This window comes from Carassius carassius, chromosome 1 (genome assembly GCF_963082965.1).
Source record: "Carassius carassius chromosome 1, fCarCar2.1, whole genome shotgun sequence".
Classification (NCBI taxonomy): Eukaryota; Metazoa; Chordata; class Actinopteri; order Cypriniformes; family Cyprinidae; genus Carassius; species Carassius carassius.
In genome coordinates, this window is record NC_081755.1 from 30,673,024 (window position 1) to 30,777,795 (window position 104,772).

The 104,772-nt window shown below is 39.4% G+C and overlaps 1 protein-coding gene across 1 annotated transcript; it reads left to right on the forward strand.

Moving 5' to 3' along the window:
- Positions 1 to 18,548: 18,548 nt before the first annotated feature.
- LOC132144919 (voltage-dependent calcium channel gamma-2 subunit) lies at positions 18,549 to 97,559 on the forward strand. Its single transcript, XM_059555507.1, has 4 exons — positions 18,549 to 19,316; positions 54,073 to 54,156; positions 88,307 to 88,447; positions 95,499 to 97,559. The coding sequence occupies exons 1-4, from the start codon at positions 19,091 to 19,093 to the stop codon at positions 96,041 to 96,043; spliced, it is 996 nt and encodes a 331-aa protein (XP_059411490.1). The 5' UTR covers positions 18,549 to 19,090; the 3' UTR covers positions 96,044 to 97,559.
- The last annotated feature ends 7,213 nt before the right edge of the window (positions 97,560 to 104,772 follow it).

Sequence of the window (104,772 nt, forward strand, 5' to 3'; positions counted from 1 at the left end):
CCTGGTGGCCAAAAATCCAATACTGTACATTTAACAACTGGTTAAACGCACAGAACACAGAAATGCTACTCTCATGGAGAGCACCATCACATCCCTTACGAAAAAGTAGTATACTTCAAGTTTATTTTACTAAGTATACTTAAGTAAGTTAAAGTATATTTTTAAGGATACTTTATGTAGCAAGTATACAAATAAGTGTACTGTTTCAATACTCCTTGGGACTAAATTGTCCCACTTTCTAGTATATAAAAGTATACTTTAAGTACTTTTTATTCTAGCTTCATGCATTATTTTTATAAATACTTTAATGTGTTTCATACAAAATAAATAACATTTTGAACAAAAAGCTGAAATAAGACTATGATTTGGATTCAGAATGATAATAAAAAAATTTAGATGGTGACGATCAACACCCCAAAGCTCTTCATCGGTCGACCTTTTTTTTTACATAACATTACAGTTTTTATGCTGTTAAAATTTGGTTTTAAAAATTCTATAAACATTTTTCAAAGGAAATATTGCTATCAAATAGCTGCCTGGATTACTAACTGATGACAAAGAATTACAGAGCAGCCATCAAATCTTAAAGAGTGTTCTAGGCCATCACATGCAGAGGTTTTTGGTCTGATAATTAAAGGGGTCATATGATGTTGCCTAAAATAACATTATTTTGTGCATTTGACGTAATGAAATTTGTTTATTTAGTTTAAGGTAAAAAAAAAACATTATTTTCCACACATTGTTGGTCCTCTATGCCTTACCTTTCTAAAAAGCATACATTTTTACAAAGCTCTTCGTTCTGATCGTTCTTCGTTCTATCCAGTGTGTGATTGGCCAAATACCGCAAGTGTGTGATGGAAATTTTATGTCCCTTAATATACCGTGATGCTGTGTCCCGCTCAAAACTCAGTTTGATCAGTGGCAAATCCTTTACATATGAAACGTACTTACAGACTGAGTCAGAACAGCCAGCATGGTAGTCTTCTCTCTCAGGATCAGGAAACAGTTCTCCATAAAATGTTCTGCACACCAAATATTTGGGTTGAACTGTTTTGGAACAGTGTTGTTGATACAATTTAACCACAGAGTTGTGTCCTCTTTTGGAAGACCAAACAAAGTATTTTGCAATGAAACACACAGCATCTCCATGACATGGTGGTGGCAGCAACAATAAGAATAAAGTTATGCCTTCTTTCTTTATGTGAACATTTGGACGGTGTTATGCAAATCTTCCCACATTTTGATGTAAACATGTGGGGGCGTTTACATGAGTCGTTTTAGGAGGGCGTGGACGGGTCTTAACTTTGATAAAGAATATCTCTTTGGGTTTGAGACTTTAGTCTTTGCAACTTTAGGGATCTTTTCCATTCACAAACAGCTTGTAAAACTCCAAAGAGAAAGTAAAACTTGAAATCACATCATATGATCCCTTTAGCCATTTTTCATATCAACTATGCATTCCATTAGTTTTGCAAATTGGTATGTTTCATCGGGTTGCAAAGAAATATAGAGCTCAGTATCATCAGCATAATGCTGGTTAATACGTCAACTATTTTGTTTCTCATCTGTTCTTGAATTTCTTTAGATTGAGGCATGATGTGTTACTCTTAAAGCATGCTTCACTTACTCAGACAGATTCTTCTGGCAGTAATTGTCAGGATATACTCAGGAGACAGAGGTATGTGAATTCAGAACAGTGATTTATTGAGTGATATATGTACAAGTGTGTGGTGACCGTGTCCTCAAGTGCTCGTTGAATCTCCAATGAAGATATAGGCGCTCTGAGTGTCACATGGATTAGTCATCCAGGCAGGTAAGTTCGCTAGGTTCTCTTTCTCCCTCGGTAGAAATCACAGGAGATTCCAGCAACCATGAATCACAGGTAAAGAGCTGGTGATCAGCAGTCCTGAGGGCAGCAGAACAAAGACACAGGTTAGAGTAACACCAAAAGATGAGTATACATTATGCCTGGCAAGTAGAGCTTCAGGAGACGAGAGAGAAGAGACTGTTCCTGTTGGAGGCTTGATGGGGATCTGTGGTGCGGGTGAGTGCTCTTATACTGTCAGTGATTGGATTACATAATGCGTGGCAGGTGTGGCTGGTTAATACTCAGGTGACTGGGATCGTGGTTGATTGGCAGGAACCGGAAATGCCTGATCCCTGACAGTAATCAGGCCTGGGTGTGGCTAGTGAAATGTAACTCAGCTTTCTAAAACATTGTGGTTAATCACAGTTCTTTCACCATTTAACAGGACGGGGCAATTAATTTTTCACTTAGGGCCAGATATGTTTGGACAACTTTTCCCCCTTAATAAATGAAATCATAATTTAAAAACAGCATTTTGTATTTACTTGTTACTTGTATTATCTCTGTGTAATATTTAAATTTGTTTGATTATCTGAATCTTTTAGGTGTGACAAATAAGCAAAAAAAAAAAAAAAAAACCAGGAAGGGGGCAGAAAACTCTTCATGGCATATATATATATATATATATATATATATATATATATATTTATATATATACAGTACAGACCAAAAGTTTGGACACAGCTTCTCATTCAAAGAATTTTCTTTATTTTCATGACTATGAAAATTGTAGAGTCACACTGAAGGCATCAAGGGCTATTTGACCAAGAAGGAGAGTGATGGGGTGCTGCACCAGATGACCTGGCCTCCACAGTCACCGGACCTGAACCCAATCGAGATGGTTTAGGGGTGAGCTGGACCGCAGACAGAATCTCGGGGAACTCCTTCAAGACTCCTGTTGGAAGACCATTTCAGGTGACTATCTCTTGAAGCTCATCAAGAGAATGCCAAGAGTGTGCAAAGCAGTAATCAAAGCAAAAGGTGGCTACTTTGAAGAACCTACAATATGACATATTTTCACATGTGTTAATTCATAGTTTTGATACCTTCAGTGTGACTCTACAATTTTCATAGTCATGAAAATAAAGAAAACTCTTTGAATGAGAAGGTGTGTCCAAACTTTTTGGTAATGTGATTATAAAGTTATCCTGTTACACTGTTAAAAATTGCTGTTAAAAAAGTGCTAAATTCTAACAGTTCACTTAGAGTGAATTCAGACACTAATGAACACATGCTGTTAAAAAGTAAATTCAATGAAGGAAAGAGAAACTTCCACTGCCTAAAGTGAAATCATCTGAAATAAAAGAAAGGGAATAGATCTCTCAAGATCTTAACAACTCCATAAACCATATTACCTGCTTCACTTGTTTCTAACCGGAATCATTTTTTTCTTATTTAGAATAAACGGAACTTTAGAGGTTCAAAATAATATTTTGTTCATAGATAGCATTTTGGTCGTTAGTGTTTGCATGTTTTTTTTTTCTCTGGATGATGTAAATGAGTGTTTATGAAGCATATTTGCTATGGCAAAATAAATAAATAAATAAATAACTAAAGCAAAGATACACGATTGTATTTCGATAGTTATTTACTGATGTTGACATATCATTTCAAAATGGCCGTATTCCATGATCTGTGCTACAACTGGCACCAAATATTTGACTAAGTATCTTAATAATTCATCATAATCTGTAGGCCAGTTTAGCAGAATCATTCCGTATGAATTCATAGGTTATTGCTACTATGACATCCTTCAATTAAAAATTCAGAGCAATATGTATTTCATATATTACAGTTATAATTCTGATTTGAGTTATTTGATTTCTATAATTTGTTTTCTGTAAACTGAACTGTACAATACAGTCCACACGATGGCGCTGTCAAATAACGATACAGCAGCACGCTCCACAACTGAGTTCAGTATTTCCTCATAGGATACATATTCAAATATGACACATTTGTCATTGTATTCGTTAAATAATCACTGTTATCATTTTTTTCTTAAACCATCCAGAACTTGCAAAAACAAAATATCAATCACTCTCTGAGAATTTATAAATCAGAAGCAGCAGAAAAGAGTCATGAAGGAGAATAATGGAAAAATGTGTCTTTTAAAACGTGATTTACACATAAACAGAATGAATTCTTCATGTGAATGATTGGCCAAATGTCCTGAGAGTGTGTGTGGAGGCCTCCCACTGTGTGTTTCTAGTCCTCGGAGCTGGTGTAGTGGTGACACACTGTTAGACTAATTGGATTGGATTGAGAAGTCTTCCTGGGAAAGAAGTAGTTGGGAAGGTCAAGCAGTATCCCAATATCACTGAAGCAAGCAGAATCTGATTGGTGACAGCCTGTGTGCATGTTAGCACCACCTCAAAACCCCCACCCTCCTAAAAAAAACACAATCTTATTAATGAAATAGAAACAAACTAAGAATGTCAGCAGCAGTGCTTGTTTTGTTATATTAGATGTGTGAATATAAGATGCACTACTTTGGATCGCTGCAACAATACGTTAAACTGTTTTTTATCTACAAATATAAATAGGTATTGAACATGAATCTGAATGATTCTTTCTTTCACATTGTGGCAGATGATAAATGATGGCAAGAGCGTGAAGGCTTTATTAAACATCCATCCTCATGTTTCTGCATATTGTAGAGCATTGGGGGTCAGCTTAATCAGTTTAGTCAACTTAATAAAAACCAAGGAGCAATAAAATTGTAAACTGCAAAGTCTTATTTAACTTGAGAAGCCACTGTCTCATAAACAAGCTGCACCATTTATGCCATGAAACACTTTTACAATCATGTTGCACACCCAAAAAGATATTCTCTCTTGGGGCATCAATGAAATTAAAGTAAACGACTGAAGAGATCCTTACCTGAGGTGAGCTTTACGATATACACATGAAGAGGCATGTTATACCTGGTATTTATCAGTGTCTGTGTGAGGGAGTGTGTGTGTGTGTGTGTGTGTGTGGAGGGGTAAGGTTATGTCTGCCATTGCCATGGAAACAGAGTCCCTGTGTAAATTTTGCCTATACCGATGCTTCATTTCTTTGTTCCTCTGATCTCTCTCTTATTTATACAGACTGCATCACACGGCAGCACCACAACTAACTTTATTCTTTGTTGGCCTGGTTTGGTACTTTGTTTCTATAATGGTTTACAGAATCAACAGAAGACAGTAGCCTGTGGATTTCTGGGATAAATATTAGCGCAAAAAATGAACTTGAGCTAGTTTTAAAGAAGAAAGTCTTAGACATTTTTTTTTCAGAAGTAAAAGTTGTTATTAGGTGTATGCAAATGTGTTTTTGGTGGTTGCCAGGGCATTGTTAGGTGTTTGCTGAGATATTTTAAGGGTGCTATGGTGTTGCTATGCTATTCTGAGCCTATTCTATCCTGATGGACAGACAGATAGACAGATAGATAGATAGATAGATAGATAGATAGATAGATAGATAGATAGATAGATAGATAGATAGATAGATAGATAGATAGATAGATAGATAGATAGATAGATAGATAGATAGATAGATAGATTACATAATTACATAATGCAGTTAGAACCTCATATTCAGCATGACGTTATGACAGTTGAAACCGACTCCAGCAGCTGGTTGTTTCAGTGATGCCGTGAACGGTGGTGGCAGTGTGGCGTCTTTCTCCCTCCTTCTCTTGCCGAGAGACTTAGAAAGAGCAGAAGCTGTAATTAGAATGCGAGGGAGCAGGTCGCTGCTGCAAATTGAAAACATATTGATTCTCCCTCAGCTCTGTTCTCCCTAGCCTGAGAACAGGATGGAGATTCACATACAAGGTAACAGGGAGCAGGAACGAGGGGCCTGTGGGAGAATTGAGAGAATATGGAAGAGAGAGCGAGGGAAGGAGATTACGTCATGCACTGGATTTTTTTTTTTATTATTATTATTCTGAAAAAGAAACGACAAGGATTTTTCTGTTAAAAGTTTGGATTGACAGGCAAATAGCTCCGCCTGTTCATTCAGCTAATTTCTGCCCCAAATAAGATGAAAAGAGGGCATTCTAGTCCACTGAACTGACATCAGGGGAAGTAGTTACAGCAAAATAGTTCGCTAGAGGGAAGATCGCTAAGATCCAATGTGTATGTGTGTGTCTGGGTACAAGCACCAAAATAGGAGCAGAATTGGTGAAGGCAGATGGTAAGTCAAACGTGTGAGGCTGTCAAATGCAGTCATCTACTGTGTTGTATGTCAGTGTCTCCCCTCAGGCAATACAATAGCTTCCTCATCTACAGCAATGTATCACCACTCTACAATCCTCAGAAATCCATGACAAGAAAAGTGATTTGTATTTGTTTATTTAGAAAAGGGATGGAATAAAGCATTATATCTCAGTGCAAATATAGAAAGAACTACATAAAGAACTGCTTCAGGGCATTGCTGTCAGACATACTGCTGGTGTCAATGTGTAAGGCAACAAGCTATAGGCACCAAACACAGCCTATTGATGGAGCCATGCACTTAATGTACCACAACAGCATAGTTGAATATTTGGTTGTTTCTAACTATTGTCAAGTTTCAGATGAATGGTGCTTAATAGAGCAGTAGAACACACAATAGCAGCAAAAGTCATTCCATGCTCATGTTTGCTATGAATGGGAATTTATTACAATGGCAAAAGCTGAATCACTTGCAAATGTGAATATATGCAAATGAATATTTCCTTATGGGGAACCTTGAGTAAGGTTGAGTACGTTATCTTCAAGAAATACACTGTATTTTAATGTTGTTGTTTTTTTTTAATTCGTTCTCCAACTAAACTAAGGGTACAAGAGAGTTAGAGAAACTTTAAAGAACTATAAAGAGGGTTAATGGATTCTTTGTATGGCAAGTGGGGCTATATTGCACCTCAACCACCCCAAAGAACCCCCGAATAACCTAATAAAAGTATTTATGTGGAATAAAACTAAATAAATATGTTCCTCAAAATGGAAAAAAAATAAAAAAAATAAAAAATAAAAACAAAGCAAAGCACAGATATAAACAAAAATATTGTCTTTTGTGATAGAATAAATAATGTGATACAGGTTTTTTGTTGACAGAATTTTGTATTTTTAGTTAGTGCTGTCAAACGATTAATCGCGATTATTTGCATCCAAAATAAAAAGTTTTTTTGTTTACATAACATATATGAGTGTACTGTTTATATTTACTATGTATATATAAATACACAGAAATGCATGTATATATTTAAGAAAAAAAGTTTTATGTTAATATATGAATAATATTTAGATATAATATAAAGTATATATATATATATAATCAAATTTATGCATTTAGCAGACGCTTTTATCCAAAGCAACTTACAGTGCATTCAGGCTATCAATTTTTACTTATCATGTGTTCCCGGGGAATCGAACCCCCAACCTTGCACTATATATATTTATAATTTTTAGAAAATACATAAAATCTAAATATATACTGTATATGTATATTTATACATACATAATAAATATACACAGTAAACGCACACATATATGCAATGAATTGCGATAAATTTGACAGCACTATTTTTACTGGCTCCTTTACAATTAGGACTTAATAAGGACTGCAAATTCTAAGTTCAGAATTCATTATTCAAAAATTATTCACATTTTCAAAATATTGTCACAAAAATCTGAGTGCTAACGCGTAATGTTTGCAAACCAAAACCTGCATTTTTAACCGAATCGTCCATGTTTCATACATTCAATTGAATTCAATTCAATTTAAGTTTATTTGTATAGCGCTTTTACGATACAAATCATTACAAAGCAACTTTACAGAAAATTACGTTTCTACAATATTTAGTAGTAGCTTATAAGTGGTGACTGTCAGTTTATGTGCATATGACTGGATTTTTCAGAAAAATTAATACAAGACATAGTCAGCCAGACGATGAACATCATTAACAGCAATTATTATATGATGCAATCACACTTGTAGCAATATTTGTTAGTTCTGTTGTTGTTTCAGGGTTAGTATCATCTGAGGTCCTCTGAGGGTCAGCATCATCTCTTCTCAGGTGTTCTGGATCCAGACTGGAGCTTGTGTAAATCCTAGTTACACAAGATTTACATCCCGTGGCAAAACAGAGAAACAAATAGAGACATCATTAGCGTAGCTGCTGTTCCAACATGTTCCCAAACATTATCAGGAAGGCTATTCCAGAGTTTGGGAGCCAAATGTGGAAAAGCTGTACCTCCTTTAGTGGACTTTGCTATCCTAGGAACTACCAAAAGTCCAGCGTTTTGTGACCTTAGGGAGCGTGATGGATTGTAATGTGGTAGAAGACTAGTTAGGTACGCAGGAGCTAAACCATTTAGGGCCTTACAGGTAAGTAATGATAATTTGCAACTGATACGGAACTTAATAGGTAGCCAGTGCAGAGAAGGTAAAATGGGGTAATATGATTATATTTTCTTGACCTGGTAAGGACTCTAGCTGCTGCACTTTGGACTACCTGTAGCTTGTTTATTGAAGAAGCAGGACAACCACATAGAAGTGCATTACAATAGTCCAGTCTAGCGGTCATGTATGCATGAACGAGCTTTTCTGCATCAGAAACAGGTAACATGTTTCGTAGCTAGGCAATGTTTCTAAGATGGAAGAATGCAGTTTTTGTAACTTGGATTGGAATCTTCTCCAGACTGAGTTGAAGTTAAAAAATTTAGTATCTTGTGGTCACTTTAAATATTTATTAAACAATCATCAGAGTAAATTAATGGTGTGTAAATCTTTCTAATCAGATGCATGTTTTTATATCTATGTAATGATGTTTGTTTATGTTTGTGTGTTGTAACTTCTATGTAAAATTGTTTATGTAAACTCAGCTGCCTATCTTGGCCAGGACACTCCCATAAAAGAGATTTTAATCTCAGTGAGTCTTCTTTCCTGGTTAAATAAATAAATAACATGGGCTATATTGCTGTCTAATATAACACCCAGATTTTTGATTGTAGAGGAAGTAACAGTACATCAGTCTAGTTACAAACTGTAGTCTACTACAACCCGAATTCCGGAAAAGTTGGGACGTTTTTTAAATTTTAATAAAATGAAAACTAAAGGAATTTCAAATCACATGAGCCAATATTTTATTCACAATAGAACATAGATAACGTAGCAAATGTTTAAACTGAGAAATTTTACACTTTTATCCACTTAATTAGCTCATTTAAAATTTAATGCCTGCTACAGGTCTCAAAAAAGTTGGGGCAACAAATGGCTAAAAAAGCAAGCAGTTTTGAAAAGATTCAGCTGGGAGAACATCTAGTGATTAATTAAGTTAATTGATATCAGGTCTGTAACATGATTAGCTATAAAAGCTTTGTCTTAGAGAAGCAGAGTCTCTCAGAAGTAAAGATGGGCAGAGGCTCTCCAATCTGTGAAAGACTGCGTAAAAAAATTGTGGAAAACTTTAAAAACAATGTTCCTCAACGTCAAATTGCAAAGGCTTTGCAAATCTCATCATCTACAGTGCATAACATCATCAAAAGATTCAGAGAAACTGGAGAAATCTCTGTGCGTAAGGGACAAGGCCGGAGACCTTTATTGGATGCCCGTGGTCTTCAGGCTCTCAGACGACACTGCATCACTCATCGGCATGATTGTGTCAATGACATTACTAAATGGGCCCAGGAATACTTTCAGAAACCACTGTCGGTAAACACAATCCGCCGTGCCATCAGCAGATGCCAACTAAAGCTCTATCATGCAAAAAGGAAGCCATATGTGAACATGGTCCAGAAGCGCCGTCGTGTCCTGTGGGCCAAGGCTCATTTAAAATGGACTATTTCAAAGTGGAATAGTGTTTTATGGTCAGACGAGTCCAAATTTGACATTCTTGTTGGAAATCACGGACGCCGTGTCCTCCGGGCTAAAGAGGAGGGAGACCTTCCAGCATGTTATCAGCGTTCAGTTCAAAAGCCAGCATCTCTGATGGTATGGGGGTGCATAAGTGCATACGGTATGGGCAGCTTGCATGTTTTGGAAGGCTCTGTGAATGCTGAAAGGTATATAAAGGTTTTAGAGCAACATATGCTTCCCTCCAAACAACGTCTATTTCAGGGAAGGCCTTGTTTATTTCAGCAGGACAATGCAAAACCACATACTGCAGCTATAACAACAGCATGGCTTCGTCGTAGAAGAGTCCGGGTGCTAACCTGGCCTGCCTGCAGTCCAGATCTTTCACCTATAGAGAACATTTGGCGCATCATTAAACGAAAAATACGTCAAAGACGACCACGAACTCTTCAGCAGCTGGAAATCTATATAAGGCAAGAATGGGACCAAATTCCAACAGCAAAACTCCAGCAACTCATAGCCTCAATGCCCAGATGTCTTCAAACTGTTTTGAAAAGAAAAGGAGATGCTACACCATGGTAAACATGCCCCGTCCCAACTATTTTGAGACCTGTAGCAGAAATCAAAATTGAAATGAGCTCATTTTGTGCATAAAATTGTAAACTTTCTCAGTTTAAACATTTGCTATGTTATCTATGTTCTATTGTGAATAAAATATTGGCTCATGTGATTTGAAAGTCTTTTAGTTTTCATTTTATTAAAATTTAAAAAACGTCCCAACTTTTCCGGAATTCGGGTTGTAGATTCTGTGTACTGTTTTTTGGTCCAATAATTAATATCTCTGTCTTATCCAAATTTTAAAGGAAAGAAAATTATTGGTCATCCAATCTTTTACATTTTTAACACACTTTGTTAGCTTAGATAATTTAAAAGTTTCATCTGGTCTCGTTGAGATATATAGCTGACATCAGCATAACAGTGGAAACTAATCCAGTATTTTCTAATAATATTACCAAGTGGCAACATGTATATTGAAAATAGAAGGGGACCTAGGACGGATCCTTGTGGCACTCAATATTTTACTGGTGATAAATGAGATGACTCCCCATTTAAATAAACAAAATGGTAGCGATCGGACAGGTAGGATCTAAACCATCTTAGAGCCTGCCCTTGAATACCTGTATAGTTTTGTAATCGATCTATGAGTATGTCATGATCTATGGTGTCGAACGCAGCACTAAGATCAAGTAAAACTAGCAATGAGATGCAGCCTTGATCTGACGCAAGAAGCTGGTCATTTGTAATTTTAACAAGTGCAGTTTCTGCCAGTGCTTTAAGTTGCCCAAAAGAGGTGCCGGTACTCTATTATAGCCTATATATATATATATATATATATATATATTCGTTTTTTTTTTTTTGGATGGCTCCCCTCATCCCCTGAGGTAACAACTATATTGAAGGGGTTTTATATACAGCAGTCAACAGACGACCTTATAAAAAATAATAAATCCTTTAGGTAGGTTAGGGGGGTGTCTGCGGTCTTGGATGACGGGATGGGGGGCTTATGATATTAGACTTCGTAGCCTATAATAAAAGATAATGAATTTCAAACCTTAACTAAACACATCTTTATTCAAAGATCAACCGTCTGTCATTACTCTTTAGTCTGCCACAAGAAACAACAACATTAAAATCATGAACTCAAATGTCATTGTACAACCCGAATTCTGGAAAAGTTGGGACGTTTTTTAAATTTTAATAAAATGAAAACTAAAAGACTTTCAAATCACATGAGCCAATATTTTATTCACAATAGAACATAGATAACATAGCAAATGTTTAAACTGAGAAAGTTTACAATTTTATGCACAAAATGAGCTCATTTCAATTTTGATTTGTGCTACAGGTCTCAAAATAGTTGGGATGGGGCATGTTTACCATGGTGTAGCATCTCCTTTTCTTTTCAAAACAGTTTGAAGACGTCTGGGCATTGAGGCTATGAGTTGCTGGAGTTTTGCTGTTGGAATTTGGTCCCATTCTTGCCTTATATAGATTTCCAGCTGCTGAAGAGTTCGTGGTCGTCTTTGACGTATTTTTCGTTTAATGATGCGCCAAATGTTCTCTATAGGTGAAAGATCTGGACTGCAGGCAGGCCAGGTTAGCACCCGGACTCTTCTACGACGAAGCCATGCTGTTGTTATAGCTGCAGTATGTGGTTTTGCATTGTCCTGCTGAAATAAACAAGGCCTTCCCTGAAATAGACGTTGTTTGGAGGGAAGCATATGTTGCTCTAAAACCTTTATATACCTTTCAGCATTCACAGAGCCTTCCAAAACATGCAAGCTGCCCATACCGTATGCACTTATGCACCCCCATACCATCAGAGATGCTGGCTTTTGAACTGAACGCTGATAACATGCTGGAAGGTCTCCCTCCTCTTTAGCCCGGAGGACACGGCGTTTGTGATTTCCAACAAGAATGTCAAATTTGGACTCGTCTGACCATAAAACACTATTCCACTTTGAAATAGTCCATTTTAAATGAGCCTTGGCCCACAGGACACGATGGCGCTTCTGGACCATGTTCACATATGGCTTCCTTTTTGCATGATAGAGCTTTAGTTGGCATCTGCTGATGGCACGGCGGATTGTGTTTACCGACAGTGGTTTCTGAAAGTATTCCTGGGCCCATTTAGTAATGTCATTGACACAATCATGCCGATGAGTGATGCAGTGTCGTCTGAGAGCCTGAAGACCACGGGCATCCAATAAAGGTCTCCGGCCTTGTCCCTTACGCACAGAGATTTCTCCAGTTTCTCTGAATCTTTTGATGATGTTATGCACTGTAGATGATGAGATTTGCAAAGCCTTTGCAATTTGACGTTGAGGAACATTGTTTTTAAAGTTTTCCACAATTTTTTTACGCAGTCTTTCACAGATTGGAGAGCCTCTGCCCATCTTTACTTCTGAGAGACTCTGCTTCTCTAAGACAAAGCTTTTATAGCTAATCATGTTACAGACCTGATATCAATTAACTTAATTAATCACTAGATGTTCTCCCAGCTGAATCTTTTCAAAACTGCTTGCTTTTTTAGCCATTTGTTGCCCCCGTGCCAACTTTTTTGAGACCTGTAGCAGGCATTACATTTTAAATGAGCTAATTAAGTAAAATTTAAAAAACGTCCCAACTTTTCCGGAATTCGGGTTGTAAAAAAAACAACAAAAAAAAACAATGACTGTTGTAACACTGCGTAAATCAGACCTTTCTGTAACGCTGTAACGCTTAAACTTATTTTTTGAACACAGTGCCGCGAACTGTCAATCACTCCTGTACGCGTGCATCACTGTCCTCCTCGCAGCAGCAGAAACTTGCACTCTCTTCATCAAGCTTTAAAACAAAAAGGGGACAAAAAGGTCGTATTGTCTTTGTGCATATAGATTAATTAGATAAATGAATATCTAAATTCGTGCCTAGCCGCCTACGGTATTTTTTTAGAATTTCGAAAAAAGATGATGCAGCCAATGAGCAGCCGGCGTGGGCTGGTTGCAGGACGACTCAACCTCAGCAGACAGTTTTTAATGTTTATCAGAAAATAACTACTCAAGATTTTGCTTTAGTATAATTTTCGGGACAATTAGGGCCAGATTCGGGATTCGGGACAACAGTTTAGATTTCGGGACTGTTCCGAATTTTTCGGGACGTCTGGTCACCCTAACTGAAAGAGCTACTGCATTACTTCATTAGCTTGCGTCTGATCCGCTGACATGTCACTCAGGTTTAGAGGAGTCACAGCCTGAGAGTCGTTGATTCTGACCGTGTTGTGATATTAATCAGAATCTGAAGCCAGGAGAGCATATTATGTGTTGTTAACTGCATAGGAATTATTACTGAGCCGAGCAAGTGCGTTTCACACACTTTCTCCAGTAACGTTGATTTGTTACTGACGGCGGCAAAATCGATGCATGTGCTTTTCACTTGTAAAATTCAAGGGAGGATGGGTAATGTAGTCTAGTGATGGGATTTATGGCTCTTTGAGGGGATCCGGATCTTCGCGATCCGTTCCTTTCAAAGAGCCGTTCAAAAGAACGGCTCTTTTGGCTCTTTTTAAATATTTAGTCAGTTTTAAGAAGCCAGCTTGGGGGCATCTCAGTTTATCCTGGAAATAATCACTGGGAGGAATGATGAGGTGAGATTTGTAGTTAAATAATTAAAACTCAGATATCACACACCAATATCTGAGTTTGAATTATTCTGAAATATTGATTATTACCTCATTTGTCATGTGTGGACTATATTCCATAGGGTTGCACAAATCCCTCTGCTTAGACAGTGACATCACTATTTTGGATTTACCTTTAGTACAAAGTGTGTGTGTGTGTGTGTGTGTGTGTGTGTGTGTGTGTGTGTATGTGTGTATGTGTGTGTGTAAAGCTACGTTGACTTATGTTATTCATACAATACCTACTCAAATAAACATCAAAAACAAAGCCGGCTGCAATGAATTTCTGTGCAAAACAGCTTTTACTACAAACACTTTCACACAAGAACATTGTTATCACACAAGAACATTTTGATAGAAAACAAAAAATATTTAAAGTAGATAAAATTAGAATAAATAAAATGGAAATGTCTACATACTACATACTATTACTACTGTAAACTTTGCAAATAGGACTTCAGCCCCTTCAAGTCAATGAACAATAACAAAGTGGGCTGCAATGAACATGCACAACTAATAACTAATATCATCACGCTATAAAGGGTTGGCCTGCGCTGGGTGCGCCCCTCCCCCTATAACTGTTCTGTCTCGCGGAGGAGCTCATTTGTGTGCATCTGTGTGAAATACGCATAGGAAAAAAGAACGACAGAAAGAACGGCTCCCATCGTTCATGTTTATGAGCCGTTCAAAAGAATCGGTTCGTTCGCGAACGTCACAACTCTAGCTGGGTGCGCCCCTCCCCCTACAACTGTTCTGTCTCGCGGAGGAGCTCATTTGTGTGCATCTGTGTGAAACACGCATAGGATAAAAGAACGACAGAAAGAACGGCTCCCCTCCAGCCGCGACTCGGCTCCCATCGTTCATGTTTATGAGCCGTTCAAAAGAATCGGTTCGTTCGCGAACGTCACAACTCTAATGTAGTCTCTGCTCGCGGTGGGAAGAATTAGGAAGCGTGCATTGTGAAGGGCACTCTGAAAAGCGGCCGGCAGCGCAGGCAAAAGATTAAAACCACTATTAAAACAGATGTCCAAATGAGCGTACCGGTACGCTAAAAGCACGTTCTTGGCGCACGCTCAAGAGCTATATTTGGAAGTGGAGGTACTGAGTACCGGTGCGTACCGGCCCACTTAAAGCACTGGTTTTTACATAAAATGAAAGGTGTGTCACTAAGACTATACAGGCACTAGTTCCTGATTGATTTATTCAGACCTCAAAAAGTCTAGATCTAGACTCCTGTGTTAGACCAAATGCACATGGCAACACAAAAGCAAGGTGTATCGAAACCAGTGTATCAATTATCTATGGGACCTACAGTAGAGGGAAATAGTGTCAGCCCCTAAGACAGAGTGTGCCCTGAGGCGAGTTTTACCGAGTGAATTCGCATAATCACATCCAATTAATGAAATCACGAAAAAGGAGGCAGTTCAAAGAGCTACCTTATCCTTTGCGTTTCCACGACTCATTCTCGCTCCCTCTCTCTCTTCTTCAGAGCACAATTCACTTTAAGCATTGCTTAAGCCAACGCTCAAGGGGTGTTTTAACAAGCAGTTGATTAGCGCTAGTCTTTTGCAGGCTAATGTTTAGCTGACATTAAAGGTCCACATGGGAAGTATGTACTCTGAACATGGACCTCAATCGTAGGGAATGATTTTCCAGAGTTTTCCATCTGCCAGTGAAGCCCAGAACCAGCAGGAGCCACACCATCAGAGAGCTGTTATAGCAGCATCTCCAAAACCACATGACGGCCCCCCCACTGCTCAGGGATAATGGAGCCGCACTGAATTTCAGTATCACTATAAAGCCTCTGATATTAAACTCCACGCACCTCAAAACATTAGCCATAAACTGATAATAGGCACAGTGGTAGCTAAGGTAATATTTCACAGTAAATATACTCTGTTGCCCACGATATGTTCACTTCAGGCAGATTTCTGCAACACTAACATGGCTGGGATTTTATATCATATGTTGATGCTACACAGCAATATAATCCAGCATTAATTGCATAATTCTGTCTCTAAAATACCTAATAACTTATTTCCATTTAAGCAGTCCCTACTGGTTCACAGTTGATCACAAACTCCAGAACCCAAAGCCAGAACTCCTGTTTGCTCATTGTTCATTCCAGTGATCATGACACAGCTAATAGAGGCCGGATTAGTGTGCAGGAACAGAGCGGGCAAACACACAGAGACTAATGATGGAGACCAGCCAGTCTGCACCACTTGATCATGCTCTAACACCACCTCTATCATATTTGCCCCTTACATTAGTTTGCGCATATTATGTTTACCAAGGTATTTGGGTGCATTAAAATTACATCCATCCTTCTTCCCCCAATGATAACCATAGCTTTGGATGTATTTATGCTTGAGACCACAAACAAATGTCCTATATGCTATATTTTTCTCTTCTAAAAATCTGAAAACACACTCCCCAATTACCTGCTTCAGTAAATCCACTACCCTTTATATTCCCATCCCTTCCGCTCTGTATCTGTCAGTGTGCTCCCCTCATCTGTTGTCTGCGCTTTGAATCCGGAGTGGTCTAGCACTGTACCAGACTAGAATTTTAAGCATGTCCTTTGGTCAGGAGAAGGGGGCGGTAGAGTCGGTTGCTATATGCATGAAACTTAAAAGGGCTCTGAAGGAGGCTCTAGCACGGTAACAAGCTATATTATGCGGCTTGGCATTCCTTTGCACAGCAGTTGGTACAAATTAGGGAATAAGCCTTTTTCTCACTTTTGTTTTTACTAGACAAAGCTATTCCAATACTGTGTGTTACTTTCATCACATAGTTGATTTATTGTGAACCATTGAACTAACTGATGACAGGAGATACATGTATGCTTTATGAATTAGGCAATGGGACAATGAATAAGCATGATTTATTAATATTATACAATGAATATGAATAGCAAATAAGCCAATAAAAATGTATTGCTGGATAGCTTCGAAAATAAATGGCTTATAATAATGCATTGTGTGAACAGCATTAAAATGCTGCAAAAGCAAGGACGACCCTCTTTAAACCATAAGTTTGTGTCATTTTATATGTCCATTGATCATAGGCTATCAAAGGTTTCAGCAAGTGCAAATAAGTGAAATTGTTAAAAGAATGCGCTGACGCTCGCGAACAGTATTTGCGATCATCTAAACTGGTAACCATGGCAACAGTTCGGTTATCGAACGCTTTTCGTTAAAATTAGAATCATACAAAATAGAAGTCCCATCTTATATATATTTATACATACATATATATATATATATATATATATATATATATATATATATTTTTTTTTTTTTTTATTGCTTCCACTGTCCTCATCTGTAAGTCGCTTTGGATAAAAGCGTCTGCTAAGTGAATAAATGTATATATATATATATATATATATATATATATATATATATATACATTTTTTTTTATACATGACAAACAAATAACAAAAAATGTGTGTTAAAACGTCTTTATAGGCAGGTTAATGATCAGGTATGGTCGAGTGTAGATTTCCTGTATATTAAAATGTAGCGTAGGCTATTACAGCTACTAATAAAATGATCTTCTTTTTTCAAAAAAACTGATTACATAATCCACATAACATGTAGTCTGCTACAACCCAGCATGTAAGCATGGTTTCAAATCCACTACATTAATTCGAGAACGAGTTCATATCCGTGTTTCGCTCCGTCCAAATAAGAGTTTTTAACTGCATCCTTTTCTGTCGCCGTACATCCCTTCTCTGTTGTATAATTTTCTCTCTCGCTCCCTCTCTCTCGTTCTCTCTCTCCCTCCCTCTTTCTGAGCCACAGCACGCCTGCCTACATCCCTTTCCCAAATATTCACTAGCACACAAGCAAAGAGGACAGAAGCAGACCCGTATCCTCCTTTCCCAGCACACCACGTTCCTCATTCTCAGGTCTTCTTGTCTTTTACATGGCGCAAGGGCTCTGCACGCGGGACGGTTCTGGGTGCGAGAAAGCCAGCGCGGATCTGGATAAGCGAGCATCAGTGGCGGGTGTGGACCACAGCAGTTCCGGCGCCTCCGCCTTCTCGGTCTCTTCTAGCCGGCTCTATGACGAGTAATGGTCGGCTTGTTCTGCTGGAAGCTCCCTGCTCTAACCGGATCTTCGACGGCACCATATTCAACAGCAGATTGCCATTTTCGGAAGAAACCTTCAAAGAGCTAGGAGATACATATGGAAACTGGGGATCAGAATTTTAGGAAAAAGGATATATAGTAGTGCTTTATTTTATTGTTCAATTTTGCTCATTTATGTTTAGTTCTTGATGAATTCTCTCATTCCATCGTTGACTTGATTTGTCAGATTGAAGCGAGAGATGCAGCAGATTTAGATTCACCTGGACATTCTTTTTGTTGGTTTTTGAACTGGACTATCCTGGCCATCCATCCATCTATCCTATATAGGCTATATATATTTTTCTGCTCCTGCACTTCAATAGAGCTTTCCCTGTCCTTTCGGGTTTTTTATCATTCTCTGCCTCTTACCATCTTGATAAGAATAGACTAGGATTTACTTAGCCATATTAAGAGAGAACAGCGTTTGTTAAGCAGCTACATAGGTCAACAGTTGTTGATACACATCGAACTGTTTAGATATATATTCCGATCCGAAGCAACGCCAGTCTGAATCTCACATTCTTCCTAAACCAGTATTTATCCTCAATTCCTAACACATCAAATCTACGCGCCTAAATTGTCATAATTAAAACCGAGTATTGTTCAACATTGGCTTAACTGCTGTGGCGTTTGAATGACATGCTCAGGCTATTATTAAAGGCCTCGCCAATTAATTATTATCTTTGATTAGTGGCTTTGCAGCGTGAATGTTCATGTAAGTTTAAGCTGTAGCACTAGCTGCTGCATATCTTAACTCGTTTAGGAAAAAAGAGAGACAAGGACAAACGATTTAGGACGGTAATATAGCTCTAACAGTGCGGAAAGCGTACCGTTCCACTCCGAAAACAAACGAAAAAGCCACAAAGGCTCACCTATTTCTTCCTTAATCGGTTCTCACCCAAACGCAACCATAAGGTTCCTACCGCATCCTCCCCCTTCCCCCTCCTTTCGCTCAAATATATCCCATTTTTTAAATTTGGTTTGGTCCCGTAAATTTTCAAATATTTATTTCCTATACATCAAGAGGAAAGGGGGTCCCCCTTTCATGGAATGCGGCAACATGGGTGTGTTTGACCGCGGAGTTCAGATGTTATTGACCACGGTGGGCGCGTTCGCCGCCTTCAGTCTCATGACCATCGCGGTGGGCACGGACTACTGGCTGTACTCGCGCGGCGTGTGTAAGATCAAGAGCAACAACGAGAACGAGACCAGCAAGAAGAACGAGGAGGTGATGACCCACTCGGGACTCTGGAGGACATGTTGCTTGGAAGGTAAGACGACTCTCATCATGCTCTCGTTTATTCACCGATGACGTTTAGCGGCCCCCCATTTGCATTTGAGGGTCCACCTCAGCATGTGCACACGTGTTCCTGTCTGTTGTTACGGAAACGTATCTCAGGCCTGCTGCTCTCGTGATTGTTTAACAGCTCCGCCTTCAGCACCACGGACAGCGACAGCGGCGCACAATACTGAAACTGATGCCTAAAGGTGTTAAACAGGGTCTACTTCGCCAGATAGTTCAAACACACTGCTGTCTCTTATGAATTTGTTAATGGTTTATTGTTGGTCTGAGATGGCCATGATCTAAAAACCGTTTTAAATACATATTATTATATTCTTGCTGAAGCTCATGACCAATTTGGACCAGCTCATGACCAGCTTAGGCCAGCTGGAAACCATCTACCAGATCTTCAAGCATCTTGGGTTGAACCAAAAATAAACATTTTGTCATCATATGCTCACCCAAATGACTTTCATCTGTGGAACACAAAAGATCTTTTGAAAAAAAATTTTTTTTTGTCCATACAATGATAGCCCAAAGCTACACTGAACCCCCTTGATGTTCACAGTATGGACAAAAAATAACTTTTTTCAAAATATTTGTTTGTGTGTGTGTTCTACAGAAGAAAGTCAGTAATACGGATTTAAGATTAAGATAAACATAAAAAAGGTTGTTTATTGGCACCTATGTTCCATGAAAAATAATTTTAATTCCAAAAAAGGTTATTTGTTCATGTGGCTCAGTAGTAGAGCATTGCGTTAGCAGTGCAAAGGTCGCGGGTTCAATTCCCAGGGAGCATACATACTGAAAAAAATAAAATAAATGTATAGCCTGAATGCACTGTAAGTTGCTTTGGATAAAAGCGACTGCTAAATGCATAAATGTAAATGTATTTGCAGTGGGAAAAGGAACCAAAAGAGAGAGAGAGAGAGACAGAGGCTATAGGGCATAGCTGTAGAATATCCTCTTTTGAGAACCATTATTTCTAAGAATGGATGAAAAAATTATGACAAAAATTTACATTTTAGGGTTGACTATCCCTTTAAGATGGATTTTCCCACAGGGAAAAGATATGGATGTAAAAGCAGATAAATGCATATGTGCACTACTGGGACTTCCACCTGGAAAAGAAATCACTACTCGCTTGCACCATGTTTAGAAATGCTCTCTGTAAGTCAGGTCAACATACACAGACTGCTGATTTCCTGTCATGCTTCAGTGGCTGTACTGACTGCTGACTTTGGCCTAGCATTGTCACCTTGTGAGGTCACAGAGCATAACAAATCCTCATCCTCACCAGGGCTCAGAGGAGGCACAAAAGATGGCCTGGGTCTCTGAGGCACACAACCATATGCTATCTGTACACATCCTCTGCTGCTTCTAAAGCACAGAAAGATCTATTGAGGAAAACCCATGTGGCATTATATACAGTCAAATGAGTTAAAATACAAGGCATATAGACATGGGGAGACTGGATGTTGATCTTGATCATCATTATGACAGCATGAGTTCTCACAGCCATATGTTCACTAAGTCAAGACGAGTGACTTTGATCACATCTGTGAGTGTGTCCTTAACATCTGCTTTTTAATTTTGTCTGTCAGTTTATCCTTAAGGATTGTCTGTCAAATGACCTAAAAGACTCAAGGCGCACAACCTTGATGTGTAGGAATCTCTTGGATCAAAGGGTGCTTCATGAGAACCATCCAAGTGGGACCTGATGAACATTTCCACGTAAAATATTTCCTAATAGCTTACGTATTGCGTCTGTGTGTCACTGGCACCACAAAATTCCCCAATGGTAGTCAGTCTGTGATTCATTTTAGCTCTCAGTTACACAGATATTGTACACTGAGGTCAAATTCTTTGAAACAGCAATACCATTTGATTCGGTTCAGCTAATAAACTGCCAGCATAACTGAACCCAGAAGAATGAAACATTTGCCTTTCAGTGTGCGTCACAAAATCCTACAGTTTTTGAACAGCCAAAGTGATCACTAAATAAATAACACACTTAAATAGTAGAACATACACTTAAATTGTTGATTACAGCCAGCTCATTTGCAAAATTAGGTGTGGGTCTATGATAAGTCTTAATTAGAAGAGGACTGTGCTGCTTAAATGTGAAACGTCTCTATTCCTTCTGTTCTCAGTTCAGGCTCACACAGATCTCATGTTCAGACTATGACAAAAGCAATTAGCTGCAACAGTAAATAATACTTATCCCTCAACCTACACGGTTGTATCCATCAGGTGCCGCCTCTCAGAGCCCGTCTTGCACTGCCATCTCGTAGACTGTGTGTAGGCAGGCCAGGATGTAAATCTCAGTGGCCAGTGCAGAAGATGATTTGCTGGGGGAGGAATGGATTTACAGCATGCAGGTTAGTGTAATCTGTCCCTGGAGTGCTCCAAACTGATGAGAGAGGGGAAACACCCTCACTGGACTGTCCTCAGCAATATTAGCAATGCTTCAGATATTTAACATCTACTCTCGCACCCACCCCCGTATGAAGTACACTATAGACCAATCCAGAGGATCACACCTACAAAAAGACTTGCATATCTTCTACATCTTGGCTCAGTCAGATGCATTATAACTTCCTGAGCAACAGAAGAGAACCTAAGAGAATCTACATGAATTGGTTCTTTTCACTTGGTGCCAGGAAAGCATAAGCATCTTTATATGTACTGTACACAAATGTAAATTTTTTGGGGGTTGGTAAGATTTAAAATGTCTCTTATGCTGATAATTACAATGTAAAACAAAAGTTTTATATATATGTATGTTAAATTACTCAACAGTCTGACATGATCCTTTAAAAATCATTCAAATTCACTGGTTTTGGTGCTCAAGAAGCATTTCTTATTGTTATCATTGCTCAAAACATTTGTGCTGTTTAATCATTTTGTGGATAACCTTTTTTCAGGATTCTTTGATGAATAGAAAGAAGAGCATATATTTTAAGTGTTTGTTGTTGTTGTTGTTTAACATTATTAATGCCACATTGTATAAATTTAATGCATCCTTGCTAAATAAAAGTAAATCTTAAAAAATTAAATAAAAAATCTTCTGAACAGTATTGTATATCCATTAGATTAATATCCAACTCTTAAAATAAAGCTATTGTCAATAATAGAGTATACACCAGTCTGCTTTGAGCAAATAATATATAGAGAGCCCTGTTTATCTAGAATCTTAAAGCTATTCTTGTAGCTGGGTCATGTGTCTATTCACTTGTTATTCTAATATATTTCAGAGTTTCTTTCAGTTCATTTGCATTTATTTCTAATGTCAGCGGATCTACTTTGTTCTAAATGAATTTGCAATGTTTCAACACCTTAAAGGCATACTTAAAAACATATGGATGTCATTAGATAAAAACCAAGAGGCATTTATTAAAATAAATAGCACAAGCACACTTTTAAGAAAAGCATGTCATTTGTCGTTTGTTTTAAAAGATAATATAATAGACACAGACACAAATGAGGACAAAATGTACACTGCTAATAATCTGTAGAGAAACGGATGATGTCCTGTCAGAAAATTGCCAGTACATTTTCTGTCAAGTTTACAGGCTTTTACTTTAAGCCTTAACACTATGCACTGCATATTTAAAAACACCAGTGAAACATCAATACACAACATTCCTTCATTAACACAGTACAATGGGCCTTTTCTTTTGAGTGTCTAAGTTTAGTGGATTTAAAATGTAACTACACCGCTGGTTAATCTTGAGCTAAACTGACTCGAAGAATCTTAAATGACCATGAATCCAGTTGACTAAAAGTAATTTTTATAGTAAGAAATGTGAAGTCTAGAATCTTTTGTTCACAGATGCCACCTAGTTCAACACCTTGTTAACTAATACAATTCATAAACTTTTAAACTATGCTTAAATGTCCAAATACTTTTAATGGCCACTGCACATTTTCAACTTAGAACTTTTTTATTTCCATCCTCAATCACAAAGCAAAAAGTGCCAAACCAGATAATTAGGGTGAATTTTCTACTATTTTTTCTTTACAACACAAAAGCAAAGCACAATGCATTTCTGTTACCGCACCTCTCAGTGAAAGATGACAGCTTGTTAAGGTCTTGTTCTGGACACCCACAGAGCCATTATAATGCCACTGCAGATTAGAATGTGTCCCTATAGTGAGTGGAAGCAAATATGAATCAGCATGACATTGCTGTGCATGCATGGACACATGAACAAACATTGCAATGAAAGAACACAAGCTAGTACAGTATAAGGTGGGCCACCATTACTGTAGTGACTCAGAGCCAAGTGTACTTCAGCAGAACTACAGGTAATCTGCGTTATTAATCTTCATTACACTAACAATGGATGTGAGGGTACAGTACAGCGAGAGCACAGAAGCAGCGCAGCAAAGAACAGTGACAAAGGAGGCACAGTTATATTCCTTGCATACCCAACACTTATCATTCTGAATCTCCGTGACAGCAACTTTCCCAAGAAGACAGATCATTCTCCTGAATGCTTTGAGTCGCTGTGAATATTTTCCAGGCCACGGGGGGCTGTTGCTAATGAATGGACTTCCTGCACAAGTTTTCCACTCGCATGCAACCAAAGTGTTTGTTTGAAGAGATAACCAGCATTGTCTCAGCAGGAGGGGTGAAAAATACTCGTGCATTTTTCTCACCTCTCGCTAGTTCATCCTCACAAATCTGCTTTTTGTGAGCAAGTGTGTGTGATGTCTCATCCAGGTCGACTGAACCAGTGTGGCCGTGTTGTGCTAGTATTTGTGAATCATGATGGTCATGTGTAAGATTTTTCGGTTTCAAAAGTTCACATTTTTATGTATGTGCGATATAGATAGACAAGCTGTGGGTCTTAGCCATGCCTGGCGCTGCTGTAGAGACGGATTACGCTCATAAACTGATCAGATAAGGATTACCAGCCTGGCATGGATCTGCCCAGCTAATGACCCGGGTCCGGAGTGGCATTATGCAGTATTACAACACCACTGCATGCTTCAGTTCACTCACACAGGCCACTTGCCCAAAAACAATCATCCCAGTTCAGCTCTACACTTACCAAAGGAAAAGTCAACCATATTTTCTTTGGCATGCCCACTCTCTATAACACTTCAATACTATGATCCACTTATCCTATAAACACCAGAGATGTGATGAACAGTAGGAGAAAAAAACATCCTGTCAGGTTAACCTGTAAGAGAAGAGCTGTTTCATTTACTGCCTTTTCTCGTTGCCTTGTCAGATGATCATTACAGTTTCAAGATGTCATATTTCTAGCTTGATATGTTCAGCTGGGACATTAAAGGGAGAACCAAAGTGAATAAATGATGACAGTTGATAAAATGAAAAAAATTATTACTGGAAGCTCACAAAAGTTCATTAGGTAGATAGACAACAAGGATTCACTTGATTGATCAATGTGACAGTAATGACATTTACATTGTTAAAAAAACACTGAGGGCTGCAATAATGGTCGCTGACAATTCAGCTTTGTGGGAATGAAGTGCCTTTTAAAATATTAGAAACAGCTAAAAGGTAATAATATTTCACAGCATTATTTCACTGTTTGCACAGTATTTTTTATCAAATAAATGCATCTTTCAAAAACATTTTAAAATATCTTATGGACACAATTTTTTAAACATTAGTGTATCTTTTTCTATATTTTAAAGGGGTATGTCCAAATTGTGACCTCACTTTATGCCCACATGTAATTCTAAATCGATTTGAATTTCAAAAAAAAAAAAAAAAATGTTCCAAGTCTTTTGAAGCAATATGATTTACATTTACATGGTTTACATTTGTAATTGTTCACTTAGAAAATAGAAAACTGCAGCTTAAACAGCTATAAATATATCTTACTAAGTTTCACAGAAAAAGAAAGTCATATGGGAGACATGAGGGTGAGTCAATGATGAAGAATGTTTTTTTTTTTTTTTTTTTTTTGGTGCACTGTCCATTTAAAAAATGACAGAAGCCATTTGTTTATTTAGAACTAATGACCTGGCAAGCCGGTTCTCATTTTGAACCTCTCAAATGCAGGACACGAAACAGCATATCTTTTCTTTTCTGTTTTTGCGACATCTAGACAACCTCTGCCGGTATCAGAGGACAAAATTCTCCTCTGCCGCTCAGATAGGAAGGAACATAATGAGGGTCTCAGGGGCATTATTAATATTGGATTGGGAGACGGCCCGGGTGGAATACCACTTGAATCATCCTCATTCTGATTCAGCTCTGAAAGCAGGTTGAATGTGACGGCAGTGATCAGAGTGCAACAGAACAGTCTGTTCCACATCTCATTTCTCGCCTTCTCTCTTCTCTATCGCTTGCTTTCTCTCTCCTGCTTTTGCTTCTTTCTACCTGATGGTTGGCAGGTTTATGTTTAGTAGTACTCATGCTATTCTGGAACTTCTGTTTCCCCCACTCAGTTGATCCCCTACTGAGGAAGCACATCTGTATGAGTAAAATCCCCTTAAAGAGTCTTTCTGCATTCATTTTGCCTTGGTTCCTTCATTTGTAAACTATAAGGGAAGGCTAAATGATCATAGAGTCCTTGTAATAAACTATACATGGTGTGGTGAAATTATAAAAGGTCTTAAACGTTACTTTTTGACAGTCGTGTCACTGTTATTCATTCCTCCAATCATCTTCTCCGGAGCTGCGGGCTGCCTTCATCAGCAGAAACCTGTTCCTCAACCATCTTGGTTGCTTTTGGTCCTGGTGTGCTGTGTGATGTCTCTGCACTATAACCCAGGAAACAGATCAATAGAGGACACTCCCAGGATCTGTGTGTGTGAGAATGGCCTCTACAGTGTAACATCACTGATTAAAGCTGATGAATGAATGCAATAGGACAGACAAGCAGAGGGACTGCTGCTGTTTTCAATTTTCCAAAAGTTTTTTCTGTCAGTTTTTCACTGATCTCATCACTCAGAAGACCTGGATTATAAATAATATAGATTATTTGAATGGGTTTTTTTTTTTTTAGATTAATGGCTCCACATAGGTCTAATTGTATAGAATAGAGCATCGTGTTCCTTTCTAACGTCTTACATCACATGCTAAAGAAAGACATGCATTTCTACAGAAAGAGTTGTGTGGTCATTTAGAATTTCTGTCTGTACTCTTGTGTGAAGTGACAAAGTCTCAGTGATACAAGACCAATTATATAGAATTGATCTCATTTCCACTGCACAATAGACATTAGACCAATTCTGTGATAACGTTTAATTTATCCCCCCCCCCCACCCCTACTCTGACGGCCATTTTGCAGATTTAAAGACGCTAGAGGAAATCCCGCCATAAATGCTGATTAACTCTATATCTGCTCCATTCATTTTAAGTTAACGTGTTTTGCTGTTTTCCCCCAGTTAGCGGCAGTGGAATCTGCGGCCCTCTCAGGTGTGATGAATTGGTGGTGTCCTTGGCACAGTTCATTTGCAATCCATTACAGCGCATTAGCTTTGTGTCAGAGAGGAACCCAAACACCATGCATCACTAAAGTGAGGGGATGTGATCAGAGACCCCAACTTACACCTTACACCCACATACCATCGACTTCCAAAGCACGTTTGAATTTCAATTAGTCTTTTATAAAGTATGTTGAAATTAGGCCAGAACTGTATAAGTATATAATAAAAACAGGACGAGTCTAAAAATGTATAGCTTTGCAAAATTAATGGAGATCTCAGCTATGCTTTGTCTATGTATAACCTTTGTCTTTGTCTTTAGGAAATAAATGCTATAATTTTTGACATACAGAGAAAAGTATATATAGTATATAGAGAGAGTAAATACACCAAATATATACACTACCAATCAAACATTTAGGGTCAGTTTAGGGTCAAGGTTTTTGTTTTTTATCATGAAAATAGTATCTCATGCTCACCAAGGCTGCATTTATTTGATCAAAAACACAGTACTAAACCATAGTAAAACATTAATATTTTTAAAATTTAAAATTAATTTTTCAGTTTTTTTTTCTTTTATTCGATTATCAGCCATTACTTCAGTCTTCAGTGTCACATGGTCCTTCAGAAATCATTCTAATGTGCTGATTCATTTCTATGTATGTAAATAGTATAGTGCTTAGCAGATGCTGCTATACACATACATATTATATATGTGTGCATGTGGCTGTGTGTGTGTGTGTGTGTGTGTGTATAGCATCTGCTGAGCACAAGTTTTTGTCTTGTCCATCCATCCATCCATCCATCAATATATAAAAAAATATTCTGCATATATACTGCTATTGCATTTAACAATTTTTTATTATATATATATATATATATATATATATATATATATATATATATATATATATATATAATTTGTGTGTGTGTGACAGTCTCAGTGCAGTGTTTGACACTGAAATCTCATGTGACATTCTAAAGGAGACAAGTGTAAGATTACTTGAGTCTTTTACTCAAGAGAGCAATTTAAGGAGCAGAAGACTCCATTTGCTCTCCATTTTCTCTTATTGCCGTTGAATCTCATTGCTGTCAAATGGAGAAATTAATGAGATCTTTTTTTCTATCCTATGGGTGAGTCTCACCTTGGAGAAGATCATATCTTAGCACACGCAGCTACGCGTTTGCTTCGGTCCTGATGTACTACAGGCCTCAAGTGTAATGTTTCATATAGGACAACACTCAGACAGTCCATTAAGATTTCCCTAAACATTACCATGTGTAACATCACGTTCATTCATTTCTGATCTAATTACATGCCATGGGTACTCACATAATGAGCATGTGTCTTCTCGTTGAAGCTTTGGCTCTGTGGAGGATGGACTGAGATGTTTCCACGTCTGCAGACCCGCACTTAGCACCTAGCTGGCGAGGTGCTGACAGTCACGCTGCTCAGTCCAGACACGAGCATACGGCCAAATCCACCCCCCACTGCAGCTGTGTGCATGGGGGGAGGAAGAGACGGAGGACGGGGCACGAACAGAGAGAACTGTAGAAGAGAAGCAATTTATAAAGGGATTTATAAAGTCACACAAAGTTGCACAGTAAGTTATTTAGCCTCAATGAGATGAAAAAGTGAGTTCATTCCCACACAAAGAAAGGAAAAATCCCAAAAGACAACATTAGCTCAATCTGTATATTAGTTTATTAGGTACAGAGCAGCAGGGCTCATTAACTACATTTTATAAGCTGGCTTTCAAGATATGTGCATTGAGCTATGTGCTGCATTTCCGTGTCCCTCCTGAATCTGAAACCACATGACCATTTGAACTGCAGTTAGTTAAATGATGCACTTGTTTAGCATGAATTACCGAAACTACAAGAGGTGCACTATAGTATCTGGTTTCATAGAAATATATAGTCATCTTACTCCTATTTCCTTTCCTTCTCTAAGTGGGGATCAGGTATAACGGTCCACATTGTGACTGTATTGATTCCAGCTCTGCTAGGGACTTTGAAGACTATTGATGGGAAGTAAATGGTGCCCTGTGTCTCATTCTGATGGTATGAGTATCTCCTCCCTCCTCATTTTTTGAGTGTGTGTGTGTGTGTCCCACATTGTCTTTTTCTCTTGGGAAATAGCACCCAATTCAGTGCTGAAAATTCGCACCTAATTTTAGTAGCAATTCTCAAAGCCATTGTATGGTGGTCTGGGTCCAAAGGGGCCAAGCAGTGCTGTGGTTGAGCAGAGCAGCTCAGATGGCTGTGTTTACACCAGGCACCAGTGCTGGCAAAGCCTCCAGTCACAGCAAATGGTGCTGTTGGCTAAACATACTGCTGTCAGGAGACTGCCACTGTCAACTTCATCTGGAAGAATTCAACAAGACCGGCAATCTTAGGGAAGCCAAAGTCTTGTGGTGCACTGTATATTTCAATGTTCGACCTAAAAATCAAGCTTTTAACTTTAGACTGAAGGTCTAGAATATCTAAGTGCAGTTTGACCATACGAAACTCACCACCATGTCAGGGTGTTGCTGTGTAGTTTCGAAGGCAGGGGTTTTTAGGGTTGAGGGTTTTAATGTGTTGGTATGAAGATTATCTGAGTGCTTTTGTCTGTTTCTATGTGGTTGCTAATTTCTTAAGGATGGCATTTTTTTTACAAGTTGTGATTGCTCTGGTAGTTTGAGCTTGAACATGTTGCTATTGTAGTATGTAGGTGTTCTGAGTGAAGTTTGTGCATTTCTGTGTGGTTGTAAAAAAATTGAGGGTGTTTTTCCTGTGTAGTTGCTAAGGCTTTCTGGGGGATTTTTGTGTGTTATCATGTAGATGCTAAGCTCTTCTAAGTGATTTTAGTGCATTTATGTGTTGTTTGTTAGGTTTCTTAGGTGTTTCTGGCAGGTTTTAGTGTGGTTTAGTGTTTTCAGTGTTTTTTCATGTTTTGATAGTTGCTAAAGTGCTCTAAAGAATGAGCTTGGTGTGAAATACATTGATTTAAGTCACTCTGAAAGTAGAAGCTATTCTGAGTTCATAGCAAGAAATGATGTGCACCTGCTATCATAATTTTGCAGACATCAAATTATTCATGTGTAAAAAGCATTCAGGACACAAACTTAACAAAACCGCTGACAAGATCTTCTCAACCGCTTCTCATCTGAAGATAACCTCAGGAACAGGTTGCAAAAGTTATCAAAAGAGACTGCTGCTATCACCTCTTTGTGCAGATGTGCCCATAGATAAGTATGCGGTTTGGGTCATAGAGGATGATGATGATGAACTTCCTGTCAGCTGTGTCATCTGTGCCCTCTATTCCCACTTTCCTCTACCCGTCTCAGATCTCTGCTGGGTTCTGAACTTGGAACAGGCCATTGTGTGTGTGTTTGTGCCTGTGTCTTTTTCTTAGAGTAATAAGGAACAATATGAATTTTTAATGAGGAGCAGCATGGCATCTCTTTACTCTTTCAGATTGCTTTCCAGGACAAGAAGTCTCTAATCTTCACATTGCCTGTATGTATATGTATGCATGTATGAATGCATTAACATACTAAGGAATCAACACAGCCTGTGGAGCTTAAATTTTAAGTGTGCCATAATACTTTCTCCTATCCCAGTTCAATGTGCAGAGTCAGCTATAACTGATTTCCTGAAAAATATAAACACAGTGGCTTAGATGTAAAGAGCATAACAAGGTATCTTTCTCCGTAGGAAAACACCACAACATTTGATGCACATTTGAGAAGTATTTGAAAACTGTAAATAAATGACGATAGATATTCAACGAGCACGTAGTGAGAACTGCACATCCCATCGTCATTTTATTTCTTTACTGGCAAAGCTGAAACTTTCCGTTTTCATTGTCACATGATCCTTCAGAAATCATTCTAATATGTGGATTTTCTGCTCAAGAAACATTTCTTCTTATTATAAATGTTGAAAACAATTGTGCTGCGTATTATTTTTGAGAAAAGAGTAATACATTTTTTTAGAAAGTTCAAAAGATCAGCATTTATTTAAATTAGAAATCTTTTGTTACATTTATAAATGACTTTACTGTCATTTTTTATCAATTTAATGCATCCTTGCTGAATCAAAGTCTTAATAAAAATAAATAGATACAAATCTTATTGATCAAAACTTTGGAACAGGTCACTGTGCTATAAAAACATCCTTTAAAGGGTAAGTTCACCCAAAAATGAAAATGTTGCCATTACCCTCATGTTGTTCCAAACCTTTAAGACTTTTGTTCAACTTCAGAACACAAATTAAGATATTTTTGATGAAATCTGAGAGCTCTCTGGCCCTCCCATAGAACCCTGCAAGGTTCCTTACACAATCAACTTCCAGAAACATAGCAAGGAGATCAGTAAAATAATCTGTGTGAAATTAGGGGTTCAACTATAATTTAACAAAACTATGAGAATACTTTTTGTGTGCAAAAGTAAAAAGGCTTTATTCAACAATTCATCTCCTCTACATCACACTAGTGCCATTTTGAAGAGTATCCACTGAATGTAAACAGTGTATGCTGTTCTGCACTGCCTCCGCGGAAGATGATCAACGCCTGCTTCTACATCGCTGTCTGTTTAGCCCCGCCCACTTATTCAAATGTGTAGGTAAATGATGAGAGTCAATGCAGGTCTACGCAGAATTCAAACGATAAACTTTATTTGATTAACTTTATTTTTAATTAAGTTCCAGACCACATCAGCAAGAACTTGTTCCTTAATTTTACAGTGGATTCATTTACAAACAAGACACAGTTCAACGCAGGATTTTCAGAAAGACTAAAACTAAAATAAGATGCTGTACCGACTATATTGTATCTGACAGTAATGTTGCAATACACAAGTGTGAGTAACTGTTTTTATTACGTGGTTACTATTGCTTTGTCTGTTATTACAGATCTTTTGATATGTATTGAGTTATTTATGAGTTTTTAACCTAAATTACAGCAGCATCCATCTGGATGTAGGATGGCAAACACAATCAATCACAACCAGTCATAGCAGTGGGCGTTTACTTCCGAGTCTAAAATCCACCACACCTGTTTGGAAACAGTCATTGTTATTGTTTTAGTGGTGCAATCTTTCTGTCAATCTTGGCTGGGAGATGGATAGGAAGTCTGAGGCAGAAGTAACAGGGGTTCTGGGACACTGACCTCTGTCCAAAGTGCTTCTACACGCAATGCATCCCTGCTAAGCCCTGCAAGAGCCTAATTACAGCAATTAATCAGCATAAATATGCTGAGTTCACACACTGCTCCACCAGCTGCCCCCTTGGGGGCTCTAGAGTGACCACAGCTAGCGTGAATGCTAAAGCTAAGTAAACTGCTGCTTCAGAGACACTTGTTTTTTGGGGGGTTGAAAGTAATGAGGCGCTCTCAGCAAATGTTTTACAAATTGAACATGAACATATCCATAGAAATAGCAGGGAGTGTAGTGAAGTGTAGAGCATTTAGGCTTGAGTGACAGGCAGCCATCTTGGTTTCATATCTTGCTCTATTTCGCTCTCATATTTGCTCATTCTGTTGCAGCCCCACAGCCGTACACACAAACACAGACACGCAACATGCTCTGAGGGTCACAGTGGCGGTGCTCAAAACTGGGTTTGTGTGCGCGTGTGTCTCTGCATGACTTAGACATTGTGTCTCTGTGTTTGGAGGGGACCAATGGCAGACACACTACGTCAAACTGCTTTGTGTCACTATCAGGAAGTAATCAGATGAGAGGACAGCGTCACGAGTCACAGGCTCATAGCAACAGCAAGAAAAGGGACAGAGAGAGGAGGAGGAGGGAAGGAGGGAGGGAGGGAGGGAGGAGTGAGGAAGATAGTGTGAGAATGAATTAACACCTTTAACGGCAGCAGCCTATTAAGGCTGCAGAAAAGCAGATATGCACAAAGAAAGAGAGAGGAAGATTGAGACAGCGTAATGAAGGAAGAAACATGTATATTGATAGTAGTGAAGAAAATGCAACATGTTGAAATGCAGCATACGTATGAAAGATGTGGGGTGGCTTTTTGCAAAGCAAATATGCATGTAATGCAACACAGAAATGGCTGAATAATCAATGTTTTGTCTTTTCTTCGCTGCAAAATCAGTACTTTTTCTGCTTGGTTTCAAGCAAAAATATATATAAAAAAAAATAAAAAATGTTTTAAAACATTACAATAATTATGTTTTAAAATAATAAACTATTATAAAAATAGTTAAATATATGAGTTGAAACAAGTTAAAACATAAAAGTTTAAAGTTTAAAAGAAAGGGTACCATTAATTAACATTTGTTCATGTATTGTTAACAATAAGTAATAGATGCGTTATAGTATTTATCAATCTTTTAACTTTGGTTCATGTAAATAAAAGTTTGTTAGTTCATATTAGCTCAGGTGCATTAAACATTATTAACAGACATGACTTATAAATTTAATAAATTATTAAATATCGGAATTAACATTAACAAAAATTAATAAGTACTTTAAACCACTGGTCTCAGACTCAATTCCTGGAGGGCCACAGCTCTGCAGGGTTTAGCTCCAACTCATCAAGGTCTTCAGGATCACTAGAATCTTCCAAGAAGGTGTGATCTGAAGCTGGTTGGAGCAAAACTCTGCAGAGCTGTGACCCTCCAGGAATTGAGTTTGAGACCTCTTCTTTAGAAGTTATGTATAACTAATGTTAACAAATGAAACCTTATTGTAAAAGTGTTACCACACTGCATTGTATGATACTGAACTTATAAAAACTTGTAAAAAAGTCTAATATCTTATTATCTAATATTACAATTATTACAGTTATACAAATGTGATATTGCACTATTATAATATGCACAATTAATATGTTAAGATATATAAAAAATCTGAGAATATTTCATAAATAAAATATAAACCAAAAAAAAAAAATGTTTTCTTGTATTCAGCATAAAACCAGCCAAATGTCGGGAGATTTATTGTTAAAATTAATTGATGTAGGCTTAAAAAAATTAAAAAATAAAAGATGATGAAATTGCTGTATTCAAGATTATATGCAATCTAAGAATTTCCAGTTGTCAAAGAAAGGTCAGAGAGTGTGCAAAAGGGGAAATATGTATGGATAAAAGGAAGTAGGAGAAAGTGGAGTGGAGGAGAGAAAGTGAGGGGAGGTGGTTTGACGCATCCAGACTGCAACCATTGGCTTTTTTCTTCATTAGGGATCAGAGGAAAGAAAAAACTGCAGCGAAGCAATGCACTGAATCCTGGATGCATTCATCTCTGTCTTCCTATTTGTTCTTCACATCCATCCATGCACATCCATCTACTGTCATGACTAACATTTCCATTTCTTTGTCTTTGTCTGATTCTTTCAGCCCCCTCTTTCTCTTAACACACTCCTTAAAGGGATAGTTCATCAAAAAATGTAAAATTCTGTCATCATTTACACACCCTCATGTCATTCCAAACCTGTCTATCTATTGCTCTTTTTGAAAACCTAGTGAGCTGCCTAAACATGTGTTTTCATGTGTCTTGTTTAGACCGAGTTCTAAGGCAGAATTGAAGGTCCTCATTCAGAATGCAATGCTAGAGTGGATTACGATGCATTCCTTCATTTAAAAACTTAAGTGAAAGTGAATAAAAGTAGTTCAGTGTAATTAAAACTGACTGTGTTACCCAATGTTCATGTGTGCACTGTATATTGTATTTAGGCATAATAATAATATTTTAGTGTTTCAAATTCTACTTAAGTTCTATGATGATTTAGGCGCCATTCACACAGAACATGAAACATGGGAGTGGAATGGAAAGAATGTTATTGCAAATGCAAAAAAGCTCTGTTTTTTTTAAAGTTGAAGTTTTCTGAGAGCCGTGTTTTTTGGAACACCATGTCCTTTGTGTAACACTGCAATAGTTTGAGCATAGCGGTCAAATATGCTAATCCAGCACATGTTTGAATACTGTAGAAAAACAATGGAAGCAGTGTATTGGAATGCAAAAAACTTGTTCTATTGGAACGTACCTGTAGATTCTTTCTTCTCTAATTAACTTACTAGAGGATGGGCAACAGGGACAGTCATGATGGTAAAAGTGGTCTTTTTTATTGCTTGAAAAACAGCCGCTGGAACATTTTACTGCAGTAAATTCATTTTGAAACACAAAAGAAAGTGATATGGGTTCAAAATCACATTTAGCGGATAGAATTGTCATTTTTAAGGGAACTATCCCTTTAACATCTTCATTGTCTCCTCATAGCTGTATATCTCATACACAGTCTGTCTTTAACTTATACGTCATTCTCAAGACACTCTCTGTTCCTCTGCCTCTCTCACATACATGCAAACAGACTCTATGTGCCCCCTTGGTCGCTCTCTCTCGGCTCAGGAAGAGAAATCAATAGCAACAAATTAATCATTCTGCCTAAGGCAATCCAGTAGAAAGGGGGAGGGTCGGAGAGGTGTGCATGTGAGTGAGTGTGCGTGTGTGTGTTGCTGAGGAAGAATTGGCAGTAGTACATGTTCTGACATTTGATTTAAGCTCTCCTTATGGCCAAACCAACATTATTTCATATTGGGGGTGGAACTGATACCGTTACCCTAATGGTTATTTTGCTTGTTGTGGTGTTTTGTTATTGAGCTCATTTTTCTTGCTCTGTTCAGAACATGTCAGTCAGCATCACTTACAAACGTAGGAAAGGAGATCAGGATACTTTTGCATTTTGACTTGAAATTATACACCTTGACGTTGCTGCTGGTTTAAAAGTATATATATGTAATACTCTTTGACAGCTTGCCACTTGGGAGTACCCGTAATAGGAGAACTTGCACCTTCTCTACCCCTAATAGGTGCAGATTTGTACCTTAATGTAGACCAGTTAAATAAAATAAATAATAATACATATATTCCATTCCATTTAAAAATAAAAAAAGAACTGTGAAATGTAAACTCGGAATTCTGAAAAAAAAAAAATCTGAATTGGGAGGTAAAAAGTTTCAAATACCTTTTGAATTTTTTATATTCCATGGTGGAAACTGGCTTTCATAATTTTCATTTTAAAATTACTAGTAAATTTTAAAAACAAATACAATGAAGCTCCAAGTAAAACACTGAATTAAAAATGAAATTTTGAAGTAGAATGACTAAAGAGATATTTTCATTTAAAATGTATTCCAACAATTGTTTCATTTACAACTTAATAAATATTTTTTATAATGTAGAAATATGTACCCTTAAGATACATTTTAGTGGTAAATAAGGAACAAGGATTTCCCTTTAAGGAAACTGCCTCAGTGACAAGCTATTGTACCCCTGTCAATATAATATTTACAATATACAGTATAATATAATAAAACAGATATACTTTTTTTCTGAGAGTGCATTGTGGGACCAGCCTAAAGCAACTAAGACCAAAAAACCATCTTGTCATCATGACATGGGATGTCATGCAGGGAAAAGTAAGAGTATCATAGAAGTATATAGCAGGTAAGGTATGCACGGCTAATCATTTTTACTAGTAATCCAGAAAAGAGGCTGACTAAGAGGTGGCTCAGTATTTACCTTATGTAAATGACTCATCATACGCCATGCAACATCAGTGGCCTTTGCTGTTTCTGTTAATGGAGAGCATGTGAGCGGAGAGAATGGGATGAGAAACGGAAACACTCATATCTTCACTGCCAGATTCATTCTGCTTCCACTGTCATAAACAGAGTGAAAAGTCATATCCCACTTATAGTTTCTGTCAGCCTGTGGGCGACGCTTGATTAGTTTCAGAGCAGTTTGCTAAAATTTTGGCTTGTATGTGAATGTGAACACTTTAACTTCTGTCCGCAACCCACATAGTGCGGGCGCTCATAATGTGCTTTGTGAACTCAGAGCATCGCGGGGTTCACTTTATTTTCACTTCTGCATAACTTCTAACATAATAGCAACAACACAAAATGCATTACTGTCATCATTATTATTATTAGCATCATCATCAATAAGTTCACACAGGGATAAAAAAAAAGTTATGCAAACTACTTCTGCTATTATTATTATTATAATAATGTATTATTCTTATTATTATTATAGAACTAATTGTCCAGTCAGTACAAAAACTAGTATCATCTATAACTCTTTTTTGATCACTGTGTGTGAACCCATCAACTTTATATTTTCACTGGAATACTAGATACAGAAAAAAAATATATAACTTTTATATAAATTTTAATTTGGTTTTACTAATTGAGTGACATCCTACTACACTCATATCTGTGTTTAAACACTGTAAAATGTTTGTAATTTTATCGATAAAAGACTACAAATTCTATGGTGAAAACTGTTAACTGGTTAAAAGTAAGTTCTTTTACTATATATAGTGAAATTATGTAATAGATGTAATGGGACATTTAATTCCATGACATTTTACAGTAATATGTGGTTAAATGTAATTTTTTTTGCAAGCGATAAAGAAAAAGTAATTCTTGTAATAGTGAAAATCATAAACTGACAATTTGATGAGTTTGCATTGAAATTAATAAATAAATAAATTAGTGCTGGGCAATGATTGATCGTGATTATTCGCATCCAAAATAAAGGTTTTTGTTCATATATTTATGTGTGTGTACTGTGTATATTTGTGCATATTAAGACACACACAAACAGTATATATTTTGAAAATATTTGCATGTATTTACATGCATATATTTATATTCATATAATTTATATTACATATAAATACATTTAATATATAAACATAACACTTTTCTTAAATGTATACATGCATGTGTGTGTATATCGTATAAATATAAAAAAGATATACACAGTACATACACATACATTATATAAACAAAAACTTTTATTTTGGATGCGATTAATTGTTGCCCAGCACTAAATTAAATAAACAACTGATTGTTGTTGTTGTTGTTGTTATAACTGTGCATATACCTTTTCAACTTTTGGTTTTGTGTTATATGATCTCTTGTGCTGTTAAATGTATGTTTATTGCATCATTTTAATGCCACATGTTATGACAGCTTGTGGAAACACTTGTTATGCACTTTGATTCATTATGTGGCTATACCTGTGTTTTTAACAAGGTTTTCAGCTTATGAAATATACTTTTGTAATGTAAATTTAAGGTCAACCTGTAAAGCTTAAAATGCTGCTGCTGTCTTTTTTAAAGTGAAGTTTTATTTATTTATTTTACAGTCAATATTTATATATACTGAGGTGTACAGTACTATAATCAATGTCTGCTCTACAAGAGGATCGCCGCTTTACTTGTAGTGGTCCTGTCCTTGCACAGCTTCAATTATAGGATATGATGTAATTGAGCTTTTGAACTGATTGGAACTTACTGGCACATTTGTATCAGTAAAAGCCTGAAGAGTGAATAACTGTTTGTTTGTTTTTTTGTTTTTCAAAGACAAATGTACAGTGACTTATGTGAAATGTGTGTTTGATAATTATTACACAAGCTCACACTTAAAGAACCACTATAATGACATACACAGTCATGCCATTCAGACGGTTTCAGCAACTGTGTGTGACGCAAAGTTAAACACACTCCACTTTAAAAGTGCTGCGGCGTAAAAGTGAAAGACTGCAAATGAGCTGTTCTACCTGAGAGACAGAGAAAATTACACAGGAGACATAAGAGCAGATGTTATTGATCCACCCCCTCAACCCAGCACCTGGTTAGCAGTGAAGCCGCCCTGCAGCCCACACACACCACAGGGCACAGAATCAGGGATGTTTACACACTTACATACATGCACACAGGAGGTGAAGCAATGCACTCGCACATGTAACATCACATGGCTCTGGCAAATCTGGTTCATAATCTGAAAATTTCCTCTGTGGTTTGAATATGAGCACAGATGTATCACAATACACTCTAATGAAGTCATTATATTGGTCTGCCAGCCTTTTGAATTCACCAACATTTGTCTTGGTGATGAGTTTTTCTTGGTGAGCTTCTTTTGTGAGTATTAACATGTCAACGTCAAAACAGGGATGAACTGATATAAAAATTCTGCCAACAATTTTTGTCATAATTATAATTAAAAAAAAAAATTATGTTAGTTCCAGCAATAGCTGATAATTTTCAAAATGTTTTTGGGAGAATACAGTAAAAACAGTAATAATATGAAAATTTATTACAATTTAAAAAAAACATTTCAATTTAATTGTAATTTATCTCTGAGATAGCAAAGCTGAATGTTCAGCATCATTTCGCCAGTCTTCAGTGTCACATGATACATTTTTCAGCATTATTTGACAAACAGAACATACAAAAATAACAATATTTATTCGAAATAACATTTTCAACTTCTTAGGGACCCCAAACGTTTGCATGGTAGTATATTTTGTCGATATAAATTAAAAACAAAGCTCTAAAAATAAAAAAAGTAAAAATTTAAATGATATATTGAGGTTTGCTCAATTTGCATTTAACAGTTTTATTAAATTAGCAGCATTTTTTTTTTTATTAAAATGAGCATTAGATGACAGCAGAAGTTAACTTAATGTCAAAATATGGGAAAACAACATGCACGGTTAAATATATCCAGAAATATAAAGTATATAAAATATAAAACTTCCTCCTCATTCACACTTGCATGACGTCTCCCTTCTTTCCCGCTACTCTTCTTTTTCTCTGGGTGGCTGCTTTTACAGTAATCTTTATAATCTAGGGACACAGCAACATCGATTGCCTTTGATTTGTGATCTTTTATGGTCTCTAATAAAAGCAGTCCAGCAGATCCATGCTCTAGCCTATACCTGCTGCTATTAAACTAAAGGAGGTTTGAGATCTGGCTGATTTACATATGAGCAGAGCCCTCAGTGTGATCCAAGGCTGGATGTTTTAAATGGCGATTTATGGGACTCGGTAGGTGCCTGCGCTAACTGTGCACATTTTAACGATGATAGCTCAAGCTGTTCCTCACCAAGATGATGAATATCAATATTTGCAAGGGCCGCAGCAGCACTGTATGGGAATGCTTTCAGAGGCTGGTGTTACTGAATGCTGCATTTGGTACTCAATCGCTCCTCCACTGCATCACAATCAGTGTTAGTGTACTAAGATAAAAATACAAACCGGGAGAAACTAAACCAAACTAAAATGCACTCGCATTACTGTTCTAAAGTTTAGGGTCGGTAAGAATTATTTTTGATGTTTATGTTCATGGAGGCTTCATTTATTTGACCAAACATTACAGTAAAACAGTAATATAGTGAAATAATATAGTTTTCTATTTGAGTATATTTTAAAATGTTATTCATTCATGTGATGGCGAGGCAGAATCTTCAGTGTCACATGATACATGTAGGAAACAGTTTTCTGCTTTGCATTTTTGTGGAAATAAAAAGTGGTAACATATTTTTCAGGATACTTTAATGAATAGCAGGTTGAAAAGAACAGCGTTTATTTGAAATAGGAGTCTTTTGTAACATTATAAATATTTTATAGATTTTTCAGACTAGAACGTTTAAAGGAACAGCATTTATTTGAAACAGAAATATTTCAAATAAATATATAACAATATAACAATGTAAAAGTCTTTTGAATGCTGGTGTGCATAACACCCAAATTAACTAAAATTAAATGTAAACATCTACATTTTTTATTTTTTTAATGCATGAGATATTATAAAACCTGAGTTAATGATTTTACACCAGTAAATGCTTTTAAATGATTCAGATGCATTAACTAGTTAACTAATATAATGAATGAATGAATGAATGAATGAATGAACAAAGGGGGGAAAACTACATCTACTAACAATTAATTGGACATTAAAAATATGAGATGGTATTTTAACGGAATATATCTAAAATTTTTAATCTTCAATTCATTGTAAGTAGATGTAGTTTTCCTCCTTTGTTCATATATATATATATATATATATATATATATATATATATATATATATAATATATATAATAAAATAAATGTGATTACCATTGTACATAAAAAATAAAAATAGTATTGCCATGGTTCTTTCTTGTTAGGGAAAGTACAATTGGGAATCCATAATAATAGGAGTTATTTGTTCAAGTCTGTAAATATGTAAGCATGTCTTATATGGCCTGTGCATATGTGATTTTAGAGTATGGAGCAGATTCGACGGGCTGTGTCTCAGTGGCAGAGGAATGGCCGCTGTGAGCTAAATCAAATTAGCACCTGGTCGGTGAGAGTTCTTGGCTGGCCAGTGGCTGTGTTAATGAGAGCAGCCCAGCCTCAGTCACTCGGTGTGTTTTACAAAGCATGCACTGCAGTGAGCCTGCACACACACGTACACATGCTGCGCAACGGAAGTGTGAACACACCCCCTATGAACCATGTGTTTTCAGAGCTAAGTATGTGTGTGTTTTCCCTTTGACCACCTCACAACTGCATGACAAAAAGGTAATATTACACATATTTCTGTAGAATTAGAATAGATATGTGTAAATATAATTTACAATTAGTGCAAGATAGCATTATATTGATAATCCTCAGACATTATGGCACGATTTGTTAAAGTGCAAAAAAAACAACTTAATTCAGGCCATACTGCTTAACATAGAAACTTTTGATTTGCAGAAAATTGTCTTTTTTCCCCTTACATTTTATACTATTTAAAGAAGATGTTTACATTGATATAATATTTATAATAGACATTCAAAATGTAGACAATAGAGATGATGTCCCATCATGTTGATGATGTGCTGCAAAAAATCATTTTCCTAATCAGCACCAGAAGCAAAGCTGCATGAGATATTTGCATGCATTTGCATAAATCTAACCAAATGAATGTGGTTTAATCTTAAAACAAGAAAAAAAACTGCCTTTGGAGCAGGAAAAATAAACTTAGCTCAAGATTTTGTTTCAAGTGTGTATTTTGTTTTAAGGAGGCTTGGATGTGTTTACTAGAAAACAAGACAAAAATACAGATTAAGAAATGATTGTTTTCCTAGTGTGTATGCAGGATTAAACACCTTTCAGGCGACATGAACACTGCGTGCCGCAGCCTGATATAGATAGCGAGAGAAGAAGAAAAGAGAGAAGCAAGAGAGGCAAGAACAGAACAGTACATGCAGATCTTTGACCAGCTGTTTTTAGAACGCCCTCCAGTCCCCGTTGGCTGTACGCCCCATTCCTCTCCTCTCCTCTCCCTCTTTCTCTCCATGAGCTCATTCACGTTTTAACCCCATCACATCACTCCTCACCTGGTTTTATTGGGTATTGTCTTTCCCATAGTTTGGTGAAGAAACATGCAAGTACTCCACATCTATTCTGGCCACAAAGTGGCTTCCTTGACGACACATCTTGACCTTTTATTCGGTCTCATTCACATGTGTGGGTCCTGCTGTCCTTTTTTTTAATGAAACTGTCCATATCATTCATTCAGAGTTCTGTTCTGTTCTCTGTGCTTTTCTTGAAGGTGAAAAATGATTGAGGATGACCCAAAAAAAAGTTTGCCTGGAAACTAGGATAAGAACAACTGTTGTCCTACTAGCGGCACCACGTGCGGTAAATAGACAGGGTGACATCTGAAGTCTAAGCTCTCTTCACGGTTTATATACATGTTATGGAGAAACAGAGAGGAATAAGCTGGCTTAGGAGTCACTGACCAGAGACACGCTTCACACACCTACTTTTGAGGGCCACCAGTGACCGTCCTGGCTCTCTTGGTACCCAACATGAAAAATGCTTTTTAAATACTATGCACTAAAGTTTTACTTTGAAAGAACTACTGTTTATATTTTGCATGCAAGCAGACCCAGATTCAATTTTCTACTTAAATCTTATTTTTATAATTACAGTTTTTTTTCGATTGCTAAACAACAGTGAGCACATCTGGAGCTCCATGTGCAAAACTCTAACTACAGTCTGCTCTAGCAACAGTCACCTGAGATAAACAGTTCACATCACCTGCAAAACTCATTCCAAGCAACACAACTCTTAACACATGGCTCAAAACAGGCTCAGTGCAGCCAAACACTACACACAACCCTCACTGAGATAACACACACTGTCACTCAGAACACACTGAGAGGAAAAACAGTAGCATCAAACACCAACACAAAAAACACTCACTTTTTATCTTTACAGTTTGGACAATTTCAGTGACTTCATACGAAGTAATATTTTCTTCAAAGAAAAGAGTGACATTCTTTCACATGATTTATTTACATTTTAGAACATAATTCTTTAAGGTAAATGGAAATTAGCAGTTTGCTTCAATAGTCTGCAGTAATTTACAGAATTACAGTAATGAGAAAAAATGTAGAAACTAAAAGTACATACTGTAATTCGAACAAATAATTTTCAGGGCTAATCCTGAAATTGCAATCAGCAGTGTTTGAAAGGCACAAGGCTGAAATTTATTCTGTTTTGAATGTGTGCTTCACAGTTTTGACAGCAGTGTGTTAGCATTTGAACAAAGTGCTGTAAATCCACAGTGTTGTGCAGGTTGTGGTTAAAGTCATGGGATAAGTGTGTAGAGTTTTGAAAACTGCAACAGCTGTGCAGACTGTAGTTAGAGTTTTGCACATGTGTCTCCAGTTGTGCCCACAATTATGTGCCCACAAAAATGTGTTAGCACAGGCATATTTGTAGCAATAGCCAACAATAGACATTGTATGGGTCAAATGTATTGATTCTTTTATGCCAAAAACATTAAGTAAAGATCATGTTCCATGAAGTAAATTTCATACATAAAAATATTAAAACCTAATTTTTGATTAATAATATGCATTGCTAAGAACTTAATTTGGACAACTTTAAAGGTGATTTTCTTAAGTTTTTTTTTTTTTTTGCACATTCAGATTCCAGATTTTCAAGTAGTTGCATATCAAGTTCTATATAGTTGTATATGTATATACAGTATATATACATTTTTGATATTATATATTTTCGCTGTTTACATGGTAATGACTACAGTTTGACTACTCCCTTGACACTGATTGTCAATTTTCATTTGCGAGATCTTTTTTTGCTTTAACCTTTCTCTGAAATCTCTACTTTTCCCACTTTGCCGTTTGCTCTCTGCCATCCCATCTAGCATTCTCTTCTCCTAAACACTCTTTCCATCTCTCTTTCTCTTACCACCATTGTTTTTCCTCTTCCTCTTTTCCTATACTTGAGCATCCTGTCAGTTCTGATGACCTGGTTCTTGGTAACCGGTCTGGAGTCTTAGATTAGCTCTCCAGTGGAGGGAAAGAGTGAAGGATCATCTCTATAGCTTTGATGTGAATTTCAGCTGTGTCAGATACTCTTGACTGCAGTCCCAGAGTAGCCCGTTTTGTATTTGCTGCACAGCGGTACCAAAGACATAACATTTTAGGAATTCATAAGCTTTGGTTGAGATCAGCAATTCACACACTTCACACGCTGTCACCAACGTGAAGGGCAGGTGGACATGCGAGGGGGAGGGTGCGGTTAGAAACGTACGAGAGAGGAAGCTGATATAAGTGACATAACTGAAAAGGAAAAAAGAGGTCATGAGAAAAGGAAGGAAAAAGAGCTTAAAATCAAGTTTGGCAGAGAAAGGAGGTCCGCCAGGGGAAGGGGGATGGGCAAATGGAGAAAGAGGTGATAAGTGTTTGTGGAGATAGAGAGAACACCGTGGTGATGGAGTGATAGAAAAATGACTGTGGGGTGCAGGCCTCTTTTAGCTGAGCATCAAAGCTAATGCCCAGGGATCTCTGATCCTCAAAAAGTAAACACAAATACTGACAGCATGTGTGTGTGTGTGTGTGTGTGTGTGTGTGTGTGTGTGGTGTGTGTTTGTATGCTTGTGTTAGCACTGCAAATCACTGTCTAAACCTTCCAAAGATGCATTTGTTTCGGAACTTAAAGTTAATAGTTCAGATGGAGCACATAAGGAGCATTTCATCCAAAAGGGTTGGAAAGTGCAGCCCATTTCTTCTGATCTTCACCTACTTTGCACACCACCTCTTTCCTTCTCGCCATAGGAATTTAGAGGTCAGTAATATACTTTTATGAAAACAAGCCAAAACAAACCAAACCTGTTTAGCATTTACAATTAATATATGCTTAGCCAATTTAAATTAACAGAAGTAAATGAAAAAAATTATAATAATAATAAACAATACAAATAAAAATGCAAAATGAATCATGTATCCTGAGCTATGTATAAAATAACTACAATTGTCCTACCTCTGAGAAATTCAACAGAGAATGACTAAAAAAACTTTCTTGCATTCAAATATAGTGCATAATGAAATGAAGGGGGGAATGACCTTTTTAACTCTTTTTTTTTTAACAAGAACAGTGAAACTAAAAAGCATGATGCAGTGGCCAAATATGTCCATTTGCATGTATGCATTAATGAGCAATTTATTAAAAAAATACAGGAATACAACATGGTATCCAGTTTGAACAGTCTAACAATAACCAAATATATTGCAAAATGAAAAGCTGTGGATATTGACTGCAAATAAAACAATTGGACTTCTAAAGACACATTTTGTGATGTATGTTCAATGCTTTCACAGTTTAGGGGCTTTCTTAGCAAATATTGAATTTTTTTTTTTCATCAAATCACTGACAGCACTAAGGATTATATAAATTTGCCTGAATCCTTAAAAAACTAACCTGTATATACTGCTAAACTGATGTTTCACATATGATTCATATGGAAAAGCTTCATGCAAGATAATATAAATAAACCTTCTGGGGAATAAAACAAGTTTAAGCTGTGTATAACCAGGTTGATCCCAGCCCTACTGGTTGGTAATCCACCTAGATCAAGTTGGACAGGCTAATGAATGACCAAAGCTTTAACCTGCGAGTTCATCCGAAGCTGGTTTCAGCTGTTTTTACACCAGGAAAATGGCTATAGCATTTGCTGAGCATCCATTTTTTTAAGCTGTTACACCTAACCCGGTACGGTCCAAAACACCACCACCTTTACACCAATCCAGCATCATTATTTACGCCAGGGCACATGCACACAGACAGAGCACCTGCTGGGACGGGTGCGAGCAGAGCTCTCCTGGCGATATACTCCAGCGTGCACCTCACCAGCAGGATTATTGAGATTAATAACCGGTGATTATTAAAATGAATACACCGATTATGTCTGTTGTGCCTTATGCTGCCACTGTAGTTAATTAAGGCCATATCGTTAGCACACCACCAGCAGATATTAACCCCATACCCATCCATCCCCATCACCGAGGGCAAGAGTAACCAAGGCGTGCTCGCTATTCCAAAACTGAGGTGTAAAGTCTGTGGTTATTAAGATATAGTACGAACATTAGAGGCTCTTCAGCCAAAGTAAGGCAACGTTCATATTGTTCAGTGAATTTCCTGCTGAAAAAGAAAAACTGTCTACAGTTTTTTACAGACGCTAGGACCCATTTCTGAATACTTAGGTCACTTTTGCAAAACTATTCACACAGTGAGCACTACAGAAGTCTATGTGGGCTAAACTGAGGATCAATTATCATTGCTTTGGCACAAAATGCATTCAATTACTACATCTCTCAAATTTCATGAATTCTTCTCTCATTCAGACACAACAACTGCGAAAACTCTTTGTACGTACAGGCAAATTTGCACATGCTTACATACTGTTTTCAGAACAGATAAACTTATGTTCAAAACAATAACATAATACAAAACTGAATAAGACAGCAATTTGCTACATTTCTACAGTAATATTTTAATGAAATATATTTTAAATCTTAAAATTGAATGCTATAAAAACAATTATAAATATGACCATCTACATGACCAAATAGACGGAATGAATGCTGGATGCCTGGACATATCAGCAGAAGATTGCCAGGGATGGATCAGACATGCCAGAAGATTATAATGACATAAGATGTGATGTGGATGAGAACCTGCCAAATGGAGAAGACTAAAAGAAGTAGATGAGCATTACAATTGTATCTGTATCAGTGGATGGTGTGTATACAATTTCAATTTTGCAATTACTCATAAAAATAAATAAACAACATAAAATTTTGACGAATTCTGCATCATGTCTGATTCATTCCAGTAACATATATTGCAGTGAATTATAAACAGAGATGTGTCCTTGTTTTACACAAGAAAACATTGTATAATGCTACATGTTGTTAGTGTTTTTTAGGTCATTGTTTTGTGGGTGACAAACTGTATCTGTCGGCTGTCAAGCTTTGCTAGTGTTCTGGCAGAATGAGTTGATTTGAGACCTGAATAAAGTGTTTTGGTTGTTGTAGTGCATTTTGAATGTGAAATGAACTGCTTTGCCAAGCTGAAATTGGTTAGGAGAACTGTGTGAAGAGTTTTGCAAAAGTGACCTGAGTATTGAGAAATGTGTCCTAGCATCTTTAAAAAAACTGCAAGAAGGTTAGATGGTCTCCCTGCTTGAGTCTGGTCTGTTTGATGGTTTTAAACAGGTTGAGGGCTGGCTTAACCTGCTAAACTTTGTCAGAATAACCCCAGCTTGGCCTGTGTTGGAGACAGTGCCGGCTAGTAACTGATTACATGTAATCTGGATTATAATCAGATTCCAAACATTGTAATACTTGGTACTTAATACTTAGTTTAGTACTGTAATTAAATAATATTACATTTTAAAATACTCATCAGAGTACAGTTACTTTTTTAATGATGACATGATTACATATCATTCACGCAATATGATTAATAAATTATTGATTCTACCTAATTCTAATTCTTCTTTCATCTTTTAGGTTTTTATTGTTAAAACCGCTAACAGTATATACATTCAGGAAGCCTTCCAGTTTTGTGGACATTCAAACTGGAAATTTCAGACTGGAAATATTTATATTGCTATTTATATTTGTGTACCTTCACACAGAGATCAGTCATTAGTCAGGTGGCTACAAAGCAGGTTTAAGAAATGTTTCAACATTGCATCAACTACTGATAAACATATTCATGATTATTTTAATTATAACTCAGTCTCTAATTTTATCATGCATTACTTGGAAGGTTTTTGTCTTAAACACATTCAAATGCACAAATTCACCATTTTTTTTTTTGTCATCTGATCCTATTATATTTTTATTTGAAGTATCCCTGAGATTTTAAGATAAATATTTTAATAATAAAGTATCACATTTGCATGTCTACTGTACAGGTCTCTGACATTGGTTGTTGTCATGTGACATTTGGGAAACCTTGACGTAATATAATGTTTAATGCCCTTCATGTTGCTGATAACAACAAATGGAATACATTCTCTTACTCTTTTAATTTTTATATCAATATGGTACAAGATTATCCTATTTAAATCAATGCGAAAAATAAGATAGGTCAAAAGTAATCTAAAAGTAGTCTGATTATGTTACATAAAATGTGTAATGTAATGGATTACGTTACTAACTACAACTGTTTCATGTAATTTTGAATCAGTAACGGAGTACAGTTTGTATGTAAAAAGTACATTCTTTTTTTATATATATATATATATTGGACATCTTTTTTTTCTTATGTTAGGCTTAGATATCCATTTGATATAACCATCTAAAAGGCCTAAACTGTAACCATGGAAACTCAGACTAATAATGCATGGCTCACGAGGCTGCTGGTAAACTTTCTGAAACTATTACTCCCACCTGCAGCAGGCCAGTATAAAAGATGAGATGGGGTGGAGTCCGCTGGAAAAGACAAGCTTTCCCTCTCACAGAGAAAAAAAAATCTGGCCTACTCCTCCACCTAGCTGAACTGAGCTGATTGACACCCCCTACACACACAAAAACATCAAATACATACACACACACGAACCCTCTTCAGCTCTGTCTTTAACTGTGTGGGCAATGGCATTGATTTTCTCTTGAGCTGAAGGGATGACATCACTGTTCGAGGGGAGCAGCATGTGGGTGGCTCTTCTGCATGCCTGTCTTTAGTCGAGCGGACGATGATAGGACAGCGGCCTCAGAGGGGTCAGTGACAGGCGAGGGACTGTGTGAACATCCTTCTCCAGCAAGAGAGAAAAGGAGCTGTGAAAGGGCTCAGTTATTGTTTTTCTGACCATTAATGCATACACGCTCACATACGGTGAGTGAGAAGGGCTGCGTAGTGACACTGACTTAATAAGGAAGGCAACTTCAGATATCTAATGAGCTTCATGAACGGTGGAGATGAGAAGGGAGGAGGACTGCAGGAGAAGGCTCCCAATTATCTTTAATAATCCCTCTGTAATCTTTCACCCTGAATGGAAATTGTGCGGAAGGGAAAAGCATGGGAAGATAAAGATTACAATTAAAGTAAAAATCACTTCTCTTTTTTCATGCAGTAATCTGCCATCGTTGGGCAATGAGCTTTATGGTTTTTCGGCGGTCATTCATCTCTAAGAGGCTGGGAGGAATAAAAAAGGGAGAATGAAACAATGAGGACAAAAGAGGGAGGACAGCATAGTTACTGAGTTGATATTTTTCAGTAGACATCCTGCTGAAAATACCAGCTTAAATCTAGTTTATACTGGTTAGTGCTGGTCCAACATATGAGATACTTAGCTGGTGAAGCTGGTTTATAAAATTATACAATATTTTCTATCTATCTCTCTCTCTCTCTCTCTCTCTCTATATATATATATATATATATTTAAAGAGAGACAGAGTGATAAAGAGAGAGAGATGTCTTGTTTGGTTAGGGTTGGTTAAGAATTCATACTAGGTCATACCAGACTATACGCTGTTTTTTTTTCAAGCAAAACTGCCTATCAATGACCATGTTGGCAATTGCCATTTGGCCAAAATAAACATTTTTAAGCAATCTATAAACCTTCATTTTGAACTGAAATGAACTCAGGGCTTGTTTTGAATTAAAAGAGTTGAGAATTGAGAGAAACGGGGAGGAAAAAGTAAAGAGATGAATAGCGAGGAGTTATAGCAGGGAGAAATTGTCCCACTTTAACCAGCAGTAAATCCCACGCAGCACAGCCTTACAATCCAGCACTTACTCAGAGAGACGGATGAGAGGAGATCGGGGGGAAGGTGCATAAATGCTCCAATGGCTTGAGCACAGAATGAAAACATTGCTGTAGGGAGAGTAGCAGAGCTGGAACTGACTTCACATCTAAACATCAACTGCATTCATTAATGAAAAGCACAATCTCTCAAAAAACAGGGTTCATCTTTCTTTGTTTTGTTTGTTGTTGTTGTTTTTTTGTGACATTTCAAAGTAATTTCAATCATTTATATTTATATGTTTTTTCAGCTATTAGCCCTTGATCTGTGAACCCTTAAAACACTTTTTGTGCACTCTAACTTGTTTGATTTGTCCACTGTCAATTTCCAACAATGGACATGTGTGTGCATCAAAGAAGAAATTAACCATTTTCAAATTTGGGAAATCCTGCAAGAATCCAACATAGTGAAAATAGTGTAAATAATATTTTCCCTTTTATTCCTCCATTAATCAATCACACAATATTTTCTCTCAAGAAGCAGTACAGTAGGAAAAAACAACTTTAGTGAAGTCAAAATTGTTAGTCAAGGATGGAAGGATAAATGGATTTTATCTTTGTTGTGTCCTTTTATTTAGATCATCATAGCATTAAAAATATAATAATGTAGTACTTTTCATATTTAATTCAAAGTTACAACTGAAATTGTGGGTTTGGGACGATAATAAAATTAATAATTTATATATACATTTGAAAAATAATCCAAAATAAATGCATGCTTAAGTTTTCAAGATGGTTACTGCCATAAGAAATCTGATATTTGGATGAATATCCACCTCTGGGACATAAAAGTGTATGTAGTTGAAGAAACACCCACATACATGTGATTGTACCCGAGCAGCCTCAGTTCTCAGGCAGTGTCTATGGAAACCGAATATCCACTGACATGAACAGAGAGAAATAGCTAGGAAATGGAGAACACAAGAGATGGAGGTTCATCGACTGATGATGACTGGGAAAGCCTGGTGCGTGGGCTGACCGGGGTTTCTGCCGCACAAGCACTCATAAATTTGCTGTCTTCCCTCCATACCAATCCCTCTCTCTCTCTTTCTCTCTTCATTCCTGACCCCCTCCCCTTAAGCATAATGATAATTGCATGCTTTATGAGGAACTGAAGCAGGAGGGCAATGCATAGCCCAACCACACATCACAATATGGGATGGGTACGACGACCCCTCTCAGCCATTACAGTGATTAAATAAGACAGACTCTGTCTCAATATCGGTGATGCGGATCATGGGCTTCTTCAGCTCTTAGTACAGGAAGGTGAGAACATTCAACTTTGTTAGTGATAGACATTTAATTCATAACTGCGACGTCTGTATCATTTTATGAACTAACCCTCCATTTGAACTATTTTTTGCTAAAGTGATTATGGGCGGAACATAAGGATTCTACAGTTAAGGCATCTAAATCAGGTCTTGAAATCTGACTGCACTGCATGTCTGCATATATGTCCAACTGATTATTATTTGATCAATAACTGCCACAATAATCAGTAAACATGCACAAAACGATTTTCTTAATTTAAAGTGCATAGTCCATTTTCAGCAAATATAGTAATGGCATTGTGGGTGGCATGTGAATAAGAACCAGCATTTTTTAGATGACACACCATATTCAAAATGGTGAAACCATTTAATGAGTTAGCCCATTTGTCATTGTACTCCTACACTGCAAAAAGGCATTTTTATATTTAGTATTTATGTTTTGTTTTCCAATATAAATGTCTAAACATTCATAAATCAAGATACAAGCAACATGACATAAAAAAATATGAATGGTTGTTTTCTGAACAATGTACCAAAATTAAATATTTATGCTTAAAGAAAAAAGAAAAAAAAACATTCTGCCAAAGGGGTAAGAAAAATAAACAATTTAAAAGGAAGGTACGTTTATTATTGTGACCCCACTGGCATTCTTACTTTAAGCTTAAAATTTTACAGAGTACAAAACTTAATATCTTCTGTCAAGATTGATAGGAAACATGATTTAAGTACTAGAAAACAAGTCAAAAACTATTTTTGGAAGTGAACATTTGTTTGTATGTGAAAAGACATAAGCATAGCTGAATTAAAAAAGATGAAAATATTTTAAAACTGTCATATTTTCATGTTTCTTTTCTGATATCAAAGACATGAGATTTGAAGATACTAAAACAATATTATTATATGTATTTGGACACAAAGAGCCTACAGTACAGAACATTGCAGACATAAGAAGATTTGTACTTTGGAGATTGTACTGTAACTGTTTACAGTATCAATACGCACTGTATCTCATTCTCTCTTTTACCTCGAGGATACCTTTTCCCTTTCATTTTGTTTGTTATCTTTGTTCAGTTCTTCCTTCTCCGTCCTGTTCTGCCCTTTCATCTTCACCTTCTCTCTCTGTCTCTCTCTCTTTTCTCCCACTCCTGCTCCAGCTAATTGCTGCAGAGCTCACTGATAGAAATCAATGTGCAATGTTTGATTGTGAGCCAAAGCACAGGAAGGTGAAGCAGAGCAATAAACATCACAAATACACAAACATACACACTCAGCACTTGCATATCTGATCCTTGGATGATTAAGAGGTGTCTCACACAACACTGTGTTTGTGTTAAGCTTCCCACAGAACCCCTGACTAAAGCCTTGAATCAATCTAACCATAGTGCCACTAACTATATTTGAGCATGCATATTATTCATTTATTACATTAAAGTCAACCTCAAATAGCTTTGAGCTGCATAAAATGCAATAACTGACAAATCCAACAGAGTAAAAGGCTGGTACTGCTATGAAAATCTATCAGCAAACCAGTTTTATTTTTTTTTTATTTTACATTGAGACTCCTGAGACGGGACAGTTAAAGGGAAAATTCACCTGAAAATTATCATTCAGTCATCATTTTCTTGAATTCATTATATACTTGAATATTACATATCTTGAATTCATTATCCTTCCAAACCTGTATGAGTCAGGAACACAAAAGACAATATTTTAAGAATTTCTCAATGTTGTTTTGACCTTATTGACTTTCACTGTATGGGCAAAAACAGAAAATGATTCAGATTTGTATTGACAGCATGACAAAAAATTGTATTAAAAAATGACAAAAGTAAAGTATCCCTATATATATATATATATATATATATATATATATATGTGTGTGTGTGTGTGTGTGTGTATTTTGACAAAATAGATCACAATTATTTAATTATAATATAGTCAGTGTTTTACCATTGACCAATTATTTTTGAAGGATTTTGTAAGGACAGTCACTAGTTAAGCGTTTGTGGTTGTGCATATTCTTTTGCTGCCATCAGCCAATGAGCATTGTCATGAAGTTATTTTTCAGTTCTAGTGCGATAAGTCACATGACATTTTACAACTCAAGTGATTGCTCGTGCCTCCTCAGTTCTGAATTCAATTGTTGCTAATAAGCAGCTAATAAGCAGCCATTGGAATGAACAGGAACGCTAATAGATAGCTTTCTCCAGGTATTACAGACCTGCTTGGTTTGACAACAGCCATTATGCTTGGCACAGAAATTGCACACTTAACCAAAACGAAAACTAAAAATGACAGCCAAAAAAAAAAAGACCCCTAATAGACTAACCCTGGGAAAGCAGAAGGTACCGCTCGCCTGCGATCTTTCTTCTCGACCTGAAAGCCTAGTGAAACAGACTGTGTGGAGCAGAGAGACTAGTGTAAATCTGTCTCCTACATGAAAGCGCCTTTGATAGGCCTCTACTCTCATCTCATCTCCACAAGCATACAACTAATGTTCTGCCTCCAAGCCAAAATATCCCCAGCAACACCTGGCAACATGAAGAAGAAAAAAACTGATTAAATCATTAGAGAAATACATAGGAGGCCGGAAAAGAGAGAGTGGGAGATGAAAGGGGGGAGAGCGGAGACGTAACAGGGGGAGGGATGAACAACTTCATAAGCTTGGCACTGCGTTCCTGGTGCCGTGCCCGTTGTTTATGTCCACACACATCAAAGGCTGCGGTAATCGCTGCTGTTTGCAGGCCCACATCTCCAGTTCACCTTGACTGGACTGTTATACGCTACAGGCCAGGGCAGTGAAGTGTCTGAACCTGGGCACTGGAATGCCAGGATGCCTAATGAGCGAACATTAGGAGATGAGCGTCCCATAGCACATTGGCTGGAGCAGCTCCAGGTCTTCACCAGCTGTGCTGCTCTTGTTTACAAGCCGCTGCCTGCTGCTGCTGGAGCGGCTTCATGACAGGCCTCCGATCCCAACCACATCCTCAAGCTCGCTTGAGCAGCCGAGCCCAACCCGAGTACATGTGTGCTGGTCTAAATGCCCGTCTGTGTCCCTAGGTGCCCTCTGAATAAGTGTAAAGCCATACGGAAACGCTGTTAAATAGAATGTGGAAATTTGGTATTTGAATTTGCAAACCTAACTCTGCGACTATGTTTCTCTGTTACAGGAAACTTCAAAGGATTGTGTAAGCAGATAGATCACTTTCCAGAAGACACAGATTATGAAGCAGATGCCTCGGAGTACTTCTTACGTGAGTTCCTCCTTAGTGTTTCTGTGACAGTATTCATGTTCTCACCATCTTGTTCTTTCTTGTTCAATCTGTGAGGCATTTCAAGTAGTACCAGGTATGCTATTTTTGCCCAAGTGCTGTTACTCCTGAAACAAAGGGGGGAAAAGTAAACTACATGTACAATCTTTGAAAACCTGATTGTTGTTGAAAAACAGAAGTCCAAAAGTTTGGAGAAGGTTATTGCCAGGCCTCCAGATTTCATCAAATTTCCCATTATTCACAAAGTTATATGTATTATTTGCCAATAATTAAATACTGTACAGTATTACAATTGTTTTATTATTGAAATAAAAATATGAAATATGCTGTATAGTTTCACCTTTCAGCAAAAAATAAGAATGTAGTACTATAACCACTGTTTAAAAAAATTGTTATTCTTTTTTATTTTCTAATAAAATGTAAATAAAATATTACAATTGTATTAATAATTAAAATTAGGGCTTGTCCATTGATTACAATTATTCAATTGCACACATATCATGAAATAAAGCAGCATTTGTCTTGTTTAACTTGTTATTTTTCTTATAAAATATTGTGGATTCTTTTAGCAACCAATAAGATCTAACTGCTGTTTAAAAAAATCTTAGCTTTTTCCATTAAAAGTGAAATCAATTATTAAAATGTTATTAATAATGAAAATAATTAAATATTGTGGATTAGTTTAGCTTTCATTTACAAATAGGAATGTGATAATCTAACCACTGTTTAAATGAATAATAATCATTCTTTATATTTAATCAAATATTACAATTTTAATAATAATTTAAAATACTAAACATTATATTGGCCAAACACTTATATTGGATATTTCTAGATTTCAACTACCAATAAAAATGTGGTACTGTAACTGCTGTTTAGAAACAGTTATTCTTCTTAGTGAAAAATGACATATAAATATTTTTACAACAATTGAAAAGCATGAAGCTACCAGTTAGAATAAGATATTATAGAACACATTTTACAATGTCTACTTCAAATTGTTTTAAAAAAAATCAGAGGAGAAAATGCAAAAAATAATAATAAAAAAAAATGAATGCAATAGAGCTGTATTTGAAGTAATCTCTTTCTTTACTTTGTTCTTTACTTGGTTCCACCTATCTTTGGTTTTGTCAAGCTGTTCAGCCCTGTAAGGATGGGCTGTTGTCTCTGCGGGAGCGTGTGAATGTTTCCTCACTCTGTTTAGACTCTCAGCAGCGGCAGACTCTCTAGCTCGTACAGTACGGCTCAACTAGGCCCGATTACAGTACACTGGCTCCCTCGTAAACACAGAGCATTGATTTCCACTCTCTTTTCGTCTGCGCAAGCAGAACCGGGAAGTGAGTGTCAAACAAGCCACATGCATCAATCCTAAACTCACAAGCAGGACTATCAGTTAGTGTCATCAAAACAAGGGCCTGAATTGACCTGAAACAACATGGTAACAACCAAGAGTAATTAAAGATTCTGGAAGCGTTGCGCAGGAAAACAATTGCAGACTACTGGAGAGAGAAGGGAAATTAGTCTAGGGTCCATTCATACAGGGTACCTCCTGGTCCATCTGCACTGATTTTGGATTGTTTGAACACTCGCTAAAGCTGAGTTAATGTCATCAATGAAATCACAGACGAACAAAAATGAAGACAAAACACAAAAAGGGCATCATGACGATAATTCCTCAATTTTTTAATAAAATATACAGTTCAGAAGTTTGCTTTAGTAAGATTTTTTTATTTTATTGTCTTACTCTTTTTTATTTCTTACACATTTTTTGATCAAAAATACCATAGAAACAGCACTATTTTGAAATATTATTACAATGTAAAATAAATCTTTACATTTTAATATATTTTAAAGTATAATTTATTTCTGTGCATCATTACTCCAGTCTTTAGTGTCACATGATCCTTCAGAAATCATTCTAATATGATGATTTGCTGCTCAAGAAACATGTCTTATTATTATTATGATTCATGTTGAAAACATTTGAGCTGCTCAGTATTTTTGTGAAAACCCTAATACATATTTTCAGGTTTATAAATATAAAGTTAAAAAGAACATTTATTTTGTAACAATTAAAAAAAGACTTTTGATTAATTGAATGTAGCCTTGTTTAATAAAAGTGTTAATGTCTTCAAAAAAAAAAATATCATACTAATCACAAACTTTTTAATGTAAGTCTCTCTCTCTCTCTCTCTCTCTCTCTTTTTATATATATATATATATATATATATATATATATATATATATATATATATATATATATATAAATATATATATATATATATCTCAAAGGACTAACAAACTAGACATTTCTGAAAAAGACTGTTTTGAATAAGTTAAAATGCACATTAAAGTAAACTTTATGCAGAATGTGTAAGTCACGTTGTAAATACACTCTGTAACAACAAACTAAAATACGGACAATGAATAACTAAACATGGCTGTTGTGACACCTTGCACCACGTTTTTGAAATGCCGTGTCAGTTAAAAGCTTGATACACCTGCACTTTGTACTATTTTCTTGTGCTCGATCTCACTGAATGACCACCTGCTACATAACACAACTTGTTTAACTGTTATTTAAATCAGCTCAGACTCTAACATTTATCAATAATAATAATAATAATATGTAAGAATGTTACATTCAGCCAAAAGTCTTAGAATCACAGCTAAGGAATCAGACTTATCATTCACAGCATTTGCCCATCCATTCAGAACCGTTTAACCTACTTAACCAAGGACCCATTGGTAAGATGATGATATCTGATAAAAGACCATACTATTATCCCAGTACAGATCCTTCTTCAGTATCGAAGCTTCATGCATCACCCCAAACAGGTGGCTGACCTGCTGTAATTAACTCTTCACTGAGCCTGTGATTATAGCTCATGCAGTTAAACAGTGCAGATTACGCAGTTATGCGGCAGCATTGACCCCATTGCGGTTCATCCTTAATTGACACTGTCATAATGATGCATTCGCTTTCTGAGCACAGGCCTCAGTCTGTCAGATCTGTCCAAGCATGACTCGCGCTTTGGGCTGCTAGGTGGATGCCGAGCAGGTCACATTGCGTGCAAACTCCACAAATAAAGCCTTGCCAGTGAGTCTTGGCGCTTTGAGCACTTGTGCCGTCCCATATGCAGCAATAAAGGTAGTTATGATAACAAGTTTAAAGAATGACGCACAGAGAAAGGTTCTGACATTGGAACTAGTGGCCCTGGAGTGGTCAAAACAACATGGGACAGAGAACTACCACAGACCCCGTGCTCTCTAAGTGTGTGTGTGCATGTATATGAATGCATATGTGTGTTTGTCCTTTTCCTTATAGCTGCAATTGGACGAATAGGCCGTAACGCTCCCAGTGGCTTGTGAATTAGGACACTCACTTCCATAAATATTTCAGCCTCTTTCTTATATAGGTCAGCTTTCTGTCTCTCTCACTTTCTATCCTCTTCTTCCTACTTTTCTTCTGCTTGCACGTCTTATCCTCTCAGACATCTGTTCTGTAGTACTTTTGGTCACCAACTGTGGGTTAAAGTAGAGTGATGGGAGATCAACGAAATGTGAGAAGATACAGCGGCGTAGATTTCAATAGGATGTCATGCATTAGTAAATAAATGAATGTTTTCTCATTTTTAACAGTACATTATGAGTGAAAAATAGGTGCTGTAGCTAACCTTAATACCAAGCTGTTCTGAATCCTTCAAGAGCAGTGCGGTCACTGAAGGATAGCCTATGCATTGCTGCGAGAACTGTCTAGCTGAACTTTAGAAAGAGTGCGTTGTAATACAGAAAGTTTGTTCAGATAAGCCTGCAAAGTGGTTATCTACAATACTGTTCAAAAGTTTGGGGTCAGTATGACTTTTCATTGTTTTTGTCTCTAATTATTACAAATATTTTGTAATATTACTGTATATTATTACAATTTGAAATAGCTGTTTTATTCTACTTGTTCTTCTTCTTATTTGTCTTATTATTATAATAAAATGTAATTTATTCCTGTGATGTTAAATGTTATGTTTATGTTCTTCAGTGTCACATGATCCTTCAAAAATCATTCTTATATGTTGATATAGACCCATTCTAATATGGTCAAGAAACAGTTCTTTTATTATCAAAGTTCAACAGATGTGCTTCTTAATATTGTTGTGAAAACCTGGAAAAATATGGATCCTTTCATAAATAGAATAAAAATAAAATAGTTATTTGTTTATTTCTATTTATTTTAAGCATGCACTTAGCACATAAAATAAATAAAAGTCCAGTAGCACCTGTATATGACTTACAGGACCCCTGTAGCTAAATACTTTATGTTACAGTGTCATGCAAGATCCTAAGCTCTTCTCTCTATGACTTAAATAAATACAAAATTAAAGCACATTATCATGTTATCTTTATGATAGCTTCCCTTCATCGGTTAGCGCTATACTACACACATAGAATCAGCTGTTAGCTTACTAACTTAACTTTCCTAACTGAAAACTCAAAGGGAAATGTTAAATTTGGTCATTTTTAGCTTATGCAATATGACATGATATGTCATTTTAAAGACATTAAAGGGATAGTTTACCCGAAAATTTAATTTCTGTCATTAGTTACCCTCATTTCGGATTACATCAAAAATATCTTAATTTGTGTTCTGAAGATGAACAAAGGTCTTATGGGTTTGGAAGGACACGGGGGTGAGTGATTAATGACAGAATTTTCATTTTTGGGTGAACTATCTTTTAATAATTACCTTACTCTCATCATTTAAGAATAAGGCTGAATTTGGAATAGCACACTACCATACTGCTCTTACTGATTCTGCAGTATATACATTAACATTTAGTAGATACTTCTATCCAAAGTGACTTACAAATGAGAAACATCACAAGCAATTTGTCATAAGATCCAGCAATTTTTGAAGAGTTCATCTGCAAAAAACTGATAACTCTGTTGTTAACCATTTTCAGAACATGTTTTTATTGTGCATGCCAATTAATATCAGTCAAACTGCAGTTGGGTAATTTTGATTAAGTAAAAATAACTTACTATTTTTTAATCTTTCTTTCTTTTATTTATTTATTTATTTATCTGAAACTCTTCTTTTGCAGTACACGACACAATGGGAGAAATAGTAGTATACAAGTGTGCTATTCAGCCTGAATACATGTTAAAACATTTTCCTATCATTTCTAATTAAGCTTCAAAGAAAGTGTCCAAAAAAAGTTGCCTCAGCAAATAGAGAAAAGAGAACATGTCTCTGAGGCGGAGAGCAGCATCTCATAGAAAAGTCTTTTCAACAACTGACCCTCTTCCAAACAATTGGGGATCTACAGTGTGCCTATGAGCAAATATATAAAGAAAGGCTGGAGCTTCCAGACTAATTCTGAATAGGAGGCTTTTAGATGCACCTCACATTTATGCTAGTATCATGTGCTTTAGTAGACACTGTGGTTTGGATGCTCTCATCTCCACCACTCGTTGAAACAGTTATGTAAGGAATCTGGGCCTCGACCGAGGAACCACATTAGTGAAGTGACACATAAGTGATGTCATAGAGAGCGTCATGCAATTCAGTGATACACCAAAGAATTGACATTTATTCAAAATACACACTATGCTTATGAAGACATGGGGAAAACCGGGGGAAATAAAAACAGGTCAGCGTTCAAATCCGTTCTAATGCTGCACATCAAAGCATGTGTATATTCATGCCTGTATTTTTAGACTCAAACATTTGCATACTTACATGCAAAATTACTGTATGGATTCATGCACATTTAATTCTGAGGGAATTGCACGCTGATTCTCAAGCACCCGCAGGCATACGCTCAGAGGGTTATCATGAAAGAAATATCTACGACGTAGTAACAGCGCATCATATGCATATGTATTTACAGCATGCGCAAAACACACAAGCACACACACATTGGCACAGGCCCTATCAGTGGCAGGCTTCTCTTTGCTGGAGTGATCACGGGTATGCAGCCTAGGCAGTGGAATCAAGCAGTTCACACATCCACACACAGTTATATAAGAGTGTTGAAGCATTCTGAAGCGCCAGTGGGTTTTTAGATCATGCCGTGTCAAAGCTGCAATCTTCCACAGAGCTACCGAGGACCAAAAAGTGCTGGGAGAGGGGGAGGGGAGCACGAAAAAGCAGGAATAAAAGGGACTGAGAGAGCGAGATTTTGAAATTTTGAGAAAGAAAGCCAACTGGTAGAAGGGACATGTTGGATGTTGAAAGACGAGTGGGGTAATAAGGGTGAAAAGGGTAAAAGAGATAATGGCTAAATTAATTTTGCGTTTTTATTATTATGCCCTCTATTTGTTCCTCTTTATCAATCAAATTTTTTTGCCTTCATCCAGTTAATGGGAGCCACAGCATTAGCAATTAGCTTTAGCATGTTTCTATTAACAAACGCTGATCCTTAAATATGGGGTGTCATGTTTTTTTTGTTTGTTTTTTTTTTTATCTAAAATGTGTTTTTAGGCCTGCCAAAGGTAACATACACATTTTTATATTGACCTTCACTAAATTTTAACGTATATTTGAATTGCATTTGCATTTGCTAGTCACGGGGTCAATTTTACCCATGGCTGTTTTTCGAATGTACATAGCAGATATAAAATAAAACATTCAAGTCTCCCAGTCATTGACTTTTACTAAAATTATATAATTTACAATTCAATGTTGTTAAAAATTTATTTAGATAAAACCAGATAAAAAAATTGGGCATTTATATACCTATAAGCACCAGTGGGTCAAATTTACCCACTACTGAATGCACGTATTTTCACGCTGTCGTTTACTTGCCGCTTATGTTTTAACATTGTACATTTCTAGGCAACACCTTTCACTCACTGATTTAACGGTTATCAGTTTCATAAATTAAGTAAAAATGACCAAAAAAAGATGGAAAGTAGGTATTAGAAACACTAAATGCCATGAGTAATGGAGAGTCTGATGGTAAGTTGCGTCCTGGTTCAGCTTAGCATCTGACGGCTCATCTGACAGTAATCCATATATCATATTTACTATCCTATTTACATGTTTTAGCTTAATATTACTTGAGGTATTCAGTCAATCACAACACACACTGAATAGCTGGCCAATCAGAGCACCCCTCGCTTTTCAGAATGATGAGCATTGTAAAAATCTACACGTTTCAGAAAGGCGGAGCATAGAGGAGAAACAATAATGTACAGTATGAGGAAAATAGTGTTTTTTGAACCTTAAACTGCTTAACCACATTGCATTACACCAAATACACAAAATTATGTTGTTGTTTTTTTTATTGTGAATGTTTTTTTTTTTTTACAGTGCAAACTTGGTAAGCATACAATACTTGTTTTAAAGGGGTAATCGGATGCCCATTTTCCACAAGTTCATATGATTCTTTAGGGTCTTAATGAAAAGTCTATAACATTCTTTGGTTAAAATTTCTCAGTCGTAGTCTAAAACAACATCCTTTTTACCTTGTCAAAATCAGCTCTGTTTCAATCAAGCCATTTTGGTGCAGGTCCCTTTAAATGATAATGAGCTCCTGTTCACCCCACCCCTCTCTTCTGTGTGGTGATGAGCCATCTCATGAGGATGTTAACGTTAGCAGTGGATCACGGCTGGATCACGAATGATTCGTGCGAACATAGATGCATTTATGTAGATGTTTATGTAGACTTCAAAAACAAATGTAATCCACTGCGTCTTTAGTGGCTCAGATGTAGGGAGAAAATGACGACTGCTAAGTTCATTATTACATACAATAACAAACCACCTCAATCACTTAGGAGAAATTTTTGTCTACAACCGCTCTGGCATTGAAACAATGGCGGATTTTTTCTAGTTCACTCAGTGCGGGTCTGTGATAAAACGGCTGTGTCAGTCAATAGTCGTGGGAGGGGCCTGTGCAGAACTACATCACTCTGCCAGCCTGATCTGAGAAGGGATCATTATTGTTGAGGATATAAAAAAAGCACTTGGTGGATTTTTATCATTATAGGGTGGTTGTGTGCACACATTTACATTTAAACAACATGTAAAAGTTAATTTTTGAAAAGTTAATTTTCCGATTTCCCTTTAAAAACACAAAAAAATGTTATTGTAATGTTATGAAGCTATGAGAATTCTCGTAGCTTCATAACATTACTAATTGAACTATAGAAGTTACATGGACTATTATATTCTAATGATGTCCTTATTACCAGTTGTGTCGCTGTCTATGCAGGGTAAGAAAACTCAGATTTCATCAAAAATATCATAATTTAAGTTCCGTCTGCTCCATTGTGTTGAATGTCTTACAGGTTTGCAATGACATGAGTGTGAGTAATTAATGACAGAATTTTCATTTTTGGGTGAACTATCTTTTTAAGATACACTGAATAAAAATATTTCATTGTATCACAACAACAGTACACTACAGAATGTCACAAAAGGGACAAAAAAGTTTCATAAAGGCAAAGGGTTTGCAAGTTTCAGAAACAAAGTGTTTTGTAGTTTTCATAGATGGTGTAAACAGCTGAAAGTACATATCGACTATCAGCAGGCGCTCTGTAGTATCAGTGTCTGTAGGGCTCTCACCCTCACAGGCACACGGTGTGGCCAAAACTGGCTGTGTCTGGATGACCCAGACACACACACAGACGCACAAATGCCGAAACGCTGCCCGATAAAATCAATGAGACTGGCCGAACAACAACGGGTTTGCATGTGCGGAGGCTGCAGTAGGTTAGCTCAAGGCAGAGGATGGACTGGTGCAATAGTAGATGGCAATAAAAGAGGAATACATCGTCCGGCATCACAGTGAATGGCCTGATTGCTGGGGCAAGCAGGGATTTAATGAGTCCTCATTCCCTTTTGTTCAACCACTCTCTCTTCCACTCACTATCTCTCTCTCATTTTCTTACTCCAAACATGACAATCCATCATAGGGCTGGCAGGGGGGATGGGGCACATGCCTCTGAACCCTGAGGCACTGGGCATAGAGCACACACACAAATACACACATGCACACACACATGGGAGTCCAGACCACTGCCTGTGTCACCTGATATGACATTGCTTAGCCTATAGAGAGGCCACGCACCCAGCCGAATGGCCCATGATCATAATAGCAAAGGCCATGCTCTGCATTATTGATATATTTAGACCACAGTTGTCCTGTAGGTCATGAGAATTGCATCACTGTGAACTATACCGGATTCCCAGCATTACCAGGACCGCAGCAGCCGCTCTTTGAGCTAGAAAGGGTCGAAATACAGGATGATCCTGCATATTGTGATAGAGATCAGTGGAGCTCAGTGGAAATAAGTGAAGGATTTTGTAATGATTTTGTAAAGGAGACTTAAAGAAAGTAGGTACACTGAACAATCTGTAATGATATGGGTGTTTTAAGGCATTAGCGGATATGTAATGGTCTTAAACGGACAGATAAAACGCTTTATTGTAACTGAAAGAGGTAAATGCAGGATATGATTGTGACAGGGGCTTGGAGTAATTCCAAGTTTATCTATGCATTTAATGATTTCTAGGCTAGTAGGTAAAAAAAAAAAGTTGTGAGGTGCTGTAGGGCCCGTTTCACAGTAGCCACGTAAGCAGCGTATTTTTTCAGCACAGAATCTATTTTTGTTGGGCTGTTCACGCTAAGTTAAAGTGACAGTGCATTGTTCATGGTCAAAATAAACATGGGTTGACACAAAAAAATTTGCAATTTCACAGTTTCACAGCCACCATATGACTTGAAAAAAAAAACTTAAATGATAAAGCTCTATTGTACCCACAAAAGCATGTTTAAATTATTTAATATTTAATATTTATTTAATCTCATACAAACTACACTACACAGCATGTTGGTTTAACAAGTTATGCATGAGTATTTTGACGATCGTAAACAAAAGCATGTGGATCGAGGGCTACACACTCAGCAGCAGTTCATTTGTGTTCTAGAAACAGTGCCAATGTGAAAGCACAAAGTTCATGTGCTGCTTCCGTTCTGCATATGCATCTATTGTGAAATGAGCATCAAAAGAAAGAAAGTAAGAAATAAAACAGGATTTACATTAGTGGTTCTCAATTAGTGGGCTGCAAAATGGGTCACAGTTCTTTTTTATGCAAATAATAAAATGAAGTTACCATATAACAACATAAAAATGCTTTCAAAAGGAAGGAGAAACTGCTTAATGTCATTGGCAATGCATCAAATCAAACTGTGGTATTTTGCTTCAACTTGTCACTGCCATTTTGCATTTACATGTCACTTGATAAAACAAACTGGATAGATTGTGTAACATCCCCTTGTCCTTAAATACCATCATTTTCAAATTTAAGTGAATTTTGTTGACACTTTTAAGATCTTCAACGATTTTAATATTTTTCATGTTTGGTCACCACTTCACACAGTTCAACCAAAAATGAAATTTCTGTCATAATTTACTCACCCTCCTCTTACTCCAGTTTCTTTCTTCTGCAGTTCACAAAAAGAGCTATTTTGATGAATGCTGTTAACCAAACAGTTGATGGTAGCCAACAGCAGCTGTTTGGTTACCAACATTCTTCAAAATATCTTCTTTTGTGTCAGCTGAAGGAAATTTTAAGGAAATTAGTCCATAAAATGTAGTGTGATGACATGTCATTTTTAGCCATTTGTGTCTGAAAATTACATGCATTACATTAATTTAAATAATTTTTGTAATAATTTTATTGGGGCACATTACAAATCAGAGTAAAAATCTATCAAGTAACGTGAAAGTTGGGTAACGGTTAATTATATTAGTAGTAATTAATGATGAAACAGATGAGCATCACAAAACACAAATAGCACAGTTTCCTGAAAATGACAATGAAGCACATTTAATAGCATTTATTGATGTTTTTGGCATTACTAGCAGGGGCTAGTAGATTGTGGAGTAGTAAAGCTGGGTGTTGTCATTATGCAGGGACTACAAATGCACTTCAGCTTTTGGAGCTTTTACCCTCATGTGCTATATGTAGTGAGCTGTCTTGCATGCTTATAACTGAGGTACTTCCAAAGGAATTTCACTATAATTGTGTTTTCTTGAGTGCAATACTCACCACTTGCTTAAAACAAACTTAAGTGTGTAATGCTTTAATGCAAAAAGTACTGTCAATGTGATTGTGTCTGTTCGCACTTACTCGGAAATAACTGACAAGAAGAGCTTAAGCTGTGTTCAGAGAAACTGCACTTTCACTGGCAAGAGCTTTTTTAAATGTATAGCTGCACATATCTGAGTGGAGTCAATAAGATTTCTCTTAAAAATAAAAACAATATTCAGCAAGGATGCATTACATTGATCAAGAGTGACAGTAAAAAAAATGATATTGCTACATTGTATATGTATATATAGTAGAGTTATAAAGAGACATAAAATAATGTGTTGGGTTGGTGCAGGGAGTCAAATATAGTTCACATTTACTGAAAGATTTTTCTAATAGAGTTTTAAAGCAAAATATGCAAATTAAAAGTAGCACAGTTAAAATATCAAAATAATAAGTGAAACAACCAACATGACCCATCTACTATCTAAGCCTCTCTAACTGTGCAAGCAAACATTGCACACTAATTCAAGTTAAAAACAATCCAACTTTTTAAAACCAGTCACAAAATCCTTGCATTATGTTTTCTTCTACTGCAACATGTCTAGATGGTATTGAATGCAGGAATGCATCTTGTGTTAACACCCCTTGAAAAACCATTAAGGTCCATTCAGGGCCAGACAAACCCAAAATCAACCTAATTACACAGTGCTTCCTTGAGACAGTCATTTGCCGCTTTTCACTCTCGGGCCAGTGCGAGTCAGTGCTTTAAGCGGGCTTGGCGGTGCTAATAGCCTCGGATCTGTAGCACTGAGGCCAAAATCACGCAGCGTTTCCACTGTCGGGCCAGAAGCTCCGCTGCGCTTCACTAAAACCCGCCCTTTACACGCCTCTCAGGAACAACGTCACACAACCCCACCATTTCACCAACAAAGAGAAGTTATCAGAAAACTAATATAAAGTCAGTCACTGGAACTAGCGCGATCACAAAACGAACACGGTGAAAGCCGCCGTTTGTTTGCATGCTTTGTTAAAGATTTAAACCAAAAGCATCATTGTTTTACAATAATACGTGATACATTGATCATAATTAATTAATCAGGATTTAAAATCCTGCAGTATGAACATAGCCTATACGTGCTTATTCAGTCGAGACTGCTTCTGTTTATTTGTAGTCACAGTAGGCTATATACATCACATTTAGAAAGAATGATCATTTCTATATTTTAATAAAAGCTTCCGAACAAGAACCATTATTATATTTTTATGAAAAACTCTCGAGACGAGACTTATGACAGATAAATTATGTTACTAAATAAATACACTATTGTGATAGAGAATATGCTTACATCTGATTTCTTCAAGCGGTTGAATTTAGCATGTTTACCTATATGGTAACATTAATGTCTAGCATTCATAGTCTTTTGCATTGCTTATGAATATTTCTGCCTTGTATAATGATCATAATCCACATTGGATCAGGTTATTTCAAACACTCGCTGCTGTCTAAAAGTGAGATTTGAGCTCAAATTATTTGAAAAGACTTTACTGCTGATGTTGCTGAAGCTGTTAACTTTCTGATATGAGGAAGCGCTGACGAGGCACGATCAAGCCCCGGAAGTGACAGTGCAAACGCGACTGGCCCTGGCACGTACTAGCACGCCAGCTTTTGGTACGACAGTGGAAACACAGCTATTGTCCAGTCTTCAGACAACCCACAGACTAGTTGGTTTTGAAAAATATGTAATTTTGCACATGCTTAATAGGTAGATGGGTAATGATAGGCCTGCAGTGTGTGTGTTTGTAGTGAGAGGGCAAGATGCTGGGGCAGGGCTAGATTAATAAGCATTTGTAGTATTCAGTCAATGTGCCTGCAAGCTAAAGCACCTGATTACCAGGACCCTGTCCTGCACATCAGCACATTCAAGCCTGTGGGAGGCTGATTAAGAGTGAATGCTAAATTTCTTCTACAATGCTGTCAATGAGCGTCAGAGAGAGAGAGTGAAGGAAAGACTGTGAGCAATGGATAGAATGAAAGTTCAAAGACAGCCACTGTCAGGAATAAAGTCTGTGCATTCAGGTCAGTGTGTGAGAGAGCACTATATATGCCCTATGTGTAGCAGCTCAAGCAGCTGTTTACATATTTCATACATGCCGCATGATGAGGGCACATCTGTGAGTTGGTTGTTTAAACTGCACTCAAGGGATCAGGGTTTGGTTGGTTAGCATAGCCCAGGTAATCCCTGTGAAGTATCAGAACTTGAGGTGAAAGAGAATGCTATCAGATGCTTATCAGCTTTTCGAACAGAAAGCTATAAGTAGTAGTAGTAGTAGTAGCCCTTTATTGTTACTAGTCACAAGTACCAGCGAAATTAGCCATCAACCTGTCCATACATACACAACATACATACAATGGGTAGACAGAACAGGAAGACAGGGAATTGAGGAAGAAATTCAGCATAACATTGGGAAAGTGAGGAGAAAAAAACAACAACACCCATACTATGCTCCTTTTGGGAGTACAGTATGGGAATATGAAAAAACACCTCAGCAACAAAAGCACATACACCATAAACACATGACTTTGCAACTGGGGACAGAAATTGGGGGGGTCGAGGTAATCCAGTGCAGGCAGCAGCCGTCCTACCCTGCAGCTAGAAAGCGCTGGTCACGGACCCGCTTGACAGACTGGCGGTACAAAGCGGCGAAGGCGAGGGATGGGGGTTTGGTTTAGGTGAGTGCATATCTGTATATGTGTAAGAGTTTGTGTATTTGTAGGCCTGGAGAGTTGCGATTCTCTCTAGATGCCTCAGTCCGCAGATTATACAGCGTCACAGCAAGTTGCCATGGAGACAGCCTTGGTCAGGTCCTAGACAGAGTCAACAACAATCAGCAGGTGTCTTGTGGGAAACGGTTTGAGGAACGCAGAGCGTCTCGTTGCCATGCTTTACAAGGGGAAAATTTGTTATCCAGCCAAGGCCAAGCTGGGAGTGGAGCCGAAAGAAGATAAGATACCAGTTGTTTTGGTCTAGTAGCCGCATTCCAATTTAACGGTCACTATGATTGTCTTTTTTGGTCTCCAAATCCTCAAATTTCCTTTCCAAAGCCGTGAGCTTCACCGTGATGTTATCCATATTGTGGTTAATAGTCTCAGTCTCAATGCTGACCGTTCTGCCCACTGCTTCAATCATGACGGGCAGCCTTGTGAGGCTTTGGACAGCTGTTCCCGTCTTCTGAATTTTCCGATAACCCAGGGCAAAGCCTAATCCAATCAGCAGAAGACCTGTTTTCATGGTTCCGAATAGGTATATGTCTTCAATGTCCTCCACGGAAAGAGCCGCCAGACACACGACCCGCCAATTCGCCCACGCGTCCATCGTGTAGCCAGCTGCAAACGTTCCGGCAGGGCAGTCAGGTTCCCCCGAACCCAAGCTCCTCGTCGAGAAGATGGTGTCAATTGCGTTGAGAGACCAATTTATCAAATCCATGTTTCAGTTTAGGAAAGCAGTGCAGAGAGAGTCTCTCAAAGTAGATGAGACAAGAAACAGGCGAAGCAGGCAAGGCAGAGGAGGAGAGGAAAGAAATGCGACCACCTCCGTTGAGAGTTAAAGTAAATCTGAAGTTTACCTGTGCTTTAAAAAGAAAAAAAGAAAGAAAAAAGCTACTGATCATCATGTGTACTTCACTCTCAAGGGTCTGCCCGAGCCGGCAGCATTTTGACCTGTGCTTAAATCACAACCGTGACCTGATCAGATCTCCCATCCTCTTGTCTGTGATGGGACAAAAACCTCCATTCACACCCTCTCATCCTCACTAGCAATTAGTAGGGCGAGAGATGAGAGTGCTAATTTGGCCCAGATCATTATTAGCTGTGGCACAGACTCCATTGAGTGACAGGACATTGTCCACGCACTGTACACTACGGTCTCACCTTCTGCGAGAATGAGGGTTGTCTTTTTGAAAAAAGGCCACTTAAAGGACATTTTATTAGATTGTTAACAGAGTTCTGTGGCATTTAGAAATTGGATTAAGAAAGGCTTTTAAATTTAAAATGCATTTGAATTGGGGTAGCAATTCAAAATTGCAATTCCCATTTGAGTGTAAAATAAAAAATAACAAAATAAATAAAAGTAATTGAAAATCAAAGAAATTGTAATGACTATATATATATATATATATATATATATATATATATATATATATATTTTTTTTTTTTTTTTTTTTTTTTTCTAAAGCCAAATTTTGAATGCTGACATGCCAAAGCCCTGTTTGAAAGTTTTAAAAATAGTTCCTCTTCAGGAACTCGAGCTGCGTCGAAAGCGCTTTGGGGAACGCGTCCAGCGTACGCGACTCTGAATATCGTGTGTAATCAGTCCTATGGAAGGGTGTGACGTCACTGACGGGGTGACGTGAGCGACCAGGAAGCTATAAAAGCACGTGCCATGCCACGTGCTTCACGTCTTTCAGCAAGCGCTCTGTGTGTGAATGTCATTTGTCCGTCTTGTGAGTCTTATTTACTGTTGTCTGTCCAGTTAAAAGAGCTCCTAGACATGCCAAAAAGCAAGGCGAAAGTTAAGCACTCTGTTGGCGATTCCAAATCGCGTTATAGGCTGTGTGTTCCTCCCTGCCCGAGATATATAACGGGCAGAGATACACACAACCTGTGCGTGGTTTGCCTGGGTTCGAAGCACGCTGAGTCGGCTCTCGAGGGGGCCGACTGCCCGCACTGTGAGCGAATGTTGGTGCGGCTGCTTCGTTCCCGGAGGGCCCTCTACGAGGAGGGGGCCTTCGCCAGCGTTCCCCGCGGTGCTGGTCCCGCTTCTGCCGAGGCAGAACGGCGGCTGCACTCGTGGGGTTCGCAAGTCGATCTGGTGGAGGGAATGGAGACGGGCCAGTCCCTATCTCCTTCCACTTCTGCCAGATCCGGCACCCAATCCCTAGAGTCGGAAGCACGCACAGCGGTTCCTTCCACTCAGGGTGAGGGATCGACGCTCCGCCTCTCTTCCTCCGATGTCGATGTGGAGTCGCTCGATAGGGATTCGCCACCCCACTCGACACAGTATGAGGAGCTCTTAGAGGTGGTTACTCGCGCGGTGGCCAAATTAAGCATCGATTGGCCCGCCGAAAAGTCAACTGAACCGCAGAGAAGCAAGCTGGATGAACGCTTCCTGCGTGCGAGTCAGCCACCTCCCAGCCGGGGCCTTCCATTCTTTCCCGACCTGCATGAAGAGATCGCCAGGTCGTGGAAACGTCCATTCTCGGCCCGCCTCTACATCCCCTTGTCTGATTACTACGGAAATGTAGTGGGGATGGGAGAGCACGGTTATAGAGCGATGCCCCGGGTGGAACAGACGCTCGCGAGCTATCTGTCCCCTGGCGCGGCATCGTCTCTAAAGGCCCCGGCATTGCCCTCAAAGCCACTAAGAACAACTTCGGCTTTGGTGGGCAAAGGGTATGCGGCTGCAGGTCAGGCTGGTGCGTGTCTGCACACCATGGCGGTGTTACAGGCGTACCAAGCCGACCTGCTTAAGGAGCTAGACGAGGGAGAGGAGATCAAGTCCCATGATATCTCTGAGTTAAGAAGGACCGCTGATCTCTCCCTCCGCGCCACCAAGGAGACCGCCCGAGCGATTGGGCGGTCCATGGCAGCTATGGTGGCTGCGGAGAGGCACTTATGGTTGACCCTGTCCGATATGAAAGAGCGGGACAGGGTCTGCCTCATGGACGCCCCGATCCAGCCGACTGGCCTGTTCGGCGACGCAGTCAATTCTGTCGTCGACAGGTTCCAGGAGGCCCGCAAACAGGCGGCGGCGTTCCATAAGTTCCTCCCTCGTCGCTCCCTCAGGGCATCTGGGAAGGAGATGCCCCAGCCGCACCCTAGCTCCTCACACCGCGAGGCCCAGAAACAGAGCGTCGTCTCTCGTGCTCCTCCACGTCGGGAATGAGAGTCTCAGCGACGCTCTAGGCCGAGGTCTTCTAAGCCCAAATTAGATCTAAGGGCAGTTACTGAAGCTAAGAAGTCCTCGGCCAAGAAACCCTGACGCCAAGGGCCCGGGGTTTCAGAGGGCAGCCTCCGCTGGGGTAGAACGGCACACACCACAGTCCACGGTGCCGTCCCGCCTCAGTGCCCTCTGGGGGTCGTTCTGCCAACCCTGCCAGTGCTCCAGGGCGCAGCGGCCCCAGACGGGCATCGCTCTCAGTATCCTCCGCCCGTGCGCGTAGCGAGGCTGGGACGCTCGCCCGCCCCTGCGGGGGTCTCTTACACCAGAGGTCAGTCTCGAGAGACTGATTCCCTTAGTAGATTATTTAGCAGCGTGGAAACTACTGCCAAATGTATCTCGTTGGGTCCTGCATATAGTAGAAAAAGGCTACCGCATTCAGTTCAGCTCCGTGCCGCCTATATTCAACGGGGTCGTTCACACGATAGTGGACCCCAGGCAGGGTCTGGTTATGGAACAGGAAGTGAAAACCCTATTAGAGAAGGGGGCCATCGAGGTGGTCCCTCCTCAGGACAGGGAGTCCGGATTTTACAGCCGGTATTTCATAGTTCCAAAGAAGGATGGGGGGCTGCGTCCGATTATAGACTTGAGGGTCTTAAATCGTTCAGTTATGAGACTGAAGTTCAGAATGCTCACAATCAAGCATGTTGTAGCTCAGATCAGGTCCGAGGACTGGTTTGTCACGATAGATCTCAAAGATGCATATTTTCATGTCTCCATCCTTCCACAACACAGGAAGTTTCTGAGGTTCGCTTTCGGGGGCGAAGCCTACCAATATCGAGTACTTCCCTTTGGCCTCGCACTCTCACCCCGCACGTTCACAAAGTGTGTAGATGCAGCTCTGAGTGCACGCCGTGCGTTTTTGTCTGCCGCTGCTCTCCGGTTATGCTCTTGAACGAAACGAAACGAAATCTTGCCTCAAGAAATTAGTATTATTGGGGTATTTTTGTCATTTCCACTGCTGTTTTTCTGCTGTGTGAAGATCTACAAAAGAGCTTTTGTCCGATCCTTCTATCTCACTGGATTAAAGGACAGCAAGTTTTCTGGAGCTACGCTGAGTTAAAACCCCGGGACAATCTCTGGATCAAACCCCATGGTACAGTTATCTTTACTGTTTGTTTCTGCTCTGAGAAGATCAACATAAAGAACTATCACTGCAATTTCCATCGGACTAACAGAGCATTAAAAAATCCTGGTATTTAAATCAGGTTTGATCTGATGAGTGACTGAACTATGCTTTTGCCTGTTGTGCGTTGGGCGTTCTTATCTGCCCTATGGCAAATCGTTACCTGGAAGAGTGAAAGTTTTTTCAGTGCTTATCGATCCCACGTCACCATCATGGGTTTTAAAAATTCAAGTTCGGATTTACTGCTCATGAACAATCGCTCTGAATTTCGTCTGCTGCCTGATGTTTACTCAGCATGCGTTGAGTCTGGGATAATCTGCCGCCCACGTTATGTTCATCGAGGAGCTTGTTCGTCCAGGACAACAACTATTACTACACCGGGTTCTATACCTACTATATGGTCGACTGTCAGACGGACCCGTCATCTGGTAACACCCAGACGGGGTACAGACATTAATTATCTACGGTCTCTATCAAAGTTTTCCTTGCTCCCTGTGGAAGTGAAAGCAAAAGAAACAGTGCTTACAAAGTCAGCTTTGATAAATGCTAGATCAGTGGTAAACAAAACATTTTTACTAAATGATTTTTTTTTATCAAACAAATTGGACTTTATGTTTATCACTGAAACTTGGCTGACTGAAAATGACTTGAGCCCTATCTCTGAACTTCTTCCCACAAATTGTGGCTTTTTCAGCTGCCCTAGAAAGTCAAAGAAGGGTGGAGGAGTTGCTGTAATTTTTAAAAACAGTTTTAAGTGTAGGCAAATACCAGCTGTAAGTTTTGACAGTTTTGAAGCTATGCTATGTAAAGTTGAATCCCCTTGCTCTCTGCTCATTGCTGTGATATACAGACCTCCGAATTCTAAAAGAGCCTTCTTAAGTGATTTCTCTGAATTCTTATCTGATATAGTCACGAGAAACGACAATCTCTTAATTGTCGGTGATTTCAATATACATCTGTGTTGTCCCACTAAGCCACTTGTAAATGAGTTTGTACAGTTAATGGACTCTTTTAACCTTAAGCAATCAGTATCTGGACCAACCCATAAGTTAGGTCATATACTTGATCTTGTGCTATCCTCTGGCTTCCTCATTAATGACATTTACATAAGTGACACTGGTCTGTCTGATCATTGGCCTGTTGTGTTTGACTGTGATTTCCCTATCTCTTGCAGCTCTGTATACCAGCCACCTAGTTTTCTCGCACGCTCCTTAAACTCAGCTACTGCTTCCAATTTTAAAGATTTGTTTGTAGCTTCGGTAGCTGGTCGTACAAACTTGGCAGCTCAAGATATGGATGTCGAGAATCTGGTTGCAAATTTTAATGCTTCATGTACCGAGGTGTTGAATGAAGTCGCTCCTCTAAAAGTAAAACAAAGAAAACGAAATAAGCAACCTTGGCTAAATGAAGACATTAGAATTATAAGAAAAAATTGTAGAAGGGCAGAAAGAAAATGGAAACGGGATAAACTGCAAATTTCCTATCAGCTTATGCAAGCTAGTCTGTCTCAATATCAGGAAGCCGTAAAATTATCAAGGGCAAATTATTTTTCAAATTTGATTGAAAAAAAATCTCATTGTCCAAAGTCTTTATTTTCCACATTAAATTCTGTGTTAAATCCTCCCATCTTATCCAGTTTTGCTCCAAGTGCTGATCTGTGTGAGAAGTTTTGTAGCTTCTTCATAGATAAGATAACTGGCATTAGGTCCCAGATTTTACCATCTTCATCTGAAAGTTGTTATAATTTACTGACTTCCTCTAGTCTGTCTGCTTTTCAGACTATATCACACTCCGATTTGTCGGCTCTGATTTCTAAAATGAAATTAAATACTTGCTCTCTGGACACCATTCCCACTGTCCTTTTTAATGAGGTACTGGATGTGGTTTCACCTAGTGTACTTTCCATTATAAATGCCTCTTTGAATAGCAGCACTGTTCCATCTTGTTTAAAACATGCTGTGATCCACCCCTTGTTAAAAAAACCTAGCCTTGATTCTTTAGAAATCAATAACTATAGGCGATATCAAAATTGCCCTTTTTATTAAAAGTTTTAGAAAAAGTTGTTTTAAATCAATTGACTCTGTACTTAACTGTAAATAACATCTCAGATCCTTTTCAGTCTGCTTTCGAAGCTAAACACAGTACTGAATCTGCCTTACTTAGAGTGACTAACGATATTTTGATTTCAGTTGACTCTGGCAACTGTGCAGTCCTTGTTTTGTTAGACTTAAGCACAGCTTTCGACACTGTGGACCATTCTATTCTGTTACAGAGATTAAATTATGAGGTCGGCATTCGTGACAATGCATTGCAGTGGTTTGAGTCTTATCTTTTAAATAGGAGCTTATCTGTTGAAATTGGAGAGTTTTCTTCTTCCTCAGTACCAATAGCTTGTGGGGTGCCTCAGGGCTCCATCCTGGGTCCAATTCTTTTCTCTCTTTACATGCTTCCATTGCGCTTGATTTTTGAGCATCATAAAATCAACTATCACATCTATGCAGATGATACTCAACTCTATTTACCACTAGATTTTGGAAATTAATCTGTTTCTTCCCTATTAGCTTGTTTAAAGGATATAAGAGAATGGGTGGACAAGAACTTTCTCCAATTAAATGAAAATAAAACGGAGGTTATCCTGTTTGGCTCCAAAACCCAAATTAACAAATACAGTGCTTTTTTAAACAATTCGCAGTTAAAAAGTAACTCTTATGTTAAAAACCTAAGGGTCATTTTTTGACTGTGAGATGAAGTTTGACAAACAAATAAATTCTGTAGTTAGGGCCAGCTTTTATCAACTAAAGTGTCTTCGTAAGTTGAAGCATATTCTGACTTTTAATGATTTAGAGATAGTAATTCATGCTCTGATATCCACAAGACTCGATTACTGTAATGCACTGTATGCTGGAATTAGTCAATCATCGATTTCACGATTGCAGATTGTCCAAAACGCTGCAGCTCGGTTCCTTACTGGGACAAAAAAGAGGGAACATATTGCACCTATCCAGGCCTCTCTTCATTGGCTCCCTGTTAAACAGAGAATTGATTTTAAGGTTTTAACTTATGTATTTAAAGCTCTAAATGGACTCGCCCCTAGTTATATATCTGAACTTTTAAGTTCATATTCTCCTCAGAGATCACTTAGATCGTCATCTAAGTTATTATTAAACGTTCCAAAAACCCGTCTGAAAACAAAGGGTGATAGGTCTTTCTCAGTTTACGCTCCAAAACTATGGAATACACTTCCACTATCAATTAGAGCTTCCCCTACATTAAAAGTGTTTAAAACATCGATTAAAATGTACCTTTTTGCACAAGCATATTAAAATGCATCTAAAAGCTGTATGCATTTTTGAAATGATCATGTAATTGCACTTTTTTGTGTCGTTACTAGGCTTTTGTCCTTATTTTTATTTTTATCTTTTATGTGTTTTTGGTTTGAAGTATTTGATATGCTATGTTTTAACTGTATGTGCATCTGTGTTGAGATTGTGAAGCACTTTGGTCAACATTCATGTTGTTTTAAGGTGCTATAGAAATAAACTTGACCTTGACCTTGACCTAGTCTCGCTCCTCGACGGCTCTCCGTGGGAGATACCGATCAGGACAGACTTACTCTCACAGGCACAGGGCACGATAGTTCACCCTCGCCCGGAGCTGTGGGTTGACCCACTCTACTCTGAAGGTCTACGTGGCGGCCATTGCGGCCTACAACGCCCTTCTCGACGGTCAGTCTCTGGGAAGACACCCCCTAGTAACACGTTTCCTCCGCGGTGCACTGAGGCTGAGACCTCCAGTACGGTCCCGTATTCCCCTGTGAGACTTGGTTGTGGTGTTAGAGGCAATGTGCAAACCCCCGTTTGAACCTATTCAAGATATCTCAGACAGACATCTCACACTTAAAACCTCTTTTCTGTTGGCTATTACCTCTCTGCGGAGAGTAGGAGATCTTCAGGCCCTCTCTGTGGCCCCTTCTTATCTTGAGTTTGCACCAGGCATGACTAAAGCGTTCATATACCCTCGAGCGGGATATGTTCCCAAGGTTCCCTCTGTTACACCACGACCTGTAGTGCTGCAGGCCTTCTGTCCTCCTCCCTTTCGGGAGCCCGACCAGGCAAAGCTAAATTGTATGTGTCCAGTTCGAGCGCTGGACGCATACGTCCACAGAGCTGCCCTGTGGAGAAAAACTGACCAATTGCTTGTGTGCTACGGTCCCCCCAGGAGGGGTTCTCCTGCTTCTAAGCAAACTATTAGTCGTGGGATAGTCGAGGCTATCAACGTTACCTACGAGTCCTCTGGTCGTCCCCCGCTGTCGGGAGCCAAGGCTCACTCTACTCGGGGTATGGCGGCCTCTAAGGCCTTCTTAGCAGGTGTATCCATGCTGGACATCTGCAACGTTGCGGGGTGGTCCACGCCCTCTACATTTGTTAGGTTCTATGGCCTAGATATGCCAGTAACTCCAGGCGCTTCTGTCCTCCTGTCCTGAGCTGTGCTCTTCGGATACACACCAGGCAGGGGTTTGGTAGTCTGGCGGCGTTAGGACTCGTTCCCCAAAGCGCTTTTGACGCAGCTCGAGTTCCTGAAGAGGAACGTCTCTAGGTTACGTATGTAACCCTAGTTCCTCGAGGGAACGAGACGCTGCGTCTCGGAGCCATACCCCCGGCACCCCTGCCGGCGCTTGCTGGTACTCGAAGCTGACGCCAGCTGCGTGGCACGTGCTTTTATAGCTTCCTGGTCGCTCACGTCACCCCGTCGGTGACGTCACGCCCTTCCATTGGACTGATTACACACGATATTCAGAGTCGCGTACGCTGGACGCGTTCCCCAAAGCGCTTTCAACGCAGCGTCTCGTTCCCTCGAGGAACTAGGGTTACATACGTAACCTAGAGACGTTTTCTTTGAACTATTATGGTCCATAAACAGGATAATCAATCAGCACTGTGGTGTGTGTGTGTGTGTGTGTGTGTGTGTGTGTGTGTGTGTGTGTGTGTGTGTGTGTGTATATATATATATATATATATATATATATATATATATATATATATATATATATATATATATATATAGTATTATCTGACAGCACACAGCCCAGGCCCAGTACTTTTTTTATAAGGGTAGATACATTTTTACAGGGACCTTTTTGAAAATCATAAATGACACAATTGACTGGTGATATGGCTGTGTGCAGCTCTGCGACTGAGAGCAGCCTCTGATAAAAGCTCCGGTTCACCAGCACAGAGCGCTTTAATAGAAGGCAACATAATACAAACACTGCAGCTTTGCTCCTCTCTTTTCCTTGCCTCAGGCTTGACTTGCCCCTGACTCCTCTTTGCCTATTCCACCATGTTAATAACAACCCTGCAGGCAGTGTTTCTGCCCCTAACAGACCCTCAAACGCTACACAGGGCTTGTGTAAAAATTTCCCTGTGCTCCGTGCCAGTGTCATGCATGGGGAGTCTGGGCAGATTGCCGAAAGAGCAATACCCTGCGGCATCATTATCAGTCCAGCTCCCCAAGTAACCTCCATCCTCACGCCTTGGTCCACAATAGCCTAACACGCAGAGCATACAAGACAAAAATTCACATATTCATATACATTGTAAATGGAGAGCCCTATGCATTTGATGACACATTGCAGGCTGGAGTCAAAGCTACAACAAATGTGAAACATGCAATGGATTACAGACCAAATAGCGAGCTGGACAAAAGACATAAAGTATATGCACACCAAGATGAAACAAATATTTACAGGGTTAAGTTACAATGAAATTCACGCCTGTAAGCTAGGTGACCGACAAATACATTTTGTTATTTTACAACTCGTGCATACACCTTTCAGTTTACGGAATGTCAAAATTAACATATATATATATATATATATATATATATATATATATATATATATATACACTGAACAAAATTATAAACGCAACACTTTTGTTTTTGTCCCCATTTTTCATGAGCTGAATTCAAAGATCTAAGACTTTTTCTAAAGGCCAATTTCTCTCAAATATTGTTCACAAATCGGTCTAAATCTGGGTTAGTGAGCATTTCTTTGCAGAGATAATCCATCCACCTCACAGGTGTGGCATATCAAGATGCTGATTAGAGAGCATGATTATTGCACAGGTGTGCCTTAGGCTGACCACAATAAAAGGCCACATATATATATATATATATCAGTAGCGTAGCCAGAAAAGAGACTCTGGGTGTGCATATGAAAATCTGGGTGTGCCACATTTATTGTCAGATTACTGTGCAAAATTATGGGAGGGTATTTTTGTCGCACTGCTTCCATCCAAACATACTCCTAGTGGTAATTTGCAGGTCGTGTCAAAATGTAGTTAATTGTTAAATGTAATAATTTTCTTCCAAATACGATTATTTTGAATTTCTGTTAAGAAACTTGGACATTTCCAATCTGGCAACACTGTCTGTTGATGTTGGGCCCGGGGAGGGAGAAACATCTTCATCAGGTGTAACGTTAGGCCTTGTGTCCGGCTGTCCGTCAAGCCAAGGTTTTTTGCTAAAAAAAAATTAAGAAAAGAGCTCTGCGACATATTGCTAGCTAGCAATGTGCAATCAAAAATTATCTGTTTATATCATAGACTGCTGGGGTCACAGTCAGCTGCTGTTTGCTGATTGGTTGGCAGTCCAAATGTCGGCAGATATATTTTAACAAAAATAATTTAAAATGTAAATTACATTTTAACATTTTTAGCATTATTGCACCATATATTGGATTCTTATTTCTGTTCCCCTGAGAGTATGATTTAGAATGTTCAGTGGCAACACAGAACTGCCAGATTCAAACAGCTTTCGCGTGTTGGCTGGCACTGAGCCAGAGACGGACACGCTCAGCGCTTGTCATATATCACAATTAATATGCAGTGTTTTCAACCACATAATGTTTATTTTAGGTTTCACACATTTAAATATACATAATCACTAGTAAAACAATACATTGGTAGTTTGTAAAATACACACTGATGTCTATGGAAGCAGCAAAAACTATCTAATCAAATGTAATTTGCAGACGTGTTTTATTAATATATCAGACAAACATAGCAGAACAATAAAGTTTACTCTATGTTGATATGTTGATTTAGAGCTCAGGAAACATTTCTTAACATTATCAATGTAAAAATCAGTTGTGTTGGTTAATATATTAATATATTTATTTGCAGCTATTATAATGTTTTTTAAAGCTACTGCCTGGTAGTGTATATTAGCCAACTTTGAAGAGAGAACAGGTTTAGAAAAGGTTCATGAAATCCAGCAAAAACTCAGTTGTAACTGCTATAGATCAAAAGCTCATATCTCACTGGTCAATCAGGTTTTTTAATGGGCTAAAAAAAGATTTGACGACTGAAGAATGTTTGTCCATGATGTACAATAGAAACACATTATATCTATTCAAAATCTTATTTGCAGTGAAAATTCGCCTACAAATGTTCTTTCTCTGTGTGAAAAAGCCCTCAGGCTGGTCAGTCTCCGTCTGTGATCAGCGCAGAGAGCCTGGGGAGAATCTGCTAAACTCTCTTCCTCCTCCAGAGCCTCTGCAGCCATGGATACAGCGCTGCTGCCTGATCCGAGAGGTCAAAGCCAAGGTCACAGAGCTGCGAGTGTACCGGCTGGAGATTTTTATGAGCGAAAGCATGTCTCTATGAGCCTACATGTGTCCACAGGGCTGATTAGGAATGTATGAAGTATGTGTGCATACATTCACTCCATTTCTATGAACATCCACAACCTATCCATCTCATCCTCTCACTGACCATATAAAAGTTTTACTCTAAGAACGCATTATGCAATCTGGTATTTTTTTGTAAAGCATATTCTGTCTATTGAAAATATTTGCTACTCTAAAGCATGAAAACTTTAGCTGAGACTCCCATTCACGGTAGTTGAAAATCAAGATGGCATCCAGGTCTCTGAGGACACCTCTGTCACCTTCAAGCCCATCGTTTTAAACACTTGTGTCAACAATCAATAGATTTAGGTTATTATCTTTCCCTTTCCCACTTTCACATCCTGCCTCACATGCTTTCCTGCTTCCTTCCCTCTTGCCTTGTGGTGTCTTTGTGAATGAGGCTGATGGATGAGAAGGAGTAGTGTGTCCTCTCTGTGCTGTGACTGGTCATGTCAATATCCCCGGGTTAATGTGAGATTGGGTAGCTAGTGTGTGTGTATGTGTGTGTGTGTGTGTGTGTGCAGGGCCGGCACAAGTGGGCTGAAAGGTGGTGACGATTAAAGGGGCCCACGGCCGAGGGGGGGCCCCCGGCGGTCTCAACTGTCTGGCTGAGGCTAGCCTAAAAAGACGATCAGGACAGTTGACAGGCCACTGCTGCGTGTCGTCACGAAAGCTTATAATTTGCATGTGTTTTTAAGCCTGACCACTTTCCAATTTAAACATTCAAAAGAGTTTAAATCATTCAAACACAAGACGCGGAAAATCTCAACTTGCGCGCTGTGTTCGGTGCGCACGCATCTCACAGTCTCCAGCCGTGTCTGACAGACAGCAACACTGAACCGAGCTCTCCTTTGCCAAGTTCTCCTCGAACTTCCTCCTGCACCTGGACGAACAAATACAAATCAAAGTTTAAACAAACAGAAAAGGATGTGAAAAACCCCATTTCAGCACCACGGTGTTGTGGTGTTCAGGGCTCACGTAGAGAGAGGCGTCTCAAAACACTATTTTAACAGAATTTGCCTCTTTTTGCTCTTGTACCGACAAAAACATACAAAATATGTCAAAATATCCGTCTTGGCAAGTATGTTCGAAAAAACTGTCGGTTATGTCTTAAAGTAAACAGTTGAGAAAAATATTGGATGTGTATTATATTGGATGCTTCATCGTCTCTTAAAGTGACCGCGCCTAATTTAGCTACTAGCTGCTGTAATGTTAATCCAAGAAAATTAAAGAAATAATTTTTTTTAAGTTTTAATAGTAGGTGCAGGACACTATAATTAATTTAGGTAAGAGAGTATAGCAAAATAAAGCGAGCTGTGACATATTATACCCAAAAAAATCTTCATACATTGGACTACTAGTGAAATTGATAGTAAAAAAAATGGGACCAAAAATTATTCAGACACTTTGACCTCACCATGTTTTGCTTACGTGTTTTTTCCCCTGAATTGCTAATGCAACCTTTTCACAACACCGACTGAACAAAATTAAGCATTGCTTGGTAATTGTTCAACAAAGTATTGATAGTTGTGCAAATATTGTCATACTAACAGTTGTCTGAAGTTTTGGTTGATTGTAATCCGTTACATATCTTTCTATCAAAGTTATCTGACATTGTCAAGATGAATTTGTTCTGACAGTTCAACTGAGTTCTTGTCATATTTTATTACCATTTGATAAACTAGAGCAAATAAACTGTGATAATGTAAGAAATGTTGTGTCTGAATACATTTTGGTTTGACTGTAAATTTAATTTTTACAGTGAAGACTATGCAGTGCTGTTTTATATTTAACTATTTGTTTTCTGTACCTGGACACCTACAAACATGAAACAACTTAAACATTGTGCAATTAGCACAAATAAATAAATAGAATGAACATATAAATTAAACAATTTCAAACAGGGCCCACTGGTACAGCCTGCACCGGGGCCCCGCTTACCCCAGCTACGCCCCTGTGTGTGTGTGTGTGTGTGTGTGTGTGTGTGTGTGTGTGTGTGTGTGTGTGTGTGTATGTGTGTGATTTGGGAGAAGGTTGATACAGGGCAAGAGGACTGGGTCAACACCCAGCACACCTTAATATTTAATCAGACCATTCCCAGCAACTCTACACCCTTCAGAGAGAGGGATGAGAAAAAGAGAGGAAGACAGGATAAAAAGACCTCGCAAGGACATCCATAAAAAACTAAACAAAAAAAAAACCTTTATTTAGTTGCAAACAGTGTCCAAATGTAACCTTTCTGCCAAAGGCAGCGGAATAGAGGAAATTTACAGGCCATGCTAATGATGTCAACTGATTGATCAACTGAAACTGTAATCAATGCCGCTGAATTAATAAAACAATATCCTGATGAATACATCAAATCGATCACAGTTAATTGCAAATAGTAATATTTTATAACCCTAAGCCTTCAAATAAAGCCAATTTAAAAACATTACATTATTTTGGCATACAAGTCAAATCTGCAATAAATATTTTAGAGCCTTCATATTAAAGATTCTTTATAATAAATATAAAGTGTATACATTAAATATATATTTATATTTATCTAAAAAAGTACACAGCTGTCACTGGGGTGATACTCTATAAGGTACAAAAGCTGAAAGTGTCACGCTGTCTGGTCTCTGTTTCCCTGAGTCTCCACTAGTGGTCTCACTTCCCCATAGGCACCTCACCGTAGGCACTACAATTCCCACAAAGCCTTGTCCCTTCATCACAGTAATTGCACTCCTGTTAATTGCACTCAGGTGTCTTCACTTGTTAGTCATTATCCTCCTTATATTAACCAGTCCTTTAGTTTCCTGGCATTCCGAGTTTCTAGGTTCTATTCCTGTTCCTGTTCCTGTTTATTTGTTTGTTTGGATGGATTTTTGGTTTTGATCCCTGCCTGTTGATTTCTCTTTGGATTACCCATTAAAACCCTACTGCGATTGGATCTTTCGTCTCCTGCGTTTCACTGGGTCTCCGATCATAACAGAAGGACTCCATCAATGTCGAGATCCAGCGGTGTGGGACTTCATTTCCGTTCCCCAGCCAGTATGGTGGAGCGGAGGGCGAAATATTTAAAATTAACCACCCTCCGCCAAGAGGGCAATGAGGTGGGTGCCATGGCACAAATGTTCTGGTCCCTAGCTGAGGGGATGGGATATAATGATGCGGCCCTAAAGGACACTTTCAACACTGGGCTGGATGACCCGGTTCCTCTAATTGAAATGGAGCAGTTGGACGCCTATAATTTCTGGGAGTTTGTACTTTATTTACAACATTGGTCTCCGTGGAATACCCTAGCCACACCGGTCTCTCTCGGTGGGATGGCCGATTCTAGACCGGGGTCTACAGACAGGAGGACCGCCAGCCCAGCGCCACTGCACAAGATGGCCGCCAGCCCAGCGCCACAGCACAAGGTGGTCGCCAGCCCAGCGCCACGATGCAAGATGGCCGCCAGCTCAGCGCCACAGCACAAGGTGGTCGCCAGTCCAGCGTCACGACGCAAGATGGCCGCCAGCCCAGCGCCACAGCACAAGATGGCCGCCAGCCCAGCACCACTGCCCAAGATGGCCGCCAGCCCAGCGCCACTGCCCAAGATGACCGCCAGCCCAGCACCACTGCCCAAGATGGCCGCCGGCGCAGTGCCACGGCCCAAGATGGCCGCTGTTCCAGAGTCATGGCACAAGATGGCTGCTTGTCCAGCACCTCTGCACAGGATGACAGCCACAGTTAACCCTCCAGAGTCGAGTCAGGTTCCCGTTGACCTTCCAGAGTCGAGTCAGGTTCCCGTTGATCTTCCAGAGTCAGGGCTAGTCACCGTTGACCTTCCAGAGTCAGGGCTAGTCACCGTTGACCTTCCAGAGTCAGGGCTAGTCACTATTGACCTTCCAGAGTCAGGGCTAGTCACCGTTGACACTCCAGAGTCAAGTCAAGTCACCGGTGTTCTTCATGGGCAAAGGCAAGTCACCATTGATCTTCATAAACAAATGCAAGCCACCAATGATCTTCATGAGCAGAGTCAAGTCACCATTGATATTCATGGACAAAGGCAAGTCACCATTGATCTTCATGAGCAGAGTCAGGTCACCAATTATCTTCATAAGCAGAGTCAAGTCACCAATGATCTTCATGAGCAGAGTCAAGTCATCATTGATCTTCCTGAATCCAGTCTAAACTCTGCGGAACTACCAGAGTCTCTCCACATCTCTGCGGAACTACCAGAGCCTCTCCACGTCTTTGCGGAACTACCAGAGCCTCTCAACGTCTCTGCTGAACTACCAGAGTCTCTCCTCGTCTCGGCTGAACTACCAGAGCCTCTCCTCATCTCTGCGGAACTTCTAGGGTCTCGTCACATCTCAGCCGAACTCTCTGAGCGCTCGACTGATCCTGTCGTGGCCACGGAGGCCACCCTTAACTTGCTCATGTTCTCTGTTTCAGACTTGCCTAACCAGACTGGCTCTCCTGTGTCATCGATCCCACTGTGGTGGTCTTCTGCGCGGCCGGGTGGCCCTCTGCCTCGACTGCATGGATATGGTGGTCTTCTGCGCCGCCCTGGTGGGCTTCTGTCTTGACCGCACGGATGTGGTGGTCTTCTGCGCCGCCCTGGTGGGCTTCTGTCTCGACCGCAGGGCTCCAATTCCACCTTGCTCCTCTCTGGATTCCTGCCCTGTCGGTTCGGCCCTGGGGACTGAACGTTATGTCCTTCCTGGACTTGTGTTTTGTTGTTGTTGTTTTTTTTTTTGCTCCTCTTCTCTCTGTTTCCATCTATGGACCTGGCCCTCCATCCCTCCCCCTGATCCTCCACTGGTCCACCTCGCTCCTGGGCTCCTGTCTTTGTTTTTCTCTCTGTTTCCCTCTATGGACCTGGCCCTCCATCCCTCCCCCTGATCCTCCGCCGCTCCACCTCCCTTCTGGTCTCTGTGTTCCTTGGTCTCTTCTTGGGTTCGGGTGGAGCATCTGGTAGCTGCTCCGTGGAGGAGGGGGTAATGTCACGCTGTCTGGTCTCTGTTTCCCTGAGTCTCCACTAGTGGTCTCACTTCCCCATAGGCACCTCACCGTAGGCACTACAATTCCCACAAAGCCTTGTCCCTTCGTCACAGTAATTGCACTCCTATTAATTGAACTCAGGTGTCTTCACTTGTTAGTCATTATCCTCCCTATATTAACCAGTCCTTTTCTGTTTGTCTGCATGGAGTCCTTTCCTTCCGTCACCGAGTTTCCTCACATTCCGAGTTTCTAGGTTCTATTCCTGTTTCCGTTCCTATTCCTTTTCCTGTTTATTTGTTTGGATGGATTTTGGGTTTTGACCCCTGCTTGTTGATTTCTCTTTGGATTACCCATTAAAACCCTACTGGGATTGGATCTCTCGTCTCCTGTGTTTCACTGGGTCTCCGATCGTAACAGAAAGTTGCTAAGATGTACCATACCTTTAAGGCATTCATTTGCAAGGCTGAAACCATGTCTTGAAAATTAGGAGGAAGACTATTTAACTAAATGATTATTTAAGTGAAATAAGAAATGTTAAATTCTAGTTTAATTCAATTTAAGAAGTAACCTACTTAAACTATTTGCAAAGAATATTTAATTTTAAAATATGCAGATTTTCACTATTGTTATTTGTAGGCCTAATATTTAAAAAAAACCAAAACAGTCATCGCTGAAACACTAGAGTTTTGTTTTGACTGAATTGTTTGTGTAAGGCTGGGCAAGGTTTTGCTTTCCTCTGGTCAAAGGTCAGGAATTCTATATATATTATTATTTTTATTATTATTATTATTATTATTAAATAATAATTAGTTTCTACTATGTTTGTCTATATTCATTATTCTTTCTTGAATAGTTGTGACAAACAAATCATTCTCAGAATAGACCATTCCCTTAGTTGCAAATGAAGTGAATACAAACAGATTTAGATGTACAAATGGCAATTCCTGGCCACATATGGTTTGACTAGTGGAACATCACGGTGGGAAAAGATAGCATAAGACACTGAGAATTATTAGGGACTCAGTTAGATTGAGTGGATAGAGAGAAAAACAGAGGGAAAGAGACAAAGCGCAAGAAAATTAAAATGCCATTCGTCACCTCGATTGAAGTCTCGTTAAGGTTTCTCAGAGAGGGAGAGAAGAACTGCGGCAAGTGCACTAGAAAAATCTCACCTTATATAACCCATGCAGCAAATGAGATATGGCCATTTTAGCAAAGCACATATTCAATGCATTTACATACTGATCTATTCATAAATTAACAGTGTGGGATCTTGTATCTTGTAGCATTTTGTTAAAGGCTGAAACCGAGCTTAAATGCACCATAGTTGCTCTAGCAGTGAAACAATCACATTTTTGATGTAGCTGACTTTGGCTCCTTGTGTGATCTGCAGCAGATGACACATGTCCAGTGGTTTTAAGGTGGAGGTGAGGGCAGGACAGAGGGGTGCAAGAGGGCAGATGACCCTCTCAAGGGGAACTTCAGTCCCCACTTTAGCTAAGAGTTCACAGTACTGTCACACATAAGCATTTATACAAGAGCAGGGAGGAACAGAGAGAGAGAGAGAGAAAAAAACTGCTGAGCTTGCAGACTAGATGGAGTGGTGAAAATTTAACTAGCCTGATGAAAGCATAACTTTGCATGTTAAGTATTTTCAAAGAGAGAGAGAGAGAGAGAGAGAAAGGAGGAGAGGTAAAAGACGTGTAAGCAGTAAAAATTGAGAAAGACTGGTGAAAGGAAAAGGACAAGAGAAAATGACAACACAGTATGTGTACAGCCAGATGCATAGCCTTTCAAAGTATACTCCATTTAACAACATGACACATGGAAATTTTCATATTTGTCCAGCATCTGCACTATTTCTCTCCAGAAGTCATGAGCGATATGTGTTTTTGTTCTGGTTTAAGCTTCAGTTGTCAGAACCCCTTGCATCAATGCAGGTGCATAGTTTTGTTGTCATTTCCATAGATTATTGTTCTTTCTACAGATTTTTTGAATTTTCCGATTTTATCCATTCATTTGAATTTAATGTTTTGCCATGATCTTATCTTTTAGAAACTGAGGAATCGCTATTTTATATAGAAATATTACCAAACGTTAGAATTAGACACTTTGATAATATGCCAATAATAACAATAAAGAGAAAAAAATGATCCAACCGCAAGAGATGTGAAGGCAACAGTCAAATGCATCCATGTTTACATACTGTAGAAAAAAAAACTATGGAAAAGCAGCACAAAATCCTGTAACTACTACTGTATGTCTGATATTTCATGTTTGCATCATGGTGACAGCCTGAAATCTGCTGTTGTTTTTACAAAACATTTATAGTTAATAATAGTCTACTTGTGTTATACCTTCAGTCATTCTGAATTTGAATTACCTTGACTTTAGGGATTTTTTAAAGCATTTTCCTCATGTTTTTTCTGAACATATAATATGTATAAGACAAGATGTAGTTGTAGTTCATCCATCTTTTCTGCAAAGATATTTAACAAGTGGTTTGTTTAACATCTACATCATTTCGACAAACACTACTGGTTTTTGTTTTATTATGTTTCAATGTATAGAAGCCAAAAGTTTAAATGAAATGTGTCTGTTATATCGAACTCAAATTTAAAGCTACTGTACCTTGAATGCAATGTAAGTTGCCTTTGGATAAAAGCATCTGCCTAATGTAAATATAAAATGACAATCCCTAGTCAATGTGCTTTCATTGTATGGAAAACATTCTGCAAAAGATCTCATTTTGTGTTCCACGGAAGAAGGGAAAGACGAGAAAATTATGTCAGAATTGTCATGTTTGCGTTAACTGTCCCTTTAAGCTGCACAAAAGTCGAGTTGAAGAACTAATTGGTGAGTGGAAGGCTTGGCAGTCTGTCCTAAAAACATTCATTAACACATTCACTTGTCATTTCATGGCTCGAATGAAGCCAACTCTTGAAGTCTCACTATGAACATATTTTGTAAATGCGCGTGAATAGCAGCATCTGTAAATGTCTCAGGTCCTGTTCGGTCTTGGAGTACAAGAGTGTTTGTGTTAGGCACAAGTGTTTGGTGAGACTCTTGACCTCAGATTGCTCTTCCACAAGTCTTTTACAGGGTGTGGGAGTTGTTTACTCTACTGGCAAAGTGTTCATTGGCTGTACTCTATGTGCTCAGAGGAGAACAGCTGCTATAATCAACCCAATGACAGCTTTCTTCATCCGTCTCGTTCCCTTGATTCGTTCAACAAGTAACAGTCTGGAATTCAAAGCATCTTATACTCATCCCACCACCTTCTTCTTCTCTCTCTCCATCTGTAGGAGCCGTACGAGCGTCTAGTATCTTCCCCATCCTCAGCGTCATCCTGCTCTTCATGGGTGGCCTGTGTATAGCTGCCAGCGAGTTCTACAAGTCCCGTCACAATATCATCCTCAGTGCAGGAATCCTCTTTGTGTCCGCAGGTGAGTCTATGGAATGAATCAAGGACGAGATACAAAATGTCAATTTAAACATACACGTGTAAGACCCAGATTCTATTGTTTGCTTTTGTTTGCATTCTGAATTGTTTTCATTTCTGAACAGTATCTGACCGTTTTAAAACTTTGTTGTGCCCCTGTACGTCACTGATATGCATCACACACACTCTTTAGAAATAAAGTATGCATAATGCTCACATGCTACAACTCCTACAACACCTGAATATACCATTATTTTATCACAGCATGTTTTCAGATTAATGCATAAAGCTCAATCAGGGCTCACCAGTTCAAGGACTTTTTCTGTTTGCCCACTCATGCCAGAAAATTTCTACATACCTGCCATTCAGTACTAATTTTTATTAATTAAAACTTAATATTATAAGCTAATTCATCATTTTACATCTACAATGTTAATACTTATCATGTTAAATGTATACATTTTAGATTTTAACATAACCTAACATTCAAAAGTTTGGGTTTGGTAAGATTTTTTAAAATGTTTTTGAAAGAAGTCTGCATTTTTTCTGTTCAAACTATTTAGTAAAAACAGTAATATTGTAAAACAAATATTAATAATATTATTTTAAGATGTTTTGAAATGTAATTTATTCTTGTGAAGGCAATACTGAATTTTTTGCATCATTACTTCAGTGTATAATGATCACCGTTATGCTGATATGCTGCTCATTTCTTCTTATTATAAACTTTATGTATTATTATAAAGTTGTGCTGCTTAATATTTTTGTAAAAAACTAATTTTTTTTCAGGTTAATTTTGATGAATAAAGTTAAAAAAGATGGCATTCAAGATATAAAACTTTTGTAACTTTTTTGTAACTTTTGTCTTTACATTCACTTTTGATAAATTTAGAAATGTAAAATAATTTTTTTTAAGAATCTTATAATCTACAAATGTTTTGAACATATTCATTTATAAAAAAAAAAAATATATATATATATATATATACAGTATATATATATATATATATATATATATACAGTATATATATATATATATATATATATATATATATATATACAGTATATATATATATATATATATATATATATATATATATATATATATATATATTAAAATTGTTCACCCACATAATTTCTTTTTATCGAATGTTTAGTTTTCTTTAAAGATAAGTTCGCTACCATGGTAAAACTGGGTATAGTGCAATGCTCTAACAGTCCTTGGGCCTCGTCCCTCCACATAGTCCCCAAAGCGTATGGCAGTTACCACCCATGTGGAGATTATCGTCAATTCAATGACATCACCACACCCAACTGATAACCAGTTCTGCACATTCAGGATTTTTTCGGTCCGACTGGCTGGGAAAACTATTTTCCCGAAAGTGGACCTTATTCAAAGTTACCATCAGGTGCCAGTCTTCAAGGAGGATATCTCAAAAACAGTGCTGATAACACCATTTGGGCTTTTTGAATTTTTGCAGATGCCTTTTGGACTCAAAAACGCAGCACAAACCTTTTTGCGCATGTTTGACTCCATCCTACGAGACCTGGATTTTTTTATTTGTGTACTTAGACGTCATTTTAGTCGCCAGCGCCTCCACAAGAGAGCATCTCACTCATTTGCGATTGCTGTTCGCTCGCCTCGGCCAACATGGCTTGATAATTAACCTGCCAAGTGTCAGTTTGGCCTGGCTGCTATCGACTTTCTTGGTCACAGGATCAAAAGCAAGGGTGCAGTTTCCCTACCAGACAAAGTCGATGCTATATCAAAGTTTCCTGTTCCCCACACAACCAAGGCACTGCAAGAGTTTTTGGAGATGGTGAATTTCTATCATTGTTTCATTCCTCGAGCAGCTGAGCTTATGTACGCTTTGTACAAGGCCCTCTAAGGACACAGCAGGTCAGTGGAGATGACTATGTTGTTTGTGAATACTAACCCGCCTTGGCACAGGCAACCATGCTTTCCCAATCGATTCCAGATGCCCCTATTACCATCACTACTGATGATTCAGACTGTGCGGTGGGTGCTGTACACGAACAGCTGGTAGATGGTGTTTGGCAACCCCTTGCATTTTTCAGTCGGTAGCTCCGCCCAAATGAGCAGAAGTACAGCACTTTTGACATAGAGTTGCTCGCATTCTACCTGGCAGTAAGACACTTTAATTTATTTTTAGAGGGATGTGTTTTCACACCGTTTGTGGATCATAAACCCTATGTTTATGCTATGTCCAACGTTTTTGAACCCTGGTCATCACAACAACAATGCTACCTGGCCTTTATGTCCTGAGTTCATGACAGATATAAAGCATATCGACAGAAAAAACAACATCGTGGCAGATTGCCATTCCAGGGCCACTGTGCAAGCAGAACACTTGGGTATAGACTTTGTCCAGTTAGCAGCTGACCAGCAATCTGATTCCGATGTACAGGCTTACAGGACAACTATCTCAAGTTTGAAAATAGCCGAAGTCCGCTTCACGGAGGCAGGAGTTACGCTGATGTGTGATGTCTCCAGAGGCCACCCTCGTCCAGTGATACCTGTGGAGTGGAGGAGAGCAGTGTTCGACAAGTTCCACAGTTTGTCACACCCTTGGCGGAAGGCTTCACAGAAACAAATCTCATCAAAGTTTGTGTGGCATGGATTGAAAAAGTATGTGCAGAGCTGGGCCTCAACATGTGTGGCATGTCAGTGGGCTAAAGTGCAAAGACACATCAAAGCGCCACTGGAAACTTTTGAGGTACCAGAACAACCACTTTGGTTGCGCATTTCGGCACACCATCGGACATATCTTCTGACAGCAGCCCTCAATTTGCATCTGATTTGTGGGTGAAGGTGGCTCAGATCCTAGGTGTGCAGCTTCACCATACTATGGCCTTTCAGCCACATGCCAATGGGCTGTGTGAACGCTTTCATCGCTCTCTCAAAACTGCATTGAGGGCAAGTCTGAGAGATGACAGATGGAGTGAGCGGCTACCCTGGGTCCTCCTGGGCCTGTGACCGCTGATAACTTCCTCAGCAGCATTGGTGTATGGTCAGGCTCTGCGGGTCCCAGGAGATTTAATCGCAGACAGCACAAGGCCATGGAATCCATCTTCTGAATGCTCTGCCCTCCTGGACAGAATCAGTACTTTCGAACCTGTTCCTACTTCTCAGCATGGACTGATGGTAGCTTAGATGCCCAAAGATCTCTCTACAGCTGAGTTTGTTTTCATTCGTCATGGCGCTCAACCAACTGTCTTTGCTACCTTTGTAAGGTGGCCTGTTTTCAAGTTCTGGAGGCTGGAGTCAAAACTTTCCTGGTCGACATCAGAGGCTGTCCAGAATGACTCACTGTTGATCGACTTAAGCCAGTTCATGAAGAAATAGGTCAGCCGATGGTTCCCGCACTGGCTCCTAGGAGGGGTCGCCCAGCCACCAACAAATGGATGGACCCCAGGGAGGAATCTCAGACTGTTAAAGAGGTTCAACATGCTGCCCAAGCAAGCTGCTGTTGCCGGTGTGGGCAAGCAACCCACACATCACTGATACATAATTCACACATCACTGACATACACACACACACACACATGCATATTTGACATGTCCCCTTTAAGAGTTAGATAGTTTTGTTGATGTGTAGTTAAGACACCTAATGTGTGAAAATAATAAATATACGACCTGATGCAGCAATCTTGACTCTTGAATCTTGATTTTTGATTGTTTATAAAAGCTACAAATACTTTGTTTGTCATTTTCACCCATCTTACTCATGCTGCCACAAATTATTTTCAACCTTTACTTAGATAAATTTTACCAAGGTGACAAGCTGACAATCAGAACTTGTAAACAAAAAAAATGTAAACAAAAACATGATGTTTAAGTTTGGAAGACATTCACATGATCAAACCTGTGTGTAGCGCTGTTCGATCAGCACAGTATCACTTAGACACAAAGACTTGTGGTAGACTTTTTCGAACAAGCTGCATCAGTGCTATACAGTAGCCAGTTAGCAAGTCGATTTCTTTTTCTCTGACTCTCTTTGGTCCTGATTCTGTTGCTAGGCTTAGAGAGGCCGTTTGGGATTAAACTCTAAAAATATGGTGTCCCTGACACACTTTCCCAGTGATCCATCATGGTGGTTTCACTCTGTCACAGACAACTCCAGCAGAGTGTGACTGAAGTCAGCAGTGAGCCACAGATCATGTTCCTGTGAGGTCACCCACTCTAGTCTGTTATAAGCTCACTTCTTCACTCTGATCTCCTCATTTACTTGCTCACTCTGACAAATTAAGGCACTCAGCGTTTAGTTTATGGCTAAGGGGTTAAGGATATTGTGAAACGGGCTGTGTTAAACCTACCATTTAGAGGCCAGTTACACTTTATTTTGTAAGGCACATAGATGACAGTAAGGTTCTGTCATCCGCAGCTGCATACAGGGTCTAAACTTAATTTTTTGCTAGTCAAAAGAGAAAATGTATCAGCTGTGACACTATTTTCAACTATTATTTACATTTAATATTTGTCTCATTATAATTATCTTATTTAAACCATTTCATCATTTGTTTCATTAACAGTGCATGCAGTTCATGGGAATTATTAAACATCAAAGATAAACTTCTGTCGATAAACCACTGAGATTTAATCGGTTTACAATACACAATGTTTTCTTAGAAAAATCAGTTTGTATATCTTCATATGACTTAAACCCGGTATTATCAAATGTTTAAGGCAAGGCAAGGCAAGTTTATTTATATAGCACATTTCGTACACAATGGTAATTCAAAGTGCTTTACATAAAAGAAAGTAAAATAATAGTAAAGAAAAAAAATAACAAGAATAAAACAAGCAATTTTAAAACTTTTAAAATAATAAAAAAAGTACTTATTTAAAATGAATTTAAAACCGTTAAATGATTTTACATTAAAAAAATGCAATCAGTTCGGACATTGCACAGTGCTCATTCAATAAATGCACAGCTAAACAGATGAGTTTTAAGTCTAGATTTAAATGTGACTAGTGTTTTAGCACATCTGATCTCTTCTGGAAGCTGATTCCAACTGCGGGAGGCATAGTAACTAAAGGTGGACTCCCCTTGTTTTGTGAACCCATGGTATTTCTAAATGACTCGATCCTTGTGATGTAAGTGGTCTGTTAGGCTTATATTCAGTGAGCATATCTGCAATATATTTCGGTACTAGGTCATTTAGTGACTTATATACGAGTAAAAGTACTTTAAAATCAATCCTAAATGTAACTGGAAGCCAGTGTAAGGACCTGAGGACTGGTGTGAAATGCTCAGATTTTCTGGTTCTAGTCAGAATCCTGGCAGCAGCGTTCTGGATAAGCTGCAGCTGTCTATTGGTCTTTTTGGAAAGGCCGGTGAGGAGCCTATTACAATAGTCCACCCTGCTGGTGATAAAGGCATGAACAAGTTTCTCCAGGTCTTGGCTGGAAACAAAACATCTAATTCTTGCAATGTTTTTTAAATGATAGTTTGCTGATTTAGTTACTGCTTTGACATGACTACTGAAACTAAGGTCTGTCTCCAGAATCACACCAAGATTCCTGACTTGATTTTTAGTTGTTTGACCCCTAGAGTCAAGGTATGCATTCACCTTGAAAACTTCATCTTGGTTTCAACTTTTCCTTGTTTATCTGAAGAAAGTTCTGGCACATCCAACTATTAATTTCATCAATGCATTGGCAGAGGGAATCAATGGGGCTGTAGTCATTTGGAGATAAGTCTAAGTAAATCTGGGTATCATCAGCATAGCTGTGGTAGGCAATTTGGTTCTTTCTCATTATTTGACTTGGAAGTGGAAGCATATACAAGCTAAACAAGAGCGGTGCAAGAATTGACCCTTGTGGGACTCCGCATGTCATGGACGTCCACTTAGACTTATGGTCTCCTAGACTCACATAATAGCCTCTGCCTTCTAAGTATGACCTGAACCATTTGAGTACCATCCCAGAAAGCCCGACCTAGTTTTCCAGTCTCTCTGGAAGTATGTTATGATCGACAGTGTCAAACACAGCATTGAGATCTAGTAATTTATTTAGCCAGTTTAAGATCTATTCAAAAACACAAACATTCATACAGACAGTAACTTTAATAAATCTCTTGTATAATTGTGTGTGTGCTTCTGATTTATCAATTAATATTGATATTTATTGGGGGGTCATAAAAAAGTTTTCATGTGGTGTAACTGTCACTTTGTGCCTGAGTGGAAATGTTAAAATGGCTGCTACTCTCCATGTAATCAAGCCTATGGCCTCTTAGCATTAAATAAACAGCTTTATTAGAACAGTTTATATGTGATGGGGTGGACATGTTGTCCTGGACAAAACTTTTTTTATTTGTTTTTGAAATATTTGTACTATAACTGGTTATGCTAAGGTAAATCGCATATGCTATTTTAAAAAATATCAATAAAACATTTCATATGATACTTACTTTTGAGAATATTATTTGTTTTTAATCTTGCAAAATGCCTAATAACAAATGTTTATTTAGTGCATGTCTTCAAATGTTGAGAGTACAAAAAGCTTATGTGTCATTGACCCGTATCACTGTACAGCACGCATTAACCTCTGAGACTTTATATTGTACCAAAAGGATGGCACTTTTAGCTATTTTTTATAAAAGGCACATGAAGACTTGTAGTGTAGTGAAGACTCCCTGCAAATAAAAGATATAAAAGCTGTCATTGTGGCGATACCCTTTCAAGAGGTATTAATACAATATGTACCATTTACGTACGGTATATATATACAGTATATATATATATATATATATATATATATATATATATATATATATACAGTATATACAGCATATACAGTATATATATATAGATAGATAGATAGATAGATAGATAGATAGATAGATAGATAGATAGATAGATAGATACTAATGTGTCCATTTAAGGTACCTTTATACACCTTTTAGGGGCAAATATGGTAAAAGGGTACCACCCCAGAAACAGTTTTGTACCATTTTTCTGAGAGTGTAGATTGTGAAAAAAGCATTTTAGCCATGACTTTGAGGTTAAACTATCTCCTCTCTTCCCCACAGGCCTCAGTAACATCATTGGCATGATCGTGTACATATCAGCCAATGCGGGGGATCCCTCAAAGAGCGACTCCAAGAAGAACAGCTACTCGTATGGCTGGAGTTTCTACTTTGGTGCTTTATCCTTTATCATGGCTGAAATGGTGGGCGTGCTGGCCGTGCACATGTTCATCGACCGGCACAGGGAGCTGCGGGCAGGCGCGCGGGCTGCAGATTACCTGCAGGGCTCTGCTATCACACGCATCCCCAGCTATCGGTACCGCTACCGGCGCCGCTCCCGCTCCTCATCCCGCTCCACAGACCCCTCGCACTCCCGCGATGCCTCACCGGTGGGCTTGAAGGGCTTTGGGGCTCTACCCTCCACCGAGATCTCCATGTACACACTCACCCGTGGGGGCGACACCCTAAAGGGCGGCCACGGTACTCCCACCGCCACCTACAATTCGGAGAGGGACCACAACTTCCTGCAGGTCCACAACTGCATCCAGAAGGACTTGAAAGACTCATCCCACACTAACACAGCCAACCGACGCACCACCCCCGTATGAGGCACAACCTCCCCCCATATAGATAGCTGGGTGAGGGAGACAGGAGCAGGGCAGAGAGGGGGCGGAGGCCCGAAATATTATAGACAAAACTTCATGTACCATGTGTTTTCCTGATTTGGAGAAACCGGGAGGATTTTTACATTTCGATCAGAGATTACACATGTATGCATGACTTTGCCATTTGCCATTGACAAAATGATGCTGGTTTGAAATGAAGAAAGGCTATAAGAGATATGCAGAAGGGTTCTTTCGGCCCGTGACATGGGAGCTGTAGCTTGTGACATTGAATTGACATGTTTTTGTTAAGGAAGCATTTCACCACCCATCGGTCTACATGGATCAGCAAGCTACTGCTCCCTCATAAGTCTTCTTCCGCTCTCCACTATATTCATCATATTTATTTGCTCATTTGTTATTTGCATTAAAAAAAAAACTGTGAACCACTGCAGTAAGGTATTCAGTAAGAAATAGCCCGGTCTGCAATCTCTTACAAAAGGTACAATATATATATACATATAGTATATATATATATATATATATATATATGTGTGTGTGTAAATATATATTAATTTTATAAATAAATCAACATAATAATCAAGACTTTTCTGAGGCAAAAAAAAGTCAAACTGCTGTTTGTTGGAGCTACGACTGTAGCTGGACGACTGATGAAATCACAGAGAATCTTCACTGCAAAGCTGCTGTACCACGAGACTGACAAAGACGTTCAACCTTAGACAAAATTCTATTCTTTTAAAAGAACCTTCTCATCTTTTTCTCAGTCCCTGTTTGCTTCCTTTTTTTGTCTACTCTCGCATTTGGTCGTCATGGGAGCGAACGACAGAAGAAGAAAAAACGCAAACCCCTTGGCTGGCACGAGTGACAAAAAGGGGTCAGACTTCGCTGAAAGACTCCAGAAACGACTGCCAAGACGAAAAAAAGGGAGGAGGGGGGAGCAAAAGAAGAGGATGCTGAACTCTTAATAAATACTTGCAAGAACGCAAGTGACAAATAAAGTACGAAATATTACGAGAAATGAAGCTAAGTGACTCACGAATACAAAGATTAAATGCATGCTATAAATTTACAGCAAACCTGCTCTTGAAACTTAAGTTTTAAAGGATAATGATAATTATAAAGGGAAAAGCAATGTTAAAAAAGTTAAATATTAATGTTTTGTGTACTTTCTGTTTTGGTTTTTATTATTATTAATTATATTATTATTATAATTAATCATTATAATAATATACTTGGGTGAAAAACCAAGCAAACAAAATATGACAAAACTGATTTTTTTTTTTTAATTCTGAGTTGGTTGTTTCTTTCTATCCAAGTGCATTTCATTTACTCCTTTCTTTTTCTCGGAATCACACGCCTTAGTCATTTCATATTTCTATGGATTCATTTTAAAAGTGTCGTTTTCTTTGAAATGAAATCTAAAGGTGCCAAAACAGAATGATCCTAAACTTGGATGCATCAAGTCCTGATGAATAAACAGACAAACCCAAGGGGGAACGAACTCGATGCTTCTCTGTGTTTGCAAACCCTCACGCACCCGACGAAGTCTCGAGCGCCATTCAAACCAGCAGAAAAACAGGCCGTGTTGTGAGCGAGCACGAGGCTTTCCAAATGAGTCAGACGTGAGTAAGTAACAGTAGGGAAGTGAAGTAACAGGCCACGTAATTACTCATCTGTTCCAGGCTCATCATCTATATGTGGGAAATGGTCTCTTAAGTATGTAATGTATCTGTTGCGCTAATAATGAGTGTGAATGATTCGGCATGTTTTGCTCTGCTCTGATGGAGCGAACCCAGAAAAATGGAGGGAAAAAAGAACGTGTGCCATGTTCCAGAAAAACAGAACACAGGTTTATAATAAAACATGTGACCTACTCAAGCGTTCTAGCATGCTTAAATCATCACTTTCATTTCTGAAGACCTTGGTGTAACAGGTTCGGATTTACACGTAGGATAGAATAGCTTCAGAGAGGGCTTGAGTTTTACTTTCAGAATGAAAAAGTATAAGCATGAATTCATGCTCAATAAGAGAATATGTCAATCTAGACAACAAGCTTTCCTGTGAGGAATTCATTTTCTCAGGCAGATCTTTTTTTTGCTACTATACATATTGGATTCAGGCCTTCTTAATATATGCCGAAATATGATCCGCCGTCTATAAGCGACAGCCATTTTGCGAGTCTTCCCTCGACCAAGGAGGCAGAGAGTGTGGAATTACAATCACACGCAAGCTGTGCTTTATGCCTTTTTCAGTTCTCTGAATTAAAATGCTTCCCTCATTCTCCCACTCCGTGTATTTGCTCATCCATCTCCCTCCATCTTGTTGGGCCAACATGCTTGTCCTTAATTTGCCTCCCCTGCACAATCTCTCATTTTTCCCTCCCTCTGTGAATCATCTACTTGCATACTATGTCCCCTCCCCCATCTATCGCTCTTGCTCCTTTCTTTTTCTCTCGCTCTCTTTTACATCTATCCTCCTCTCTGTTACACATTCATCACTCACTCTGTCCTTTTTCTCCTTCATCACATTCCGAAATCTCTTGCATCAACTTTCCCATTCTTCTCATCCGGCAAATCAAAGTCTACCCCCCCCCCCACCAGCTCCCTCTCTCCTCATTTCAATATTGTGGAAAAAGGGGAAAAAAATCAACGGATATAAACAGACAAATCAATCATCAGGTAATAGCCTCTTTGTTCCCGAGATCAAGATTACTGGCTGATGAATGAACATGCTCACTCTTTAGTTTTCTTCTAAATGAGCCGCTGTCTCTCAGACTTTGGGATGGCAGTTCACTGAAGCGGCATGTTTGCTGCCTCTGCTCAGATTTCTCTGTGCTTTTATGTTTTTAGACATATTTTAGGGAGCCGGGGTAAAACAGTAGCAAAACTTGAGAGCTTGTTGATTTAAACTTCCTAACCTGTCATATTAATATTATTTTTTGTAAGCTAAAATTTTAAGGCTGTCCCTGACTAAAGATTTTTCTGGGTGACTAGTAGTCAATCATTTGAAGCATTAGTCGACAAATAACACGTTTATTTATAAACCATTTAAATCATAATACAGATCCTTTAATTGCCTTAATAGCCTAAGTGCTCAAGCGCACGCATAAAGCTTGCCACAGCGCACCGGCAGAAGTAATGATTATGAATGAGTCAGGAAAAAAAAACAGTAAGGAGGCTACAATAACATTTTTATAATTTATTGATAAACTAGCTTTCTTTGTTTTTGGTTTAAGAGATGAAGTCGGCGACACTTACTTGTCATCTCCGCAGTAGTGATGCGCCTGTATGCATGTTTCACACGGATTACATAATCTGAGAATATATGTTCTCTTACGGGAGTTCTCTCGTACTGCATCTTAGCTAAGACGCTACGGGAAAAGTCTCTTTCCACGATACACTGAAGCAAAAAATTATCCTTAATTTTGAATTATTGTAAAGCGCATTTGCAGCAGCACACAGCCATAGGCGAGACGGCTCGCTCGCTCATTGGCTGCTTCGCGCCCTCCATGCCACTTCCCGCCGAAACGGGTGTGGCCTAGCCCTATAAAGGGTGCTCGAAAAAGGCTGACTCACCTGATTTTTCATCTCTTCAGCGAAGCTCACGCATCGTTGATCACGAGAAGAAGCAACGCGTCGTCTGATAAGCATCTGAGCGGGACGAGCCATTCCTGAAGCTGCTGGCCAACGCCGCCATCCACTGCCGTTCCTGTTGCGCTCTCCGGCGCCCATATCCTTTTCAATTCCTTTTATCCTGTGTGTGTTCGCCCTGCGACACACATTCGTAAAAGAGCTGCGTCTTTTTAAAGATGCTTTCTTGCGGCTCGTGCAGAGCCCCACTCAGTGTCTGTGTCTCCTGCCTGGGTAAAGACCATGCAGCACTCGCGCTCGCTGACGGCGGATGCCCTCACTGCGAGCTGTTGCCAATGGTGACTCTGAGGACTCGCTTGGCTTTTTTCTCTGAGCCTGCATTCTCCGCTGCGCTGCGGCGCCGTAAAAAGCGCCGCTTCCAGCGGATTCCGGAACCGTCTCCAGCTCAACCGAGCTCGCCGGTTCGGCCTGCTTCACCGACCTCCCCTGCATCGCTTCCCGATGGTCAGCGCCCACTGTCTGTCTTCCGAGGAAGTCGATCTCAGGGCCGCATCGGGGGAAGAGGACACGTGCTCTCTGCTAGCTTCGGGCAGTGAGAGCTGGGCGAGCTCCGGGGATCTCGCGCTTTCTGCTCAGAAGCCCAGCAGACGAGCTGACATCGAGAAGGAGCTGATGCGAGTGCTCACGCTGGCCGCGACGAGCCTCGGCCTCGAGTGGTCTGCACCAGCGCCCCCCTCTCGTTCCCGGCTTGATGGTAGTTTCCTTTCGGATGAGCGTACTTCTCCGAACTCAAAGCCCGCCCCTTTTCTTCCTGAGCTTCACGAAGAGGTGGCAAAGGTTTGGAACGCTCCATATTCAGCGCGAACTTGTTCGTCTGTCTCACTAGCATTCTCCACACTGGATGATGCTAAAAACAGGAACTACCAGTCACTTCCGCCGGTGGAACAGGCGATAGCGACGCACCTTTGCCCGCCCTCTGTTGGACGGCAGACGAAAGCGGTGTTGCCATCTAAAGCCTGCCGCTTGACGTCATCTCTGCTCGCGCGGATCTTTTCTGCTGCTGGGCAGGCTGCGTCTGCACTACACACCATGGCCACGCTGCAGATATTCCAGGGTGATCTCCTCCGTAAGCTGGACGAGATGGGACCTGAGGCTATCTGTCTCGCGGATTTGAGGAGTGCTTCAGATCTCTCTCTTCGCGCTACTAAATCCGCTGCACAGGCCATGGGACGAGTTATGGCTTCCGCTACGGTGGCTGACAGGCATCTATGGCTGACGCTCTCAGACATGGCAGAGTCTGAACGCGCTGCGTTCCTCGACGCCCCGCTGACTCCCGCTGGCCTCTTCGGATCTTCTGTCAACGAGTTCGTTGAGAGATTCGTCGAGGACCAGAAAGCGTCGCAAGCATTCAAGCACTTCCTCCCTAAGCGCTCCGGTTCTGCAGCGAGTCATGCTAGACCGGCCCTGCAAAGCTCTCAGCCACACCCCCCGCCTCCTGCTGCTTCATCGCAACAGCGTCAGCAACGCAGCTCGAGACCCCGTTCTCGCTCTACCGGCCGTCGCCCCGCGCCGCGGGGACCCCGGCAGAGGATTACAGTGAGGCCGGAAGCCCCGAAGCCATCCTAGCACTCCTAGGAAAGCGCCGGTGTACGAGTCCCGCCGCGGCCGAACTCTCACCCAAGCGCGCCGCTGTTTCAGTTCCAGGGATTGTGACTGTCTCAGCGTCTTTTGCAATGCGCAAGCCTGTACAGTTGCCCGCTTGCCTGCACACAAAAACCGTTATCACGGCTACCCAGATATTTCCCGAAAAAGGGGTAATTTCTGGTGTCCCGGCCACGGCCGATGGTGCTATAAATGTAGTGACGATGCCCACTGCTCAGTGCCCATCTCCACATATAAGCACAGCCCTTCACACAGGGCTCGCGCCCATAAAAGCGACTCAGGTCGATCTCGCGCACTACATAGTAAACGTGCCCACTCCTCAGTGCCCACAAACACTATGTCACACACGTCATGTGGTTTCTGTAAAAACGAAACCCGTGCACGTTCGTTCTGCCCAGGCAGACAGCGAGTCAAAAGCAGTAAATGTGCACGCTTACAGCCCACAATTACTCACAGACAGCACGAGTCCCACCGGACCCGCTCAGCCCTCCCTCACTCGGTTAAGCACCGTGGAGGGGTCGAGGACGAGCGATCTGCCCGCTGTGATCAGCGCGCTCCCCGCCTCAAATGTCACAGGCATAACGCCCATGTTACAGCACATCGAAGCGCTGCCGTTGCCCAGCCAACAGAGCGCGCTTCGCATCCAACCCTTAGCCATTCATGCAGACGCATGGTCAGCGCTTCCAGGGGTTTCGGATTGGGTGCTAGACATTATAAAGAGAGGCTACTCGCTACAGTTTTTTCGACGCCCTCCGCGCTTTTTAACGCGCGTCGAAACTACGGTCAAAACAGAAGTAGCACACCTACTTCGAGCCGAAATATCAAAACTGTTGAGCAAAGGGGCTGTGGAGCCTGTATCTCAAGCTAAAAGCGAAGGGGGGCTGTACAGCAGATACTTTCTAGTGCCCAAGAAAGACGGGGGTTTCAGACCCATACTGGATCTAAGACAGCTGAACAAAGCATTGGCGAAACGCAGTTTCAAAATGCTTACAACCAGGAGACTCCTCGCGCATATTGGCAGAGGAGACTGGTTCATGTCGATAGATCTGAAGGACGCGTATTTTCAAATACAGATAGCGTCACAGGCGATACTTGAGATTCGCCTTCGAGGGCCAGACATACCAGTATACAGTCCTGCCGTTCGGCTTGTCCATGGCGTTTACGAAGTGCATGGACGCAGCGCTCGCTCCTCTCAGACTCAGAAGCATGCGAGTGCTGAACTATTTGGACGACTGGCTGATTCTGGCTCAATCATGATCAGAGCTCGTGGAACACAGGGCCATTTTACTCGATCACCTCGAGAAACTTGGTCTCAGTGTCAACTGGACGAAGAGTTCGCTGAACCCCAGTCAGACGATACTGTTCTTGGGTATAGCTCTGGACTCACGCTCCATGACGGCACGGCTGTCGCCACAGCGTGCGTTGGGCATTCAGCGCGCAGCGAGCTCTCTCCGCTGCGGCGCGACCTTCTCGCTCAGAGAATTTCAGAAGTCTCATGTCCTCAGCATCACCAGTTCTTCAGTTGGGCCTGCTCCGCATGCGCCCCTTGCAGTTCTGGCTGAAAGCGTGAGTACCGCGCAGAGCGTGGATATCCGGTCAGTTGCGTCTCAAGGTCAATCAGAGCTGTGTTACAGCCTTGAAACCCTGGACAGCGAACGACTGGTACCAATCAGGTGTAAGCCTGGGGACTTCCTCGAAAGTGAAAATGGTGTCGACGGACGCCTCCACTTCGGGATGGGGAGCGCTGCTCGAGGGCAGACCGTTCTTTGGCTTGTGGTCAGAACGAGAAAGGCTCCAACATATCAACTGTCTGGAAATGCTGGCAGTAGAGAACGCGCTGACGCGCTTTTGTCCCCGAATCAAGGGCCACCACATCTTAGTCCGTTCGGACAATATGTCTGTGGTGTCCTACATAAATTGCCAGGGCGGTCTCAGGTCCCGAAACCTGTACAGGTTTGCGGAACGCCTTCTGGTTTGGGCTCAGCGCAACTTGCGCTCGCTGAGAGCAGTTCATGTGCCTGGTCTACAGAATCTACAGAATGGGCGAATGGTCTCTACACCCACAGACAGTCCAGCTGCTGTGGGAGAGATTTGGCAGGGCGGAAGTGAACCTCTTCGCGTCCCACGAAAACGCTCACTGCCCCGCGTTCTTTTCCGAGAACGAAAGCGCGCTGTCACAAAGGTGGCCGCGCTGCCCGCTCTATGCTTTTTCCCCCGTCTCCCTCCTTCCGCAGGTGATAGAACGGGTGAGGGAAACAGGATGCTCAGTACTGCTTGTAGCACCACTTTGGAAGAACCAACCATGGTTTCCAGATTTGATGCAGTTAGCAGGCACTGCCCCGTGGCCAGTACCGTTGACGAGGGACCTCCTCTCGCAGGCCAGGGGCTCGATTTGGCACCCTCAACCGGTGTTGTGGTCCCTCCATGTGTGGGCGCTCAATGGTTACCCGCTGATCTCTCAGTGGGAGTGCTAAATACTATCACTCAGGCTAGAGCTCCGTCGACTCGACGGCTATATGCCTCGAAGTGGACAGTTTTCTCCAGCTGGTGCACAGCTCGGGGAAGTTCACCCCTTAGTTGTGAGGTGACGGAGGTTCTCTCCTTCCTACAGGAGTTGTTGGATAAGGGCAGAGCCCCCTCCACGCTCAAAGTTTACGTGGCGGCTATCGCAGCGTTTTCTGGGACAACGCTCGGTCAGTCAATAGGAAGGAACGATTTGGTCATCCGCTTCCTTAGAGGAGCTAGGAGGCTGAATCCTCCCAGACCTCAGTCAGTCCCTGTATGGGACCTCTCGACGGTTTTGGAGGCCATGAAAGGTTCCCCTTTCGAGCCTATCCAAACGATTAGCCTAAAATATCTGTCATTCAAGACAGTGTTCTTGTTGGCTCTCACTTCAGTGAAGCGTGTGGGTGACCTGCACGCGCTCTCGGTGAGTCCGACGTGCTTGGAGTTTGGGCCTAATGACTCAAGGGTCATACTCAAATCTAGGCACGGTTATGTGCCGAAATCCCCCAACACGCCGTTTCGGGCTCAGGTTATTTCCCTGTCTGCCCTGTCGGTGTCAGGAGAGGATGGAGACTCGAGTCTTCTTTGCCCCATTAGGGCTTTAAGAGCTTATGTGTCTCGCTCCGCTGTCTTCAGACAGACTGAGCAGCTGTTTGTCTCGTTCAGTGGATGTTCCAAGGGAATGGCTGTTTCGAGACAGAGCCTATCCAGATGGATAGTTGATGCTATAGCGTTAGCTTATGCTTCCAGGGGCCTTCCACAAGAGGCGTCAGAGCACACTCTACAAGAGGCGTCGCCTCGTCGTGGGCGTGGTCTAGTGGGATCTCCTTACAGGATATATGTATGGCGGCAGGATGGGCCTCACCGTCTACATTTATCAGGTTCTATAACCTGGAGGTTCCCGCCCTGCAAGCGAAGCTGCTGTCGGTATAGTTGAATCAGGGTCCTGATTGGAAC

What these genes read in the sequence shown, in the direction of transcription:
- LOC132144919 (XM_059555507.1), top strand. Translation starts at nt 19,091, where the DNA reads ATGGAATGCGGCAACATGGGTGTGTTTGACCGCGGAGTTCAGATGTTA. An exon ending in GAGGACATGTTGCTTGGAAG is followed by an intron (nt 19,317 to 54,072) that starts GTAAGACGACTC and finishes TCTCTGTTACAG; the next exon opens with GAAACTTCAAAGGATTGTGT. An exon ending in AATCCTCTTTGTGTCCGCAG is followed by an intron (nt 88,448 to 95,498) that starts GTGAGTCTATGG and finishes TCTTCCCCACAG; the next exon opens with GCCTCAGTAACATCATTGGC.